This window comes from Oryx dammah, unplaced genomic scaffold (genome assembly GCF_014754425.2).
Source record: "Oryx dammah isolate SB20612 unplaced genomic scaffold, SCBI_Odam_1.1 HiC_scaffold_23, whole genome shotgun sequence".
In the NCBI taxonomy this organism is placed as follows: domain Eukaryota; kingdom Metazoa; phylum Chordata; class Mammalia; order Artiodactyla; family Bovidae; genus Oryx; species Oryx dammah.
The window spans coordinates 86,266,774-86,401,406 of NW_024070207.1; the positions used below are offsets into that span (position 1 = coordinate 86,266,774).

The following is a 134,633-nucleotide window of genomic DNA, read 5'->3' on the forward strand; positions in this document are numbered from 1 at the left end:
TTTTTAGCATTACTTTGATAGTGTGTGAAAGAAAGAGAAAGTGAAATCACTCAGTCGTGTCTGACTCTTTGAGACCCCGTGGACTGTAGCCCACCAGGCTCCTCCATCCATGGGATTCTCCAGGCAAGAATACTGGAGTGGCTTGCCATTTCCTTCTCCAAGGGATCTTCCCAACCCAGGGATCGAACCCAGGTCTCCTGCATTGCAGGCAGACGCTTTAACCTCTGAGCCACCAGGGAAGCACCACGTGTGAGATGAGTGTAATTATGTGGTATTTGTACATTCTTTGGCATTGTCTTTCTTTGGAATTGGAAAGAAAACTGACATTTTCCAGTCCTTTGTCCACTGCTGAGTTTTCCATGTTTGCTGGCATATTGAGTACAGCACTTGCACAGCATCATCTTTTAGGATTTGAAATAACTCAACTGGAATTTCATCATCTCCACTGTCTTTGTTCATAGTGATGCTTCCTAAGGGCCACTTGACTTCACATCCCAGGATGTCTGGCTCTAGGTAAGTGATCACACCATTGTGGTTATCTGGGTCATGAAGATCTTTTTTGTATAGTTCTTATGTATATTCTTGCCACTCCTTCTTAATATCTTCTGCTTCTGTCAGGTCCATACCATTTCGGTCCTTTATTGTGCCCATCTTTGCATGAAATGTTCCCTTGATATCTCTAATTGTCTTGAAGAGATCTCTATTCTTTCCCATTCTATTGTTTTATTCTGTTTCTTTGCATTGATCACTGAGGAAGGCTTTCTTATTTCTCCTTGCTATTCTTTGGAGCTCTACATTCAAAAGGATATATATTTCTTTTTCTGCTTTGCTTTTTGCTTCTCTTCTTTCTCAGCTATTTGTAAAGCCTCTTCAGACAGCCATTTTGCCTTTTAGCATTTTCTTTTTATTGGGGATGGTCGTGATCACTGCCTCCTGTACAATGTCACAAACTCTGTCCATAGTTCTTCAGGAACTCTATCAGATCTAATCCCTTGAATCTATTTTCCACTTCCACTGTATAATCATAATGGATTTGATTTAGGTCATATCTGAATGGCCTAGTGGTTTTCCCTTGCCAATTTAAGTCTGAATTTGGCAATAAGGAGTTCATGATCTGAGCCACAGTCAGGTCCTAGTCTTGATTTTGCTGACTGTATAGAGCTTCTCCACCTTTGGCTGCAAGGAATATAATCAATCTGATTCTGGTGTTGACCATCTGGTGATGTCCATGTGCAGAGTTTTCTATTTTGTTGTTGGAAGAAGGTGCTTGCTATGACCAGTGCGTTCTCTTGGCAAAACTCTGTTAGTCTTTGTCCTGTTTCATTTGGTACTCCAAGGTCAAATTTGCCTGTTACTCCAGTGTCAGGGGATGTTCAACTTTAAGGGATCCAGAGTTTTCTTCCTTGTGTGCCATTTCTCAAGGTCTCTCTGTTTCTTATCAGTTCCTGGAAAACAGGAACGAGCAGAGCTGCACGCAGTTCTCAGAACTGAGATCATAGGAAAGAGCACCTGCTTGGATTCCCTTCAGTGACTCCCTTCAGTGACTCTCTTCAGTGGCCTTTTACTTAAAGGACTATCCATTTTGTTGCAATTGATGGAATTCCATTCTTTTTAATGGCCGATTATATATATTATATATATATATATTCATCTTATTGAAGATATATAAGCCTGTGTTTCTGCAAATAAAGTACCCTTGTTTCACTCAAGAGTTGGATCCCCTGCATCCTTCTTGTCAACTCCAGTCCCCAGGTCCCAGTCTATGAAGATCGTGACAATTGGCCCCCAAACAGGGACCTGGTGAACTCCCCTGGCAAGTGGACAGAGTGACTGTTAGGACCTGCGGAGGTCAGTAAGTGCAGGGTTATGGGACAAATGGCTGGAAAGCCCCAGCACTTTTCTACTTTACTTCATCATTTATTTAACATTCAAGGACTTTCGGTTTTGCATCAGCGGATAGAGGCATGTCTCCAAACAGTGGTTGAATATAATCCCTGGTTCCCTGATGAAGGCAGATTCGATTTAGAAATTTGGAATTGGGTTAAAGAAAATGTTGAACGAGCCACAAGACAGGGAGAAAATATTCCAATAGATTTCTGGCCCTTGTGGGCCCTCACTAAAGCCGTGATCTTGCCATTTCAAGGCAATGTTAGCCCTCCTGATATTCGTCAACAAGCGGAACGCTCATTATATGAATATGAATTAGATGATGAGACTTTTAAAAAGGCCCAATTAGAGCAACATAAAATGTTTTAGAACTTTTCCACCATCCCTGCTCTGGCTGTCCCAAGCACTCCTCCTTCTCTTGTAACAGGAATGAAACCAAAGGTCCCCTCGATTTGAGGACAAGATGAATCTGATGACAATTCTTCTGATGCTCTCTGTGACACTAAAGCCAACAATACTTTTTTTGATGACAATGATAAGCCCCTAACATGCACTCATATTTATAAAAACAGACGATCCTTCACAACAAAGGCTTTCTGATTTACTGGCTTTGCAATCTCTAGTCTCTGAGGCCAATGATCTTTTTGCCTTTCTTGTGTTAAGAAATGTTAATGCTCAAGGGCAACTAATACCTCAATATGAAGGCATTGATTTTTCTCATATGAAACAAATGGAAAAGGCTGTAACTATGTACGGCCCTCATTCACCTTTTACTAAAGAACTTCTAAACACTATGGCATCTTCTATTGGAAATTTTATTCCTTATGATTGGCGAATTTTGATAAAAGCTCTTCTTAAACCAGGAGAATATCTTCAATGGATATTGTGGTTTCATGATGTGGCCTGAGATCATGCAAATTCTAATGCTCAATTTGGCACTCCCCAAAACCAAATTACTTTTGAAATGTTAACCGGTACAGGGCAATTTGATTCGGTGGAAGCTCAGATACAATGCCCTCCTTTGTTGCATGAGCAATTGAAAGAAGTTGCCCTTAAAGCTTGGGATCGAATTATTCCTCAAAGGGAACCTAAAGGTAGCTACACAAAGATATTACAAGGGCCAAATGAAGCCTATGCTGATTTTTTAGCTAGACTGGTAGTTGCTATCTCCCGTAGTGTTGTCAGAGAGGAGGCCAGAGTGCAATTAGAAAAACTGCTTGCATATGAAAATGTGAATCAGGAATGTCAGAGAGCCATAGCTCGGATTTGTGAGACTGGGAATATTATTGATTATTTGAAGGCTTGTTGCAACTTAGTACCACAAACTCAGAAAATGCAAATGTTAGCTGAAGCAATGGCTACTGACTTTAAGAAGGGGAATGGTCATGGTAATGTTTTGTGAAATAAATGTTGATTTGTAAAACTTCGGAAAAAAAAAAAAGAAGAAGGGGAATGAAGGATGTTTTGTTTGTGAGGATAGGAGACATTTAAAAAAGGATTGCCCTAAAAAGTCACAGAAAAAAGTAAAACTACTAAAAAACCTCCAAGAGTCTGCCCTCGATGTCATAAAGGGGTACATTGCGCTAAAGAATGTTGATCTAAATATGATGTTGAGGGAACCCTATTTTGGGAAACTCAAAGATGGGGATTCCCCAGGTCCCCATCAACAAAACCAGGGACAAACTCCATCTTTTCCCTCAAACATTCAACATCCGGCAGTGCTGCCATCGATATACTAGCCCTGAATGATTTTCTTCTTTTTCCTCAAGCAGTTCCTTCTAGAATACCTACCAGACTTTATGGACCCTTATCCCCACAAACCTTCAGCCTTATACTTGGCTGATCTAGTCTGACTTCTAAGGGAATTACTATTCATCCTGGAATAATTGATTCAGATTATAAGGGAGAAATTCAAATTATGATGTCATCTCAGATACTATGGCAATTCAAAAAGGGGGAAAAATTGCCCAGTTACTTATTTTACCTTACATTTCTATTAACTCCTCTAATGATATACAGACAAGTGGATTTGGTAATACAGATCAAAAGCAATCCTTATGGACATCAATAGTATCTGAATATGCATGAGCAAATATAAATATAAAAATTAATGGCAAAAGATTTTCTGGTTTTCTTAATACTAGAGCTGATGTTACCATTATTTCCAAATATTTATGGCCCAAATCTTGGCCTTTACAAAGAATTTCTTGCCAAATTGCAGGAGTATCTCAAACCAAAGTATAAGAGGTTTATCAAAGTGTCCAATATATCCATGTGAGGGACCAGAAGGCCAGCCTGCAACATTACAATCTTATGTGATAGATGGACCCCTTCATTTAATAGAAGAGATGTACTTATGCAATGGCAAACTCAAATATATATTCCACAGTTTTCCTAGGGGCCACTGCTCATTTAATAAACAATACAATTATTAAAATAACTTGGAAAAATGATGAGCCTATTTAGACAGAGCAGTGGCCACTTAAAAAGAGGAATTAGAGGCATGGAAAAAGCAAGAGAGTTCCAGAAACACATCTATTTCTGCTTTATTGACTATGCCAAAGTCTTTGACTGTGTGGATCACAATAAACTGGAAAATTCTGAAAGAGATGGGAATACCAGACCACCTGACCTGCCTCTTGAGAAATCTGTATGCAGGTCAGGAAGCAACAGTTAGAACTGGACGTAGAACAACAGACTGGTTCCAAATAGGAAAAGGAGTACGTCAAGGCTGTATATTGTCACCCTGCTTATTTAACATATATGCAGAGTACATCATGAGAAATGCTGGACTGGAAGAAACACAAGCTGGTGATGTCCATGTGTAGAGTCTTCTCTTGTGTTGTTGGAAGAGGGTGTTTGCTATGACCAGTGCATTTTCTTGGCAAAACTCTATTAGTCTTTGCCCTGCTTCATTCCACATTTCAAGGCCAAATTTGCCTCTTACTCCAGGTGTTTCTTGACTTCCTACTTTTGCATTCCAGTCCCCTATAATGAAAAGGACATCTTTTTTGGGCGTTCGTTCTAAAAGGTCTTGTAGGTCTTCATAGAACCCTTCAACTTCAGCTTCTTCAGCATTACTGGTTGGGGCATAGACTTGGATTACTGTGATATTGAATGATTTGCCTTGGAAATGAACAGAGATCATTCTGTCATTTTTAAGATTGCATCCAAGTACTGCATTTCAGACTCTTTTGTTTACCATGATGGCTACTCCATTTCTTCTGAAGTATTCCTGCCTGCAGTAATAGATATAATGGTCATCTGAGTTAAATTCACACATTCCAGTCCATTTTAGTTTGCTGATTCCTAGAATGTCGACGTTCACTCTTGCCATCTCCTGTTTGAACACTTCCAATTTACCTTGATTCATGGACCTGACATTCCAGTTTCCTATGAAATATTGCTCTTTACAGCATCAGACCTTACTTCTATCACCAGTCACATCCACAGCTGGGTATTGTTTTTGCTTTGGCTCCATCCCTTCATTCTTTCTAGAGTTATTTCTCCACTAATCTCCAGTAGCATATTGGGCACCTACTGACCTGGGGAGTTCCTCTTTCAGTATCCTATCATTTTTCCTTTTCATACTGTTCATGGGGTTCTCAAGGCAAGAATACTGAAGTGGTTTGCCATTCCCTTCTCCAGTGGACCACATTCTGTCAGACCTCTCCACCATGACCTGCCCATCTTGGGTTACCCCACAGGCATGGCTTAATTTCATTGAGTTAGACAAGGCTGTGGTCCTAGTGTGATTAGATTGGCTAGTTTTCTGTGATTATGGTTACAGTGTGTCTGCCCTCTGATGCCCTCTTGCAACACCTACCATCTTACTTGGGTTTCTCTTACCTTGGGCGTGGGGTATCTCTTCACAGCTGCTCCAGCAAAGCGCAGTCTCTACTCCTTGGATGAGGGGTGTCTCCTCACCGCCACCCTTCCTGACCTTCAACGTGGGATGGCTCCTCTAGGCCCTCCTGTGCCCAGGCAGCCACCACTTCTTGGATGTGGGGTTGATCCTCCTGGCCACCGCCCCTGGCCTCAGGCATGGGGTGGCTCCTCTTGGCCACCACTCCTGACCTCGGACATGGGGTAGCTCCTCTCAGGCGCCATCTCTGGCCTCGGACGAGGGGTAGCTCCTCTCGGCCATTCCTGTGCCGTCGCAGCCTGGCACTCGCGGCTTCTGCCCCTTACCTCGGATGTGGGGTAGCTCCTCTCGGTGACGCTTAGTGAGCCAGCCAGTCGCAGCTGCCTGCGCTTAGTGCCCCAACCGGTCGCAGCCACATAGGGATTATATAACAACAATGTATCCTGCTTGAGGACAGTTTCTCCTTCCTGAAAACCTTCTGACTAATCCTGATCTTTTAGAATGTATATTATGGGAGTGGGTTTGGTAGGATATTTCTATTGTTAAGTTCTAATCTTATTATCCTAAAATGTAAATTGTGGGAGTGGTTCTGATAAAAGTTTTACAACCTTGAGACATTCTTTTGATTTATTGTAATAGCTAATTTAAAAAGTACAGAATTCCCTTGCTAAAGACTAGTGAGTGGGGCACTCTCCATCCCCCTTCTGATGTCTATGTCAGAAGCTTTCTCTGTCCCTTTTCATACTTTAATAAAACTCTGCTATACAAAAGCTCTTGAGTGATCAAGCCTGGTCCCAGGGACCTTCTTCAGAGATCACAAATCTGACATCATTCACCATAAACTATCAAGATCCCACAAGCCATGTAGTGTAGCCAAAGAACAAAAACAAAAAGCAGCAGTGCTAATAAATCCTGACCTTTGATCAAAAGATATTCATGGAAATAATTGAGCAGCTTAGATTCTACTGTGAGTACTAGGGGCAAATGCAAGTCTGTTTTCAAGGTGCTAAGGCTAGAATGAGGATAGCTCTTTAGGACATCAAAATGCAGGCAAGGAGAGTAGAAGAGACAGACAACATACTTTCCGGCAATCAACAGAGAAAGCCCCAAACTTCCCAAAAGAAAATTCCCCATCCCAGAAAAGAAAGCGTTCTTCCAAAAGGCCTGGCAAGAGCTTATGATGTGAGACCATTAAGCAGACTTTTCCAAGGGAAGAACTTTATTTCAGTAGAATTTTGGGTAGAGTGTTGAGGATTCCTGGGAAATGATGGTGCCCTGCGGAAATGTAAATTGCAGAATGGCACAGTGGATTTGCTATCTCTTTTCTCCTGTTACCCCATTCACCTCTCCTACCCCACCTCCTCCTACTCAAGGATAATGTCTCAAGAGAAGCCAAGACAATCTTACAGATGCCTTTTCCTGCCTCCAGCCCCCAATTCCTTATTAGGATCTCTTTGCCTTTGAAGATGATTTTCCTGATGAAGAGTATGTTCTGAGGAGGTTCGTTCAAATCCACTTCATGCTGAAGGCTTTGGGCTTGATATGTTCAGAATCATATGTCCATGCTCTTATTATCAAGTTCCTGACTGCATCTTGGGCCAAGCACTCAGAGATAATAGACCCCAGAGTGAGGTAGAAGGGAGTCTGGATCATCCCACTGGGTTTTTGGAAGGCCTGAAACCATTTCACCTCATTTGCCCAAATGCGTGTATCTAGCCTATCCTACTGTACTGAGTCTTGGTTACCTATCCAAGGAAATAAATATATTACATTTTAAAAAACTATAATAAACAGAAACCTCAAGTAAATGGAGTCAGGAGAACAGAAGAGGGAATTCTCACACCCTATGACATAACAGAGCCCAACAGGAAGAAGAAAGACTCTCTCTCCTTGCCCAGAAAGAATTCAGCCAATGAGAGCCCGTCACAACCCAGCCAATGAAAAACGGTGGACTGTTTGTTTACTACAGCCCTCCCAATTTCTTTTCTACCTCTATAAAAGAGTTCTCACCATTTTTTTGCTGTAGACTTGCATGTGGCTTACTACGGCTGTAGATCCCAAGTTGCAATTCTTTGATGATCTGGAATAAACTCTTTTTTGCTGGAGAAATAACTGGCAGTCTATTTGTTTTGAATCAACATATTTGTCACAGGTCTGTTTGCCAGGATTGAGCAATATGTGTAAAGCACCCAACACAATGCCTGGTATAGTATATACTGGTGGTGACTTTTTAAACTAGAGTGACAATCTGATTTGCCCAAGACTTTTCTGGTTTTAGCACTGAAAGTCTCACACTGTGGGAAACTCCCTGAGTTCTGGTTGTCTGCAATAGTTGGTCACCCTATTTCCAATCCTCTCTTCTCAACACTCCAAAGGAAAGTACAGTCTAACCATCTAACATTTCCATTTGTTTGACTCACAAACCAATCTACTTCTGTATTTCTCTAATTAAAATTATAAAATTTTGTAAAAAAGAATACACAGATTGAACAAATTCTAATGTGCTTCTAATGTCCATTCCTCCTAATAACTCTGTGTTTTAGGACAGTGCTTCTTAACTAAGGTGATTTTATCCACAGGGGATATTTGGCATGTCTTTTGGCATTTCATGTTGTCATAACCTGAGAGGAGAAGAATGCAAACTGGCATCTAGTGGGTGAAGTCCAGGGATGCTGCTAAACACTCCACAATGCACAACTCCAACAATAAATTAAAAAGGATTCCCTGATAACTCCATTGGTAAAGAATTTGCCTGCAATGCAGGAGACCCCGGTTCTATTCCTGGGTCTGGAAAATCCACTGGAGAAGAGATAGGCTACCTACTTTAGCATTCTTGGACTTCCCTTGTGGCTCAGCTGGTAAAGAATATGCCTGCAATGTGGGCGACCTGGGTTCAATCCCTGGATTGGGAAGATCCCCTGGAGAAGAGAAAGACTACCCCCTCCAGTATTCTGGCCTAGAGAATTTCATGGACTGTATAGTCCATGGGGTCATAAAGAGTCAAACATGACAAACAATAAATTATTATTTCGGTCAAAATGTTAATGGTGCTGAGGTTGAGAAACCCTGATCTAGTGGATATTATTATCTCAATAGTGCTATAAATGAAGTCTCTGAGGCTGAGTAAGAGAAGTAGCTCAAGGTCAAAATATTGCAAATTGGTACATATAGTATCAAAACCCAGACTGGTTGACTCTGAACCCATTTGTTTTGTTACAATATTGCAACACTTCTAAGAAATGTTTTGTTTCTCACCTCATTTGGGTTTATTGCATCCTTGGCATGATAAGACACAACCCTTGTTAGAAATGAGAAGACAGAGTCTCCAAAACTCAGATTGTTAGCTTTTCAATCAAGTTTAGCTTGTACCCTGCAGTCTGCCCCTTTCCTCCCTCTCCTCACCCCCATCCCCCTACTCAGCATAGAATATGATGGCAGTGAGGATTTGGTCACTGACTGAGGCACCTGAGAGGCCTGCTGCTACTGCTGCTAAGTCTCTTCAGTCGTGTCTGACTCTGTGTGACTGCATAGACGGTAGCCCACCAGGCTTCCCTATCCCTGGGATTCTCCAGGCAAGAACACTGGAGTGGGTTGCCATTTCCTTCTCCAATGCACGAAAGTGAAAAGTGAAAGTGAAGTCGTTCAGTCGTGTCCGATTCTCAGCGAGCACATGGACTGCAGCCTACCAGGCTCCGCCGTCCATGGGATTTTCCAGGCAAGAACACTGGAGTGGGTCTCCAGTTCCTTCTCCACCTGAGAGGCTTAGATGTGAGTAAACGCTGGTGACCAGGGTCGTGGTGCAGAGGGAAGACTGAAAAGTCCATCCTTGCCACAATAGTAATCAGTTATGGGAAAGCAGCAAACCCACCCTTCCAGTCTCTTAGCATGCTCAAGAAAACCTCCAGTCACTGATTCCAAAACCAATTCTCAAGAAAGGCCACACTTTGCACTATTGAGCTTATAGATGTGGCTTATCGATCTAATCTAGCCCAAATCTCTCATTTTATGAAGAGAAAAAAATGAAGTCCTTAGAAAAGTCTGGCTCACTATTTTGAAGGGGAAGAGGATAGGAATATTAGGGTGCCCTGCCACCTAGTGCAGAGTTTATGTTACTACATTCTCTGGAATCAGGCTTGCAGGCCAAGCAGGCCCTTCTACTTTAGTGCTAAGTGTATGCCAATATAATACCTCTCACCTTTGTGTCCTTAATTCTCACCCAGTAGACTCTCTTAATAAACTGGAATTTGAGGATCCTGAGGTAGATGTTAGGGTGTAGAGATGGAGGAATACTAGAAATGAAGGGGTCTGTAGATCTTTCCTCTGCCCTTTTTGACATTTCTTTTACACTGTGGTCCTGGACTGCTGACTCTTTCATCTCAATCCTATCTCCTGGACTCAGTATCTAGTTCTCATTCTCATAGTGCCCTTAACATTGGTCAATTTGTCCTTTTTTAAAGCTTCTAAATATCAAAACAAAGAATTAACCTTAAATATAACATTTTCTATGCTGTAGCTAGCCAGTACACATATGTCTATTACCTGCCAGGCCCCAACAAGCATCTGAATTTGGGACTTCACTCCACTCTGCTCTGAGCCTTTATTCCCTAAGTTGCTCAGTCAAATTGAGTATTCCAGCCATATATTTCTTTCTCACAGAGAAAACACCTAGTTTTCTCTATACTAGTAGTTCTTGAAAGATGGTTTCTAAATCAACAATGTCACCACTATTTGGGACTTAGAAGTGAAAAAAAAGGGCCCCACCCCAGATCTACAGAATCAGTCTCTGAAGTTGAAGCCCAATAATTTTGGTTTTAATCAGCAGCCCAAATAATTTTGCTATGTGCTGAACTATGAGAACTTTTGCCCAGTACCCCTAGGTTAGTCTTACAAAGCAGCAGAATGGTATCATTTTAGGGGTACAAAGAAGTATGGCCACTGAGATCAGTTAAGCTTTACACAACTCCAGAGGCTACCTGTTATATAGATGTGAATGGTGCCATACAGAGTTGTACGGTGCAGACCTGATACTAAGGATGCTATTCCTCTTCCTGCCACTGAAAGAAGTTAACAAATGAAAAGCCAAGAACAGAACACTACATCTATTAGTCCTCAGAGTGATGTTCTAAGCTGGTTCATAGAGGGTACAGCCAATTGTGTACATCTCTTTCCAGTTCTACACTTAGTGACTTTACATTGGTAGGTTGAAATAGGCTATGATGAAAGTATTTAAGCCACAGAAATCAGCAAACAGCACAATTCAGGGTTAAACATTTTTTTAAAAGATCATCTTTACCTCTCCTAGCAGGGCCTCCAGGTATAGTCATGTGAGTCTTGTACCACAATGCCACCTCTCTAGCAAATCTATACAAGAATATTATTGTATCATAGTTTTTAGCTGCAAAATGTTGGTAACAAACTGAATGCCCAGATATAGGGAATGGTTGAGGAAATTACAGTCTATTCTCAACAGATAATATTATGTAACAATTAAAAAGACATATTTGTAGCTGTACCAGATGACTCGAGGAGGCTTTAATGAGTTATTGTTGAAGGCAATATGTAGAAAAGTCTTTATGACATAGTCCTATTTTGGAAAACAAATGATATATGGTTATGTGCAGGGAAAGACATACAATAGCATATCAACATGGATTATGGGAATGATAGGAAGGAGAATTCTCATGAAAAAGACTGTTACAAATATCCCCAATATTTATATGCTCAGATTTACATAGCTAATGACAGTTTATATATTCCATAAATATAAACATATTTAGAAGAACATAATTAAAATAATATAAAATTGGGAGGTGGTGAGGTGATAGTGGGGCTTTCCAGGTGGCTCTAGTGATAAAGAATCCATCTGCTAATGCAGGAGACAAAAGAGATCTTGTTCGATCCCTAGGTTGGAAAGATCCCTTGGAGAAGGGCATGACAACCCACTCCAGTATTCTTGCCTGGAAAATCCCATGGACAGAAGAGCTTGGGAGACTACAGTCCATAGCGTTGCAAAGAGGTGGACATGACTGAAGTGACATAGCACACATGCAGGAGGTGATACCAGGCAGGGAATAGTGTAAAGAATCCATCTTGTGTCACATTGCCCTAAATGGAGCAGTCACCTAACCCTGGTCAGTAGAGGATCAGGATTTGACAATTCTTGTGCTTGATGCCTAACCCCTAAGCTCTGGTTTTCCAACGTAATATATAGTTCAACTGCTGAGCAACATACAGAACAGATGGGTCGTTTAACAGATGTAAAATGAGACGAAGTGATCAACTAGAAACCAGCTATGATATTTTGACTCTAACAGCACAAGCCCAACCCAGACAGGTGCTTTCTTCACTTCACTCACTCCTCATACTTCTTCTATGCCCTTAGGATGTCAGAAATTCTTCCACCAGGGTAACTAAAGAAACTTGTGTCTGGAGCTTTAGAACAACTTTCATTCTACTCTCCCTATAATGACTGTACAGCTATGTTTCAGACCCTTAGAATAGGTTCTTTTATCATATATATGTGGTAAAATTCATTTTAAAACTATTTAGGAAATTTGCAAAGACAGACAAAAGTAACTTCTTCTTGCATTTATACCCTCAACTTTTATCCACCTCTTTTATAATTTTTCCACAGCTTTATTGGGGTATAATTTTCATAGAATAAATTGCAAATATTTAAATTACAAAATCTGATGAGTTTTGGTATATGTATACTCATGAAACCATGGCCACAATAAATATAATGAACATGTTAATGAGCCCCAAAGTGGGATTAGTGGTTTTTTAACTGCAGGTTGCAACCCAATAGTCATTAGTGGAATCACTTCTGGGATGATCCATGAGAGACAATTCTGGATAGCCCTGGGGCATCATTTCCTTTTCCTTTATCAGTAGCTTAGCTGAGAGCAGCTGTGCTGTACTGAGCCAGTTGCAGAAGAGAAGGCCTTTGTTAGTGTCAGCATTCCTGACCACTAGGCTTTTCTGAAGGGGTTCTCAGTATGCTGACCTTGATCCTGGGCATGCACACTCCCTAGGATTGTTCCCAATCTGGGAGATGGTTGATACATTTCTTGTTACTTAGAGAAACTAGGTATCACCTTAGCCCCCTTTCCCAGTGTGGAGGCAGAGCTTGTGTTCTTTGGAACTGCCCACAGTGACACGTTCAACATACAGTCCAAGCAGATCCTTCTTTTTTGGAACTTCAGTCTTGGGGTACACAGAACATCCGTGACTATCCTGTGCCATGAAAAAAGGAGAGTTCAGAAGACTGTGTGTGTGCTCTACTACTTCTTGGCTTGCTTGTAAGTTTTCCCCCAATAAACCCCTTGTTGGTCTGTATCCTACAGCTTATGGAAAGCTACTTCTCCAAATATTACCTACACAACCTATTGATAAAACCAAACTGAGTTTATTGTTTACTGGGGTGAAGGAGGACACTGATTCTGCAAAGTTTCAGTGGAGGTGTCTCAGAGGGAAGGAAGGCAAGGTTAGAACTAAAGAATTGAAAGTTTAGATTGAAGTAGGTCTTTCAATACAGAGATTTGATTAGAATTAGGTAGGGTTTATAATATAATAACCAAAGACTGGTAGAAATAGGAAGAAAAGGATTTTTGAGGTGAAGGATTTAAAGAATCTTAGGGCATTTCAAAATCTGCTGTTTTATTCCATTAGGGAATTCATTGTTGGGATTTTCAGGATGTTCCTGTAATGAACCATTTGCCGAGGCAGAGGGGAGTCCTGGAAAAATAAAGTTATGCTAATGAAGACAGTAGACTAGCAAGATCATGTATAGACAGTAAGGTGTGGTTTTAGTTCTCAGTGTTGACAGACTAAGTATGGGAATAAAAGGTTTTGGTTCTCAGGTATTTGTGGTATATGTTTATGACCCCTTCATATGACCATGATGACCAGCATTTTTCAAAACATGAGACTAAATAAACTACAGTTGAATTGTATCTAGTAAGGATGAGAATTGCTTTGCAGAAATTTTGTATCAGTTATACATGTGTATGTGTGAAATGAGTCATGAAGTGAAATGTGTCTCTTAAAATAGGTCTGAGTCCAGAGATATTAGAAAGCTACTATCTTAGAGAAATCCCTGAAAGGGATGATCCCCTCTGTCAGCCAGTTTGCATTGCTCCCATTTAACTTTTCATGCTAATCGTAGAAGAGCATCTATTTTTACTAGGGAGAAATACATCATCTAAAAATTGCATCAGAGGCCCTGTCCAGGCAGATTAAAATCTGAGTGGGAAATTTGAATCTATAAGGCTGTCCACCATTTTGGCAGAGAGCTGAAAGAAGCCAAGTTGCTACTGCAGTACAAAATGGAGGCTAGACACAAATAACAGCTTCCTATGAGAATTGTTGCTTCCCAGGTGGTGACAGTGATAAAGAACTCTCCTGCCAATGCAGGAGATATAAGAGATGCAGGTTCGATCCTTGGGTTAGGAAGATCCCCTGGAGGAGGGCATGGCAACCCATTCCAGTATTCTTGCCTAGAGAATCCCAATGGATAGAGGAGCCTGGTGGGCTACAGTCCATAGGGTTGCAAAGAGTCGGCCACGACTGAAGTGACTTAGCATTGTGAGAATTGTTAGGGTTTAAAACCAATCCTTAAACAGGTATAGGCTTCCATTTGACTGAGATACAATCTATATAATCAGGTGACTGGATAAGATTAACTATGAGGGTTCCCTTCAGTGGAAAGATATTATGATTCTAGAGAGAGTCTTGCAATAGAAGCAGGCAGTTAACCTGAGAGGTCTTCTCTGGTTACTTCCCAGCACCTGATTCTGAGTATTATTGGATACAACAATAAATGTAACACAGTTAGTAAATGAAGGGCTGCCATTCTCAAGTGAGTTATCTACTTCTCTGAGGAAATTCTACTACTTTATGGTTTTAGAAGACTGGAAATTTTGGAAGGAACATTAGCCCCCCCCTCATACCCTGCCCTGAAATTCATCAGAAGTTTCCAATCCATTGAATAAGGCACTATTATTTCCATTTAAAAGGCATATTTTCTTTGCATCAGAAGTTAAACCTTTCAATTTGTTTGTCCAACTTATCAAAAAAAGGCTTGGGTTAAAAACAACATTTGAGAAAAACTACAATACCTTAGTAGCAGTTGATGAGGTTTATTCAGGAATTCATTCAACAAACAAGGATTAGGCTGATTGGAGTACTGGATTTTCCCACTTCTGAAGATTTCATGGTCTGAAGCAAATCCATAAATAGGTAAATTATAGCCCATGTCCTATTTTATGGGAAGCCTGGGCTTCAGAGCCATATATACCTGGGAAGGAATTTCATTCTCTACTTTCTTTTTTATTTTTTTTTTAAATTAGAGAATAATTGCTTTACAGAATTTTGTTGTGTTCTTCCAAATATCAACACGAATCAGCCATAGGTATAGATATGCCCCCTCTCTCTTGAGCCTTCTTCCCATCTCCCTCCGCATCCCACTCCTCTACGTTGTTACAGAGTCCCTGTTTGGGTTCCCTGAGTAATATAGCAAATTCCCATTGGCTATCTATTTTACATATGGTGATGTAAACATATGAATGCAGAGTTCCAAAGAAGAGCAAGAAGAGAAAAGAAAGCCTTCCTCAGCGATCAATGAAAAGAAGAAGAGGAAAAAACAGAATGGGAAAGACTAGAGATCTCTTCAAGAAAATTAGAGATACCAAGGGAACATTTCATGCAAAGATGGGCTCAATAAAGGACAGAAATGATATGGACCTAACAGAAGCAGAAGATATTAAGAAGAGGTAGCAAGAATACACAGAAGAATTGTACAAAAAAGATCTTCACAACCCAGATAATCACGATGGTATGATCACTCACCTAGAGCCAGAGATCCTGGAATGTGAAGTCAAGTGAGCCTTAGAAAGCATCGTACAAACAAAGCTAGTGGAGGTGATGGCATTCCAGTTGAGCTATTTCAAATCCTGAAAGATGATGCTGTGAAATTGCTGCACTCAATATGCCAGCAAACATGGAAAACTCAGCAGTGGCCACAGGACTGGAAAAGGTCAGGTTTCATTCCAATCCCAAAGAAAGGCAATGCCAAAGAATGCTCAAACTACCACACAATTGCACTCATCTCACACACTAGTAAAGTAATGCTCAAAATTCTCCAAGCCAGGCTTCAGTAATATGTGAACCCCGAACTTCCAGAGGCTCAAGTTGGGTTTAGAAAAGGCAGAGGAACCAGAGATCAAATTGCCAACATCTGCTGTATCATGGAAAAAGCAAGAGAGTTCCAGAAACACATCTATTTCTGCTTTATTGACTCTGCCAAAGCCTTTGACTGTGTAGATCACAATAAACTGTGGAAAATTCTGAAAGGGATGGGAATACCAGAAAACCTGACCTGCCTCTTGAGAAACCTATATGCAGGTCAGGAAGCAACAGTTAGAACTGGACATGGAACAACAAACTGGTTCCAAATAGGAAGAGTACGTCAAGGCTGTATATTGTCACCCTGTTTATTTAAATTCTATGCAGAGTACATCATGAGAAACGCTGGGCTGGAGGAAGCAAAAGCTGGAATCAAGATTGCCAGGAGAAATATCAATAACCTCAGATATGCAGATGACACCACCCTTATGGCAGAAAGTGAAGAGGAACTAAAAAGCCTCTTGATGAGAGTGAAAGAGGAGAGTGAAAAAGTTGGCTTAAAGCTCAACATTCAGAAAACAAAGATCATGGCATCTGGTCCCATCACTTCATGGGAAATAGATGGGGAAACAGTGGAAACAGTGTCAGACTTTATTTTGGGGGGCTCCAAAATCACTGAAGATGGTGACTGCAGCCATGAAATTAAAAGACGCTTATTCCTTGGAAGAAATGTTATGACCAACCTAGATAGCATATTGAAAAGCAGAGACATTTCTTTGCAAACAAAGGTCTGTCTAGTCAAGGCTATGTTTTTTCCAGTGGTCATGTATGGATGTGAGAGTTGGACTGTGAAGAAAGCTGAGCGCCAAAGAATTGATGCTTTTGAACTGAGGTGTTGGAGAAGACTCTTGAGAGTCCCTTGGACTGCAAGGAGATCCAACCAGTCCATTCTAAAGATCAGCCCTGGGTGTTCTTTGGAAGGAATGATGCTAAAGCTGAAACTCCAGTACTTTGGCCATCTCTTGCAAAGAGTTGACTCATTGGAAAAGACTCTGATGCTGGGAGGGATTGGGGGCGACAGAGGATGAGATGGCTGGATGGCATCACCGATTCGATGGACGTGAGTCTGAGTGAACTCCGGGAGATGGTGATGAACAGGGAAGCCTGGCGTGCTGCGATTCATGGAGTCGCAAAGAGTCTGACATGACTGAGCGACTAATCTGAATTGAACTGAATTGATGTAAGTTTCTATGTTACTCTCTTTATACGTCTCACCTTCTCCTTCCTCCCCCTCTCCCACCCTGGGTCTATAGCCTACATTCTTCTTTAAAAATATTTATTTTTTAATTGAAGGATAATTGCTTTACAGAATTTTGTTGTTTTCTGTCAAGCCTCAACATGAATCATCCATAGGTATACATATTTGCTCCCTTTTGAACCTCTCTCCCATCTCCTTCCCCCTCTAGGTTGATACAGAGCCCCTCTTTGAGTTTCCTGAGACATCCAGCAAATTCCCATTGGCTATCTATTTTACATATGATAATGCAAGTTTCTATGTTACTCTCTCCATATATCTCACCATCTCCTTCCTCCCCTCCCCCATCCCATGTCCATAACCTACTTTCTTAATGGTACCACCTTAGGCCATGCAGCTGAGTTTTGGTTTTCTTATCTGCAAACTGATTAGAATAAAACCAACTTCATAGAATTGTGAGGACTATGTGTAAGATAAAAAGAAAAGGGCAATTAAGGGGATGATTTTATTCAGGCTATATAGACATAAGAAGAAGGCTTAAAGAAAAGAAAGTAAATTTAGAGTTTTATAGAGGCAAGTAAACAAAGGAGTCACCACAAGTCTATGAGGTCATGAGGAAGTATGAAGAATGTGCCAGGTCATTATGTTACTTTACAATTATCATCTTTTTTTTAGAATAAGAAAGAGCAAGAGTTTCTCACCTGTGGCTGCTTTCTTGGAGCTCAGGGATCAGATAAAGTTTAATGTTATCAAGCACTTGGCATAGGGCCTGGCCCATGGTAAGCATCCAGCAAGTGTTTCTTTGCTTTTCTTCCTCCACTAGAAGAATGTACAAAGTAGTGTGGTGGTTCGGAGATGGGCCTGATGGATTTAATCTGCTTCACAGAACTAGATTTGACAAAGGATTTTGAATCTTAAAGGATAAATAGTGGTTTGCTAAAAAGATGAAAGAAAGAACATTCTATATAGTATAGTGCTAATGTAATAGACAAAGACATAGAGGCTTACAGAATTTGCCTATTTAGAGACCAGCTATTTTTTCAATGTGGTATAGGGAGTAACTGGATATAAGGTAGGTTAGAATCAGATTGTAAAAATCCTTCAAAAGTCATTTAATGCCCACAGTTTCAGGAAAATAGTCCAGGAATTTATAATTATAACAAGATTAAGTTCCAGTTTATGAGAACCCCTTCCCTGCTGTATAAGGGATGGAGGCAGGGAAACCAGTTATGAAGGTAGTACTTGATCCAGAGAGGATCAAGGCCTGAACTAGAGCAATGACCATGAGGATGTCTAGGAGAGGACTGAATTTAAAATATAGTAGGGATGATTCCTTGAAGCAGGGCATGCAACCCTCTCCAGTATTCTTGCCTGGTGGGCTACAGTCCATGGGGTTGCAAAGAATCAGATGCAACTGAAGCAATTTAGCATGCATGCATGCAAGTAAAATTTACTAAACAGATTATGTAATTGTGGGGAAGGTCAGCATGGAGATTGAGGTTGTGAAATAGTGGAGGATGATACTGTTAAAAGCAGTATAAGCTAAAATGTCAAGTGCTTACAATGTGCTGAGCACAGTTCTAAGGGCTTTACACTTATCTCTTAATCCACATAAGCATCCTATGAAGTAAGTGTTCTTTTCCCCTCCATTTTTAAATGAAGAAAATGTGGCATATAGAAGTTATATAACTTTCTCAAGTTTTTACAGATAGTAGATGGTGAAGCAAGGCAGATTTAAGTTTGGATGGCTGTGTGAATACTGTCACCATTTAGGATTGAAGAATATTGGACGGGGAAAGACATATGGGGATAATATTTTAGTTTTGGAGTGGTTGATATTGAGTGAAATAATTAAATGGGTCTGGAGCTCCAGACAAAGATAAGGACCAGAGCTGGAAACTTAAAGGGCATCAGCCTATAGGTAGGTGCTCAGTAGGGGACTTAGGACTTCCTTCTGTGAGTGGGATACACAAAAGTGAAGGTAGGTAGAGGAAAGGAAATGGTGGAACACATAAGGGGAAGCAGTAGCTTGAAGACAAATTGGATCCACTTTAAGATTTTTACAATGACTTAGACTTGGACAGTGCTCATTTAATTAAAGTCCACTGGTACAGTTAGCAGAAGCATGGCCAAGAGGAGCTACTGCACGTCCGAGGTCAGGGCAGTGGCCGAGAGGAGCTATCCCACGTCCAAGGTCAGGGTGGTGGCTGAGAGGAGCTACCCCATGCCCGAGGTCAAGGCAGGGGGCCGAGAGGAGCAACCCCACGTCCAAGGAGTGACAGCTGGGCGGGCGAGGAGGGCCGAGAAGAGCTACTTCTGTTCAAGGTCAGGAGGGGTGGCTGTGAGGAGACACCCCTCGTCCAAGGTAAGAAGCAGTGGCTGCACTTTGCTGGAGCAGCAATGAAGAGATACTCCACATCCAAGGTAAGAGAAACCCAAGTAAGATGATAAGTGTTAAAAGAGGGCATCAGAGGGCAGACACACTGAAACCATAATCACAGAAAACTAGCCAATCTGATCAAATGGACCACAGCCTTGTCTAACTCAATGAAACCAAGCCATACTATATGGGGCCATCAAAGACGGATGGGTCATGGTGGAGATGTCTGACAGAATGTGGTCCACTGGAGAAGGGAATGGCAAACCACTTCAGTATTCTTGCCTTGAGAACCCCATGAACAGTATGAAAAGGCAAAATGATAAGAAACGGAAAGGTGAACTCCCCGGGTCAGTAGGTGCCCAATATGCTACTGGAGATTAGTGGAGAAATAACTCCAGAAAGAATGAAGGGATGGAGCCAAAGAAAAAACAATACCCAGTTGTGGATATGACTGGTGATAGAAGCAAAGTCCGATGCTATAAAAAGCAATATTGCATAGGAAACTGGAATGTCAGGTCCATGAATGAAGGCAAATTGGAAGTGGTCAAACAAGAGATGGCAAGAGTGAACGTCGACATTCTAGGAATCAGCAAACTAAAATGGACTGGAATGGGTGAATTTAACTCAGATGACCATTATATCTACTACTGTGGGCAGGAATCCCTCAGAAGAAATGGAGTAGCCATCATGGTCAACAAGAGTCTGAAATGCAGTACTTGGATGCAATCTCAAAAATGACAGAATGATCTCTGTTCATCTCCAAGGCAAACCATTCATTATCACAGTAATCCAAGTCTATGCCCAACGAGTAACACTGAAGAAGCTGAAGCTGAAGGGTTCTATGAAGACCTACAAGACCTTTTCGAACTAACACCTAAAAAAGATGTCCTTTTCATTATAGGGGACTGGAATGCAAAAGTAGGAAGTCAAGAAACACCTGGAGTAACAGGCAAATTTGGCCTTGAAATGTGGAATGAAGCAGGGCAAAGACTAATAGAGTTTTGCCAAGAAAATGCACTGGTCATAGCAAACACCCTCTTTCAACAACACAAGAGAAGACTCTACACATGGACATCACCAGATGGTCAACACCGAAATCAGAATGATTATATTCTTTGCAGCCAAAGATGGAGAAGCTCTATACAGTCAACAAAAACAAGACCAGGAGCTGACTGTGGCTCAGATCATGAACTCCTTATTACCAAATTCAGACTTAAATTGAAGAAAGTAGGGAAAACCGCTAGACCATTCAGGTATGACCTAAATCAAATGCCTTATGATTATACAGTGGAAGTGAGAAATAGATTTAAGGGTCTAGATCTGATAGATAGAGTGCCTGATGAACTATGAAATGAGGTTCGTGACACTGTACAGGGGACAGGGATGAAGACCATCCCCAAGAAAAAGAAATGCAAAAAAGCAAAATGGCTGTCTGGGGAGGCCTTACAAATAGCTGTGAAAAGAAGAGAAGTGAAAAGCAAAGGAGAAAAGGAAAGATATAAGCATCTGAATGCAGAATTCCAAAGGATAGCAAGAAGAGATAAGAAAGCCTTCTTCAGCGATCAGTGCAAAGAAATAAAGGAAAAGAACAGAATGGGAAAGACTAGAGATCTCTTCAAGAAAATTAGAGATACCAAGGGAATATTTCATGCAAAGATGGGCTCGATAAAGGACAGAAATGGTATGGACCTAACAGAAGCAGAAGATATTAAGAAGAGGTGGCAAGAATACACAGAAGAACTGTACAAAAAAGATCTTCATGACCCAGATAATCACGATGGTGTGATTACTCATCTAGAGCCAGACATCCTGGAATGTGAAGTCAAGTGGGCCTTAGAAAGCATCACTATGAACAAAGCTAGTGGAGGTGATGGCATTCCAGTTGAGCTATTTCAAATCCTGAAAGATGATGCTGTGAAATTGCTGCACTCAATATGCCAGCAAACATGGAAAACTCGGCAGTGGCCACAGGACTGGAAAAGGTCAGGTTTCATTCCAATCCCAAAGAAAGGCAATGCCAAAGAATGCTCAAACTACCACACAATTGCACTCATCTCACACACTAGTAAAGAAATGCTCAAAATTCTCCAAGCCAGGCTTCAGCAATATATGAACTGTGAACTCCCTGGTGTTCAAGCTGATTTTAGAAAAGCCAGAGGAACCAGAGATCAAACTGCCAAAATCCGCTGGATCATGGAAAAAGCAAGAGAGTTCCAGAAACACATCTGTTTCTGCTTTATTGACTATGCCAAAGCCTTTGACTGTGTGGATTACAATAAATTGTGGAAAATTGTGAGAAAGATGGGAATACCAGACCACCTGACCTGCCTCTTGAGAAATCTGTATGCAGGTCAGGAAGCAACAGTTAGAACTGGACATGGAACAACAGACTGTTTCCGAATAGGAAAAGGAGTATGTCAAGGCTGCATATTGTCACCCTGTTTATTTAACTTCTATGCAGAGTACATCATGAAAATGCTGGACTGGAAGAAACACACGCTGGAATTGAGATTGCTGGGACAAATATCAATAACCTCAGATATGCAGATGACACCACCCTTATGGCAGAAAATGAAGAGGAACTAAAAAGCCTCTTGATGAAAATGAAAGAGGAGAGTGAAAAAGTTGGCTTAAAGCTCAACATTCAGAAAACGAAGATCATGGCATCTGGTCCCATCACGTCATAGGAAATAGATGGGGAAACAGTGGAAACAGTGTCAGACTTTATTTTGGGGGGTTCCAAAATCACTGCAGATGGTGACTGCAGCCATGAAATTAAAAGACGCTTACTCCTTGGAAGAAAAGTTATGATCAACCTAGACAGCATATTCAAAAGCAGAGACATTACTTTGCCGACTAAGGTCCGTCTAGTCAAGGCTATGGTTTTTCCAGTGGTCCTGTATGGATGTGAGAGTTGGACTGCGAAGAAGGCTGAGCACTGAAGAATTGATGCTTTTGAACTGTGGTGTTGGAGAAGACCCTTGAGAGTCCCTTGGACTGCAAGGAGATCCAACCAGTCCATTCTGAAGGAGATCAGCCCTGGGATTTCTTTGGAAGGAATGATGCTGAAGCTGAAACTCCAGTACTTTGGCCACCTCATGCGAAGAGTTGACTCATTGGAAAAGACTCTGATGCTGGGAGGGATTGGGGGCAGGAGGAGAAGGGGACGACAGAGGATGAGATGGCTGGATGGCATCACTGACTCGATGGACGTGAGTCTGAGTGAACTCCGGGAGTTGGTGATGGACAGGGAGGCCTGGCGTGCTGCGATGCATGGGGTCACAATGAGTTGGACACAACTGAGCAACTGAACTGAACTTAACTGAACCGATAGCCATTAAAAGTCTCTTAATCTCTCTGCAATGCTTAATAGGTTCTACTGTTGCTGTTTTAAACTGTCTTTCTTTTCGTATTGCAGCATGAGCATGTAAAGTCAAATAAGCGTACTTAGAATCGGTGTAGATATTTACTCGCTGCCCTTTGCTTAACTCTAGAGCTCAAGTCAGAGCCACAAGCTCTGCTAACTGAGCACTGGTTCCCTGGGGGGAGAGATTTTGCTTCTAAAACCTGTTCAGCATTCACCATGGCATAACCCGCTTTCTGTTTTCCATCCTGAACAAAAGAACTGCCGTCTGTAAACATTTCCATGTCAGGATTATCTAATGGGGTATCCATTAGATCTTCCTGAACTGCATAGTTTAAAGTTAGAAATTGGGAACAATCATGATCATGTGTTTCATTTTCCTTCTCAGGAAGGAAAAGTGGCAGGATTTACATTTCCACAAACTTTAAGCTTAGTTACTGGTCCTTCTAAAAACAATGACTGATATTTAAGAAGCCTACTGTCTGTCATCCAAGTATTAACCGTAGACTTTAAGATTTCACTCACATCATAAAAAGTCAATACAGTAAGGGTTCATCTGTTAATTATTTTTAAATCTTCAGGTGTTAATAAAGCCATTGCCCCAATTACTCTTAGACAGTGGGGCCACCCACGTGAAATTACATCTAATTCTCTGTTTAGATAAGCAATAGGTTGCTGGTAAGTCTCTCGGGGTTGTGTCAAAACTCCCAAGGCCATACCTTTTCTTTCAGTGACAAACAAATTAAATTCTGACCCTGTGGGCAAGATCAAAGTGGAAGCTTACAGGAGAGCAGTCTGAAGAACCTTAAAAGCCTTTTGAGTATCTGGAGACCAGACTAGTTTGTTGGTTTGGGCCTGCTGAGCCTCAGCTACAAGTTTATATAAAGGCCGGGCAAATTCCCCATAACCCGGAATCCAAATGTGACAGTAGCCTGTGATTCCCCCAAATCCTCTCAATTGTCTTAAAGTCATAGTTAGGGGATAATTTAGTATAGGTTTAATTTTCTTGGGGCCTATAGCCCTAGTTCCTTCTGCTATGGTTAGGCCCAGATATCTAACAGATTGTTGACAAAGCTGAGCCTTTTCTCTGATGCCTTGTACCTGCAGCCTGCCAGAAAGTTGACGAAATCTACTGAGGTTTGTGAACAAGCTTCCTCTGTCTCAGCACAGAGCAGAATATCATCTACATATTGTAGTACCACTGCTTCGGAGCTATTAAAGTTTTGTAGATCCTGTGACAAACTTTGTCCAAATAAGTGAGAGCTGTCATAAAATCTCTGGGGCAAAACTGTCCAGGTTAACTGAGAAGCTAGCTACATAGGGTCTTCAAAGGCAAATAGAAATTCACTTTCCTCCACCAAAGGCATTTAATAAAAGGCATCTTTTAAATCAATTACTGAGAAATATTTGGCTCATTCAGGAATTTCAGACAATAGAGTATAAGAATTAGGCACTGGGGTGTAAAGAAACTACAGCCTCATTTATTATTTATAAATCTTGAACTAGTCTCCATTTACCATTTGATTTCTTTATACAAAAGATAGGAGTGTTGCATGGACTGTTACAGGGAATTAATAGCTCCTGATCCTCTAAATTCTAGATGATGGGTTTTAACCCTTCCTTAACCTCAGGTTTCAGTGGATACTGCTTCTTATGTGGAAATAAGTGTGGGCCTTTGAGCTTGACAACTACAGGAATAGCATTTTGTGTTTGACCCACAGATTTTCCATTAGCCCATACTCTAGGATTTACATTTTGTTCAGTTAAAAGGACAGAAAGGGAAGGCTCCATATTCATGAAAACAGAGGCATGGACCTTGCTCAGTATATCCCTCCCTAAAAGGGGTGAGGGAGACTCTGGCATGATCAGAAAGTCGTGTGAAAATAGCACAGAATCTCCGTTACAACTTAAAGAACAACTGAAATAACACCTTTTGGCTCATTCAGACAGTCCCATTACAGAAGCGGATTGGGAAGAAAGTGGGTCAGGGGCTTCAGTAAGCACAGAGAAAGTCACCCCAGTGTCTAAAAGGAAATCAATGTATTGGCCCCCCACAGTTATTAATACCCAGGGTTCTTCAGGTGTAATTAGGATGGGAGCTTGTGTAGGGACCCCTGGGCACCTTCAGTCCTGATTGTCTTCTGAGTCTGACCCCTGAAACCTATGCCTCTGGGGGCAGTCTCTCCTCCAGTGTGGTCTCTTGCATACCAGACATGGATCTGGGGGTGGCCTAGAGGCCTGAGGGCAATCCCACTTGAGGTGCCCCTCCTTTCCATAGTAACAGCAAGCCCATCCCTTTTCATCTGGGTCCCTCTGGGCAATTTTCTCAGGCTGTTTCAAAATGGTTCTTACAGCCATTACCACGGCTTCTGCCTGTTCCTTTGTGTTTTTTTGCCTTTCTTTTTTTCATATTCCCTACCATAATACACTGTCTGAGCCTATTGTAACAAATTATCTAAAGACTGATTTGGTCCATACGCCCATTTTAATAGCCTGCGGCAGATATCTGGAGCCAACTGAGTGAGAAATCTATCTTTTAAGATCACTCTTTCCTCTTCACTTTCAAGATCCATCTCAGTGAATCTACAAAGGGCTTCTCTCAGTCTATCTAGGAATTTACCAGGAGCTTCCTTCTCCTCCTGTTCTATGTTTGCCAATTTGGCATAGTTTAAAGGCTTAGCACACGTTTGCCTGAGTACTTCAAGAATACATCCGACAAAATGACTCATCCCATCTTCCTTTAGCCGTGTTATAGTCCCAGTCTGGTTTCCTGTCCTCTATCTCATCCTGTATTTCACCCTTAGTTTGTGCTGTCTGAGCTTCTCTTACTTCAATGGTCTGAGTTTCTATTGAAACCAGAGTAGTCTGAGGTCGTACTGAGACAGGAGTTGTTTGGACCTCTACTCGGGCAGTTTGAATCCCAGTTTGGGTTTTTACTGAGACCAAGGCAACCCTTCTTGGGGGGGGGGTTCTCTGACTTTCAGTTTGCTCAGTTTGGAGCCCTGGGTATGGGGGCAAAGTAGGAGAACTGGGGGGAGCTGAAGATTTCACACCCAAATCTATACCCTTAGGACATAAGTCTGGCATATTTCTCAGAAAGAAAAAGGGTAACACATATGCTACTTCTACCCATTTCCCTTGTTTTCTACAGAACTGGTCTAATTGTAACACAGTATTATAATTAAGAGACCCTCCAACCAGCCACCATTTGCCATCTTCCAATGGGTACCATGGTCATGTAGTATCACATAGCAAGACCAGGTGTGTCTTCTTTAAGCCCTTGGGGTCAAATATATCCCAGTTTTTCAGGATACAGTTCAAAGGAGTGAGGCTGGAATTGTTAGCTCCCATCTGTAAGAGGGAAAAAAAGCAATCAGTGCCATCTTTCTACTGGAGGTGTCCCTCCCTGCTCTAGATGGGGGTGTAGACAGAATTTACACCAAAGTTTTCCTTTCCTGGTTGGACTTAGCCTGTCCCTTACTGACGCAGGTGCCGTACTCATCCCTCCTGGTTCTACCACTGAGATGGGGTGGAGATGCACTAGGGGTATACCTGATGGCATCCCAGACTGATGTCCAGCTCCTCATCACTAAAACCTTGCTTGCCTCTGATGCCACCTGGGGTGCAATCAGAGTAACCTTCTGGAATGCTTCCCAAGCTAATACCGCTTGGGGAAACATTCATTACCTGAGTGCCTGGGCATGACCCTGAGTATATTCCTGACCACAATAAGACCACTACAAACATAAAACTGAGATGTTCCTTCCAAGTGTCACCACACCAGTATAAGCAATAGCAAAAGAGATGGTGAAGGGCTCACCAGTAAGGAAAAATTGATAGGGCCAGTCCTTCCAGTCCATTCCCACAGATTCCAAAGAAAGACTAACTAAGGAGTTTGAGACTAAAGCCATTGGAAAGCCTTCTGTGGTCCACTAAGAGCTAGTGTTAGCAAAGACAAAAAAAAAAAATTGCAATTCCAATCTGAGTAACCTTTAACCTCAGAGATGCTCTTGGAGCTAGAGCTCCATCTAACTTCTGAACTTTAGATTCCTAGTGAGGCTAGATGCTTCGTGACTACCAATCCAAGTTTGGGACCTAAGTAACAGTACACAGTAACAGCATAGATCACAAGTCCCTTGAAAGTCTATGATCTGACAGATTAGGTAAGTAGTAATTCCCAAGAAGTTATGAAATGGTCAAAGAGACTGGAAAGTTTGACCAAGAAAGGAGAGTTTGGTCCGCATGCTTTGCCCATTTTCTGGTAGGTCCCTGAAGGAGATATTGGGTGTCTCTTGGCATTGGCAGGTCAGTATAAACCCCTGACAGGTTTCTGCCATAAGCTGTATGAGGTCACTGTGGAACCCCAGAGCAGGGCTCCTCACTTGCTTCATGCAGGGTGTGTCATTCATTCACACAAGTGCACCGTAGAATTAGTAAAGTACAGCAGAAAACATGTTCACTAGGAGAACAAAGAACTAGAGCTCCAAGCATCTTTACCTTGTCCTGAAGAATCCAGGACAGGCCCCCAAGATGAAAGGTTGTTGCTGACCCATGAAAAGACACCGGGATTCTTGGCCTCTGGAAGAGAAGAATTCAATCTGGGGCCAGAGATGAGGCTTGATAGCTTAGAGCTTTTGTGCAATAGAGTTTTATTAAAGTATAAAAGGGATAGAGAAAGCTTCTGACACAGACATCAGAAGGGGGCAGAAAGAGTACCTCCTTGCTAGTATTGGCAATAGAGTTATATAGCTTTTAATTAGCTATTACAATGAATCAAAAGAATGTCTCAAGTTTGTGAAAATTTTACCAGACCTACTCCCACAATTTACATTTTAGGATAACAAGATTAGAATTTAACAAGAGAAAGATCCTCCAGACCCCCTCCCATAATATACATTCTAAAATATCAGGAGTAGTCAGAAGGTTTTCAGGAAGGAGAAACTGTCCTCCATCTGGATACATTGTTGTAGTATAATCCCTAGTATAGAGTTTAAACTGAGTTGTGTAATTGACTAAGACTAAGGAATGCAGAGGAAAAAAAAATTTGTCCTTTTCTCCTCCTTGAGAATTTCAGACCTCCAATCTCCACTTCAAGAGCCCCAGAGCCCTTTCTCCTCCTTGAGGGCCCTGAACTTCTTATCAATCTGCCTAGGTATTGACTCTCTCACTAGGACATGGAAGCAACCTAGATGTCCATCAGCAGATGAATGGATAAGAAAGTTGTGGGACATATACACAATGGAATATTACTCAGCTATAAAAGGAACACATTCAAGTCAGCTCTAATGAGGTGAATGAACCTAGATTCTTATATTTATTGAGCCAGGATAGATTCCGTAGGGCTTGTGATAGGCTGAATCCTCTCCCCCACTCAAAGACATCCACATCCTAATCCCGGATACCTGTGAATATTAATTTACATGGTCAAATAAATGAAAGAATGCTATTTTACATAGTAAAATAAAACTTAAAATTAAATTTAATTGTAGATATAATTAAAGATCTTAAAATGGGGAGATTACCCTGGATTATCCAGATGGGCCCTAAATTTAATCAGATGCAATAGAGGGAGGTAGAGAGAGATCTTACACACATTGAGAAAAGGTGAAGTGAAGACGAAGCAGAGAGACATTTGAAGATGTTTCTCTTGAAGACTGAAGTGATGTGGCTATGAGCCCAGGAATGCTAATAGTCTCCAGAAGCTGGAAAACACAAGGAATGGATTTTCCCATAGAGCAGCCAGAGGGACTATAGTCCTCCCAGCATCTTGATTTCAGCGAAATAATATAAACTTCTGACTTCCAGAACTGTGAGATAATTTCTGTTGTTTTAAGTCACCAAGTTTGTGGAAAATTGTTATAGCAGTCACAGGGAACTAATATGGTGCCTCTTCAAAGCTATCACTACTTAACAGACTTGATCCAGTAATTTCTAATTCTCAATAGGTTTCAGGCCTCATTTTCCATATACTAGAAATGGTACTCTTCTTAAGTGCTTTGGTCATGTTTTCTTGGACCACATCATTCTTCGGGTTCATGGAGAGGGAATGGGGAAGGATAGGGCCCTTTACCTGAAAAGTACTATAGAGTACCCCCATGAACTATACAGTAAATAGAATTCTCCAGGCCAGAATACTAGAGTGGGTAGCCTTTCCCTTCTCCAGGGGGTCTTCCCAACGCAGGGATTGAACCCAGGTCTCCCACATTGTAGACGGACTCTTTACCAGCTGAGCCACCAGGGAAGCCCTACCTGAAAAGTACTATCCAAAAATAACCTCTAAACCACCAAAATGTTCATGAATGAGTTCTGCAGACCTGGCAGCTCTTCTGACTGGATTGGATCTTAAGGAGTCACATAAGCCATCTACCCATCTTTGCCTGCACACAGCTAAGATCCTGAACATGGCAAGGGTATCTGGTTTCTGGAAGATGCTTGGGCTGCTCAGAACAGAGTAACTATCATTCAAGAACTATGGGCAGACTAGATCTTAGGAGAAGCTGGCTGGAGAAAAAGGCACATAGAAAATGGATTGGAATTTATTGCTATAAAGTGAAAAAGAATTACTCCCAGCAATGCTGCTGGTGTGTTAGCAACAGTTCTCTCTCACGTGTTAGATTAGGAAATAAGTTCTGTGAAAAAAGATTAAAACAGAGTCTTGAACACATTTTAACTAGCCTGAAAAATTCAACCCTGAATATTCATTGGAAGGACTGTTGCTGAAGCTCTAATACTTTGGCCACCTAATGGGAAGAGCCAATTCATTGGAAAACACCCTGATGCTGGAAAGATAGAAGGCCAAAGGAAAAGAGGGCAGCATAGGATGAGATAGTTCATTGGACTGCATAATCGGACTCAATGAACATGAATTTGAGCAAACTCTGGGAGATGGTGGAGATCAGAGAAGACTGGTATGCCACAGTCCATGGGGTTACAGAGTTGGACACGACTCAGTGACTGAACAACAACAACAAAATTAGAAGGGCTTCATAATATTGCTTTCCCCTCTAGAAAGCCAGAATCCCAAGGAACTGTGCAGAAAAACTAAGTATACCTTTGTGGATGTGGTAACCAACATAGCAGTGGAATGCTGGCAGAGTAAAATTACAATTTTCAGCTGTAGAAAAGAACCTAGAAATTACCCAATCTAAACTTCTCAGTGTACAGATGTGAAAACCCAGCAGCTTTTTTAAACTTAATTTTAGATATTTAGATACTAGATGATATTTGCTGTGCAGTCTTGCTTTACTGTCCACAATGTTTTACTGGGTCAGGTGCTGATTCACGGCAATAAAAACAGAAGCGCATTTCCAGTACACTGAATGGCCATAATCCCGCCGCCGCCCGCCAAGGAGCTCAAACTAAAATTCCTCCTGCTGTACAGACACGTCCCGCCGCCGCCCGCCAAGGAGCTCAAACTAAAATTCCTCTTGCAGTCCAAACACGTCCCTCCAGGTATGGGACAGAAGACCGTTAGCAACCAGGAAATTAGCGGAACGTTGAGGATGAACGTTTGCAGCTAGTACGATTGCTTTGACGAAAGAACACTTCCGGTTGGCGAGGCCTTTCCGTTAGCTTGTGGTTGGGCAGCCTTTAGCTCTCGCGTTTTGATTTGCTACGCTAACGCTGGGGGGCGGGCTTGCGTCGGGGTCACGCTCTCCCATTGGCTGCTGGTGCGAGCGGAAGTTTGGATTGAGGATAGCACGTTGAGATGGAGGCTGATCATGAGATGGAGGCTGATCTTCAGTGCGGCGGCACAAGGCCTGAGCTCGATGTTGAGCCCGTTGAGCCCGATGTTGAGCCCGATGTCCGGTCGGAATCCGAGATTGAGCCAGGTCTGGGTCCCCGGGGAATGGATCTTGTGTGGAGTGCGTGGTGCGGGAAGTGCGTCAAAGAGAAAGGGTCGTCGCCACTCTGGGCCCAGCGCATCGTGGTCGCCTGGCTCAGCAGGGCCGAGTGGGATCAGGTGATGGTGTATCTGTTCAGTGACGACTATAAATTGCAGCGGTACGCGCTGAACCGCATCACGGTGTGGAGGAGCAGGTAAGGCGGTTGGCTTAGCCCTCCTGCCTGCGTGCTGGTGGCACTTCACTTCTTTTCTTAAGGCCTTACTATCTAGTCTTCTCCTAAATGCTTAATGGTTCTCCCACGCGTGGTTTGGGCGTTGCTTGTCTCAGTGTGCCTGGGGGAAAGTCGCAGCAAAGCTCTTGCACTAATCCCACTTGCGGAAAGAAACGGGTGTGCCTCAACAGCCTTTTTGTCAAATCTGTGAGCTTTAACCCTTACCTTCTCTCATCTTGGGGTGGGTACTGAAGGAACTGCTGTGGTTGAGCCAGGCAGGGCTTAAGGAGTAGCACTCTAGGGTGGATTTCTATTTGAATTAGAGAGGGTGGTGGGAGCTTGCCTGAAAAATCCATGTTTGAATGGGGCGCTTCAGTCTAGTTGGTAAGATTGAGTTGGGAGCAGACAAGAGAGTAGTGTCTCCAAGAATAAGCTTTTTTTTTAGCTGAATGAGTTGAGGGTGAAAGGGATGTGTCCACACTTAACTGTTGGTTGGTTGTGTAGCAGTTAGGCATCCTGTATACTGTTCGATCCCAGGGACATTACCTACCCACCCCCCACCCCCATCTTCCCAGCTTCTTGATTTGTGTCTGTTAACACACTCTTTAGTTAGTATAAAATTGGAATAACCTACAGAAAGCTAGATTATGAGGTGGAGGGTGGGCCAGTGTAAAGGACCTTTATGATGGTGCTGGACTGTGGCCCTTTAGGTTAGGCAACGAACTCCCCCTGGCAGTGGCTTCTACTGCTGACCTGGTACGCTGTAAGCTCATGGATGTAACTGGTGGCTTGGGCACTGATGAACTTAGACTGCTCTATGGCATGGCATTGGTCAGGTAAGACCTACATGGGTAGGGGTGTGTGGGGGGTGGTTTGCGGGTGGGGGGCATGGGGCTTGCACGATAAGCCGAGTTTGGCTTTGGGTGCTCCCTGAAGCAAAATGCCTTGTGTCCTTGTGTATGGGTCACCCTTTGATTGCTTAACTTGACAGCTGTTGGTAACCCCCTGTTAACACACATTCCTCTTTTTTCCTGAGAACCTTCTCTCCGCCAGTTTTCTTCCCCTCTCTTTGGAATATAGAGTGAGGGTGATTTAGACCAAATGGTCTCTTTGGGTCTCTCCCAGCCTTTACAGTTCGATTTATTTTCTCCCTTTAATTCTTTTACCTAGAGGAACCTTTCTGAATGCTTCGATGTTCTTGACCATGATTTATTGTGGTTTTTCTAATCCTACCCTTGTCTACACCTTTATCCCATTCTCTTCACGAACACTGAAAGGTTGCTGAATTGTGGAAACCGAGATGTGGGCCAGGAGTTCCTGACTTACAGAGTGGCTCAGAGTGGGTCTTGCTGTCTCATGTACATCAAGAAAAAGGTTGCCTCTGAGTTTTCCATCTGTCAAAGTTTTTGCTTAGCTCATACTGTTTCCCTTGTTTGCCTTAAGGTCCTCCTTAGCTCTTCTTACCTTATCCATTGTTTAACTGTGCTCCCCATATCATTTGATGTAGTCATTTGTTCTAGCATTTATAACATATTATGTCATAATATGTTATATTATGTCATGGTTATTTATCCTAGACTGAACTCTTGAAGGCCAGAGCATCTGTATGGCTGCAGTATAGGGCAGACTCTCAGTAATGTTGGACTGGATGGAACCATTCCTGCTCTGGCTGACACCAACCATAAGAACAGGACAGAACAGTCATTGGAAAGGTTGTGGAAATGCAAGGTGTCAGTAACTCAGCAAGGTGTTTTGAAGCCCCACTGGTTTGAATAAAGCAGTTACTTGGGCTCTGCCACTTATTTCTCCCCCAAACTCAGGTTTGTGAACCTTATCTCGGAGAGGAAGACAAAGTTTGCCAAGCTCCCTCTCAAATTCCTGGCTCAGGAGGTGTGTATGATAAAGTGGCCTTGCTCAATTCTCTCTCCTCAGAAGGGCTCACTAAATGGGGCATTTAGTGGGTACAGTCAGACTAGCTTATCCCACCGTCAGCCAAGTCCAGCAAGAACCCCAGAGCCTCAGCTTTTAGCTTGAAAGAAGCAGACTTGCTTCCTTGCTCATGGCTGCTGTTCTTCAGTGGGCCTGGCCTGCCCACCTTGCTGGGAATGGCCCAGGTGAAGCTGAGGCACCCCAGTGCACCACTGGGTGGGGATAGGAAAGAGGTGGCGGTTAAAGTGTCTGCCCTCTGGGTGTTGACAGTCTGAGGGAGGAGACAAATCCAGCCAAGCAGCATGAAAATGTAAGACTTTTCTGCTTTGAGTGAGTATATGAGGTGTGTAGAGACACAGATGGCAGACAGGTTCTCAGCCATCAAGAGAAGCTTCCTGGAGGAAGTCTGGGAGGGAAGGAGGAAGAAAGGGAGAAAGAGAAGGGTAGAGGGTACCCTGGGAGAGGAACTGGTGCAGGCAGGGTAAAAGGAGGCTGAAGAAGGTGATTATTAATGCTCATTCACAGGAGTCTTCTTCATTGGAGGAGGGTAGTTGGTGGTTGGGGGAGGCAAGTATCTTCTTATTTTCAGGATCACCTCCACAGAGCCTAAAGAGAATCAGGAGACCTGGTTTCTAATTTTGGCTTTGCCACTAAGACCAGAACCTCCTCTTAGGACCTCCATTTCTCTATCTGTAAAATGGGGAGAAGCCAGGCTAATTCATCTCTGTGGCCCTTTCTGCTTTAATATTTTCTAATTTCTGCGCGCACACCCTCCTCCACAATCAGGTGAACATTCCGGATTGGATTGTTGAACTTCGCCATGAGTTAACCCACAAGAAAATGCCCCATATAAATGACTGCCGTAGGGGTGAGTCCCCAGGGAGTATACATATCACAGTTAAGCCCAGAAGCTTGGGCTGGGTGGCACTGTGGGGAGAGAGAGAGGGAGGAGGGTCTTCACCTGGGGTCAGAGCTGAGACTAGGGTGAGGCAAGTGAAGCATTCACCTTGGACACAAACTTTAAGGGGATATCAAAAGCTCAATAATCAAGATAAATGAGATTTTAATACAGAAAAACTTACGATGATCAAAATATCAAACATTTTGAATAAAGATAGGATTACTAATACTGATTTCTCCTTTTGCTTTAGGCTCCAATATAGTGTGGCAGGGCACTCTTCTGATCCTGTTTTGTGGTCTCAATTACTGAGTTTTTTGGCATCCCCTTAAATTTTGTGCCTGAGGAGGGGAATGGGGAGTGGGTTGAGAAGTGTGAGCCATCAAATATCATGAGTCCAGGAGTTCTTTGGACACCCTGTTCCAACTAAGAACCCCTGATTCAGCCTAACCCCTTCATGTTGGGGAAACAGATCTAGAAAAGGGAAGAGACCTGATTGGCTAAGGCTATGTAACTAGCTAGTGGGGCTGAGTCTCTATTCTTCCACTTGCTAGCCCCATTCCGTTTTTGGCGTCCCATCTTCAAGTCTGGTTTAGTTTTTTTCTAGGAAATGTGCTGGTGAGTGGGAGGAAGCAAACAACAGGGGATAACCCAGAGCAAGAGGGGCTGTTTCTGGATATGTGAGATTTGTGTCTTCTTGGAGCCAAGCCTCTTTCCCTGGGGCTTTCCCATAATGTTTGCAAGATGAGACGGGGGCCTGCTGAGGAGCTGCTTGCCTGTGACTGTTACTATGGCACTGCTTTCCTTCCTCCCCTCTTTTAGGCTGTTATTTTGTCCTGGATTGGCTCCAGAACACCTATTGGTGCCGCCAAATGGAGAACAGCCTGAGAGAGACCTGGGAGTTGGAGGAGGAGAGGGAAGAGACAGATGAAGCAGACCAAGAGGAAGATAAGAAGATTGTTGTTGATGACATCACAGAACAGAATCCAGAGCCTAAGGATGAGGAGAAAGGTGTAGAGCTGAATGTCAAGGCTGATGGAGACCACGAAAGCAACAAAGACAGCAAAGAGGTTGATCCGCTTTTACAAAAGGCTCTGAGACATAAACAGTTGTATGGTAGGTGTCTGTTGCAGAAAGGGGCTCGTGAGAAGACTCAGGCTTATGATTGGCTCTGGTTATTTCACTGGCTTGGTATTTATTTCCTTTGGGGTTGTGGTGAGGCTTAGCTTAAAAAAATTACTGTCAAAAAGCATCTTCATTGAGCCCTGTGAAGCAAGAGAGCCAAGAATTCTAGTTCCCATTTTACAACTCAGGAAATGAGGTGAGGGGGCTCAAAATTCCATCAGGAGTAGGCTGCTCTATCTGTTCCCCTATTCTATTTTCAGAAAGAGCCCGAGAACTGCTGGTATCCTATGAAGAGGAGCAGTTTAAGGTAAGAATGTGCCCTTGACTTGGCCTGTTTTCACCTGCCTAGCCATTTCTTCCCACTTGCCAGCTAACTGAGAGAAATCCTGAGAAGGAAATTGAAAGAAAAGTGGCAAAGTTGAGGGAATTTCTTAGAAATGGGGAGGAGGGGAATAGAAGCCAGACAAGAGGAGCAGAGTCTGGTTGGCTGATCTTCCACATCAATGGAAGGGAGCAGATGATGGAAGTTTGTGGATAATTGGCCCCACTGGGTGTTAGGGAACAACTGGATGTAAGTGGTTGCACAGACCTACTGTATTGCAGCTGATCAGCAAATGGCATCCAGGAGCCTTCCTAGATCAGGTGAGCTTATGGGGTGCTATTTTAGCAGAAAGGGAGGTAGCTTACAAACCATTCAGCTCAACCCTTCCTTTTCACAGATGAAGAAATTGAAGCCATGAATGAGTGAAGGGACTGGCCCAAGGTCACATATGCAGTTAGTGATAAAACCAGGACAAGAACCTGGGTCTCCTGATTCACCTTCTTCCATAACTCATTGGCTTCCTCTCACCCCTTAGTCCAAGGGTCTCTGCCCAACTCCAACCAAATGCCCCCATTGGATATCTATGTATTGGATTATCTGGTTATTGGGAGCTGCAGGGAATTTGGGGGGTGGGGAGGGAGGAAGAGGAAAAAGACAAAATCTGGAGCTTGAGGGTCAGGATATTTTTAGTTGCCGAGCCAATAGGGACATTGTGAGCTCACCTCTGCATACCCTGCCATATCCCATGAAGGGAAGTGCTGAGAGGTCCTATGAGAAGGAATCCTGGAGGGATGGGGGAGGGTTACCTGGCTGAACTAGCCTTCTGATGGGACCCTCTTTGCTGGCAGGTGCTGGAGAAATATAGGCATTTACCTCAGGCCATTAAAGCGTGGAATAACCTGTCCCCACCTGTAGAGTGCATCCTGGCAGAGCTCAAGGGCATTACATTCGAGAACAGGTGTGTAACTAGGTAATCAGGGGCTGCTATTCTTCTATGGTAGAGTGTAACAGCCTCCCTGAAATTGGTTTTCATATCCCAGCTTGCCAGCCTCTGCTGTAGGAAATTCCAGGGATAATCCTGATCCCCCATGGGTGACCTTGTGTTTCTCATGATCCACTTTTGCAAGCCCTGCAAGCTACCAGGTGTGGTCTGCCTACTCTGAGTCACTGAAATGGCTACAGGAAGTAATGTTTACTGTCATGCATCCCCTGGCCAGCTTTGTTTCTCTGTGTACAGTGGAATATGAAACTCTTGGCAACTAGGAAGAGCCCTGAATCTTTTGCTTTTTCACTGCCTGTCTCTTATCTGAGTTTGAGATAAAAGATACATGGTAGGCACTGCTGGTCTCTTAAACTGCTGTGAGAGGGTATCAGCATCCCCTGGATAGTTGTGGTTGAGGGGACAGAGGAGGGGCCTTCCCAAGGCCTGGATCCTTGAAAGACTAAGTTCCCACTGACCCACCCATTATCACCATGAGCCTTATTTCCCCGTCCCCAAAGTAGTACTCAGTTCAACCAGAGCAGACAGTGTCTATCCATTCCTCTCCTCCCTGGCTCTTTGGGGCTTGCTATCTGAATTCAGCTGGAAAGGGCTTTGGGAAGAGGTTGGAAAGAATCTGTGATGAAACTGACAGTATAGGAAGGTGGTGTAGGTGACAGAGTGGGCCTGGGTAGCAGGTAGTACCTGCAGCGCAGATTAGGATGATCTAATGTCAGATTAGATGTAATGTTAGATTAGGGTGTTCCTGATGTCTTTATTCCTAGGACATTAATAGTTCAGATGGTGTTTTTGTCAGTGTCTGCCCAGCCTAGGCTTCTTAGCTGTACCCATCAGGAAAGAGGTGAGTGGTGACTACCTCAGTATCTGGGAAAACTATCATCATGCTATACAGTAGTATCTGCCTGATCATGCTGAGCAGGCAACTGGTTGACTGTTTTAAGTGCTATTCCTGGATATTGACCTGAGGAGGCGGGAGACGGATAGGACAACTCTTTCCTCCTTGAGCCTGAGCATGACAACCCTCCTGATGTTGAGACACCATGAGAGCTCTTGTTCTGCCTCAGCCCAGTCAGCTAGAAGAGACTCCCTTAAGGAACTTATAGCTTCAGAAGAGACAGCTGACACTGATTTTGGTTTGAGCTAGATGGGAATGAGAGATTACCCCTATTGCTTAGGCTTCAATGTCTGTATTTTAGTTCTGGGTTCTTGCAGTCCATAGGAATGAGAATAAGATTTGAATGAAGGCAACCAGGGAGAAAGGGAAGGGTAGGAGACTGGACAACTGTCAAGAGAAAAGACTGAGCAGGACCTTGACCCTATGACCACAGGCATTTAACTCCTTTGTGGGCCTGGGACTTTCCTTCATCTGTGCTTTTGGGCTTGTTCAGCTACTGCTGCCTTTGTTATGGGCCTTAGATTAGTATGTGCTTGGTAGATGCTTGTTGAAAACCCACTGATCCCAGTTTTTGGCTGAGTCCTTGACCCAGGAGGCAGGGGCCTGAAAGCCAACTGTCAGCTGCCCTCCTTTTTTCCCATGCTGGCTTGGCCTTTGAGTCAGAGGCATTGGCAGCCTTGGGAGTGGGTAGGGGAGTAGAAGGGGGTCTTCTGCCTGCTTCAGTTTACTTAATTCAGTGTCCTCTTGCTCCAGGGAGGCTGTGCTAGATGCTTTTCTGGATGATGGCTTTCTCATCCCCACGTTTGAACAGTTGGCAGCTTTGCAGATAGAGTATGAAGGTAGGGTCCTGGAGACTCACTACAGCCTTAGGGTACGGGTATCCTGAACAAGAACACCAGGGGTGGGCTGGGTGGCCCTGGACAGGGGATAAAGGCTGTTTCCTGCCATTCTGTAGCTACTGGAAGCCCCTCCTGGTGGAGCAGAATGTAGCCCCACTGAAAAGTAGTTGTTGGTTTGGGCTATTCTTAGGTGGCCTGGATTTGGGTGGGGTGAGATGGGGTGGATTGGGATTGGGGTGGGGGTCTTAATGCCATTATTTTGCCATATTACTTGTGATTTAGCCACTTGCTAGAGAGCTAGAACAACAGAACTGGAAGGGCCTTGTAAGGTCATGTAGTGCAACATCCTCATGTTACAGATGGGCAGACTGAGGTCCAGAGAGGGGAAGGTACTGACCCAAAGTCACACAGTGAGTTATTGACAAAGCTGAAGCTAGAACCAGAGCTCTCTTTCTTTTGTACTCTGTTTTGAGTCAGTTGTTTGCCAGATACTAACTGGTTTCTCTCCCTGCTGTTCTGCTCTCATGTTTCTTTTTGTTCTGCGGTGGCAACTCTGTTATTATTGGTGGGGCCCCCCTCTTCTTCTCCCTCTCTCTGCTCGATTTCTTCTCTTCCTTCTCTCTCTCCCTTTTCTTTCCTCCTCCTTCTTCCCTCTCCCTCACTGCCTCCCCTTTTCCTGTCAATGGATGTTTCTCACAAACCAGAAAACGTGGACTTGGATGACATCCTGGTGCCAAAGCCGTTCTCTCAATTCTGGCAGCCCCTGCTTAGGGGCCTGCACTCCCAGACCTTCACGCAGGCCCTGTTGGAAAGGATGCTCTCTGAGCTGCCAGCCTTGGGGAACACTGGGATCCGGCCCACCTACATCCTCAGATGGACAACTGAACTGATTGTGGCTAACACCAAGACTGGTGAGGAAGACTAGTCCTAGCCCCAAGTCTTAATGCAGCCCAGGCAAGAGCATCTGCTACTGTCCTCATACTGAATAGCACCAGGCAGATATATCCCGTGTTAAAGGTTAAACCTTTAAGGTCGGCCCAGGAGGGCCCTGCAGCAGCAGTGGACAAATCTCCCTTCACCTTTTTCTGCTCAGAACCAAGTAAACTGGCTGGGGCCAAGGGTTCTGAATGCTTTGAGCAATGGGAGGTTTAGAATGAGGAGATGAAGTCTGCGGGGACAGGGAGGGACAGCTAAACTTTTTAGATGCAAGATTGGGTGGGTGGCTTTCTCTTTCCTTCTTCTCAGGCCCTGTCTTCTTTCTCAGGACGGAACGCCCGCCGGTTTTCTGCCAGCCAGTGGGAAGCGAGAAAGAACTGGAGGCTCTTCAACTGCTCTGCCTCCCTTGACTGGCCCCAGGTGGTTGAGTCCTGTTTGGGCTCACCTTGCTGGGCCAGCCCCCAACTCCTTCAGCTGTAAGTCTTTTGAATACCATCCAATAAGAGGGTGAGATGCTGTAGGCCTCAGGGTCACAGGCCTAGAATGGCAGAGTTGATTGAGCCCTTGCAAAGACTCCCCTCCTTGCAAAGATCTCCCCTCTAGATGAGAGAATTATTCTGAGTCCCAGAGAGGGAAGGGTTAGGACATATTCTTGCCTAAGATCACAGAGATTAAGAAATGGCTGAACTGAGTCCAGTGTGAAAATGGATAAGACACCCCCATACAGTGCTTAGCACAGTGGCCTGTACAGAGTAAATGCACAATAAATGGTAGCTGCTGTTGATTATTGAACCCATTTTGCTGACTCTATGCCCAGTGATGTCTCTATTATCTTCCCAAAATGTACCTCTCATAGGTGCTTAACAACCTTCAGTGGCTCCTTATTGCTTTCCTAATGAAGACTAGGCTTCTTAGCTTGACATTCAAAGGTCTCTCTGCTTCTGCCCCAACCTATTGTGAAAATCATACCTCCTTGACTCCCCTTTGCCCAGTCCACTCTGAGCGCTATGGTCAAAATGAATATTGCACTGGTTCTGTAGATACCTGTGGTTGTCTGTCTTTCCTTTTTTCTGTCATTTCCTGACCCCCACACCACTCCCCTCATACTCATGGAAGCCTTTAGGACCCAGTTCTCTTCCTGCTTTTTGGAGCAGTGTTTGTTTCATTTGAGTGATCCATCTGACACTGCAGTTCCTCAACTTCAGTGACCTTCATCCTCCACTACACTGAGCAACTCATTTCCATTACTCAAAGCTGTTCCACCTCTGAAAGCTTATATCCCAGCATCCCACTTTGTGACTACCACCTCTTGTCCTACCATTTCTTACCCTTGCATCCCATAGCATCTATTGTTTGCCTGCATCTAGACCTCCATTTCTTACCTGCCTCAATCTTGCTTCTCCTCAGTCCTGTCTTTGGTTGATCACTTCAGTTACCCATCATCAGCACCCTCCACTCTGCCCATCCTTTGGCATATCTGATTTACAAACCGCCAAGCTGGAATTGATCCTTCCCAGTCTGCTCCCACTCCTCAGCCCAGGTAGCTGAGCCCTGCTGGAGAAAACCACATAGCCCTGCGAATTGCTGCCACTGCAGATGTATGATTTTTCAATCTCAGGCCAGGTCTCAATTTGGCTTGTCTGAGCTTCTACTTGTTTTCTGCCCACTTTCTCTCCTGTTTCTTGACTGTTCTAAACCCTTACTAGTCACCTCAAACCCTTCCCCCATTTTACCCTAGCTTCCTTGAGCACATGGAGGCCTCTGGCAGGGCCCATATGACCTGAGATCCAGACCTCATGAGCTGATCTCTGGCTATGCTCAGCACTGTCGCCAGTCTCAAGATGAGATGGCCTTACCCAACCTCAAAGCCTGCTCCTCCACCTGTTCTTTGGAGCTACCTCTACCAGCATCCCTGGTGCCTCATCCCAGCCTCTCCCTTGCTTTACAGGCTCTTGCTCTTCAACCTGTGAACAGTGTCTGAATTTTTCTTATCTTAACAATCACAACAACACAAGCCAAATCTCCTTTGACCCTGCATCCCTCTATTGGGTTATCAGCAACTTAATCACTCCTTTCTCTCCCATCAAAACATCCCAGAAAAGTGGTCTACATTCAGCAGTCTCAATTTCCTCACTACTTTCTTACTCCTCAACCTGCTGCAATCTGACATTCACCCCTAGAGCTGCTTTGACCTAATTACAAAATCCAGTGGGCCCTTGTCCATTGCCTGTCTGCTGCATTGATACTGTTTGTTACTCCTTCCTTGAAGTACCTGTGCTTTTAAAAAAAAAAAAAATTCCTGGAAAGTACCAAGGCACAAATCTCTTTATCTAACTCAGGCCTTTCCCCAGAAATTTAACCTCCTGTATTTGACTGCATGCCAGATATTTCCCCTTGGATGGCCTCTAGGCACCTTACTGTGATTGAAAGAGCATTAGTTGTCTTACTCCCCACTCCAGCCCCAAAGTGATCTTCCTCTTCTGCTTCCTGTCTCACTTGGTGGCAGCACTATCTACACTGTCATTTTGATTCTCTCAAGCACTTCTCAAATCTGAGATTTTCTTGTCATATCTATTTCTCCTAGTGTCTCCTTCCCTCTATCAGACTAAGCTTTTCAAGGGCAAGGGCTCTGCATTAGCCATCTGTGCCCCAGCACACTTGCAAGTCCAGGCTCCAAACAAACCTCAGCAAATATTGTTGAACTAAATTATACTCTGCTGCCATTGCCAGCGGTGTTCTCTTTGGTGGGAGTTGAGAAATAAACGAAGTGGGAGTCTGGATGCTTAGACTGTTTTAGCCCCCGTTATTCTCTCCTCATGGAGTCAAAAAGTCTTTCTTGAATCCTAATGACATTTGGGTCACAGTTGTATCTTATAAGTAACTTAAAAGAGAAAAAAGTAGCCTTGTTGACAAAGTCATCGAGTGCAAGACCTCCAGGAGATGGGACTGAACCAAACAGCTAAATCTCCAGATTTTTCTGCTATAGACTGAAAATGATACAAATGGGTGGGAGACTGGGAGGAGAACAAGAAAGTCCTAGAGGCATTTGAGCAATTCCAGCAAGAGAAAAAATAAAGGAAATTTCAAAGTTCTGAAGGAATATGGCATATGTTTGTAATGGGGGAGGAATGAAAAGAGCAGCATGGAGAGGTTTAGATAGTTGGCCTTTAAAGTACTTTCCAGTCCTAAGTGCCTGCAGAATGGAAGCTGCTGGTCTTGGAGAAGTCTGGACCGCAGAGATCTTCTCCAAACCCAAGCATACCAGAGGGATGCGACACATGCCAGCAGTAATAGCAGCTCACTTGGGTATGATTTCTTGTACACAGATCCTGCCTTTCTTAGATAATCAGTGAGTCGAGTCCTAATCACACCATTACACAGGTTGTGAAATGGGATTTCCTCAAGTATTATGCTGCAAGTCAGTAGTTAAGTCTTCAGGTCAGAGTTGGGACCAGAATCCAGATATACTGTCCTTCCTCCTGTGTTCTTTATACAGTGTTTCATTAGATTGCACATATAGAACATGACTTTTGTTTTCCCCAGAAGAAAAATAAAATATACCATTGGCAGTTAAGTGTCAGACAAGTATGCTGTGTTTGTAGGAGCTTTTTCATTTGACACAGCAATCTTTTGGAGTCAGAGATATTACAGAAACTGAATTTAATAGATAAGAAAGACACTGAGGCTCTGAATAGAGTGAAGTGACTTATCTAAAAGTCATACAATTTGTTAATGGTGGGTCAGGGATTTGGGCCCAGGGCTTATGAGTCCAGAGTTCATCTTATTTCCACCAGTGTGATCTGTGACCTTCTCAGTCCCTAGACCAGGCAAACCTGAGGAAGGAGATGGATTTTAAGATTCTTATCACCCCTATACTTCAGTAGTCAGATTAGACAGCTTAAGAGGGTAATACTAAGCAGTAGTTATATGGTGTCTTGCCAAGATCAAGTGCCTAAGAATATTTATTATTAATTGTATAATGGACTGCAATGAAAGGGAAGAAACTTTCTCTCTGGCTTGCTTCTTAGTAAGGCTGGAAGGTTTTTTGAGAGCTTTTTTCCCCCAAGCAGCCAATATCAATTCAGTTTGAGCCAGTGCCATCTTAGAATATGAAATCAGCCCTGCAGAGAGGGTCTCCCAGTCTCCCAGTGGAGTCACTAGCTTCCAGCCCTGTCCTAAGCAGCCAGTGACCAGCAACCACACCTATGTGGCTGGTCTGCCTATGGGCCCCAGAGAGAAAACAGTCCACTGAGCACATGGCCCTTCCTTCCATGCTGCTGCTGCTAAGTCACTTCAGTCGTGTTCAACTCTGTGTGACCCCATGGATGGCAGCCCACCAGGCTCCCCGTCCCTGGGATTCTCCAGGCAAGAACACTGGAGTGAGTTGCCATTTCCTTCTCCAATGCATGAAAGTGAAAAGTGAAAGGGAAGTTGCTCAGTCGAGTCAGACACGACTGAGCGACTTCCTTCCATGAACAACCAACATTTCAAACTCAATACACTTAGAAGGAAACTATCCATCTGTGCATCCTTCCCATGCCTCCAGCAGTGATCAGGTGTCTGCTAGGTGCCTCGTTCTCTGTGAGGCTCTGCAAGGGATACTCACCCTCTTACTCCCCAGTGGAGGAAGCTCTCCTTCCCAGTGGCTTTGTATCTGATGGTAGTTTAGGTGTTGGCACTATCCTTTGTGTGTACGATGTCATCATCTTTAACTTTCCTCTGCCTGCCCCCTACCATCTGGTCACCAAGCCCTGCTGTCTGTCTGTTCTTCACAGCTTCTCTCTCCCCATCTCCACTGCCAGTGTCCTTTGTGAGTCCTCACTGACTCCCTGGTCTCCCTGACTTCAGGCTGCAGTACCAGGCTATCCTCCACGTGGCGATCTTCAGAAAGGCAGTGATCACCTGTGCTCAGAACATCCGATGACCCCCTCCACCCAACATACACACATCCTAACCTTTGCAGGCTTCTCTTGCTCCCACAGCTCCTTAGCAAAGCTCTACTCCTCAAGCTAGGCTAGTCTCACTGCATACACACAGCCCTGTGTGCTTGCTCTTGTCTCTGCACAAAGCCCTCCCTTGAACTTTCCTGCCTACCTTCTCTCTGCCTCCCCCCAGCTCTTGTAGTGCCCAAGTCTACAGTGCTCATTTGGCCTCCCTCCCACACCCTGCTTTGTCTTTTCAGCTGCTGCTTTTCCTCCATTCCAGGCTTGGCTGTAGTTGTTCCCAGATAGGGATCACACTTTGTGTTCCATGAGGAAGGAGTACCGCATACTTCCAGTATATCTTTGGAGCTCAGCATAGATTGCCTAGCTAAAGAAAGGGATCTGCCATTTTCATGTCCAGCTCTGCAGGCATGTTGGCTAGTTTCTATATTTATATAGCATTTCAGTACAATTAATAGCTATCATTTATTGCTTGCTCACTATGTGCCAGGCACTCTATGTGAACTGTTTAGTTCATTCAACAACCCTTTAAGTTAGGTACCATTATTGTCCTCATTTTACTGAGAATGGAAGTGAACCACAGAGATGAATTATAGAGCTTGTTCAGGGTCCATGGTCCTGTGTTCTGTCTGCTCTGAACTGCCTTTCAGGACAGGTCTGGAAGCTCATAGACCAAATTCAAACTGAAATTTGGGTATGAAGTGACATGAGATTTTGAATCTTTCTTACTCCATTCCTCCCTTTGCTTAGCATCTTCAAAGCCATGGGGCAGTTTCTGCCAGAAGAGGAGCAGGAGAAGCTGCTACGCATCTGTTCCATTTATACCCAGAGTGGAGAAAACCTGGTGCAGGAGGGTTCAGAGGCTTCCCCCATTGGGAAGTCTCCATACACAGTGGACAACCTGTATTTGATCCTCAAACCAGCAGGCTCAAGCTCTGGGCCTGAAGGAGAAACCCAGCAACAGGAGGAGCAGGGCAACCTGAATGATGTCAAGGAAGATGAGAAGGAGAACAAAGAAGCCATGGAAGACCAGGTAGAAGAGGGTGAAGAAGAGGAAGAGGAAAATGATCACCAGAAGTGGGAAGAAGAGGAGGAAGATGATGGTGACGATGACAACGATGACGATGATGAAGATGAGGAAGACAGGATGGAGGTGGGACCTTTCTCTACAGAGGAAGAGTCCCCCACTGCTGAGAATGCCAGGCTCCTAGCCCAGAAAAGAGGAGCTTTGCAGGACTCTGCATGGCAAGTTAGCTCAGGTAAGAAGCCTGTTAACTATTTCTCCCCACATCTGTCTTCCCTCTCTGGCTGGCTCTTGAAGCTTCCTTTCAACCCTCAAGAAAGGATGGCAAGTAGCAGGAAGTAGCCAGCATGAGGCAGTATGTGGATGACAGCTGGTTTCTCTCCCCCTTAGGATGGAACATGTGAGCATCAGAGACCTTAGCACTGTCATGCTGCCAGCTACCCCATGCAGATATTGCATTCAGAGGAGTTGGTGTGGATGTAGACACTGGGAAGCAAAACAGAAAGTGACAAGTTGGGGGTGGATATATGTGTGATTCTGCATGTGTGTTTTGCATGCAGTGTTTAGGTGCAGGGAGCCGAAGTATAGTGCTATCTGTGTATAAATGAATGTATATGGGCATGTGGAGGCTGAGTGGTGATAGCACAGGATTTTGCTGTATGTATAAGAAGGAACCCAGAGGTATTCAGTTAGAGGAAGTGGAAATGAGAGCAGAAGGGGGAGAATAAGGAACAGGACAGATTTTTTGGTGAGCGTACAAGTTAGTGAGACAAAGCCAGTAGGAAGCAGGGGACTCGGATGATAGGTGAGGGGAACATGAATCTGTTCCTGAGGGTGGTGAATGTCCTCGTTTGGGTTGGGAAGCAGGGACCTTAAGGTAGGGGGATGCCAAAGGAATGAAAAGTCTGAGGTGTTGCACGTAGGCATGTGTACACACTTGAGGCAGGGGTAGATGTTGGGCATAGGCTGTGTGATGGAGCCTGGGGGAGGGACGGAAGGAAAACAGCTGGGACTGGGTGTGGTATGGGGTAGACATGGTAGATTATAGAGGGAGAGGCAGAGGCAGTGAGGAGCTTAGGGTAAAAATGAAGTCTTTGCTTTTACATGGATGGAAGGGCTGGGACCCTGAGTGCTAGGGACCAAGGAACATGTTTATGTTTGCGTGTATGCACATGGGTATGTGCCTGCATGTGCTGGACACACCAAGGCACAGTGACAGAGAACTGTCTTAGAATAGGGAGGACTACTATGCTTGAAAATATCTAAAGGGAGGGGCAGTGACTGAGGAGTAGTGTGTGTGTGTGTGTGTGTGTGTGTGAGAGAGAGAGAGAGAGAGAGTGAGAGAGTGAAGTGGAGAGAGGGAGAGAGAGTAAGGATTGAAAAAAGAGAAGATGTGAAGTGGGCTGTAAGTACGTCTGCATACATGGTCATATATGTTTTTGGAAAAGGAGACAGGGTTGCTAAGACCCATGGGGACCAGGAGGCATATGTATGTGGGAGAGAAATGGAAGCAATAAGGCGGGGAGTGATATGGAAAGGCCTGAGAACAGGCAGTGAGACAGCCATCCATAGATGGCCTGTGTGGTCTGTGCTATCACTGAGGGGACATGTACAAGGGTATAAGGCTAGAGGGGCAGGGACAATGATGTAGACATAATTGGGAACATTAGTGATGGGGAGGGAGGGAGAATGGTCAGGTCAGTGGCAGACATGGAGGGAGTGGTTCCTGTGTACAGAGGTATGTTTGTATGCATAGGGCAATGCAGTCACAAATTCTTTCTTGTAAGAGAACCAGGGGTTAGGGGATGGGCAGGCAGAGGTACATCCCTTCCTGAGGGAGCTCTTTGAGTAACATAAAAGTTTGTAGTCCTGGGTTGATACTTTCCAGAATGCCAGGGGAGAGTTCTTTGGGTACCAGGGAGATGTAAGAGGCCAGAAACTGGATCTGTTTGGAAGAACTCACCAGTGAAGGCTTTGCTTGCAAACAATGAATGTACTAGTGTAAGGATGGGGAAGGGATTTTTTTGGGGGGATTTAGTATAATACTGTGTGGAAGGTGCTTAAATGATAGGACATAATAGATGGGGAGTGCCTGACATCATCCATTCCTAAGTAGAGTACGGGGGGCTGGGCCAAGGGGTGGTGGTGGTATTGTGAATGGGGAAAGGCTAGGGCATTGAAATCTTTCCCTCTCCCCCTCACTGTTGCTTCCTCTGTATGTGTATATACATATGTGGGGATGCAGGGACATTAAGATTTCTATATGAGAAAGATTTGTGTATGAGAGGCAGAGAGTAAAACTGGAAACATTGAGTGGAGGATTAGGTCTGTGTGCTTATGTATGTATATTTAGATGTCTGTAGGGTGTGGGATATGCAGTGAAACAGCCCCTCCTTAGAGAAGGGATGTTCTTTGTGTATGCATCTGGGGGCAGTAGGACCTTGCAGTGGGGAGGGAGAGCATACCTCTGAGAGAATATTCACCTTGAGGTAGTATGTGGGCCTGTATATGTATCTCATATGTATCTCTCAAGGCAAGGGCACTAAGAAATGGTGTGGCTCTCAGACATATTGGGGGGACATATGTATGTAGGATATCTAGGTTATTCAGATATACAGAGGTATCTGGTTTTGAGGAGGAGATGCAATGGGAATTCTGTTTGTGTAGGGACATGTTTGGGGAAATGGAAGAAGAGCAGAGAGGAACAAAAATGTCTATAGTTGTGTACATGGTATGCAGGGGGTGGGCTGTGTTGGGGGTGCTGCTTGTGAACACACAGAACAGACATGAAGAGTGTATGGGGTACTATGGAAGAGATAGGGAGCACCAAGGTGGAGAAAAGTTCATGAGAAATGATGCAGAGGAGTGGGGTTGGAGTTACACACAGAACCTGTGCTAAGTGGGGAAGTAAAGTGGGTAGATGGACAGGATTGGTGGGCTTGTGCACCCATCAGAGAACTAGCTCATCAGCCCTCTCTTGCCTCCTCCTTTTGTTCCACAGAAGATGTGCGATGGGACACTTTCCCCTTAGGTCGAATGCCAGGTCAGACTGAAGACCCAGCAGAGCTTATGCTGGAGAATTACGACACCATGTATCTTTTGGACCAGCCTGTGTTAGAGCAGCGGCTGGAACCCCCAGCATGCAAGATTGGGTGAGTGCCCATGGCAGCAGGATTTCTCACCCCTTTCTTTGCCTCCTGCAGGAGGGAGGAAGAGAGGGAGGGAAGAACATAGAATGGGATGGATGGGGGAGGTAACTGTCCCCAGTCAGGGTCTAAATGAATGAAATATAAGCTCTAGTCCCTGGCTGGGCCCTTGCCAACACTCCCAGCCCCTAGTGTGGAGGGCCAGTGAGGCAGCCCCACACAAAACTGGCTTGGCATCCCTCTCAGAAGTATCTGGTTTGTGTGTGGATACGTGTGTGTGTGCGTGTGTGTGTGTTTGTATGTATGTGTGTGTCTGTATTTTGGGAAGGGTCCATAGCTTTTAACAGATTCTCTAAAGGGATCCACTACTCCTAAAAAGTCAAGAACACCCGAGTGCTCTAATTCAGCTCTTCATGTTCCTGAGGTGAAAACCGAGGCTCAGAAAAGGGTAGGGATTTGAGCAAAGGTGCACAGAGTAATCAATAGGCCTCCCTGCACTGTCCAGGCATCTTGGTAGCAAGGCCTATGCAGGGCTCCATGCTGTCCCTCGAAACTCACCTCTGGATCACAAGTGTAGGAGCCCTTGGGTCATCAGGAAGCCAGGAACCAAGAAACCCTTGCTGAGGGGTTCTGCTGGTAACACAAAGGAGCCCATCCAGAGGGCCTGTACATTCTGGAATGTGGGCCTTTTGTGACCAGGACAATCCTGTGAGTACAAGACAGACCTCTGTGGGACCCTGAAATAATCTGTCCCTGTGCCACCTGCCCACTTCATAGGAGATAAGCCCCTCTTCCTCTATACATTCAGAGAATGGGCTATGGAACACAGGGACCCCAGCAGCATGCCAGGCTCAAGGCAGTGTTGTGGACTCTGTTGTAGCTCGGGGCAGCAGGCCTCTTGGAGAGGACAGGAAGCAGCTGGGGAAGCCAGGTGCTCTGTAGTTGGAAGTGGGTCCCATATGTCTTGCGAGAGAGCCCTCCTCTCCTTTGGGTAAGGCTGTCTTGATGAACATCAAGTTATTAAGGGTGAAGTGTGGGCAGGTAGAGCTATTAAATTCAGAAGGAGGCCCAGTCCTACATCCTTATAGTAGGGAGAATTCTTTAGCTGGGGCTGGCATGCCCATTCCTGCTCCTTGTCTCAGCTCTACTCTGACTTGTCTGTGTGACCTTGAGCAAGTCCCTTCTCATCTCTGAGCCTCAGTTCCCTTGTCTGTGAGATGGTGAATGATGGGAGGGGATGAGGCTAGATCATCTCTCAGGGTTTTTCAGCTACATTAGTGTAACCATGGATCTGCCTGAGAGGAAGGATGATGGCTTTGCTCTTAACTTTCACCGTTATCTACCTGGAATGACTTGACCTGCAGGAAGAAGGGGAAGCAAAGAGCATTCTAAGCAGGGCCAGGGAAGGGGAAGGCAGACTTCTCCCTAGGGTAATTTTGCAATCCTAGGGTGGGAGCTGGGCCAAGCCCTGCAGCCTACACCTGACCATGGGCCCCTTAATCAGCTATTGGAGTGGGAGGGATCCAGCCCACTGTCCTCTGTGCCCCCAAGATCTAGCACCTTAGAAGAAAGCCTTTTAAGGCAGCCACTTTCAATACCTCCCCAGGAGTGGGGTGGTGTGGTCTCCCTTTCCTACTTCAACCCAATAGCTCTGCTTTAATCTGATTTATGTACTGGGATTCTAGATAAAGTTTCATTTGAAAAGTTCTATTCCTTTGCCTCTTCCTTCAACTGAGGGGAAGGCAGAGCCACCCCTGGGGCCCATCTTGAAGTGGTTTCTCAGATATATTCCAGTCTCTTTGTAAAGCCAGGCAAGAGGGGAGGTCCTTCCCATAGACACACACATCAAGCACCCTTAACCCCTCCAGAGCCTAAAACTGCCTCCTTCCCTGACTGACCACTCTTCTCCGCTCTCTCTGTAGCACCCTAGGCCTGAGCTGCAGCAGTGGCAGCAATGACAGTGGCAACTTGGACCAACTTCTCTGGAGCCAGGAAGAGCTTCATATGCTCAAAACTGGCGTACAGCTCTTCTGATGACTGCCCTGGTATAGGTGTTCATTAAGTGTTAGTGGGCCAATAGCCTGCCCTCCTTTGCTCCCCCAGTGTACCTACCTAATGCTCCAGAAAACAACCTGGGAGATAGCCTGCGTCAGCCATATCAGCTCAGCTTTCCATCATAGTAGAATTTTGAATATATGTTGTTTTCTTTTATTTTGAAAAACAATAAACAGGCCACAGTTGTTTTGTGAGATCTGGGGTTGTGTGCTTCTCCCTTTATTCTGGGGGCTCCTGAGAAGGTGGGATCATAACAGCAGAAGTAGGTCTACTGCCCCTTTTAAGCCTTTTTCCTGACTCAAACCATTTTTACTCCCTCATTCAAATGTAATGTGGGGCCGGTTCACTTAGAAGCATCAGACCTCGGAAGAGACATTGGTCATAAAGCCCAGCCAGCATCAGGGGAATCAGCTCAGAACCTCCCTGACAGCTGGAAGATCCAGGTCTTCCTGTTGCTACCCAGCATGCTTCTGACCCATTTCCCTGCCTTCCCTCACTGGGCACCAAACAACAGTTGAAAGCCAAAGAGAAATCTTCCTTTGTCATTTGTCTGTTCCTTTTGCCTTGAAAAGATAAAATGGACCTCCCTGTGGTGGGCACTGGAGCAGAGAAATGTCCTAGGGACTGACCCAGAGCTTTTCTGTGGTCACACAATTCCTTAAGACCCTCAATGCCTACCCTGTCAGCCCTGAGCTGTCAAGAGACAGGGATGAATAAATTATGTTCTCACCCCTCAGAGCCCTCTGCCCAGTGAAAAAGCAAAATTTACCAATTATGATAACCTTATGCCTTTGTTAAGTGTCTTAAGAAAGCCCTGGTGTACACGAGTTCTTTGTTTTTCTCAGGTGATATTTCCAGGGTGGTGGTTGGCTGAAGGTAAGATTGACTGTAATATCCCCCACTCCAACTTAGGAGAGTGATAGCTGGCTGAAAGAGTGGGCACCTGCTAGGCCAGTTTGGGCCTGCACAAGGTGAAACAAGGGACAGAACCAGGCCATATTTCAGCCAAGACGCTTGCTCTGTAAATGACTACGACAAGCAATGATGAAGAGGAGAAGGCATATGCTATAAAATGCTAAGTAGGAATTGAATGGAAGTGTCCTGCCAGAGACTAGTCAAGGTTTTAAACTTGAGTTAGGACACTAGGGAGTTTACTAGAGGATATCCTGAATATCTTCGTGGGTATGTGTATGTAATCATTTTTCTAGAGCTAGTTCACAGATTTAATCAGATTATTGAAGGGACCCATGAGCCCAACAGCCCCAAAGGTTAAGATTTCCTATGCTGTGTGGACCCAACCATCAGGCATGGGCAGAGCAGTCTGCACAGGTTAATGCATGGGTAAGTTTCCTTCCGATGCTTCCCGCTCCTGTGAAATGCTGTCTTAGCGGCCAAAAATGTCAGAAGAGAGCCCTCAAGGAGCATCTAGGCCACATCTTGTCAAGGGATTTGCAAATATATATTCTGGGACACAGCCTCAGCATCTGCTCTGTGGGGAGATGGCTGCTGCAAACCCTTGGTTCTTCTCCAGCGCTTCTCTAAAGCACCCTGGATTTTTATTGTGTATGTATTGGTATCATATATAAAATTCCTATTTTTTCAAAATGGGCTTTGATGCTAAAAAAATGTTTGGAAATCTAGTCCCCTAATTTAATACATTGAGACATTAATTCAGAGAAAAAGGGTAGGGGTTTGCCCAAGGACATAGGTTAACAGTTTGGTGTAGATCTGAGTTTCTGGTAATATGAGTACCACCTGGGTAATTGTTGTTTAGTTACTAAGTTGTGTCTGACTCTGCAACCCCATGGACTGCTGCACACCAGGCTTCCGTATCTCCCAGACTTTGCTCCAGCTCATGTCCATTGGGTTGGTAATGCTATCCAACCATCTCATCCTCTGTTGGCCCCTTCTGTCTTCAATCTTTCCCAATATCAAGGTCTTTTCCAATGAGTTGCCTCTTTGCATCAGGTGGCCAAAGTATTGGAGCTTCAGCTTCAGCATCAGTCCTTCCAATGAATATTCAGGTTTGATTTCCTTAATGATTGACTGGTTTGATCTCCTTGCTGTCCAGGGACTCTCAAGAGTCTCTAGTACCATAGTTCAAAATCACCAGTTCTTTGGTGCTCAGCCTTCTTTATGGTCCAACTCGTATCCAAATATGGCCAGAAAAGTCATAGCTTTGACTATATAGACCTTTATCAGCAGGTTGATGTCTCTGCTTTTTTAAAATTCTGTTTATGTTTGTCATAGCTTTTCTTCCAAGGAGCAAGTGTCTTTTAACTTATGGCTGCATTCATTGTCCCCAGTAATTTTTGGAGCCCAAGAAAATAAAGTCTGTCTTGTTTCCATAGTTTGCCCATCTATTTACCATGAAGTAATGGGACCAGATGCCATGATCTTCATTTTTTGAATGTTGAGTTTTAAGCCAGTTTTATTACTCTCCTCTTTCACATTCATCAAGAGGCTCTTTACTTCCTCCTCACTTTCTGCCATTAAGGTGGTATCTGCATATCTGAGGTTGTTGATATTCCTCCTGGCAGTCGTGAATCCAGCTTGTGATTGATTCATCCAGCCTGGCATTTGGCATGATGTACTCTGCATAGAAGTTAAATAAGCAGGGTGACAATAGATAGCCATGATGTACTTCTTTCCCAATTTGGAACAATTCTGTTGTTCCATGTCTAGTTCTAACTGTTGCTTCTTGATCTGCATATAGGTTTCTCAGGAGACAGGTTAGGTGGTCTGGTATTCCCATCTCTTTAAGAATTGTCCACAGTTTGTTGTCATCCACACAGTCAAAGGCTTTAGTATAGTCAATGAAGCAGATGTTTTTCTGAAATTCTCTTGCTTTTTCTATGATCCAACAGATATTGGCAATTTGATCTCTGGTTGCTCTACATTTTCTAAATGCAGCTTGTATATCTGGAAGTTCTCAGTTCATGTAATGTTGAAGCCTAGCTTGAAGGATTTTGAGCATTACCTTGCTAGCATTTGAAATGAGCTCAGTTGTACAGTAGTTTGGGCATTCTTTGGCATTGCCCTTCTTTGAGATTGGAATGAAAGCTGACCTTTTACAGTCCTGTGGCCACTGCTGAGTTTTCTACATTTGCTGACATACTGAGTGCAGCACTTTAACAGCATCATCTTTTACAGTTTGAAATAGCTCATCTGGAATTCCATCACCTCCACTAGCTTTGTTTGTAGTAATGCTTCCTAAGGCCCACTTGACTTCACACTCCAGGATGTCTAGCTCTTGGTGAGTGACCACATCATCAGGGTTATCCAGGTCATTAAGATCTTTTTTGTACAGTTCTTATGTGTATTCTTGCCACCTCTTAATGTCTTCTGCTTCTGTTAGGTCCTTGCCATTTCTGTCCTTTATTGTGCCATCTTTGCATGAAATGTTTCTTTGGTATCTCCAGGTTTTTTAAAGAAGTCTCTAATCTTTCCCATTTTATTGTTTTCCTCTATTTCTTTGCATTGTTCATTTAAGAAGGCCTTCTTATCTCTCCTTGCTATTCTTTGGAACTCTACATTCAGTTGGATTATCTTTCCCTTTCTCCTTTGCCTTTCGAGTCTCTGCTTTTCTCAGTTATTTGTAAGGCCTCCTCAGACAACCATTTTGCCTTCTTGCATTTCTCTTTCTTTGAGATGGTTTTGGTCACTACCTCCTGTACAATGTTACAAACCTCCATCCATAGTTCTTCAAGCACTCTATCAGATCTAATCCCTTGAATCTGTCACTTCCACTGTATAATCATAAGGGTTTTGATTTAGGTCATACCTGAATGGTCTATTGGTTTTCTGTACTTTTCTTCAATTTATGTCTGAATTTTGCAATAAGAAGTTCATAATCTGAGCCATAGTTGACTCCACATCTCATTTTTTTCTGACTGTATAGAGCTTCTTCATCTTCGGCTGCAAAGAAATAATCTGATTTCAGTATTGACCATCTGGTGATGTCCATGTGTATAGTCATCTCTTGTGTTGTTGGAAGAAGTTGTTTGCTATGACCAGTGTGTTCTTTTGACAAAACTCTGTTAGCCTTTGCCCTGTTTCGTTTTGTGCTGCACAGCCAAACTTTCCTGTTACTTCAGGTATCTCTTGTCTTCCTACTTTGTATTCAAATCCCCTGTGATGAAAAGTACATATTTTTTTGGTGTTAGTACTTGTTAGACATACAAATTACTGAACCTCACTCCAGATGTACTTCAGAATGGCTGACAGTGGCCAGCAGTCTGGTTTAACAGGCCCTTCAGATAATTCTGAAGCACACTAAAGTCTGAGTTGCTCTGGTGTAGAGGAAGAAGCTACCCAAAAATATAGGTTCCAGGCCTTGGAAGAAAAGAGCTGTGATGAACCTAGACAGCAAATTAAAAAGCAGAGACATCACTTTGCTGACAAAGGTCCATATAGTCAAAGTTATGGTTTTTCAAGTAATCATGTATGAATGTGAGAGTTGGACCATAAAGAAGGTGGAGCACTGAAGAATTGCTGCCAACCCTTAATATTCTTTGGAAGGACTGATGCTGAAACTCCAATACTTTGGCCATCTGTTGCAAAGAGCCAACTCATTGGAAAAAACCCTGATGCTAGGAATGATTGAGGGCTGGATGAGAAGGTGGTGACAGAGGATGAGATGGTTGGATGGCATCACTAACTTGATGGACGTGAATTTGAGCAAACTCTGGGAGATACTGAAGTACAGGGAAACCACTTGTGCTGCAGTCCATGGGGTTGCAGAGTTGGACACGACTGAGCGACTGAACAACACCACACTCTACCACTTAATGAGAACAACCTTGGGCAAATCGTGCCACAGTTTCTTCATTTGTCGAAGGAGGATATTTACCTCATGGGCTTGTAAAGATCAAAAAGATCATAGATATGAAGTTTCTCTTAAAGCTTTCTATGTGTGATTTCTGTGGATTCATGCCAGGGTTGGTAGCCTTGAACTCAGGACTCAAGTCTTCATTTAACCCAGGAAAAAGTGCTCTTCTGTAGCCCTCAAAGACTGATCTAAAGATAAGAAGTAGGCTGTTGAAGCCCATTTCTAAGTCCATGGAGAGTAAGCCCGTTTCTAAGTCCATGGAGAATAAGAACCAAGGGTCGTCACTGGTTGGAGTCCTCCTGAAACCTGAGATTTCTGAAGCCAGGTTCATGGGAGAGCAGACACCACTGTGATAAAGGGCTCACTGGCTTGAGAGCAATGAGGCTTGGGGTTCTACTCTTGGCCCTGTTCAGCCTCAATCAAATCTCTTCAGTTCTTAGTGCCTCAGTTCTCATACCTATACCTTGATGGAGTCCATGCAACTGAGTGCTTCCCACAGTCCCCACATGACTTCTCTATAAACTGTAGGGTTCTCTAGGCTGCTTTTAGCTCTGATGTTCTGGCTAAGGCTCAGCAGATGATGTCTCTGTGGACCTGAGGCTATTCAGTGGGGAAAGAGAAATAAGCCTGACCCCTTATCCCTCCACCAAGTTCTAACCCACCAGTTGGAGGCCTGGTCCAGCCCAGCCCTGTTGGAAAAGCCAACTGATTTGCACTTTTAGCTGTGTTAGTATAAAAAAATTAGAGTGCATATATTTACTGTGAGGGCTTCCCCAGTGGATCAGTGGTAAAGAATCTGCTTGCAAATACAGGAGATGCAGGTTCACTCCCTGAGTCAGGAAGATACCCTGGAGAAGGAAATTGCACTGCACTCCAGTATTGTTGCCTGGAGAATCCCATGGACAGAGGAGCCTGGCAGGCTACAGTCCATGGGGTCGCAAAAGAATCGGCTATGACTTAGCGACTAAATAAAAATGTTTACTGTGACAAAATTCAGATGAACTCACTTGAGGAGATCCCTCCTCTTATTGTTTATCTCAAGATGCAAATCCAAGGACAGAAATCTAAATCTTTAGGAGGTGAGTGTGTATTTGTACGTGTGGTATGGCTTTTGTTAGTGATATTTGTAAAGAGACAGAGCCATTAGTGGTTAGTAAACAAAAACTTTATGCAGTAATTAAATGTAGTTACAGTTCATTGTTGTCAAGGATACAGCATTTTCCATCATGATTATAAGTGAAACAAAACCTCATGAAGTAGTCAGCACATTCATGCTAGTGAGAACATATTGCAAAACATTGCACATGCATTTCAGGTGCAGACAAAAGTGGGAACAGGATATGTTTTCTCTCACCTCTGGTTAGCTTTGTGCACTTTGTCATTAAGACTTACATTTATGTTTGGGTCAAACAAAAAACCCAAAGATATTTTATAAAAGCTTACAGCCATTATACAGTATCATTTAATCCCACAAATGTATAAAGCAAACTTCTATAGCTCAAAGATATGCAAACCAGGACTAAAATTAGTCAATCTGCCTATGTATATAGCTAGCTACAGTATGATAGATATGGAATATGCTGAGTCTTTTGGCATTGACTATTTAGACAAACAAGTTCCCAAAATATACTGGTTTGATTTTCAATGAGAACTAAGTGTAGTGCTATTTTAGTTGCAGATATGCACACCTCAGTGTCAAGCCTGAGGAAAAACCAACTAGGGGAAGGTAGAGAAGGGTTGGAAGGACACCTGAGCAGGGCTCTTTGGACAACTTGACATTACTTTCCCTGTGCAGCTCCAGACCTGGTTCCCAGAGTTAAACAGTGTATTGAAATTGTTGGCCCTCAAAAAGGGTGTTTATACAAAGTCCCATACTTAAAGCATACATAAAACAGTAACTGAGTGCCTCTCAAAATGAGCTCTTCTATATAAGAAGAAAACCCAGTGCCAAGAGTTAATGGATGTAAGTGTTTGAATTACTGTATAAAGATAATTTATTCTAAAATAGAAAAAATGGATTTAGAAGTATTCTCCTGGAAACTAGGAGAGAGAGAGTGTGTATATATGTATATATATATATACACACATTTCATTACTTAGAAGAAAAGTTTTGTATACCATTTCCATAAGGCATGTGTCATCCCCCCTTCCATTTCTTGCACCTTAAGAGAGCATGCAATGGCTGTATGTTACCTTTGAAAAGGCTCCTTTTCCTTTGAGCCATCTTATAGAAATGGTGCTCTGGATTGACTATGCCACTCCAGAGTCACACTTCTTCAGGTTGAAATAAAAATAACAATAAAACAACAAAATCACAAAAAGAAAAAATCACAAAATCTATAAAATCTAAGGCCTGAACAGGCACAGATTTGCTATGAGTTCAGAAAGTCAGTGAAAGAATTAAAATTACAAAGCACCTCTTGCAAAATATACTTCTTGAAAACCACACAAAACACTGTGCAGTAACCCCTACTTAGTACTTGGAGGTAAGTATCCTGAAGAACACACACTTAGCCCCAGGGTGGAAGCTTGATTTCATTATCAAGGATACTAAAGGGGTTTCAATGTTTCTTTGTATTTGCTGTTTTATAATTGCAGACAAAATGGAACAGTCAAGTGTGCAGACCTCAATATAAACAAGCTCAATTTATGCATACAGCTCCATTTATAGATTCTTACAGATGAACAACTAACACTGACAGTTTTGTACACAAAATCTCTTTTGCAAGGACATATTAAATTTAATAGGCTAAAGAGAAACTTATGCCATATAGTGCTTGAAACTATGCACAATATCTGTTGCACATAGTAATCAAGAGTCCTTGAAAAATTCTTTGTCTATAAACTACTGCCCTTTGTAAATAAAAGCTCCCTCATGATCCTGGGCTACTCCCTTGTGACACACAGTGCCACAAACATCATAATGAAAAGTCAGTACCAAACCTAATTTAAGATGAGTTTTGTACATTTGTTTCTATACAGTCAGGAGAAAAAGAGATACAATTTGTATCAACAGAAGGTCATTTCTGGTTATTTGAGGCATTGCTCCTAGCTGCTTTGATTCATACACATTTTATGAGAAGAATGACAGTTGTTTTTAGGAAATAAATACATATGCTGCCTTAAAAAATATTTCCTGTATTGAGAGGAGCTTACATGTTTTTTTTTTTTTCGATTGCTGAACATAAACATGTTCCAGATGAACTGTATCTGAGAAGATTAATCTTGTGCTTCTCTGTACAGTGTGCAGCTAGTGGATACTGTGGTACCATTGATGGTTTTTGTAGGAAGGTGAACTATCTGGCACGAAGGCAGTAGAGTCATCTAAGATTGTCACATACCCTGACTTAGACATGGGACAGATTTAGAAGGTCCAAGAAGTTGAAGGTATGAAATGGTGTTTGTGTGAAACAGCAAGCACTTCGCTCTCTATGGACCTGCTGCTAAGTCTCTTCAGTCGTGTTCGACTCTGTGTGACCCCATAGACGGCAGCCCACCAGGCTCCCCTGTCCCTGGGATTCTCCAGGCAAGAACACTGGAGTGGGTTGCCATTTCCTTCTCCAGTTCATGAAAGTGAAAGTGGAGTCACTCAGTCCTGTCCGACTCTTCACAACCCCATGGACTGCAGCCTACCAGGCTCCTCCGTCCATGGGATTTTCCAGGCCGGAGTACTGGATTGAGTTGCCGTTGCCTTCTCCACTCTATGGACCTCCCTGGCAGAAAATACTTTTACTCCTCAGTACACTGGGAGATAGAAAGATCAAAGGGTAGGAGATGAATGTGAACTGTGGTAAACTGAAAAGAAACACCGAGAGGAAGTTTTGATCAACCAGGACAGAGACAGAAACCCAGAAAGCAGCATGCAAGCCGTTATCAAACCACCAGAAATAACCCTGACTACAGTCTCACATTCGGAGTGTTTCACAGTAAGAAACATTTATAGGCAGTGTCACACCTTCTCATGAAGAAACAAAAGGCCAAGACCAGGCCTTCTCAACTTTCATGAAAAAAACTACCATAGAAATTAGCAAGTTCCAGCTCAAGAAATAGTGAGCTGGTCATGGTTCAAAATGTTGCAATATACAATGGATTCAAAAAGGGGTTTATTTAGTGCAGCTGTTTAAAAAAACAAAAACAATAAACGCCTCTTCTAGAGGCATTTAGCTACAAAGGTTCCCACCCTGAGCAAGATACAAGTTGCCCATATAGTGCTGTCAACTCAAAGTCCTGCCTTCCTTAGTAATCCATTTAAGAATTACCAAAGGTCAAGTGCACCCTCTGCCTGCATTTGAAGTATGTAACTGAGCCAGCTATTAGCAAAGATGTAGTATCCCCTTTTGGAAGCTTTTTCCACTTAGAAAATCCCCTGATTTTGTTTCCTAAAGAAGTTCTGCTCCACCAATGATAGACCTTATTGCCCAAAGGTTAGATGGCAGGAGAAAGTGGATTACATGATGGTGCACTGTCCTTCAATGCATTTCATCCTGTGATGTTGAATACTGCATAGGTCAGAAGTCCAAAGAGCATCCATTGGACCCCCCTTGAATGCAGCTTTTTGTGTTTGTCATTTAATCTCTCCTGGGATTAAGGGAAGCAAATTCTGGTAGTAAATCCCTTGGTCCTGGTCCAACTCTTCTGTACTTGTCTAGCACACGCAACTACTATGCTTGGAACTTGAGAGTATCAGCTTGGAACTATCCGTCACCTCTTCTGCAGAAAAAGGCATCAATCTGATCCCTAATTTACTAAGGTGAAGAGACTTAAAAGTGAAGAACTCTCAATAAATGTTGACAAGTAAAAAGTGCAAAGGAAATAGAGCCAGTTTGCTCTGGTGCCTAAGAAAGCAATATTCAAATATTGAGATGTAGTTTCACTTTCAAAACTAGTTGAAACTATGAAATATGATGTAAAATCATCAAGTCAGATTTGTGATGTATACAGCTGTAGACTAAGGGCTGTGCAAAGTCTGTCTTTTCACCACTATTCAAAAGGTTATATAGAGATACACATACACACACACCTCAAACTAAATACATACAGTCATACATGCAATATAATTGCTAACAATAGGTTTGAAATACAGCTCTAAAAACTTCAATGTCACCCTATATCTGAGTTAATAAAGGTATTGAATGGTCAGATATCCATGCAATAAAGTATGTCTTTACTTTTAAATAGATTTAAATATTCTTATTAAAAATCCTAAATGGATTGATCCTGATACTCTTGCTCTCTAAATTAGATATGCCATTGATACTTCATAATATAGAATGTGTGACTAAGAAAACAGTTGGTAATGGAATCCCTTGGAGCCTCTTGCATTTAGGCCTTTCCCCTGGGTTTTGTCCTCCATTACCTGCATGGTGCAGTGCAAAAGGGTATAGGACTTGGAGTCAGAGGACTTGGGTGTGAGTCTTGACTTGGTCACTTGCTAGCAGTGTGACTTCAGCAAGTTACTTTTAAACTCACTGAGCTTCAGTTTCCTTGTCTAGAAAACAAGACATTAGTAAGACTTTCCTCACAGGGTTGTTATGCACTTCAATGACAAACAGTTTGTAACTTGTAAAGTGTAACACAAAACTATTAGTTACTATTATCATAGTATTAGTGCATTATTGGTATTCATATTTATATAAAGAAATAAGTCCTATGTCATGTCAACGTGCAGCCCTAAGCTTAGAAACAATCAAGGCTGCTAGTTGCTGGGCATCTGCTGTGTGGGGATTCTTCTCCATCACTGAAAGAACAATGTTTGAAGGGAAAATATTGCAGAGGTTCTTGTAGGTCTGATACTGGTGCTCTGGGATCATTTGCTCCCTGGAATCATTGCACATTCCAATCCAAGGATTCATCCAAAGCTGCTCCATCTTTTCAGGCACACTCCGTACCATGACTGGCTCATAGCATGGTTGCATGAGGCTGTTACTCAAGGGATAGGAGTGGTAGCCATAGGAGTCAGTTGCACAGGGCAGTGGGTCCCAGCTGGCATGCTGTTCCCGGCACAGAGGAGGACGTCTTTGCCTCATGGGATTGTTCTCATATAGGCGAGAATCAGAAATGCTATCCATCCGAGTCATCACCAGGGCACGTCCTGGCTGGGGGGTTGCCCCAGGATGGATATTGGGAGGCATGGGATAGTCTCCAGGACAGCTGGAGCGTGCTCCAGTTGTTGGGTGCTGGGCATGCAGAACTAAGTGGGAGACTGATTGCTTGTGGGGGGCTTGCTTAGAGTCTTCTGGGCCATAGCTCTGCACTCGTGTTAAGGCTTCATGGTAACCATGAGGAAAAGGCTGAAGATGGTTCTGAGATGCTGAGCGATGCAGCTTCAAACTGCCTTCAGGATGAGTATCAGCTACAGCCAAGTACAGGTTGTTGTAAGAGGAATAGTTGTCGTTCCTGGTATGGCTCATACGATTGTCAGGACAGAGGTTGGGATTCCGGGCATACAACCCGCGGTCTGCTTCAGCCATGTAGTACTCTCGATTATGCATGCTGTTGATGTTCAGTTTGGAGAAGTCGCCTAACACTGAATAGTAGCTGTGGTCCCCTAAGGGCTCAAACTTTGGGTATTGCTCAGCATAGCTAATAGGGGTCCCGTGGCTATTGGTAACCAGGATGGGTGGGTACTGCATGCTGGTCATGTGCTCCAAAGAGGACTTCTGGTGGGAGAAATGAGAGGATCCTGGTACTGGGCTGCTGGCTGAACGAGTGTTGAGGGCACCCACTGCATGGCTTTTGGGGGGTGGGATTGTGGGGACACTTAAAGCAGTCACAAGTGAGGGGACAGAGCTGGCCTCAGGCTTACGGGCAATGGACAGCCATTCCTCAGGCTCCACAGCCACAGACCGGATGCTGGGATCCGATTGACGCTTGGGGGTCACGCGTTTGACTTCTGAGGTTATATCACCTTTGGCACTAGACAGCCCTGTGCCACACTTGGCCAGGGTGCCTTCACTCATGGTTTTTATTGTGGACAGTTTGGCACTGATGCGGAGCTCATCAGCCACCGAACGCTGCGGTTGGTTGGCCCGCTCCGGATGGTAGTATTTGCACTTGTGGCCGTAGGTGCATTTTTTGCCTGAAAAATAATGCCCTGGGGTAAGACTCTCTCACAGTGGTGCAACTCTCTGTGCCAGAGGCTGTTTTAACAATCTGGTCACTCAGGTTAGAGTTTTACTTTATTAACTGTTCTTAAAGACGGGAGACAGACAACACCATGGTGGCATCACACACTGTGAGTGGAGAGGAAAGAAGTGGAAACCTAGGGAGGACACTGCAGTGTGAAAGGTAAGAGTGGTCATTGAACAGTCTTCATTTTCCTGAAATTCACAACTTTGTCTAGGCATAACCTGCATGCTGAGGCATAGAGCAGTAGCAGGCAGGGTGGTTCAGTGCAAAGAGCATTGGCCTGGAGGCTGGTCAGATCTGAGCTTTAATTCCAGCTATGTCACATACTAGCCATGTGAACTTGGTAAGTGATTTTTAATTTCTGTGCCTCATTTTCCTGTTCTGTAAATAAGGTTCATAATAATATCTTTATTATAAGGTCATTGTGAGCATTAAATGAAGATAATGAACATGAAATATTCTATGATATGAATAAATGATAGTTGAGAACAAACACCTAGATGTCTTATAAATAAATGATTATTCAAAAACAGTGAACATTCAAATTTGCCTCAGACCAGGCAGCACATATCTTACTGTTAGGTTCACAAACTTGGTGTCACAGGGACTTGCATAAGATCATGAAAGCACTCTAGAAAGCTATATTTATTTATTTACTTTATTTTATTTTGAATTAATTAATTTATTTTAATTGGAGGCTAATTACTTTACAATATTGTAGTGGTTTTTGCCATACATTGACAAGAATCAGCCATGGGTGTAGAAAACTATATTTAAAATAGGAAATGAAGATAAAGGTTGGAAGCAAACTGGAAAATGCAGATTGGAAGAAAAGGGTAATATTAAAAGAGGGCGCAGTTACCTGCCTGAAAGACACATCATTCTTGGGGCCAAATGCAGTTTGTCATTGCCCTTTCTTCTTCCACAGATCAAGTAAGTTTCTGCACTTCCCTGCCCCCAACAACACTACTCAGGACAGAGACAGTTAGAAGACAAAAATCATTTTAACTAGTGACAATTATTATTTCCTTCAATTCTAGTTACCTGTTTCTCAGGAAATTTCTAGGATGGTTCTTTAAATGCCTAATTGAAAATATATGAAGACACAGACTTTAACTCACAGAGTGGACAAGCCAGGATTTTCCCTTTGAAAGGGAAACCTTGAAGAGAAAAGTATTCACAGACTTCTTCAGTTTTGCATATAGGTACTCACCATAAGGACATGGTTGCTTCTTGTGTTCAGGAACAACGGGTCTCTTTCTTAAGAAGTTTTCAAGGCTTGGGCCATGACGTCCTAAAGGATCATCTGGAGGCATAAACCTGAAAGCAAGCAAGCAAGAGGTAAACTATCCCTTATCAGGAGTTCAGGCCTTCATTACATGTTGCTTATACTATTGTCATAGCCTTCTAATAGCCCTTTGTGCCTCAAGTTTATCTTCTGCCAAGTCAGCAGTTCTTCCCTCTCTTTCCACTTGAACACAAGAAAGGAATTATTTTTCCCGTACATCATTCTTCTGTGGATTATAAGTTTCAACCACACTGACATGTCTGCCGGTTCCCCCAACGTGCAACCCATTTTCACATCTTTATAGCTTTACTCATGATGTTCTCTTTACCTATAATGCCCAGAAGCCCTCTTTCCTCTGTCTGTAAACTTCATCTCAAATGTTATTTCCTCTGTGAGACTTTTTCATATCATTTCACATAGACAAAGCAATTAAAAAAATTCTAACTATAGAGTTTATCCCAATACTTTGTGGGCATCTCTTCTCTAAGTACACTGTGAGCTTCTTAAGGGTGAGTCTTGTTATTTATTCAGCGTTTTATTCCCATGGCAATCAGCATAATGCAAAATATACAGTAAGTGTTCAGTAAATGTTTCTTGAAATGAAATTAAATCTGTCCTTAGTGGTAATTTGGATTTAGGCTATTCAGAACCCATAGGAAAGAAACATACTTGTCATTCACAAAAGAATACATCAGCAAGCGCTCCTCTATAAACTTCTTCCATTCTGGCTTTTCGACTTGAAGGTCTCGGTAGTTATCATTGGATACAATGATGCCATCAGAATCAAAAGCCAGTTTGACTATGAACCGGTCATCATAGCAAACAACTCTTCTGCCCTGGACCCTTCGGGATGGTGTGAAGACAAGAATCTTTTCCTTTTCCAGTTTACGTAGGATATCTTGATCTGTTGAAATATGGATTATATGCCACAGAATATAAATCATCTTTGGAAATCAACAGCATTATTCCCATATTAAAAAATATAAAAGTTGATACTAGCTTAATATATTATTTGCTCTTAGAATGCAGCCACTATTCCTGGCTATGGCACCATTTTGGACTGTGATTTTAGCCAAGTTGCTTTCCCCTTTCCACTCCAGTTTTCTTTCAGATAAAACAAAGGAAATAGATTAAATTGCATCTAAGTTTTTTAAAACTAGCATGAACAGTAAGAAATAACATTGATATCCTAACATTTTTGAGGCTTATTTTGCCCTTTGGCTGCAGCACCAGGTTTTGGTTGCTGAAGAAACCAGGGAAGTATGATGAGAATGTGTCTGGCAGGAGGAAAACAATGTATCTTTCTTAGGGACAAACATTTTTGCCTTCTGCCTGAAGAAAGCCACGACTAAGGAAAAATATTAAGTGGTAGCATATGAGTACTGACCCCCTTTACTTTTAGCCTCTTTATTAATGAAGAAAGAAGTTTGAGTAGGGCCAGGATCCACTCTTGGAGAAGGCAATGGCAACTCACTGCAGTACTCTTGCCTGGAAAGTCCCATGGACAGAGGAGCCTGGTGGGCGGCAGTCCATGGGGTCATTGAGAGTCGGACATGACTGAGCGACTTCACTTTCACTTTTCACTTTCATGCATTGGAGAAGGAAATGGCAACCCACTCCAGTGTTCTTGCCTGGAGAATCCCAGGGACGGCAGAGCCTGGTGGGCTGCCGTCTATGGGGTTGCACAGAGTTGGACACGACTGAATTGACTTAGCTGCAGCTTAGCAGCAGGATCCACTCTCATACTGAGGCTGGGAGCCTGTTCAGCAGTTGGCAGACAACCCCATGACACTGAACCTTCTCATTTTGTAAATAAGGCAAGACCTTATACTCAGAGAATTGGGGTATTGATGCTCTCAAATGCTGTTAAGAGCTAGCTTTATATACTATTATAAGTGAATGTAGTGATCCTCCTGCCAATAGGGCCACATCATAACTTTTGTGGACTTTAGGCACTTTTGCCTTCATGGTCTTTTCTTCCATAAAGAAATGTTAGGTTTATACTTTACAACTATGTTGATATAAACACAAATAATCCAGTTAGGTACATTATTATATATTTATTGCTATATTCAATTTTCCCCTCTGATATTAAAAAGCTAAAAAAATTAAACCATTTACACGGTATCCTAAAAGTATATATTATGAACCCTAGGCACTTGGCCTACTGTGCTTCATGGATAAATTAGCTTTGAATGCCGTGGTACTTTTCTCTTTTTCTATTCTAACCCCTAATTTGCAAATCCCACAATAACTTATCTGCTACAGGATGAGATCCATTGTCTATGGTGGTTTCTTTAGTATTTTGGAAAACTCAAGTCATGTTCGTAATCAAATTCATCCCCCTTTTTGTCTGAAGCTTATGGTCAAATAAAAACAAACACTCTTTTTTACAACTATGTGCTTTATTTTTTGCTTGAAATTCAAGTCTCTATTTAACTGCTCTGTGCCACAGCACAACAGACTATTTGGATCAGGAGAAATCTGCTTTAAAATACACTTAATAAAAAAACATTTTAAGTGTACTCAATAGATTTAGAAAACTAATCTAATTTAGGAGCATTGGGCTCTCACCAAACTATTTTGCCAGCTTTGCTTCTGGATAAGAAGAAATGTCTTAATTGAATTAGTACCTGTAATTGGTGCATCAGGGCGGGATTGCTCCTTTCTCCATGCAGGCACAAATACAGTAATATCTTTATGGCCTTTATCTAGGAACCAATCCACAGCAAGTTGTATTCCTCTGCAGGAGAACTCTTCTTTATTCCCATGGCTTCAGGAAGATAGGGAATGAGAGTAGAGAGGATTGATAACAAGTAACAAAGAAATACTCCAAATAGGCTTTTTCTTAGTGTGAAGGCATTAACAACAGATATATTACTTTTTGAGGATGCCAAAAATGTATTTTTTAAGAGAATAAATAAAATTATTTTAAAAATTCCATTATTACAAATATTGCCATTTTCATTACACATTCATTCAAGGCCACAGATAGTTAATAACAACTCTCAAATTATAGCAGCCCTAGTGGCTATTTCCTATCATTATTTCCATTTTCTCTCATCTCTTTCTGTTTCTATTACCATTTCCTTTTCAAAGATTCCAATATTTATCAGATGAAAAAAGAAGTGTCACCAGAGGTTTGGATAAAGTTTATAGAGAATTAGTTGGAAATGAATTTTAAGTACATAAGCTTAAAAAAAAACACTGATAGCAAAAATGATACACTGAAATGCTGACTGAAAATAGTTATCACAATTAATTAAATATGATTTGCAACAAAAATTACAGTCTTGAAAATTTTAAGATGTGGAAGATGCTCACAATATAATGCTAAAAGAGAAAAGAAAGGCTTTGGACTACATATAATGTAATCCAAATTTTATAGAAGAAAGTCTATGTACAGTATCTCCTTTATTTGGTTTCATGATGCACATTTTCATTTAATGATTGTTCAAAGACTTAAATGGAAAACTCCAGAAATAAGCAATTCATAAGTTTTAAACTATGCACCATTCTGAGTAGAGTTATGAAATCTGGTGCCATCCCATTCCATCCTGCCTGAGGTGAATCATCTCTTTGTCCAGCATACCCCACCCATAAGTCACTTAGTAGGATCTCTTGTTATCAGGTTGACAGTTTCAGTATCACAGGGCTTGAGTTCAAGTAACTCATTTTACTTAATAATGGTTCCAAAGCACAAAAATAGTGGTGCTGGCAATTTGGATATGCTGAAAAGACGGTAAAGTGAAAAGGTGAAAGTTCTTAACTTAATTAAAGAAAGAAAAAAAGCTGTATGCTGAGGTTGCTAAGATTCATTCAAGGCAGGAGAAGGAGGCAATAGATTAGATAGTTAGATGGCATCATCAATTCAATGAACATGAGTTTGATCAAACTCCAGGAGAGAGTGAAGGGTAGGGAAGCCTGAAGTGCTGCAGTCCATTGGATCATAAAGAGTTGGACATGACTGAGGGACTGAGCAACAACAATGACAACAACAAAAACAACAAATAATTGCTTGAAGCTATAATCAGAACTAAAAAAAAGGCTGCTAGCACTGACTCTGCCTCTCCTTCTGCTCTTCCCATATATCCTCTTCTATTTGAACTGCCTGGATCAGACAGTTTTTCTCTTCCAACTCTTCTCCCTCCTGCTGCTTTCCTTTTCCCAGGAAAGGAAGATAAAAAAAATCAGAAATGATTATAGCTCCCTTAAGGAGAAATCTATTACAGGGAGAAATGAATTGTTCTTGTTGCTTTCCAATACATCCAGGATGCAAACAGAACTTAGAGCCTTGGCTAAGAAATTTCCCAGTCCAACTCAGAATGCATTGGGATTTGCTAAAAACTTTGAATTAACCATCTGGACTTAAGAGCCCAGGTTTCAGATACATATCAACTAATACAGCTGTTAGTTTCTGAAAGCAAAGCAAGGGAATGAATAGAGAAAGCAGGATGGAAATGACCCTTAGTGGAATTTTGGTCACATAGTCCAGAGGCTTGTACTGAAGGAATTAACTTAGAAATTACTCAGACCTATCCCAGAGCTTTCTCCAAAAATCATAAAGTGGACAAATGTTCAACAATGCTAGTGAAGATAGAATGAATCAATCCAGACTATTATGGGAGATTGGGAAAGAAACTTTTAAGCAATATTTGGGCTTGACACCTGAATCATTCTCTAACTACCAAAATGATCCTTTGCTTAACTCTGCCTTTCAAGAAGGCTTAGATGAGAATTTGTCTACTCTAATCAAAAAGACAGTCCAGGTTGGTCTGAGTTACACACAAAACACCCTTGTTATATTGACTAACCAACTTTTCAAAACCATTAAAAGGAAAGAAAAGGAAGTATCTATGAAAATTATGAACCTTCATTTGCACCAAGTTAAGTACATAATGCCAGTTTAAGGTTAACCAGCCCCCAACCAGTTTAATTCCCAAACAGTAGAGAAAGTTTCAAGAAAAAGAAATCTCTTTAGAATTCTTACCCAGAGGGAATAACTCCTACTAAGAGAAATAGATTTTCCCTCCCTATACCTCTAGACCAGAGCTCTCTGGACAACTTATCTAGACCATCTGTACTTCCTAAAACTGAGTGGGGGAAAAAGGGAATGAAGCCTTTTAAAATTTTCTTATTCCAATTTGTATTTACAATTAGTGAGTTTTATATTATGATATCTGATTCATGAATACGTTTAAAAAATGAAGCTAGATCTCACATTGTGTCTGGATATGTGTATGTCTCAGCATGTGTTTTGTCTTTGGCTAATATTGCTGAGGTTAATTTGCGAATGAACTCTAATCTAATTGGCCTAAAGAAAAGTAAGTGCTTACAAATCAAACAATTCTAAATACAGTAAAAATTAACCTAAATATATCTGAGGTTCACATGAACTGGGAAATATTCAGTATTAAATACTTGGTATTAATATTTGTTTGTTCATCTAATTAATGTAGACATGTCTGAGTCATTAATATCAAACATAGCATTTTCATTGTGTCTAGGTTTAATATAAGTTATTTCTGTTACAAGTTTGTCAGCAAGGAAATTACTTCAGTGAGGAAACTTTCAAGAAAAGAAAATGTAAATGAGATAGGAGTTTTTCGATAAATTCTATTAAGAATAAAATATACTTTAGGAATGTCTGTCTAAAATAGTCTTTCCAGATTTGGGTAATTCTAATTTCTAGGTTTGTGCTAAACTAAGTGATGGAAGTTTATTGAATAGCTAAGTCATTCCCAAATAAAATAAGATTCCAAAACATTAGTTACTGAACACTAACCTTCTCTTACAGAGAAACTAAAGAGATCTTGGAATATTAATGAATAATGTTTGGTGCCATCTTGAGATATTCTCTATAAGAAAGTAAATGTTTTTAGAAATTATCATTGGTATTTACATTCACCAATCTACCGAATGCTAATACAAAGGAGAGTTCATGGTTGCTTAAGGAAAGTAGGATGTGTGTTTTCAGTAAAGAAGGCGTGAGGAATGAAATTGCATTTTGTTAAGGAAAAAGGCATCAGAGGGGAGACATACAAACCATAATCACAGAAAACTAGTCAATCTAATCACACGGACCACAGCCTTGTCTAACTCAATGAAACTAAGCCATGCTGTGTGGGGCCACCAAAGACGGGCGGGTCATGGTGGAGAGGTCTGACAGAATGTGGTCCACTGGAGAAGGGAATGGCAAACCACTTCAGTATTCTTGCCTTGAGAACCCCATGAACAGTATGAAAAGGCAAAATGATAGGATACTGAAAGGGGAACTCCCCAGGTCAGTAGGTGCCCAATATGCTACTGGAGATCAGTGGAGAAGTAACTCCAGAGAGAATGAAGGGATTGAGCCAAAGCATAAACAATACCCAGCTGTGGATGTGGCTAGTGATAGTAGCAGGGTCTGATGCTGTAAAGAGCAATATTGCATAGGAACCTGGAACGTCAGGTCCATGAATCAAGGCAAATTGGAAGTGGTCAAACAAGAGATGGCAACAGTGAATGTTGATATTCTAGGAATCAGTGAACTAAAATGGACTGGAATGGGTGAATTTAACTCAGATGACCATTATATCTACTACTGTGGGCAGGAATCCCTTAGAAGAAATGAAGTAACCATTATGGTCAACAAGAGTCCAAAATGCAATACTTGGATGCAATTTCAAAAATGACAGAATGATCTCTGTTCGTTTCCAAGGCAAACCATCCACATTACAGTAATCCAAGTCTATGCCCCAACCAGTAACACTGAAGAAGCTGAAGTTGAATGGTTCTGTGAAGACCTTTTAAAACTAACACCCAAAAAAGATGTCCTTTTCATTATAGGGGACTGGAATGCAAAAGTAGGACATCAAGAAACACCTGGAGTAACAGGCAAATTTGGCCTGGGAATACGGAATGAAGCAGGGCAAAGGCTAATAGAGTTTTGCCAAGAGAACACACTGGTCATAGCAAACACCCTCTTCTAACAACACAAAAGAAGACTACACATGGACATCACCAGATGGTGAACACTGAAATCAGAGTGATTATTTTCTTTGCAGCCAAAGATGGAGAAGCTCTATACAGTCAGCAAAAACAAGACTGGGAGCTGACTGTGGCTCAGATCATGAACTCTTTATTGCCAAATTCAGACTTAAATTGAAGAAAGTAGGGAAAACCACTAGACCATTCAGGTATGACCTAAATCAAATTCCTTATAATTATACAGTGGAAATTAGAAATAGATTTAAGGGACTAGATCTGATAGATAGAGTACATGATGAACTATGGAACGAGGTTCATGACATTGTACAGGAGACAGGGATAAAGACCATCCCCAAGAAAACAACATGCAAAAAAGCAAAATGGCTGCCTGAGGAGGCCTTACAAATAGCTGTGAAAAGAAGAGAAGCGAAAAGCAAAATAGGAAAGGAAAGATATAAGCATCTGAATGCAGAGTTCCAAAGAATAGCAAGGAGAGAGAAGAAAGCCTTCTTCAGTGATCAATGCAAAGAAATAGAGGAAAACATCAGAACGGGAAAGACTGGAGATCGCTTCAAGAGAATTAGAGATACCAAAGGAACATTTCATGCAAAGATGGGCACAATAAAGGACAGAAATGGCATGGACCTAACAGAAGCAGAAGATATTAAGAAGAGGTGGCAAGAATACATAGAAGAACTGTACAAAAAAGATCTTCATGACCAAGATAATCACAATGCTGTGGTCACTCACCTAGACCTAGACCTCCTGGAATGTGAAGTCAAGTGGGCCTTAGAAAGCATCACTATGAACAAAGCTGTTGGAGGTGCTGGAAGTCCAGTTGAGCTGTTTCACATCCTGGAAGATGATGCTGTCAAAGTGCTGCACTCAAGATGCCAGCGAATTTGGAAAACTCAGCAGTGGCCACAGGACTGGAAAAGGTCAGTTTTCATTCCAATCCTAAAGAAAAGCAATGCCAAAGACTGCTCAAACTACTGCACAATTGCACTCATCTCACATGCTAGTAAAGTAATGCTCAAAATTCTCCAAGCCATGCTTCAGCAATATGTGAACCATGAACTTCCAGATGTTCAAGCTGGTTTTAGAAAAGGCAGAGGAACCAGAGATCAAATTGCCGACATCCGATGGATCATGGAAAAAGCAAGAGAGTTCCAGAAACACATCTATTTCTGCTTTATTGACTCTGCCAAAGCCTTTGACTGTGTGGATCACAATAAACTGTGGAAAATTCTGAAAGAGATGGGAATACCAGACCACCTGACCTACCTTTTGAGAAATCTGTATGCAGGTCAGGAAGCAACAGTTAGAACGGGACATGGAACAACAGACTGTTTCCAAATAGGAAAAGGAGTACATCAAGGCTGTATATTGTCACCCTGCTTATTGAACTTATATGTGGAGTACATCATGAGAAAAACTGGACTGGAAGAAACACAAGCTGGAATCACGATTGCCAGGAGAAATATCAATAACCTCAGATATGCAGATGACACCACCCTTATGGCAGAGAGTGAAGAGGAACTAAAAAGCCTCTTGATGAAAATGAAACAGGAGAGTGAAAAAGTTGGCTTAAAGCTCAACATTCAGAAAACGAAGATCATGGCATCTGGTCCCGTCACTTCATGGGAAATAGATGGGGAAACTGTGGAAACAGTGTCAGACTTTATTTTTGGGGCTCGAAAATTACTGTAGATGGTGATTGCAGCCATGAAATTAAAAGACGCTTACTCCTTGGAAGGAAAGTTATGACCAACCTAGATAGTATATTCAAAAGCAGAGACATTTCTTTGCCAACAAAGGTCCATCTAGTCAAGGCTATGGTTTTTCCAGTGGTCACATATGGATGTGGGAGTTGGACTGTGAAGAAAGCTGAGCGCCAAAGAATTGATGCTTTTGTACTGTGGTGTTGGAGAAGACTCTTGAGAGTCCCTTGGACTGCAAGGAGATCCAATCAGTCCATTCTAAAGGAGATCAGTCCTGGGTGTTCTTTGGAAGGACTGATGCTAAAGGTGAAACTCCAATACTCTGGCCACCTCATGTGAAGAGTTGACTCATTGGTAAACACCCTGATGCTGGGAGGGATGGGGGCAGGATGAGAAGGGGACGACAGAGGATGAGATGGCTGGATGGCATCACCGACTCGATGGACGTGAGTCTGAGTGAACTCCAGGAGTTGATGATGGACAGGGAGGCCTGGCATGCTGCAATTCATGGGGTTGCAAAGAGTCAGACACGGCTTAGTGACTGAACTGAACTGAAGGGAAAAGGATTAGGTCTGACTTACAGGTATTATTCTGAATGAGAAAATAAAATTATGAATACAGAAAGTGTAACAAGGTTTGTGGAAAGTGGACCATGAGAAAAGAGTTTTGTGCATGGTCAAGACTGACTCAGTTTAAAATCAACTTAATCAAGTAAACGCATTTAAAAGTAAGTTTCTGTAAAACTTGAATTTGGCTTTTCTGTTGATTAAGAAGATCAGCTTTCTTCAGATATTGAAGTGCATTTGATAAAAGATTGTTAACTTTCTTTACCTCATAAATGATCTGTTCTGTATTTGCCTTTAAAATCTTTTTACTTTGGCTAAGTGAATAACTATTGTTTCATAGTGACCTATAATCTTATTTGAGTATTTTAAACCCTTTTGATATTTATGGAGAAATCTTCCTAAATAAAATTCTAATGAAGCAATTTTGACCTCTAGCTAACTTTGGAATGCTTCAACGACCCCTGAAACATCCCAAGGAGAGATATTCAGCTAATTAGGTCCATTGGATATGTTGGAGTACATGGGACAGATTGTCAGATGAGTAATAAATCTCCTCAGGTTATATTGTGTGGTAAATATTACTAATATAGATATCCTAGAAATTATATGGAGTTCCTAAAATTCTGATATGTCCTGGGAAAATGTTATCAGCCATAATTCTAGATACCATCTTAAAGTGTTGTCATAGCAGTAACCAAATTTCTTTGTTAATGTGTTGTAATAAGATTTTAAACATTGCTCCTTAAGTCTTTTGTCATTATAGACAGTTATGGTTTTATTTTGCTGCTTTTGCAACAATGTTTCCTCTTCAAGAAGATTTATAGAAAAGACTTTTGGGTTTCTGACTTTCAGACCGTAATTCTGTACTGGAAAAGAAGTTAAAAGGTTATATTGGGAAGCCTGATTGCTTCTTAGAAGATTAACAAAAGGACTCAGTTAATGAGTGAATATGCTTATAACTTTTATGGTTTCTAGCTGAAAAATTACTGATTTGAATCTGTCTTTTCCAAGTATAAGGAATCCCTTCCCCTCTAGTTATGATTTAGAGTAATTTAGTGAAATTATACTTTTGTAAGCAAAATTAAAACACTTGCCTTTTCTATTAGACCCCTCCAGAAATTGGAAACTCTTGGTTTCCAGTAGCTTTATCAGATAAGCCAGGAAGGCTGTCTCAATAACAGGTACAGAAATCTCAAGGAATTTTGGAGAACTTGAGAAGGGAGAAATTCACCTAGATCTGCTATGCTAAGCAAAATCTGTGATGTGCTTTTGGTGTGAGTTTCCTAACCCTGGTATGTTTTTTAAAAGTTCAGTTTGAGACTCTTTATAAAAGTTTCAGCAAAACAAACAAAGTCTAGGATCAATTTTGTTTATATAAGTGATCAAGCCAAATTTATTGAAACCAGAATTATTTTTCAAACAAACTAGTTTAGTTTGGTTATATTTTGGTAAAACTGAGGGTAACTTTAGGGAGAAAAAGATGTTTAAATGAATGTTAAATGCATTTGGTAATGGAGGGCTGTATCTACTAACACTCACTTCCTGGATAGTTCTTTGCTGTTATGCTACATAAATGTAAAATTTAATTGAATTGTTAAAGGACACTCTAAGTTTTTTTCCTGAAGCTTAGCTCAGTTATCTTTGGATGAAGATCAGATAAGCCATGATCTGAAACAAGGAAATTGTGTATTATATACTAGAAAAGACATAATTTAAAGGTCTGTCTCCAACCTGGATGGAAGGACATTTTTATCAAGTACTCTTAACTAGCTCAAGCTCAGGGAAATTGAAGGGAAATTGACTCTTGGATTAATTTCCAATTTCAAAGGCTCCTACACTGAGAGGACTGCTGATTTCAAACTCATTTTACAATGACACTCAAATAGAGGAGGAGCTACACTCACACCAGGACAAGAAGAAGATGACATCAGAAGTAGACAGCGTGCCAAGGATGCTGGATCTGAGTCATATGATTATTTATAACATTTTTTTCACTTCTTGGACTTTTGCATATAAATCAAATGTTTTCTATCATGGACACAATCTTATGCTAATTTTAAAAGATCAGTCCAGTTGTTGGGTTTGTTGGCAATTATCTATGTCTAATACTTCTAAATTATCTTAATGTATTTCTCCACTCCAAGGCTCTAATTGTATGACCCTTAGGAAGTTTATTTTAGAAGAAGGATAATTCAGTCCTGTTCTGCCTACTCATGATACTGCTAGATGGATCGGGCCAATTAATAATACCTTCTCTGACCCTGGCCATAGATTTAAATTTTCTTTTAAGGTCACTCAAGCTCAATCAGAATGATAAGCTAAGTCTCAATCAAAAACTGTAACCTCTCATCTATTAAAAGGAAAGCTCCCACCATTATGGGATGAATCTATATGGTTAACACCAGGCTATAGTCATTTAAGTTTAAAAGTTCCTTTATGTTGAGAACAATTAAATCATACTAAGGATGATCAAACTAGTAACATTAGAAGCTAGGCTGGATACCTTATGAACAATGCCTGCATAGTATTACCCTTAGAGATAATGATTAGCATGGAACTGACTGGATCAGACCAGAGATTCACTGGGTTGTACCTAATGGAACTCAGTGGGTTTGTAGTACTAATTTGTGGCCTTGGCTTCCACCTAGATGGATAAGAAGGTGTATCCTGGGATTCCCATGGACTCAAGGTCATATATGTAACAAGTTAGAGGTGACTCCAGCCAATCTACAATTGGTGTGAGCCCAATGGGTCAAGAGATCTCTATTCCACTTGTATGACTATTGGCAGCTATTTTTGTGTTTTCAATAAGATTGGAGGATATAATTGGCCATACCGAAGTCTTGACAACTTTCACTCAACAAACTAAATGATAGTAACAAGGCTATTAACCTATTGAATTCTGAGGTCTCTATGATGGAAAAAAGCAGTGCTATAAAACTGCATGACATCCTTATAGCATCTCAAGGAGGTGCTTGTGCCATAATTCAAGCTGAATGCTGTGTTTTCATACCTAATGATTCCTTTAATATAACATATTTGAGAAACTATATAAAAAATCAGATTTCTGCTTTAAGTGACCCATTTCCTAGTCTTGACAATGTTTTCAAAAACTGGTTTTTAGTAGAAAGCTCTTGCCTGAAATATATACTTATAACTCCACTAATGTTACAATTTGTATTTTGTCTGTTTTACAGGATTGTTTTTCCTTGCAATTGCCAACTATGGAACTGACCCTCCAACAAAAATAATGACTAGGTGGCTTGCAGTAGTTGATCAAATATATAGTTCTGTATGTTATCAATGATTGTAAGAGTGTAACTCTAGATATCAGAAGATGCAATAAGAGGGAACATTTTCCTGGACCATAAATAGAAGACAGATGTCCAGAGATCTTCGACAATTAAGACCTAGTCCAGTAATACCACAGTGAGTGGCCTATTAGCAAAATCTTCTCTGGAACTAGGAATGAGCCTTCTTAGCACTGAGGGATGAACTGGTCATGAAATGCCTCCCAAAGTATGGTTGAATTTATAACCATGAGCAGAGCCTGTCAAGTACAAATTGGCACTTGCCAAGAGCATTTGCAATCTGCCTCTACAGAAATTGAATTCTGTGCTGCTGTAGCTATTGACCTTTGACACCCCAAAAGGAGTTTGGTATTGGGGGCCAGCGTGAGGAACTCTGCCCATGGCAAAGGTCATGAGGAAGGAGGCTTGGCATACGCAAAGGCATGATCAAGCCTCAGGAAACCCCCTGCTCCCGAGCATCTACCCCAAAACCAGAGTCTGTTTTATGTTCTCTCCCATAACCATTTCTCTCGGAGAAGGAGTAAACGTGCAGCTCCAAGGCAATAAAAATTATTGGGCGTGACAAGAGTGTTTCAGCTTACGACTCCTCTGAAGGTTATCTAGCCCGCCTGTATAGGTTCCTCCAGCCACATGTGATTGTTTACAGCCTCCCAATCTGAGAGGCATGAGATGTTTTAGACTTACTAAAGGCAAATTCTTTTGGGGAGTTAGAAATTATTAGTATAGTGGGTTGGTTAGGAATTATATTGGTGAAGGGTTTTTCATTTGTTGTGTCAATAATTGCTGCTAATTCCCTGCTCTGTGTGGGACAAGGATGTCTCAGGTCAAACCTCTCTGCTGACAGACTAGCTTGTGTGACAGGATTATCCATACTCCTGCCACATGATTGTTTACTACCTCTCAACCATAAACAGCACAGAGAGTTTTGGAGTATTTTGAGAGTCTTAATTAGCATAGGGCTTTTTCTTCTTGAGTCAATGATTGCTGCCAGGCCTCCATATCCTTAGGCACCTGGGAATATATTAATCAATGTTTTGGAATATAGAAAAGGAAATATGGTAGTTTTTGATGTTAGCAATACTAGACTTTCTGAGTTAATGAATTTTCTCTTTTGTAATAGATCACTGTACTTTGTTATAAATCACTGTGTCCTTGTTATGTAAAAATGTAACTTTATCACTATCTTAAGACTAAATAGATCTTAAGGGGAGCATTGATGAAAGGATTTTCATTTGTTGGGCTGATGTTTGCTGCTAAATCTCCATATTCCCTGCCCGTATAATGAATATAACTAACATATAGGAGAAATAAGTATTAACCTTTAAACATATAGGAGAAATAAGTATTAACCTTTAAGATTAATCCTGTTAACCTTGGGTTAAATAAATTCCTTTCTTGATTGTAACTCACTACACCCTCACCCTATAGGAATACAACTTTATCTGGAGAATGGTGCCTGGTTTAAGAAAAAACACCCTTGGAAGAAATAAGGTTTTTGGTTATCAGAAAGAAAGGATCATAGAATATCAGCAGGTCTCACTCATGGCCAGAAGATGATGTAATATCCCTAAGACCCCCGCGTGACTCTGTATTCATCCCTATGTGTAACAAAAGGTGTATAAGCAAACCCCGAAATAAAGAAATCAGATCAGTTTCCAGAAAGACTGATTCCACCATGTCGCTTCTTTCTTGCTCCCATTTCTCTGGCTGAATTCAGCCTCTTTTCTCCAATAATTCTCCTACTACACTATCCGTTTCTAATCTCTCTCTGTATCTGTAATTAAATATGTATTTTCCCAAAGACGCCAACGCCATCCCCCCACCTTCGAATCACCCTGGATCCATCGGGGCTGGACCCTGGCAGTTTAGGGTGGAGAATGAGGCACTTTGTGGTCCAGGGAGACTTGTGGAACAAGTCTTTAGATAGTTAGATATTTTTAGGAATTGATTTTATGATCCCAATCCTTCCATCTCTTCATATCTAGAAAAGCACTAAATCCCTTCATGGTTACATCAGCTCCTCATAATTAGAAGAAAAATTTTTGTAAAATCAGTGCTTGATTGCACTGAACTTCACCAAAATCATATATATTGACCACCAAAATCATATATATTGAACTTCCCCCACTACTTCTTTAGAGCAACTTCTTAGAGCTATCTGAGGTGCCGTCTCCCCACCTGAAGTCCTCATTTTGCCCCAAATAAAACTTAACTTGCAACTCTCACATTGTGCATCTTTTTTTAGTTGACAGGAAAATATATTTACCAAACAACTATGAGGAAGCCTTAGAAACAGCTACCACTGATTTCTTCTAAAAAATTGAGCGAGTAAATTGGGGAAGCCCAAGGCTCCTAAAGGATTATTATTGGATGAATCCCATATAAAACAGACATGTAGGGAAGATACTCAGCTGTGATTTTTCCCACTGCTATAGTGCTGATAAGTATAACATGAACTCAAGAAAATCATCAGAATTGCCATTACAGGGGAGATTTGGAGGAAGGGAATAGGATTTCATTTCACTTGACTCTGCAATGTTATAAGTAGTCTAAGACCAGAAATAAATGCAAGAATAACAATAGTTGTTGGATACCCAATAGCTATTATATTCTATCCTATCAAATCCTTTGTTTCAAAGATCCTTTCATTACTATGAAAGTAATACATACTTATAAAATGTAAAAAATACATAAAATATAAAGGAAAGGAAAGAAAGAACCCTTGCAAAATCCAACCATTTTTCTACCACCAAGAGACAAACACTGTTAATATTTTAATGCATCTATAATACTAATTTTTTTTAAAAAATGCATATTTTAATTAAAAGATCATTGATTTACAGAATTTTGTTGTTTTCTGTCAAAGCTCAAATGAATCAGCCATAGGTATACATATATCCCCTCCCTTTTGAACCTCCCTCACATCTCCCTCCCCATCCCAATCCCCTAGGTTGGTACAGAGCCCCTGTTTGAGTTTCCTGAGACATACAGCAAATTCCCACTGGCTATCTATTTTACATATGGTAATATAAGTTTCCATGTTACTCTCTATATACATTTCACCCTCTCCTCCCCTCTCCCTGTGTCCATGTCTGTTCTCTGTCTGTTTCTCCACTGCTGCCCTGCAAATAAATTCTTCAGTACCCTCTTTTTAGATTCCATATATATGTGTTTGTATACAACTCTATATAATAGGATCTAGGTTAATTCACCTCATTAGAACTTACTCAAATGTGTTCCTTTATATGGCTGAGTAATATTCCATTGTGTATATGTACCACAACTTCTTTATCCATTCATCTGTTGATGGACATCTAGGTTGTTTCCATGTTCTAGCTATTGTAAATAGTGCTGCAGTGAACATTGGGGTACATGTGTCTTTTTCAGTTTTGATTTCCTCAGGTTATTTGCCTAGATGTGGGATAGCTGGGTAATATAGTGATTTGATTCCTAGTTTTTCAAGGAATCTCCATACCATCTTCCATAATGGCTCTATCAATTTACATTCCCACCAATAGTGCAAGAGGGTTCCCTTTCTACACATCCTCTCCAGCATTTATTGCTTGTAGATTTTTTGATGATGGCCATTCTGACCAGTGTGAGATGATATCTCATTGTAGTTTTGATTTACACTTCTCTGATAATGAGTGATGTTGAGCATCTTTTCATGTGTTTGTTAGCCATCTGAGAAACGTCTGCTTAGGTCTTTCCCCCACGTTTTGACTGGGTTGTTTATTTTTCTGGTATTGAGCTGTATGAGCTGCTTGTATATTTTGGAAATTAATCCTTTGTCAGTTGTTTCACTTGCTATTATTTTCTCCCATTCTGAGGGTTGTCTTTTCACCTTGATTATAGTTTCCTTTGCTGTGCAAAAGCTTTTAAGTTTAATTAGATCCTACTTGTTTACTTTTTTTTAAGTTTCATTATTCTAGAAGGTGGGTCATAGAGGATCTTGCTTTGATTTATGCCATTGAGTGCTCTGCCAATGTTTTCCTCCAATAGTTTTATAGTTTCTGGACTTACATTTAGGTCTTTAATGCATTTTGAGTTTATCTTTGTGTATGGTGTCAGGAAGTGTTCTAATTTCATTCTTTTACATGTAGCTGTCCAGTTTTCCCAGCACCATTTATTGAAGAGGCTGTCTTTGCCCCATTGTATATTCTTTCCTCCTTTGTCAAAAATAAGCTGCCCATACGTGCATGAGCTTATTTCTGGGCTTTCTATCTTGTTCCATTTGTCTATATTTATGTTTTTGTGCTGGTATCATACTGTCTTGATAACTGTAGCTCTGTAGTATAATCTGAAGTCAGGAAGGTTGATTCCTCCAGCTCCATTCTTCTTTCTCAAGACTGCTTTGGCTATTCGGGGTCTTTTGTGTTTCCATATGAATTGTGAATTGTTTTTCTTCTAGTTCTATGAAAAATGACATTGGTAATTTGATGGGGATTGCATTGAATCTCTAGATTGTATTTGGTACTATAGTCATTTTCACAACATTGATTCTTCCTACCCAGGAACGTGGAATATCTTTCCATCTGTTTATGTTACTTTGGTTTCTTTCATTAGTGTCATAATTTTCTGTATACAGTTCTTTTGTCTACTTAGGTAAGTTTATTCCTAGATATTTGTTTCTTTCTTTCTTTCTTTTTTTCAATGATGAATGCGTTTGATTCCTTAATTCCTTTTCTGATTTTGCATTGTTAGTATATAGGAATGGAAGTGATTTCTGTGTATTGATTTTGTATCCTGCGATTTTGCTAAATTCACTGATTAGCTCTAGTTCTTCTGATATTATCTTTAGAGTTTTCTATGTATAGTATCATGTGATCTGCAAACAGTGAGAGCTTTACTTCTTTTCTGATCTGGATTCCTTTTATTTCTTTTTCTTCTCTGAATGCTGTATCTCGGACTTACAAAACTATTTTGAATAATAGCAGTGAGAGTTGACACCTATGTCTTATTCCTGATCTTAGGGGGAATGCTTTCAGTTTTTCACCATTGAGAATAATGTTTGCTGTGGTCTTACCATATATGTCCTTAACTATGCTGAAGTAGTTTCCTTCTATGACCATTTTTGGAAGAGTTTTAATCATAAATGGGTGCTGAATTTTGTCAAAGGCATTTTCTGCATCTATTAATTATCATATGGTTTTTATGTTTCAATTTGTTAACATGGTTTATCACATTGATTGACTTGCATATATTGAAGAATCCTTGCATCCCTGGAATAAACCCAACTTGATCATGGGGTATGAGCTTTTGATTGTGTCATTGAATTCTACTTGGTAGAATTTTGTTGACGATTTTTGCATCTATATTCATCAGTGATATTGGCCTGTAGTTTTGTTTTTATTTATTTATTTATTTTGTGTTTGTCTGGTTTTGATAAACAGGTGATGGTGGCCTCATAGAATGAGTTTGGAAGTGTTCCTTCCTCTGAAATTCCTTGAAAGAGTTTTAGAAGGATAGGCATTCGCTCTTCTCTAAATGTTGGATAGAATTCTCCTTTGAAGCCATCCGGTCCTGGGCTTTTGCTTTTGGGATATTTTTGATCACATTTTCAATAGCAGTGCTTGTAACTGGGTTGTTCATAATTTCTATTTCTTTCTGGCCCACTCTTGGAAGATTGAACTTTTCTAAGAATCTGTCCATTTTTTCCAGGTTATCCATTTTATTGCCATATAGTCATTCATAATTGTCTCATAATCCTTTGTATTTATACACTGTCAGTTGTAACCTCTCCTTTTTCATTTCTAATTTTGCTGATTTGATTCTTCTCTCTTTTTTTTTTTTCTCTTCATGAGACTGGCTAAGGGTTTGTCAAATTTGTTTACTTTCACAAAGAACCAGGTTTTAGTTTTATTAATCTGTACTATTCTTTCATTTCTTTTTTATTTATTTCTGCTTGGATCTTTATGATTTCTTTCCTTCTGCTAAGTTTTTTTTTGTTGTTGTTGTTGTTCATTTTTCTAGTTGTTTTTAGGTATAAAGTTAGGTGTTCTATTCAATGTTTTTCTTGTTTCTTGAGGTAGGATTGTATTACTATAAACTTCTCTCTTAGAACTGCCTTTGATGCATCCTATAGATTTTGAGTTGTCATGTTTTCATTGTCATTTGCTTCTAGAAATTTTTTAATTTCCTTTTTGATTTATTCAGTAACCTGTTTGTTATTTAGAAACGTGTTGTTTAACCTCTATGTGCTTGTGTTTTTTTACAGTTTTTTTTTTTCTTGTAATTGATATCTAGTCTCATAGTGTTGTGGTCAGAAAAGATACTGATAACAATTTCAATTTTCTTAAATTTACTGAGAAATTTCTTAAATTTACTGAGAAATTTCTTAAATTAAATTTACAATCTTCTTAAATTTTCAATTTTCTTATATTTACTTAAATTTACTTTTCTTAAATTTGCTGTAGTTTGATTTATGACCCAAGATACGGTCTATCCTGGAGAATGTTCCATGTGCACTTGAGAAAGAATGTGTATTCTTCTGTATTTGGATGGAATGTCCTGAAGATATCAATGAGATCCATTTCATCTGATGCATCATTTACAACTTGTGTTTCATTACTGATTTTGTGTTTTGATGATCTGTCCATTGGTGTAAGTGGGGTATTAAAGTCTCCTACTATTATTGTCTTACTGTCATTTTCTTCTTTTATGTCTGTTAGTGTTTGTCTGATTATGTATTGAGGTGGTCCTATTTTGAGTGCATAGATATTTACATTTGTTACATCTTCTTCTTGGATTTATCCCTTGATCATTATGTAGTGTCCTTCCTTATCTCTTGTAACATTCTTAATTTTAAGGTCTACTTTGTTTGATATGAGGGTTGCTACTCCAACTTTCTTTTGCTTTCCATTTGCATGGAATATACTTTTCCATCCTCTCACTTCCAATCTATATGTGTCTTTAGGTCTGAAGTGGGTTTCTTGTAGAAAGTATATATATGGATCTTATTTTTGTATCTATTCAGCTAGTCTGTGTCTTTTGGCTGGGACATTTAATGCATTTACATTTAATTATTGATATATATGTTCCTATTGCCATTTTCTTAATTGTTTGGGGTTGATTTCATAGATCTTTTCCTTTGCTTGTATTTCTTGACTATATAAGTTCCCTTAACATTTGTTGTAAAGCTGGTTTTGTGGTACTGAATTCTCTTAACTTGCTTGTCTGAAAAGCTTTTTATTTCTCCATTAATTTTGAATGAGATCCTTGCCAGGTAGAGTACTCTTGGTTGTTGATTTTTTCCTTTCAGTGCTTTAAATATATCCTGCCATTCCCTTCTGGCCTGCAATGTTTCTGCTGAAAGATCCACTGTTAAGTGTATGTGGCTTCCCTTGTATGTTACTTGTTGCTTTTCTTTTGCTGCTTTTAGTATTCTTTCTTTGTGTTTAATCTTTATTAGTTTAATTAGTATGTGTCTTAGGGTGTTTATCTTTGGTTTTATCCTGTATGGGACTCTTTGCACCTCTTGGACTTGATTGACTATTTCCTTTTCCATGTTGGGAGAATTTTCAACTATAGTCTCTTCAAAAATTTCCTCATACCCTTTCTTTTTCTCTTCTTCTTCCGAGACCCCTATAATTCATATGTTAGTATGTGTAATATTATTGCAGAGGTCTCTGAGACTATTCTCAGTTCCTTCCACTCTTTTTACTTTATTCTTCTCTTCAGCAGTTGTTTCCATCATTTTATCTTCCAGCTCACAGATATTCTGCTATTGATTCATTCTATAGTATTTTCAATTTCAGTAACTGTGTTGTTTGTCTCTGTGTATGTTTATTCTTTAATTCTTCTAGGTCTTTGTTAATTGATTCTTGCATTTTCTCTATTCTATTTTCCAGGTTTTTGTTCAACTTTACTATCATTATTCTGAATTCTTTTCCAGGTAGTTTGTCTATTTCCTCTTCATTTATTTGAACTTGTGCATATAGTTTGTTCCTTCATTTGTGCAGTATTTCTCTGCCTTTTCATTACTTTTTTTTTTTAAACTTAGTGTGTTTGAAGTCTCCTTTTCCCAGGCTTCAAGGTTAAATTCTTTCTTCCTTTTGATTTCTGCCCCCATAAAGGTTGGTCCAGTGGTTTCTGTAAGCTTCATGTAGGGTGAGATTTGTGCTGAGTTGTTGTTGTTGTTTTTTTTCCCTCTGATAGGCTGAGTGAAGAAGTAATCCTGTCTGCTGATGATCTGGTTTGTATTTTTGTCTTGTTTGTTGTTTGGATGAGGTGTCCTTCAGAGGGTACTCCTGCCAATTGCATAATGACAGGTCTTGTATACAAGTGGTTGCCTTTGTGGGAGTTCTCACTGTTTGATATTTCCTAGGGTTAGGTATCCTCTGGTAGTCTAGGGTCTTGGAGTTAGCGCTCCCATTGCAAGGTCTAAGGGCTTCATCTCTGGCCAGGAACGGGGATCCCACAGGTGGTTTGTTATGGCATTAGATGGGATTAATACAAATACCCAGAAATGAGAAACCAAAGATGAACTCCAGGTAAATTGAAGTTACAAAATTAAGTAAATAATCATTAAAATAATGGAATATACGCACATATTTATGTATATATATAAACCCACAAGCAAATTCAAATAGTCCAACAAAAGTAAAGATTGACATGGTGAACGAAGGAAACCAAAAATTATATCCACAAGTTAAGAGCAAAACTAACTAAAATACAAACTAGAAAACAAAATTAAAGCAAGGTGCCAACTGGGGAATAAAGCAATGAAAACAAAAGTAATAAATATAGTGAGAAAAAGAAAGGTAAGAAAGAAAGAATAAAAATGCAAAATTAAATAGTGGTAGACAAAGAAGACATATATGATAAAGATTAGCTTCAATGCAAAAAGAATAGGAAAATCAAACAAAAGAATAAATGTAGAAAAATAATAATAAGTTTAAAAATTTAACATTTAAATTTAAGAAAAAAGAGAAGAAGAAGAAGAAAATAACAATTGGAGAAAAAAAGAAGGAAAAAGAAAAAAAAAAAAAAGGAAAATTCTGCAGAACTGCAAAAAGTCACCCTAGAGGCAGAGGTTTATAACAGGAAGAAAAAGTGTGATTGAAAAAATATATATACTTAAAAGCACAATTAGATTTCATAGTGCTATTAAAATCAACAACTACAACAGAGGATAAAAAAGTAAAAAAATAAAATAAAAATAAAAAGTCCAAAAGAAACTACAGAGCAAGTCAAAATATACGAACAATACATGTTTCTCTTGAGTCTCTGCTGTCAGTGTCCTTTCCCTCACTGGGAGTCACAGTCAACCTCACCTCCCTAGGATGCCCTTCAACACTGCCCTGGTCTCTGGACCTGCTGTGGGGTCCAGACTCAAATCTTGTCCTAATCCTGTGTGTTCTTACCTCCAATGTCCACAGGTATCAGAGTTAGTGCTTTTTCTTTCGTGGGCACTCGCAAGGTCCTTTTGTATATTCCTTAGACACAGAGTCTGCCTAGTTGATTGTGTGAATTTAATCTGCAGCTTGTACAGCCAGTGGGAAGATTTTGGGTCTTCATCCTTAGCCACACTGCCCTTGTGTTTCAATTGTGGTTTTATTTCCACCTCTGCATGTGGCTCATCCACTGAGGTTTGCTCCTGAGGCTGGCTGGAGGACTTGGGTCTGCCCTAGTAAGGGCCAGGAGTGGAGATGGAGCAGCTCCTTTGGTTGCAAGGGCTCTGGTGGCACCAGGTACTTAGGGGAGTTGGTGACTAGGGCAGCAGAAAATACAGTGCTCTAGAAGGGTATGGCAACCCACTCCAGTATTCTTCCCTGGAGAACACCACTGACAGAGAAGCTTGGTAGTCTACAGGGTTTTAAAGAGTTGGACATGACCGAAGTGACCTTGTGGGCACAAATACAAGACTTTTTCGCTTGTGGCAACTCTGCCCCAGTGAGTGTTGAGCATGAAGATAGTGCAATTGCTTGGGTTACAGGGACCCTGAAGCCTTCAAGTGTGCAGGGTCACGGACTGCCTCAGCTACAGGAGTTATGGCTCTATCAGAGTCTTTTTTCAAGCTTCTGGTATCTGGTAATCTTTTGGCTAGTCTTTTTGGCTAGTCTTTCTCCATAGCTCTGCTCATTCAGGCACTTTGAGGGCTCCCTTGCCTGAGGTTCTTCTCTGTTGTTTGGCACGTCAGGCACATAGAGCACTTGCCGCCCCTCCCCCCACCCCCACCCCTGGCTGAGGTCCTACTCTGTAGATCAGTGCATCAGGCACTTAAAGGGGCACCCTAGGTGGGGTCCTACTCTGTTGTTCCATGTACCAGGCACTTGATGGGCCAGATTTTATATTGTTAAGCTGAGAATGCTAGCATGTAGGGAGAGAGGCTATGGTGATGGCTCCAACCCTGTGCATGACTCAGCAGGATTGCCTTGCTTCCATGGCTGCCTGACTTTCCTCCACAGGCTTTTCCCACCACAGTCTCCTCCCTCACATCCCCTTGATCCATCTCTCCACAGTCAACAGCAGCCCTTCTTCTGGGATTGCTCCACAATCCCTGTGCTTCAGCTCCCAGCCACTAAACCTTCTAGGGGACGTGCATCCCTGTCCGGGGTACCTATGGCTGTGGCAAGGACTGTCTGATTCTCATTCCATTTAGGCTGCCACAGATCAGCTGCTTCACTCTCAGCCTTAACTGTTTCTCCTCTTATCCAGACAATTGCCCTGATATGGAAATCAGACCCCTAGTTCAGTTGCCCCACTCGCCAAAGGCAGGTCCAGTCCTACTAACCCTCCTGTTTTTCCCCCTACTTCCTTCATCCTACAGAGTTTTGCATGGTTCTTTTCTGCTGGTCAGGTACTCCTGTTTGCTCTCAGCTGGTGTTCTGCCTATAATACTAATTTTTTAACAGTGAGAATAGTTGTGTTAAGAAAAAGTGGAAAACACCTGTAATATTCCATTGAGAATATATTAAAATCACACCACTGGAGTATCCCATGTTTTTGTTTAATGGCTAAGTCATGTCTGACACTTTTGTGACCCCATGGACTGTAGCCCACCAGACTCGTCTGTTTATGGGATTTCCCAGGCAAGAATCCTGGAGTGGGTTACCATTTCTTTCTCCAGGAGCATCCCACAAATCACACCAAATGCCCAATAGGCATTTCAAGGTGGCAATGATGTCCTACAAAAGGGCCTAGTATGCAGAGTTTAAGGCTCAGTAAATCTTTAAGGAATAAATAAATGAAAAATGGTAACTTTCTTAGTCAGACAAGGGAAGAGATGCTAACAAGGACACAGTTGGCAATTAGAAAAAAAGAATCATGTGACCCATTATGCACTATTTTAACATGTTCCTAAAAATAAGGTTGAGTGCTGATTTTTTTTTTTGTTTTATTTAAATTGTATGAGGTAGCTTTAATGTAGCAAATCAGCTACTACAAATTGCAAAATTTCATCTTCTGGGACTTCCCTGATAGTCCAGTGGTTAAGACTTCACTTTCCAATACAGGAGGTGCAGGTTCAATCCCTGGTGGGTGAGTTAAGATCTTACATGCCTCATGGCCAAATAACCAGAACATAAACAATAGAAGCAATATTGTAATAAATTCAATAAAGACTTTAAAAAATAGTCCACATTAAAAAATCTTTAAATAAAGTTCATCTTTCTATCAGCATGACAGTTTACTACCAGCACTGACTAGATGTGTTGAAACTAATTACCTTGGCAATTAATCTCTTCATTATTCCATACAAAGCAAAATAATCATAAAGTAGCCTTTATAATCAATAATTCTTTAGCTTAACTCCAAAGACAAGGCAGATCTTATATCACCATGAAATCAAAGTTCTCAGAGAAGTTCTGGGATCTTCTCATCCTTACCTCCAAAGCACAAAACACTTAAAGAAGGGCAGATCTTGGAAAACAGGTCCAATCTAAAGTATTTTGGGTGGTCTGATCTGGTAAAAAATTGATCTTAGCAGATTCATACCTCTTCCCCCCCAAGAATTACTCCAGTTTATGCCTATTGGGGGGGGGGCAAAGATACCTTTGGTCCTTTGAACACAGAAATCACCCTCTGCTTTTCACTGCCCACTGCATTATTCTGAATACTGTGCACAGGTTATTCAACTTTCTTGTTACTATGCTTCTAGTTTTCCCTCATTAAACAGGGGGCAACATCTAGCCCTCTTTATACAATGTATTATTGTGTTATGATTTTTAAATATATTTGAAAGTGGGAGAAGCAAGATGGGAAAGAGGACATTGAACTCACCCCCCGCCCCCAAACACAGTAAAAATGGTGGTGTTACTCTCACTGAAAACTAACTAGAGGTTGGAGAAGTTCTGGGATCTTCTCATCCTTACCTCCAAAGCACAAAGCAGAAAGTCTCTTCTACAACCAAGGCTGTCAAGAAAGATCCACAAGGAGTCAAGTAAGGAGGAGAAATGATCATGTTGGGACCTATACCACTAGCAGGGGACACAGAAGAGGAGGGGCATGTCATAAGCTGGAGATACTTCCTATAGAGTGAGAGATTCTAGACACATGTTTGGCACTGCAGCCCTGGGATCTGACACTGGGAAGATGAGTCCCCTCATCTGGTTTGAAAATCAGTGGGATTTATTATAGGGGCTATGAGAAACTGAGACTTTATCATAAAGAGTATGCACACACACTTCCTTACTCCCAGGAACATAGCAAAGAAAGCATATTAAAAACAGCCTGGGGCTCTGGTATATTTCTCACAACTGCCCCAGGGTGCACTCCAGCTCTCACAGGGCTACTGTTCCAGCTCCACTTTCTCTGGTTCTGCTCTCCACTAGGGTGGAGGTGCTGTTGCTAGGGGAGAATACACACTTAGAGGGAATGGGACCAGCTTGAGCCCAATCTTTAGGGCTTCTATTCCAGCGCCTTGGACCTCAGCCCCATGTCCAATAAGGTGGTGACCACCATTAAGCATAGGAGAAGCCCCAGCTCACATATGCCTCTGTCCCTAGCCTCTCCATATTCAACCCTACCTCCAACTAAGGTGGTAGCTGTCAGAACACCAAGGGGAAGATGTGACCTGTGTTCATTTCACATCCAGCTCTTCCACCAAAGCCACTGGGTATACACAGACTGCACAGGGACACTACCACACAAGGACACCCCTTCAAGATCAGAGTACTAACAGTTTCACTTAATTCTGTAGAAATAAATTTAAACAAAATGAAAAGATAAAGGAATATGTTTCAAATGAAAGACAAGAACCCTACCCTCCCCCCAAACCCTAAGAAAACAAAGATAAATAATTTACCAGATAAAAAGTACAAAGCACTAGTAATAAGAATGCTAGATGAACTTGGAAAAAGAATAGATAAGCTCAGTGAAAATTTTAACAAACAATTAGAAAATATAAAAAAGAACTGGTCAGGGCTGAAGAATACAATAACTGAAATTAAAAAAAAAAACACTAGAAGGAATTATCAGCAGAATAAGTGATACAAACAAATGCATAAGTGAACTAGAAGATAGAATAATAGAAACCACCCAATCAGAACAGTTAAAAAAAAAAAAGAATTAAAAAAAATGAGAATAGCTAAAGGGGTCTATGAGACAACATCAACCATAGTAACATTCACATAAGTGTCCCAGAAGGCGAAGAGAGAAAGAAGTAGAGAATGTAGTTGATGAAGTTATGGTTGAAAAATTCCAGAAGAAATTTCCTGGTACAAGAAGAATAGTAATCGCAAACATGAAGTCAAAGAGACACATTATGATTAAAATGGCAAAAGTTAAAAACAAAGAAAAAATTTAAAGGCAGCAAGAGAAAAACAAGAATCACATATAAGAGAACTCCTGCAAAACTATCAATTGATGTTTCTACAGAAACTTTGCTGGTCATAAGGGACTGGCATGATATATTTAAAGTACTGAAAGGAGAAAATCTACAACTTATGATACTATATCCAGAAAATTTATTCAGAATTGAAGCAGAGGAAAAGCACTTCTGAGACAAAAGCTGAAAAAGTTCATCAATACTCAACTGACCCTACAGGAAGTATTAGAAGGTATCCTCTAAGTAGAAAAGAAAATGTTACCAGAAGTAAGAATTTATAGGAAAGAAAAAATCCCACTAGCAAAAGCTAATATATAGTAGATGTGATGAATCAACCACTTACATGAGCAAATATGAGATTAAAAGACAACAATTGTAAAATCACTAAAATAAACAGTTAAGGGGTGGACATGAACATATAAAGTAAGACCTAAAAACACAAAATGTGGGGGAAGAGAGTATAAAATGTAGTTTCTTAAGCATGTATTTGAGCTTTAGTGACTGTCAGTTTAGAATAATTACAGGAAGAAGAGGGTGGGATGAAATGAGAGAGTAGCAATGACATATCCAGTGGATCAGAGAGTAAAGAATTTGCCTGCAATGCAGGAGACCTACGTTCGATTCCTGGGTTGGGAAGATCCCCTGGGGAAGGAAATGGCAACTCAGGCCAGTATTCTTGCCTGGAAAATCCTGTGGACAGAGGAGTCTGGTGGGCTACAGTACATGGGGTTGCAAAGAGTGGGACATGACTGAGTGACTAACACACACACATATACTACCATGCAGTATATATAAAATAGTGGATTGGCAGCTGCTGTATAGCACAGGGAGCTCAGCTGAGTGTTCTGTGATGACCTAGAGGAGTGGAGTGGGGAGAGGCAGGAGGGAGGCTCAAGACCCAGGCGATGTATGTATACATAGAGTTGTTTCACATTGTTGTACATCAGAAACTAACACAACATTGTAAAGCACTTATACTCCAATTAAAAAATGATAATGGGGACGAGGGGAGGGTGGTCCTAAGATGGTCGAGGAATAGGATGGGGAGATCACCTTCTCCCCCACAAATTCATCAAAAGATCATTTGAATGCTGAGCAACTTCCATAAAACAGCTTCTGAACACTGGTGGAGGACACCACGGACCCAAAAAGGCAGCCCATTCTGTTTGAAAGGAGGTAAGACAAAATATCAGAGAAGGCAGTGGTAATGCACTCCAGTACTCTTGCCTGGCAAATCCAATGGACAGAGGAGCCTGGTAGGCTGCAGTCCATGGGGTCGCTAGGAGTTGGACACGACTGAATGACTTCACTTTCACTTTTCACTTTCATGCATTGGAGAAGGAAATGGCAACCCACTCCAGTGTTCTTGCCTGGAGAATCCCAGGGATGGGGGAGCCTGGTGGGCTGCCATCTATTGGATTGCATAGAGTCAGACATGACTGAAGTGATTTGGCAGCAGCAGCAGAAGCAGGACAAAATATAAAAGATAAAAAGAGAAGCAAAAGTTAGGGATGGAGATCCATCCCTGGGAGGGAGTTGTGAAGGAGGAGAAATTTCCAAACACCAGGAAACCCTCTCACTGGCAGGTCTGTGGGGAGTTTTGAAATCTCAGGGGGCAACATAACTGGGAGGGAAAACACACACACACACACACACACACACACACACACACACACACAAATTACAATGCACCTAACTGCAACTCCCAGTGGATAAGTAGCCCAGACGCTCATGTCCCTCAACAGTGAGCAGGGGCTGGACAGAGAGGCGCCAGCTGCATGCTTAGGGTAAGGACCAAGCCTGAATGTCCTGAGGACAGTCTGAGGGAGCTAACATGAGATAGGAACACAAACTGTGGGATAGCCAGAGAGAGAGAGAGAGAAAGAAAAAAGAGAGAGAGAGAGAACTTTCCCATGAAAAGCTCTAACCTAAGGCACTGCCAGGCCTGCTCACAGAACAAAGGATTGAGAGAATACCAGAGGAGAGCTAGCCATCTGCAGATTGGCCCATCCCCCCACCAGAGGCAGAGAGGCAGGTGGGTGGCAGCCAGAGCTGAAAGGCGAAGGGCAATCTCATTCCCAGAGATGGCATCCTCCACCAAACCAAGGGCAGGCTCCCAGTTGCTAACCAAGTCTTCCTGGGATCCTGGGCGGTTGACATCCACCAGGACAGTTGCAGTCAGAGATCAGCTCCTGAGAGGAGACATATGACACATCTGAGATGACACTCTTGCTGCGCACCCAGGAAACCGAAGGGCTGGGATCGGGGAGGTGATAAGATGCACTGCCTTCCTCGGAGAGTGTGCTCACCAATAACCTGGTTGCCTGAGCTGCTCGGACCTGGGAAGGGTGAAAAACGCAGACCCAACTGAGTCTGTGCCTTTGTGGAGTACATGAGAATTTGAAACTGAGCAGCTTAGACCTAGGAAATGCATGCAACCCAGGGTCTGCTTTAGACAGTTCTGCTGCAGAGCAACCTGAGCAGTGTAGACGAGGAAAGCACACATACCATGAGCAAAGGCAAACCCAGTGTGGTGCAGACACTGAAAGCACGCCCCACATACGCCAGGGTTATTTGTTTGCATTGTTCCTCCCTCACCACAGCACAACTGAACAAGTGAGCCTAAATAAGTGACCACCTTTGCCCCTTATGTTAGAGCAGAAATTAGACACTGAAGAGACTTGCAAGCAGAGGAAGCCAAAATAAAAAAAAGAAGAGGGAACAACTTTGGAAGTGACAGGTGCAACAGATTAAAACCTATATTGGAAAGGGCCTATAGGCCTTTGAAAAGAAGCATGAGCTGGAACAAGGAGCTATCTGAAACTGAACATACACAGCATTGACCTCAACAGCTCCAGAGAAATTCCAGAATATATTTTATTATCATTTTTAATTTTTAAAAATTTTAAGTTCTTTATTATTCCTTAATTTTCATTTTTATAACCTACTATTAACTTGCAAAAAAGACTCTATTTTTAAAGCAAATTTCATATATATATGCTTTACAACTTTTATGATTTTTAAAAAAATATTGTATTTTTGAGAGTCTAACCTCTACTCTAGATTTTTAATCCTTGCTTTTTGGTATTTGTGATCAGTTTTGTACCTGTAAGAACCCAATCTTCAGTACCCATTTCATTACCTCTCTGAGTGTTCCAGATGGTGGAGAGTACATAGGGAATTGATTACTGGCTAGATTGCTCTCTCTCTTTTTGATCCCCCCGCTTCTCCTCCTGGTCATCTCTATCTCCCTCCTCCCTCTTCTCTTCTCCATGTAACTCTGTGACCCTCTCTGGGTGTGCCTCACTGTGGAGAATCTTTTTTTCTATTAACCTAGGTGTTTTATCATTGGTGCTGTATGGATGGGGACGTATTGAGGCTACTGTAAGAAAAAGACTGAAAGCCAGAGGCAGGAGGTTTAAATCCAAAAACGTGAGAACACCAGAAAACTCCTGATTCCAGGGAACATTAATTGAAAAGAGCTCATCCAAAAGCCTCCATACCTACACTGAAACTAAGCTCCACCCAAGAGCCAACAAGTTTAAGAGGAAGATATACCATGCTAATTCTCAAACAATGCAGGAACATAACCCTGGTGGCCAAAAGTCACACCAAACTCATAGACACTTCAAAACTTACTACTGGGCACTTCATTGCACTCCAGAGAGAAGATATGCAGCTCCAGAACACCAACGTAAGCTTCCCTAGCCAGGAAACCTAGACAAGTCACTCATCCAACCCCACCTACAGGGAGGAATCTCTACAATAAAGAGGAACCACAAACTTCCAGCATACAGAAAGGCCACCCCAAACACAGCTATCTAAACAAGATGAAAAGGCAGAGAAATATCAGCAGGTAAAGGAACAAAATAAATGCCCTCCAAACCAAACAAAAGAGGAGGAGAAAGGGAGATTACCTGAAAAAGAATTCAGAATAATGATAATAAAAATAATCCAAAATATTTAATACAAATTGTAGTTACAGATAAATAGTCTGGAGACAAGGATTGAGAAGATGCAAGAAATGTTTAACCAGGATCTAGAAGAAACAAAAAAGAGTCAATAATGAATAATGCAATTACTGAGATCAAAAGCACTCTGGAGGGAACCAAGAGTAGAATAATTGAGGCAGAAGATAGGATAAGTGAGGTTGAAGATAGAATGGTGGAAATAAATGAAGCAGAGAGGAAAAAAGAAAAAAAGAATTAAAAGAAATGAGGACAACCTCAGAGACATCTGGGACAATGTTAAATGCCCCAACATTCGAGTCATAGGAGTCCCAGAAGAAGAAGGCAAAATTTAAGACCATGAGAAAATACTTGATGAGATAGTAGTGAAAAACTTCCCTAAAATGGGGAAGGAAATAGCCACCCAAGTCCAAGAAACCCAGAGTCCCAAACAGGATAAACCCAAGGTGAAACACCCCAAGACACATATTAATCAAATTAAAAACAAAGAACAAATATTAAAAGCAACAAGGGAAAAAGAGCAAATAACCCACTAGGGGATTCCCACAAGGATAACAGCTGATCTTTCAATAGAAACTCGTCAGGCCAGAAGGGAATGGCAAGACATACTTAAAGTGATGAAAGAGAAAAACCTACAACCCAGATTACTGTACCCAGGAAGGATCTCACTCAAATATGAAGGAGAAATCAAAAGCTTTACAGAAAAGCAAAAGCTGAGAGAATTCAGCACTACCTAACCAACTCTTCAGCAAATGCTAAAAGATCTTCTCTAGACAGGAAACACAGGAAAGGTGTATAAACTCTAACCCAAAACAACAAAGTAAATGGCAATGGGTTCATACTTATCAATAATTACCTTAAATATAAATAGGTTGATTGCCCCAACCAAAAGACAAAGACTGGCTGAATGGATCCAAAAACAAGACACCTATATATGGTGTCTATAAGAGACCCACCTCAAAAGAAGGGACACATACAGACTGAAAGTGATGGGCTGGAAAAATATATTTCATTCAAATGGAGATCAAAAGTAAGCAGGAGTAGTAACACTCATATCAGATAAAATAGACTTTGAAATAAAGGACATGAAAACAGACAAAAAAGGACACTACATAATGATCAAAGGATCAATCCAAGAAGAATATATAACAATTATAAATATATATACACCCAATATAGGAGCACTGCAATATGTAAGTCAAATCCTAACAAATATGAAAAGGGAAATTAACAGTAACACAACAGTAGTGTGACACTTTAATACACCACTCACACCTATGGACAAAGTAAATAAACAGAAAATCAGCAAGGAAACACAACCGTTAAATGATATAATGGACCAGTTTGACCTAATTCATATCTATAGGGCATTTCACCCCCAAACAATGAATTTCACCTTTATCTCAAGTGCACAAGGAACCTTCTCCAGGATAGATCACATCTTGGGCCATAAATTGAACCTTGGTAATTTCAAAAAAATCGAAATCATTTCAATCCTCTTTTCTGATTATAATGCAGTAAGATTAGATGTCAACTACAGGAAAAAAAAACTATTTAAAATACAAAGATATGGAGGCTAAACAACATGCTTTTCAATAACCAACAAATCACAGAAGAAATCAAAAAAGATCAAAATATGCATAGAAATGAGTGAAAATGAAAACACAAAAATCCCAAAACTATGGGATTCAGTAAAAGCAGTGAAAAGAAACCTGCCTCTTGAGAAACCTATATGCAGGTCAGGAAGCATCCGTTAGAACTGGACATGGAACAACAGACTGGTTCCAAATAGGAAAAGGAGTACGTCAAGGCTATATACTGTCACCCTGCTTATTGAACTTATATGCAGAGTACATCCTGAGAAACGCTGGGCTGGAAGAAGCACAAGCTGGAATCAAGATAGCTGAGAGAAACGTCAATAACCTCAGATATGCAGATGACACCACCCTTAGAGCAGAAAGTGAAAAAGAACTAAAGAGCCTCTTGAGGAAAGTGAAAGAGGAGAGTGAAAAAGTTGGCTTAAAGCTTAACATTCAGAAAACTAAGATCATGGCATCTGATCCCATCACTTCATGGGAAATAGATTGGGAAACAGTGTTATTATTTGGGTTCCAAAATCAGTGCAGATGATTACTGCAGCCATGAAATTAAAAGATGCCTACTCTTTGGAAGGAAAGTTATGACCAACCTAGATAGCATATTCAAAAGCAGAGACATTACTTTGCCGACAAAGGTCTGTCTAGTCAAGGCTATGTTTTTTCCAGTGGTCATGTATGGATGTGAGACTTGGACTGTGAAGAAAGCTGACCAGTGGAGGATTGATGCTTTTGAACTGTGGTGTTGGAGAAGACTCTTGAGAGTCCCTTGGACTGCAAGGAGATCCAACCAGTCCATTCTAAAGGAGATCAGTCCTGGTTGTTCTTTGGAAGGAATGATGTTAAGCTGAAACTCCAGTACTTTGGCCACCTCATGCGAAGAGCTGACTCATTGGAAAATACTCTGATGCTGGGAGGGATTGGGGGCAGGAGGAGAAGGGGACAACAGGGGATGAGATGGCTGGATGGAATCACCAATTTGATGGACGTGAGTTTGAGTGAACTCTGGGAGTTGTTGATGGACAGGGAGGCCTGGTATGCTGCAATTTATGGGGTGGGAAAGATTCGGACACGACTGAGTGAATGAAATGAACTGAACTGAACTGAACTGAAGGGGAAGGTCCATAGAAATACAAGCTTACCTCAAGAAACAGGAGAAAATCATATAAATAACCTAATTCTACACTAAAAACAACTAGAAAAGGAAGAAATGAAGAACTCCAGGGTTAGTAGAAGGAAAGAAAAAAATTAAGGCAGAAAAAATAAAAAAGAAACAACAGCAACCATAGCAAAATTCAACAAAAAAAAGCTGGTTCTTTGAGAAGATAAATAGACAACTCATCAAGAGTTAGCCAGACTCATCAGGAATAAAGGGAGAACAATCAAATCAACAAAATTAGAAATGATAATGGATAAATCACAACAGACAACACAGAAATACAAAAGATCATAAGAGACTACTATAAGCAACTATATGCCAATAAAATGGACAGCTTGGAAAGAATGGACAAATTCTTAGAAAAGTATAACTTTCCGAAACTGAAGCAGGAAGAAATAGAAAGTCTTAACAGATCCGTCACAAGCATGGAAATCAAAACTGTAGTCAGAAATCTTCCAGCAAACAAAAGTTCGGGACCAGACAGCTTCACAGCTGAATTCTACCAAAAATTTAGAGAAGAGCTAACATCTATCATACTCAAACTCTTCCAGAAAATTGTGGATGAAGGTAAACTTCCAAACTCATTCTATGAGGCCACCATCACCCTAATACCAAAACCAAATAAAGATGCCACAGAAAAAGAAAACTAAAGGTCAATATCACTGATGAATATAGATGCAAAAATCCTTAATAAAATTCTAGCAAAGAGAATCCAAGAACATATTAAAAAGATCATACATCATGACCAAGTGGGCTTTATCCCAGGGATGCAAGGATTCTTCACCATTCGCAAATCAATCAATATGATACACTGCATTAACAAATTGAAAGATAAAACCATATGATTATCTCTATAGGTGCAGAGAAAGATTTTGACAAATTTCAAAATCCATTTATGATAAAAAAGAAACCTTTCAGAAAGCAGGTACAGAGGGAACTTACCTCAACATAATAAAAGACATATATGATAAACCCTCAGCAAACACCTCAGTGGTGAAAAATTGAAAGCATTTACCCTAAAGTCAGGAACAAGGGTGCCCACTCTCACCACTACTATGCAACATAGTTTTGGAAGTTTTAGCCACAGAAATTAGAGAATAAAAATGAAATAAAGGAATCGAGATTGATAAAGAACAAGTAAAACTCTCACTGTTTGCAGATGACATGATCCTTTACATGGAAAACCCTAAGACATCACCAGAAAACTACTACAGCTAATCAACGAATATAGTAAAGTTGCAGGATATAAAATTAATGCACAGGAATCCCTTGCATTCCTATACACTAACAATGAGTAAACAGAAAGAAATTAAAGAAACAATCCAATTCACTATTGCAATGCAAAGAATAAAACACTTAGGATTAAACCTACTTAAAGAAAAAAAGATCATCACATCTGGTCACATAACTTCATGGGAAATGGATAGGGAAGCAGTGGAAACAGTGGCAGATTTTATTTTTGGGGGCTCCAAAATCACTGCAGATGGTGATTGCAGCCAGGAAATTAAAAGACGCTTACTCCTTGGAAGGAAAGTTATGACCAATCTAGATAGCATATTCAAAAGCAGAGATATTACTTTGCCAACAAAGGTCTGTCTAGTCAAGGCTATGGTTTTTCTAGTGGTCATGTATGGATGTGAAATTTGGACTGTGAAGAAAGCTGAGTGTCAAAGAATTGATGCTTTTGAACTGTGGTGTTGGAGAAGACTCTTGAGAGTCCCTTGGACTGCAAGGAGATCCAACCAGTCCATTCTAAAGGAGACCATCCTAGGTGTTCACTGGAAGGACTGATGCTGAAGCTGAAACTCCAATACTTTGGCCACCTCATGCGAAGAGTTGACTCATTGGAAAAGACCCTGATGCTGGGAGGGATAGGGGGCAGGCGGAGAAGGGGACAACAGGGGATGAGATGGCTGGATGGCATCACCGACTTGATGGACATGAATTTGGATGAATTCTGGGAGTTGGTGATGGACAGGGAGGCCTGGAGTGCTGCGATTCATGGGGTCACAAAGAGTCGGACATGACTGAGGGACTGAACTGAAAGGAAAAAAAGACCTATATATAAAAAACTATAAAACTCTGATGAAAGATATCAAAGATGACACAAATAGGTAAATGTACTTTGTTCATGGATCAGAAGGATCAATGTAGCGAAAATGACTATACTACCCAAAGCAATCTATAGCTTCAATATAATCCCTATCAAACTACCAATGGTATTTTTCAGAGAACTAGAACAAATAATTTCACAGTTTGCATGGAAATACAAAAAACCTCGAATAATGAAAGCAATCTTGAGAAAGGAGAATGGAACTGGAGGAATCAACCTGCTTGACTTCAGACTACACTACAAAGCTACAATTATCAAGGCAGTATGGTACTGTCACAAAGACAGAAATATAGATCAATCGAACAAAATAGAAAGTCCAGAGATAAATCCACACACCTATGGACACCTTATCTTTGACAAAGGAGACAAGAATATACAATGGAGAAAAGACAATCTCTTTTAACAAGTCGTGCTGAGAAAACTGGCCAATCACTTGTAAAACAGTGAAACTAGAAAACTTTCTAACACCATACACAAAAATAAACTCAAAATGGATTATAGATCTAAATGTAAGACCAAAAACTATAAAACTCCTAGAGAAAAACATAGGCAAAACACTCTCTGACATAAATCACGGGAAGATCCTCTGTGATCCACCTCCCAGATTAATGGAAATAAAAGCAAAAATAAACAAATGGGACCTAAACTAAACATAAAAGCTTTTGCACAACAAAGGAAACTATAAGCCAGGTGAAAAGACAGCCTTCAGAATGGGGAGAAAATAATAGCAAACAAAGCAAGTGACAAATAATTCATCTAAAAAATATACAAGCAGTACATGCAGCTCAATTCTAGAAAAATAAACAAGCCGCTCAAAAAATGGGCCAAAAAACTAAACAGACATTTCTCCAAAGAAGATACACAGATGGCTAACAAATATGTGAAAAGATGCTCAACATTACTCATTATCAGAGAAATGCAAATCAAACCCACAATGAGGTACCATCTCATGCTGGTCAGAATGTCTGGAGGGTGCAGAGAAAAAGAAACCCACTTATACTGTTGGCAGGAATGCAAACTAGTACAGCCACTATGAAGAACAGTGTGGAGATTCCTTAAAAACCTGGAAATAGAACTGCCATATGACCCAGAAATCCCACTGGTGAGCACACGCACCAAGGAAACCAGAATTGAAAGAGACACATATACCCCAACGTTCATCACAGCACTGTTTATAATAGCCAGGACATGGAAGCAACCTAGATGTCCATTGGCAGATGAATGGAAAAGAAGGCTGTGGTACATATGCACAATGGAATATTACTCAGCCATTAAAAATAATGCATTTAAATCAGTTCTATTGAGGTAGATGAAACTGAAGCCTATTATACCGAGTGAAGTAAGTCAGAAAGAAAAACACCAATACAGTATACTAACACATATATATGGAATTTAGAAAGATGGTAATGATGACTCTATATGCAAGACAGCAAAAGAGATACATATGTAAAAACAGACTTTTGGACTCTGTGGGAGAAGGCAAGGGTGGGATGACTTGAGGGAATAGCACTGAAACATGTATATTATCACATGAGAAATAGAGTGCCAGTCCAAGTTTGATGCATGAGACAGGGTACTAAGGGCTGGTGCACTAGAATAACCCTGAGGGATGGGATGGGGAGGGAGGTGGGAAGGGGGTTCAGGATGGAGAACAGATGTGCACCCATGGCAGATTCATGTCAATGCATTGCAAAAGTCACTGCAATATTATAAAGTAATGAGCCTCAAATTAAAATAAATAAATTAATTTAAAATTAAAAAATGATTATAAAAATAAAAGTATATATTAAAGCAGGTACATATAGTTACAGGTCAATATATATGAACCACATGGTAACCTCACAGCAAAAATTTACAATAGATACACAAAAATCTAGAAAGGAACACAAGGATACCACTAAAAAGTATCAAACTATGAGAAGAAGACAGGAATAGAGAAGAACTATAGAAATAACCAGAAATCAAGTAACAATATGGCAATAAGAACATACCTACATATAATTATCTTAAATGTCAATGGATTAATACTCTAAATCAAAAGATACTATATAAACAAAACATTAAATTCTCCAGAAAAAAACACTAGAACTAATAAACATATTCAGTAATGTTACAGGATACAAATTTAATATAAAAATAATCTGTGGAATTTCTATACACTAAAAATGACCTTTCAAAAAGTGAAATTAGGAAAACAATCTCATTCACCATCTAGTCTAAAAGAATAAAATAGGGATAAAGCTACCTAGATCTACCAAATAAAGCTACCGAGTATGACCTAGATCAAATCCCTTATGAATATGCAGTGGAAGTGAGAAATAGATTTAAGGGGACCAGATCTTATAGACAGAATGCTTCATGAACTATGGATAGAGGTTTGTGACATTGTACAGGAGACAGGAATCAAGACCATCCCCAAGAAAAAGAAATGCAAGAAAGCAAAATGGCTGCCTGAGGAAGCCTTACAAATAGCTGTGAAAAGAGAAGCAAAAAGCAAAGGAGAAAAGGAAAAATATACTCATTTGAATGCAGAGTTCCAAAGAATAGCAAGAAGAAATAAGAAAGCCTTCCTCAGTGATCAATGCAAAGAAATAGAGGAAAACAATAGAATAGGAAACACTAGAGATCTCTTCAAGAAAACTATAGATACCAAGGAAACATTTTATGCAAAGGTGGGCTCAAAAATGGACAGAAATGATAGGGACCTAATAGAAGTAGAAGATATTAAGAAGAAGTGGCAAGAATACAAAGAAGAACTGTACAAGAAAGATCATCATGACCCAGATAATCATGATGATGTGATCACTCACACTCACCTAGAGCCAGACATCCTGGAATGTGAAGTCAAGTGGGCCTTAGGAAGCATCACTACGAACAAAGCTAGTGGAGGTGATGGAATTCCAGTGGAGCTATTTCAAATCCTGAAAGATGATGCTGTGAAAGTGCTGCACTCAATATGCCAGCAAATTTGGAAAACTCAGCAGTGGCTACAGGACTGGAAAAGGTCAGTTTTCACTCTAATCACAAAGAAAGGCAAAGCCAAAAACTACCACACAATTCCACTCATCTCACACACTAGCAAAGTAATGCTCAAAATTCTCCAAGCCAGGCCTCAACAGTATGTGAATAGTGAGCTTACAGATGTTCAAGCTGGATTTTGAAAAGGCAGAGGAAACAGAGATCAAATTGCCAACATCCACTGGATCGTAGAAAAACCAAAAGTTCCAGGTAAACATGGGAACTAGATGGGGAAACAATGGAAACAGTGGCAGATTTTATTTTGGGGGGCTCCAAAATCACTGCAGATGGTGACTGCAGCCATGGAATTAAAAGACGCTTGCTCCTTGGAAGGAAAGTTATGACCAACCTAGACAACATAGTAAAAAGCAGAGACATTACTTTGTCAATAAAGGACCGGCTAGTCAAGGCTATGGTTTTTCCAATGGTCATGTATGGATATGAGAGTTGGATTATGAAGAAAACTGAGCACCGAAGAATTGATGCTTTTGAACTGTGGTGTTGGAGAAGACTCTTGAGAGTCCCTTGGACTGCAAAGAGATCCAACCAGTCCATCCTAAAGGAGATCAGTCCTGGGTGTTCATTGGAAGGATTGATGTTGAAGTTGAAACTCCAATACTTTGGCCACCTGATGTGAAGAGTTTACTCATTTGAAAAGACCCTGATGCTGGGAAAGATTGAGGGCAGGAGGAGAAGGGGACAACAGTGGATGAGATGGCTGGATAGCATCACCGACTCAATGCACATGGGTTTGGGTGGACTCTCGTACTTGGTGATGGACAGGGAGGCCTGGTGTGCTGCGGTTCATGGAGTCACAAAGAGTTGGACATGACTGAACGACTGAACTGAAAGCTACCTAAGAAGGTAAATGCCATGTGCTCAGAAAACTATAAGATGATGAAAGAAGTTGAGGAAAACACAAATAGATTGAAAGATACACCCTGTTTTTGAATTCAGTTCAATTCAGTTCAGATCAGTAACTCAGTCCTGTCTGTCTCTTCTCAACACCAAGGGCTACAGCACACCAGGCCTCCCTGTCCATCACCAACTTCCAGAGTTTACTCAAACTCAAGTCCGTTGGGTCAGTGATGCCATCCAACTTCTGTCATCCCCTTCTCCTCCTGCCCTCAATCTTTTCTAGTATCAGAGTCTTTTCCAATGAGTCAGCTCTTTGCATCAGGTCGCCAAAGTATTCAAGCTTCAGCTTCAACATCAGTCTTTCCAGGTAACACCCAAGATTGATCTCCTTTAGGATGGATTGATTGTATCTCCTTGCAGTCCAAGGGACTCTCAGGAGTATTCTCCAACACAACACTTCAAAAGCATCAATTCTTCGGCACTTAGCTTTCTTCAGAGTCCAACTCTCAAATCCATACATGACCACTGGGAAAACCATTGTCTTGACTAGACAGACTTTTGTTGGCAAGGCATTGTATCTGCTTTTTAATATGCTGCCTAGGTTGGTCACAACTTTCCTTCCAAGGAGTAAGCATCTTTTAATTTCATGGCTGCAATCACCATGTACAGTGATTTTGGAGCCCAGAAAAATAAAGTCAGCCACTCTGTCTACTGTTTCCCCATCAGTTTCCCGTGAAGTGATGGGACTGGATACCAAATCTTAGTTTTCTGAATGTTGAGCTTTAAGCCAACTTTTTCACTCTCTTCTTTCACTTTCATCAAGAGGCTCTAGTTCTTCTTCACTTTCTGCCATAAGGGTGGTGTCATCTGCATATCTGAGATTATTGATATTTCTTCTGGCAATCTTGGTTCCAGCTTTTGCTTCCTCCAGCCCAGCGTTTCTCATGATGTACTCTGCATATAAGTTAAATAAGCAGGGTGACAATATGCAGCCTTGACGTACTCCTTTTCCCATTTGGAACCAGTCTGTTGTTCCAAGTCCAGTTCTAACGGATGCTTCCTGACCTGCATATAAGTTTCTCACGAGGCAGGTCAGGTGGTCTGGTATTCCCATCTCTTTCAGATTTTTCCACAGTTTCTTGTGATCCATATAGTCAAAGGCTTTGGCATAGTCAATAAAGCAGAAATAGATGCTTTTCTGGAACTCTTTTTGCTTTTTTGATGATCCAGAAGATGTTGGCAATTTGATCTCTGGTTCCTCTGCCTTTTCTAAAACCAGCTTGAACATCTGGAAGTTCACAGTTCATGTATTGCTGAAGCCTGGCTTGGAGAATTTTGAGCATTACTTCACTAGCGTGTGAGATGAGTGCAATTGTGCAGTAGTTTGAGCATTCTTTGCCATTGCTTTTCTTTGGGATTGAAATGAAAAATGACCTTTTCCAGTCCTGTGGCCAGTGCTGAGTTTTCAAAATTTGCTGACATATTGAGTGTAGCACTTTCACAGCATGATCTTTTAAATTTGAAATAGCTCAACTGGAATTCCATCACGTCCACTAGCTTTGTTCGTAGTGATGCTTCCTAAGGCCCACTTGACTTCACATTCCAGGATGTCTGGCTCTAGGTGAGTGTGAGTGATCACATCATCATGATTATCTGGGTCGTGAAGATCTTTCTTGTACAGTTCTTCTTTGTATTCTTGTCACCTCTTCTTACTTAATATCTTCTACTTCTGTTAGGTCCCTACCATTTCTGTCCTTTTTTGAGCCCATCTTTGCATAAAATGTTCCCTTGGTACCTCTAGTTTTCTTGAAGAGATCTCTAGTCTTTCCCATTCTATTTGTTTTCTTCTGTTTCTTTGCATTGATCACTGAGGAAGTCTTTCTTATCTCTCCTTGCTATTCTTTGGAACTCTGCATTCAAATGAGTATATCTTTCCTTTTCTCCTTTGCTTTTTGCTTCTCTTTTCACAACTATTTGTTAGGCCTCCTCAGGCAGCCCTTTTGCTTTTTTGCATTTGTTTTTCTTGGGAATGGTCTTGATTCTTGTCTCCTGTACAATGTCACGAACTTCTGTCCATAGTTCATCAGGCACTCTATCAGATCTAGTCCCTTATATCTATTTCTCACTAAGAATTAATATTATTAAAGTGACTATAGTACCCAATGTAATCTACAGTTTCAATGCAGTTCCTATCAATACACCAAAATAATTTCATAGAAAAAAATAAAACAAATAATTTTAAAAATTTTATGAAAAAAATACCTCAAATAGCCAAAGAACTTGAGCATGAACAAAGCTGAGTAGTCATGTTGTCTGGCTTCAGAATATGCTACAAAACTACAGTAATCAAAAGAGTATGTTACTGGTTCCAAAACAGACATGTAGCTTAATGAAACATAATAAAGACCCCAGAAATAAATCCCCATACACTTATGGTCAATTAATCTGCAATAAAAGAGGCAGGAATATGCAATGGAGAAAAGACAGTCTCTTCAATAAGTGATGCTGGGAAAACTGGACAGTTATATGGAAGAAAATGAAATTAAAGCATCCTCTAACACCGTAAACAATCAGAGCATCTTATACTAGCAGGTTTTTCATTTGATTATCCCATTGTCTTTGAGGGCAGGACCTTGTTTTATATGTCCCTATTTTTTCCCAGAGCACATAGCACAGTACTGGATGCTTCCACATCTCTGGGGATGGGGGCAAGTGTTTTGAGCCATACATGGAATATTTAGCAGGAATTGCTTAGCAGACTATCTGAAGGTACATTTTAATATATAGTACTGTATAATCTTCATAAAAACTGTGTTTTACAGATGAGAAATCTAGAGTTCAGCAAGGTTAAATGACTTGGGAACACTTGTTATAGATAATATGTACAAAGTGAGAACTTACGTTTTCTGACTTCAGATGAATAAAATGAAACTAATATTTATAACTTATTCTGTGCCAAGTAATTTGCATATTCTGATTTAGCCTGCAGATGAGCAGAGATTGAGTTCAGATATTGAATAACTGCCCAAGGCCACACAAGTTATAAATGACAGTTTGTATTAAAATCTTACTCCAATGCTCCTGCAATATAGTATGTGGCCATTAGTGTTATTAAGAACACTTGACACAATTTCTAATAGCAGGGAATACATTTACAGAATCCTTTCTTCAAATGTTATATTTTTTATTTTTATTAAAGTACAGTTGATTTACAATACTGTAATAGTTTCAGATGTACAACATAGCCATTCAATAGATAGCATCAGTGACTCAATGGACATAAATTTGAGCCAGTTCCAGGAGACACTGAAGGACAGGGAAGCTTGCTGTGCTGCATTCCATGGGGTTGCAAAGAGTTGGACATGACTTAGTGACCGAACATCAGCAAAGTTTTTTTTTTTTATATATAAAATATGGACTGTATTTTTTTGTGATGTAAAATATATCCTTGTATGTTATTTATTTTATACATAGTACTAGGTACCTCTCAATATCCTAACCCTATTTGGCCTTTCCTCCATCTTTCTTCCCAGTAGTAATCACTAGTGTGTTCTTTATATACTTGAGTCTGTTTCCATTTTGTTATATTCCATCTTTTTAGATTCCACATATAAGTGATAGCATACAATATTTGCCTTTCTCTGAGTTTTTCACTAATCATTATACACTGTAGATTCACCCATACTGTTGCAAATAGTCAATTTTCATTCTTTTTTATGGCTGAGTAATATTTCATTGCATATATACCACAGCTCCTCTATCCAGTCATCAGCTTATGGGCACTAAGTTTGCTTCCATATCTTGGCTATTGTTAATAATGCTACTGTGAACATTGGGCTGTGTGTGTGTGTGTGTATATATATATATATATATATTTTTTTTTTTTTTTCCCCAAATCAGTGTTTTTGTTCCCTTCAGATATATACACAGGAGTGGAATAGTTGGATCATATAATAGTTCTATTTTTACTCTCTTGAAAAATATCCTTGCTCTTTTTATAATGGCCATACCACTTTACATTCCCACCAACAGTACAGTAGGGCTCTCTTTTCTCCACATCTTCACCAACACACTTGTTATTTTTTGTGGTCTATTTGACAATAGCCATTCTGACATGTGTGAGGTGATGTCTCACCATAGTTTTGATTTGCATTTCCCTGATTATTAGCAGTGTTGAGCATCCTTTCATGTGCCTATTGGCCACTGTATGTCTTCTTTGGAAACATATCTATTCAAGTTTTATGCTCATTTTTAAAGTGAATTGTTTGGCTTTTTAAAAATATTGAATTGTATGCACTGTTTATGCATTTTGGACATTAATCCTAACAGTCAGATCACTAGCAAATATTTTCTTCTATTCAGTAGGCTTTCTTTTCATTTTGTCAAAGGTTTCCTTTGTTATGCAATAGCTTTTAAGTCTAATTTCATGCCATTTGTTTACTTTTACTTTAATTTTCTTTGCTTTAGAAGACAGGTTTAAAAGCATATTGCTATGATTTATGTCAGAAAGTGTTCTGCCTATGTTTTCCTTTAGAAATTTTATGGCTTATGGTCTTACATTTAGGTATTTAATTCATTTTTGCTTAATGTTTGTATGTGGTATCAGGGAAGCCATAGCTCAATTGGTAAAGAATCCGTCTGCAATGCAGGAGACCCCAGTTTGATTCCTGAGTCAGGAAGATCCCCTGGAGAAGGGATAGCCTACCCGCTTCAGTATTCTTGGACTTCCCCTCTGGTTCAGCTGGTAAAGAATCCGCCTGTAATGTGGGGGACCTGAGTTCAACCCTGAGTTGAGAAGATCCCCTGTAGAAGGGAAAGGCTACCCATTCCTGTATTCTGGCCTGGAGAATTTCATGGACTGCATAGTCCATGGGGTCACCAAGAGTCAGACACGACTGAATGACTTTCACTCACTGGCTCAGGAGATAAAGAATCTGCCTGCAATGCAAGGGACATAGGAGATGCAGGTTCATTTCCTGGGTCAAGAAGATCCCTGGGTTGAGAATACTCTCCAATATTGAGAACACTTCGGTATCTTTGCCTGAAAAATCAAGATATTGGCAAGGCTGTGTCATTTCTGCCGGCTACAGAGAAGAACACTTCCCTTAACTTCTTCAGTTTCTGAAGGCTGCTCACATTCCTTGGCTCACGGTCTCTTTCTTACATCTCTCCAACTTCTTGTTTATGTGATCAAATCACCTACTATTCATTCTGAGCCTGTTGCCTCCCTCCCTCTTAAAAGGACCCTTGAGGTTACATTGAGTCCACCATAAAATACGGGATAATTTTCCCCATCTCAAGGTCATTAGCTTAATCACATTTTCAAAGTTCCTTTTTATCATGTAAGAAAATATATTCTCAGATTCTAAGGATTAAGATGTGGACATCATTAGGGGAGTATTATTCAGTCTACCATGTTACTTCAGCTCAGAAACAATCATTGGGATGAGAAAAGTCATAATGGTACTTGTGGTTGTAATACAACTTGAAGGGTATAAAGACAAGGAGGTGATCACTCCTAGACTGGAAAATGACATAAACCCATGTAGTGGGGATAGGAATCATCACAATTTACATGGAGTTTGTTAAAGAGATTAATAGAAATGCAGTATGCATGAGAGATGCAATCAAGTAGGAAGAGAGAAAGATCAAATCACAAAGTCAAGCAAAGGGGTCCAAATTTGAGGTAAACTTGGAAATTTTGAATTACTGAAAGCTCCCAAGTAAGCCTCCAAATGACATTATAAAAGCACTATTTTCAGGATGATTTGTTTAGCCAAGTAGAGGTGGGAGAGGGGACCTCAAGAGGAACAAATGCTGGTTGGTTACATCTCCTCTGAAGTTGATGTCTAAGGTGCTTTCAGAACACCTGAAAACAAGATGGCAACTATTTCAAAGGCAATATAAAAGGCCAGTCAGGAACATTTTAGCATTTGTCCATCAAGAGGAGCACAAATCACAGACAACTAAGGGCCTCCCATATTGTAAAGGAAGCCAATTTCTATGAGGTCAAGGCAGTTTTAAAGAAAGAGAAAGAAAATATACCAGTCTTACCTCATTGCCACATTACTTCCATCTATGACAATTGGTCTCAAATTGTCACTGTTGTCTATTTCATCTTCAAGAGACAGCTCAGGGCTTGTGATCTCTCTGGAGCTGGGCCCTCGAGGCCCTAACAGATTCAGGTTGACTTGCCCTTCTAAATCACCTTTGTTCCCAAGTCTGACAAGCTCTGCCAATACATCATTAATAAGCGATTCTGGACCCAGCTTGTTCAGCACTGATTGAATCTGTTCCTCTGCATAACCCAACTTTAAAGCAAAATCCATCTTGGTTTGGTATTCTTTTTCCAAGTCAAGCTTCCCATCATGTAGAATGCTGCTCTGGGAGAAGCTTGGATGATCTAGGCAGGGTGATCTACATAGCTGGCGGTGTGGCTTAGAAAGGATTTCCTTTTTATTCAATTGAACATCTCCCAGTTGGCAGCTATTGTCATTGGTGCTGTTTTTAAGGCTCATTTGTTCAGGATCACTCTCACAGCCCAGCCACTCTTCAGAATCAGGATTGCCTTGCTCTGTATTCTCTTGCTTAGACTGCTGCTTCTCTTCCTTGGAGGCACTCTTCTTCATTTTTAGTGTTTCCACTGCAGCCGTGGCTGTCATTCCGTTCAGTGGTCAGTCTAAGGTCTAATCAGCTTTTTTCTTTTTAGCCTGCTTGGAAGTCATGTACATTGGCATTCCTTTGCATAAAATGTGGTGGCAGTGGTGGCACAAGAGTTTGCCTGTTTGGTTTGTTATGTTTAGATGTTACCAGTTCCTACAAATAAACACACATATCATAATCATGTTTAGTAAACTTATGGAAAATTATTTTAAATATGGTGTTTCTTCCTAAGAAACTACAGGCTGTCTCATATATTTTTCTGCTTAAAATGATTGGACTCAAAATAATATCAAATATCTTTTCAGATCACAGCAGTATGAGACTATAAAATCAACTACAAGAAAAAGAACTAAAAGAAAAAAACAAACACGTGGAGTCTAAACAGCATGCTACTAAACAATCAATGGGTCATTGAAGAAATCAAAGAGAAAATTGAAAAAAATAGCTTGGGATAAAAATGTTAACACAATGACACAGAAATCTATAGGGCTGCAGGAAAGTAGTTCTAAGAGGGAAGTTTATCATGATTCAATCCTAACTCAGGAAACAAGAAAAATCTCAAACAAACCAACCTAAGTTAAAGGAACTAGAAAAAGAAAAAACCCACAGTTAGTAGAAGGAAATAAATTATAAAAATTACAGCAGAAATAAGTGAACTATAGACTAAAAAGCAATAGAAAAGATTAATGAAAGTTAAGAACTGGTTCTTTGAAAAGATATACAAAATTGAAAAACCGTTAGCCAGAACTAATCAAACAGAGGGTTTCCCAGTGGCTCAGATGGTAAAGAATCTGCCTACAATGTGGAAGACCCAGGTTCAATCCCTGGGTCAGGAAAGTCCCCTGGAAAAGGGACTTGCTACCCACTCCAGTATTCTCACCTAAAGAATCACATGGACAGAGGAGCCTGGTGGGCTAGAGTACATGGGGTCTCAAAGAGTTGGACACGACTGAGCAAGTAACAGACACATCAAAAAGAGAGAGGGCCTAGATAAATGAAATCATAAATGAAAAGAAAAAAAATTTACAACTGAGAGCACAGAAATACAAAGAATAACAAGAAAATTACTATAAACAAATATATGCTCCAAAAATGGACAACCTAAAAGAAATGGATAAATTCTTAGAAATATAGTCTCCCAAGACTAATCAGGAAGAAATAGATAAAAATAAAAACAAACCAATTTCCAGGAATGAAATTAAATCTATAATTTAAAACTTCTCAACAAACAAAAGTCTAACACTGGTATAGCTTCACAGATAAATTCTACCAAACACTTTAAAAAGAGCTACTGCCTCTCCTCAGACTATTTCAAAAATTGAAGAGGAGAAAATGCTTTCAATGATGGTTTCAAGCCAGTATTACCCTGATTTAAAAAATATATATAGACAAGGATAATCTAAATAAGAAAATTGCAGGCAAACATCACTGATAAACATAAATGCAAAAACACTCAACAAAGTATTACCAAACTAAATTCAACAGTAAGTTAGAAGGTTCACACACCATGATTCAGTAGTATTTATCAAAGGGATGCAAAGATCTTTCAATATCCACAAATCATTGTGATTCACCACATTAACAAATTGAATAAAATCATATGGTCACTTCAATTGATGCAGAAAAAGCTTTTGACAAAATTTAGCGTCTGTTTTGGAGAAGGCAATGGCACCCCACTCCAGTACTCTTGCCTGGAAAATCCCATGGATGGCAAAGCCTGATAGGCTGCCGTCCATGGAGTCGCTAAGAGTCGGACACAGGTGAGCGACTTCACTTTCACTTTTCACTTTCATGCATTGGAGAAGGAAATGGCAACCCACTCCAGTGTTCTTGCCTAGAGAATCCCAGGGACGGAGGAGCCTGGTGGGCTGCCGTCTATGGGTTCACACAGAGTCGGACATGACTGAAGTGACTTAGCAGCAGCAGCAGCGTCTGTTTACAATAAAACCTCTCCAGAAAGTGGGAATAGAAGTACCATATCTAAACATAATAAAGGCCTTCTATGCCCCTACAACCAACAATATAGTCAATTGTGAAATTCAGAAAACACTTCCTCTAAGATCAGGAACAAGATAAATTTGTCCACTCTCACTGCCTTTATTCAACAGAGTATTGAAAGTTCTAATCACAATTATACAAGAAAAAGAAATGAAAGTAATCCAAATTAGAAAGAAGTCAAAGTTCTTGCAGATGACATGATACTATATACAGAAACCCTAAAGACTCCACCAAGAAAAACTATTATATCTGATAAATGAATTCACTAAAGTTACAGGATACAAAATTAATACACAGAAATCTGTAGTTTTTCTATACAATAAAAGCCATCTATCAGAAAGAAAAATTAACAATCCCACTTATAATTGCATCAAACAGAATCAAATACCGAGGAATAAATTTAACTGGGGTGGTGAAAAGCCTGTACTCTGAACAGGATAAGACATTGACAAAATAAATTGAAGAATACACAAACAAATAGAAGATATACCTTGCTCATGGATTAGAAGAATTAATATTGTTAAGACATCCATATTACACAAAGTGATCTACAGATTCAATGCAATCTCAATCAAAGCATCAATAGCACTTTTCACAGGACTAGAACAAATAATTGTAAAGTTTATATAGAACCATGAAAGGCTCTGGATAGTCAAAGCAATTTTGAGAAAAAAAAAAAAAGCTGGAGGTATCACACTCCTTTACTTAAATTTTTACTACAAAGCTATAGTAATTAAGCCAGCATGTAACTTGGTGAGAGTTACAATGGGAGAGAGCCCCCAAATAAGCCAATGCCTATAGGATCAATTAATTTGTGACAAAGGAGACAAGAATATACAATGGGGAAAAGAGAGCTTCTTCAATAAATGGTGTTGGGGAGGACAGAGTGGGGAATTGAGAAGGCAGCACTGACATATATACAATATCAAGTGCAAAATAGTTAGCAAGTGGGAAGCAGTTGTATAGCACAGGGAACTCAGCTCAGTGCTCTGTGATGACCTAGAGGGCTGGGATTGGGGCGAGGCAGAGGGAGGCTCAAGAGGGAGGAGATATAGATATACTTATAGCTAATTCACATTGCTGTGTAGCAGAAACCAACACAACATGGTAAAGCAACTATACTCCAATTAAAAATAAATTAAAAATGGTGTTGGGAAAAATTGAATACCTGTATGTAAAAGAATCAAACTGGACTAAATTCTTATACTACATACAAAAATAAATTCAAAATTGATTAAATATTAAAGACCTGAAACAATAGAACACTTAAAAGAAAACATAGGCAGTATGTTCTTGCCATCAGTCTTAGCAACACTTTTTTGGTGTGTCCTTACAATCCTGCAACAAAAGGAAAAAAAAAATGAGACTACATCAGACTAAAAAGTGCTTACATAGTGAAGGAAATTATCAATGAAAGTAAAGCAACCTACTAAATAGGATAAGATACTGGAAAATAATATGTTTGATAAAGGCTTAATATCAAAAATATATAAATAACTCATACAACTCAATAACAACCCCCCCAAACTTTCTGATTAAATATCAGAGGACCTGAGTCGACATTTCTCCAAAGAAGACATACAGATGGCCAATCTCTGACACATGAAAAAATGCTTAACTTCATTAATCATCAGTGAAATGCATCAGAACAGTATCACTTCCCACCTGTCAGAATGGCTGTCATTGAACAGACAACACATAACAAGTGTTGATGAGGATGTGGAGAAAAGGGAACCCTCCTGCACTATTGGTGTGGATGTAAATTGTCACAGGCAATATGGAAAATAGCATGCAGGTTCTTCAAAAAAATAAAAATAAGACTACCAGTATTCCCACGTATGGATATAAAGTAAGCAAAAACACCAACTCAGAAAGATATATGCACCCTTATGTTCATTGCAGCATTATTTACAGTAGCCAAGATATGAAATAATTTTAAGTGTCCATCAATAGATGAATGGATGAAAATATCTGGGAGATATATATGTACATACACACAAACAATGGAATATTATTCAGCTATAAAAAAGAAAGAAATCTTCCCTTTTGAAACAACATGAATGGACTTAGTAGGCATTATGTTTTGTTTGTTTTTGCCTTGTAGTGCAGCTTGTGGGATCTTAGTTCCCCAACCAGGAATCAAACCTGGGCCCTTGGCAGTGAAAATGCAGAATTCTAACCATTGTACCTCCAGGGAATTCCCTAGAGGATATTAAGTGAAATAAGTCAGACAGAGAAAGACAAATACTGTAAATTTCACATACATGTGGAAACTAAAAAACAAAACAAATGAATAAACATAACAAAACAGAAACAGAATGATAGATCAGAAAACAAACTGATGGTTGCTGCTTGGAGTGAGGTTGTGGGAGTGAGGGGTTGGGTGAAATAGGTGAAGCAGATTAAGATTTATTATTTGTTATTATTTATTATTTATTGGATTTATTATTCCAACAATAAAATAAATGTCTAATGTACAGCATAAGGAATATAACTAATAATACTGCAATAATTTTGTGTGGTGTCAAATGGTTACTAGACTTTTTAGGGTGATCATTGTGTAATGTATTTAGATATTAGATCACTATGTTGTAAACCTGGAACTAATAATATTGCACATTACCTATATTTCAATAAAAAATGTTTGCACTCACCTTCTGTAAAAAAATATAGTCTCTAGAAATCCAAAGTGCTATCCATTGTGCTACAGAGACTCCTAAGAATCTCTATTTCTCTACTAATTCTAGACACAAAATTTTCAGTGATGGTCACAGTGCTTTAATTCTTCCCCTCTCGAAAAAAATCATAGCCAAATTTAACTGCTTATCACAAAAACTTGAAGCAAAACATGGCATTTCAACAGGGTAAGAAACATATACATCCTCAAAGAACTCTTTATTCCTTTATCTTAGGTAGTGTTAGTTGCTCAGTCATATCTGACTCTTTGCGACCCCACGGACTGTAGCTTGCCAGGCTCCACTGTCCATGGGATTCTCCAAGCAAGAATACTGGAGTGGACTGCCATTCCCTTCTCTGGAGGATCTTCCTGACCCAGGGATTGAGCTTGGGTCTCCTGCATTGCCTCTTTGCTGTTTGAGCTACAGGGAAGTCTGTGTCAGGTAAAATTTCCAAATATCATACCATATTCTTCTCGTTGGGCTTCCCTGGTGGCTCAGACAGTAAAAAATCTGCCTGCAATGCAAGAGATCTGGGCTCCATCCCCGGATCGGGAAGATCCCCTGGAGAAGGGAATGGAAACCCACTCCAGTATTCTAGCCTGGAGAATTCTGTGACAGAAGAGCCTGGCGGGCTACAGTCCATGAGGTCACAAAGAATTGGACATGACTGACTAAAACACACACACACACACATTCTTACTAAAGCTGAGCTTCACTCCTGAAGAGGACAACTTCTCTAGCATCACATTTTTTTTTTTTTGCAAAATATCAGGGTCCCTATCTACTGGAGACAATGGAAAAATCACTAAAATTGTTTTCAAGCAATTGCAGCTGGTTATAAGGGTCGCAAATAGAGATGTGTGCTTCAGTTAAGGAAAAAGTTGTGTGCATACTCATGAATTGTATCTGTACCCTCTTTTATCTATTGTAATTGTATTTATTATACTGTAAAAAAGATAAAATCAACTCAATTTGCATGAGAAACTAGAATATTTTAAAATAACATTAATTATAGATTAGGGTCAAGGGGCAATTTTATTTCTAAACTTCTTTCAGCTACATCATCTGTCCCTTCAGGTTTGAGTTGTAATCAGGTCAAGGTGTTGCACTTGCCTCGAGCCTCAGTTTCTTCATATATGAACTGAGGATATGGATAGTTACTTCACAGAACAAGGATTGCATCAAATGAGTAAGGAAAGTGTTTAGAAAAGTGAACAGAACATAGTAGGTTCTCAGTATATGTAAAGAGCACAACAGACACCACCAGGAGTTTGGTTTTAAAAAAGCAAAGAAGACATTGACAGTAAGGCAAGACTATATAGACCTGTGAGCACTGAAAAGCTCTTCAGATAGTAGCTGTGCTCACTAATTTAAACCAGACTATCTGTTACTGGTGTAATAGGATTTTCCAGTAACATCTCAATACTGCTCATATAAACAAGAAGAAAAAGTCACCAGCAGTTTTATCTAAGAATAATATGGATAACTGCATATCTTAGTCGGAGAAGGCAATGGCACCCCACTCTAGTACTCTTGCCTGGAAAGTCCCATGGATGGAGGACCCTGGTAGGCTGCCGTCCATGAGGTCGCTAAGAGTCGGACACGACTGAGTGACTTCCCTTTCACTTTTGTCTTTCATCCATTGGAGAAGGAAATGGCAACCCACTCCAGTGTTCTTGCCTGAAGAATCCCAGGGACGGGGGAGCCTGGTGGCCTGCCGTCTGTGGGGTGGCACAGAGTTGGACATGACTGAAGCGACTTAGCAGCAGCAGCAGCATATATTAGTAGAGTCACATTTGGAAAAAACATATGCACAAAGAACTGGCATCTCAGAACTGACATTTAGGCAGCATATAGTGACTTCACTAAAGATTATATTACCACTCATTTCTTTTAATTTTTTGCTTAGTTTAAATGCATAGACATCCACTTCACTGTTGCATCACCATTCATCTACTGTTATGAATTTTAAAGCTTACTTGCTTTATAAGTTCCATGTTTACTACTGACTTACTCTCTTGAAAATAATTTCTAGTGCACATGGGGAATTGAAAAAATTTCCCCTGAATTTATTCAAAGATCCAAAGAAATTTAAAAGCAACAGTTTATATGACTAAATGTATATTTTTCCTGGCCAATGAAAGGTACCTGTAAAAGATAAATTTGACTGCTGTTAGCTAGCAGATCAAATGTCTAGTTATTATTGTGAGTTTCCTACTCAATAATCTAAGGTAGAAGAGAAATAAATGACTTGGTAGACATAAACTTTGATTACCTTTTAAAACCTGAAGCAACTTTTAAAGAGAAACGCTGGTATCTGTCCTAAAACCCATGTAGGTATGTAAACGTCATGTGATTTCTGTTTATTTTTTCTTACAATGCAAACGTCTTAAGGCAAAGATAGCAGGAAAGTGTTTTCATTTAAAAGAGTAGTCACTGGTTGACAGGCACTGTGATAAGCCCCAGGTCTAGAAGGAGAGATCAGAACTGATCCTGCCTTCAAAGAACTGTTAAACTAATTTAAAAAATAGTTGTAAGTGGCTCTAGGAAATGCTGAAACACAATTCTATAGAGGGAGATCATCTCAAATATAGTCCAGGTTGGGACACTTTTGAAAATGAAGAAGCATCACTGATAATTATCTCAGGACAATAGGCATGAACTGAAGATGTCCTGGGAAAACAGAGATGTATTTTGGTCCTTCAAGTTACTTGAAAATTTTCATTGATATACAGAAGAAGGAATGTTCAATTTTATCAGTAGGGTGGGAGATAGGGGTGGTGGTTAAAGGGATAATGAATAATTCAAGAAAGATACAATACTTGGAGTAATTTTCAGACTAATTAATTAATTAGCATCTATTTAATGCTGACTATGGGCCAGGAGGCATGTTAGCTGCTGGGGTGTAAAAACGGACAAGAATTCGGATCTTATGGTGCTTATAGTAGTGCTGGTGGGGGTGGAGATAGACAATAATCAAATAATTACATGGTTCATAGTTACAAACTGAAACACGTGATTAACTGTTAAAAAGTATAGGGGACATCCCAGTGCACCAGCCCCAAACATCCTGTATCCTGTGTCGAACCTACAATGTATGGCAAAACCAATACAGTATTGTAAAGTAAAATAAATAAATAAATAAATAAATAAAGTGTTGGAAAAAAATAAAATAAAATATTAGAATCAGAAAAAAAAAGTATAAGGGAACATGAGTTTTAAAGGAAAGTGTGACAATTTACTGAATAAAGAAAAACTTTTAAAGTTATAAATGTATGAAGATTAATGTGATAATATGCCTTAATTAATGGTTCATTCTTAACATTACTGGTGAAGATGGCTAAAGGAATATAGTTACTTTTGTTGAAAAAGAGGTGAGCGGGGAGGAAGAGGATGTTCCAGCTGTTGTTTACAACAGGTTTTTAAATGAGTTTTTGTCTTTCATTATTATTTATGGAAAAATATCACAAATACTGACATTGGAAAAAATCACATTAATCAGAAGAAATTATAGGACTGGATGTAATGTGTTTTAAAAAGTTATGATTGCAAAGTTGCATTTGAATCTAAAAAAAGAGAGAAACAAATGCAGGCAAAAGCTTTCAAGACTGACAAGGGATTTCTGCCAAGGGAAAAAATCTCAAGCTTACCATTCAGTTGGCTCACTACATTTCTTCATGCACTCCTCCCTCAGCCTTTTATTATGAAATACAATTCATTCATTTTGCATTTGCAGCAGAGTAAATTTCTAATATCAATCAGGTTCTGATACAAACCCCACTTCATCTTTTACAAAATCTGCCAAATAACACCCTGTATGGAGACAGAAATATCTAGCCATGTCTACTGAGCCAAAATCATTGGAAATGTTCAAAGTCTAATAGTCATGTAGAACAGAGTCATCAAGCACTACCCGTTAAGAAGAGAAGAGTAAATGATCGATTATCTATATGTGCCTAAGCACCTTTATTATTCATGGAGCTGTTAAATCTCAAGTTGTGATCTGAGAAGACATGGGTTGAGAAGGACTTAGGGATACCTAATGAGAGTGTTAATTGCCTTTGTAGGGAGCTCCAGACGTACCAAAGCAGCAAGAAGAAATAAAACTGCAAGGGACAAACTTTTTTTTCCTTTTATTTTAAAATTCTTTGTTATCATGATGATGACTGGTTCCACCTGAACTTAACTTTATCTCAAACCTTGGGCTAACCAATGCTTTTTTTCTCATGGAAATGTCTTCCTTAAGCTATGTTAATGGACTATATATTTGCTTGGAAATCTGCCTTCCTTCAAGATTCATGTGAATTGTTTTATGGCCTGAGACGACTCATCTTATGCCAATGCTATTTCAAAATGCATGTTGTGGGTGAGGGACCTGGTGCAACTCTTTGTTTTGAGGCATTTCCTTTCTCTTATTAGCAGCTTGCTAATAGGTATATAACTCCCTGGTAAAAACTAGCAAGGGGGCACTCTTTCTGTCTCCTTCTGATGTCTATGTCATAAGCTTTCTCTGTTTCTTTTATACTTTAATAAAACTTTATTACATAAAAAGCTTTGAGTGATCAAGCTTCATCACTAGCCCCAGATCGAATTACTCTCTCCTGGAGACCAAGAATCCCAGCATTGTTTATGGCTCGTGTCAGCAACCTTTCATCTTGGGGTCTCATACAGGCTTCTTCAGGACAAGGTAAAGATGCTCAGAGCTCTAGTTCTTTTTTCTCCTAGTAAACAAGTTTTTTTTTTTTTTTTTTTTTTTTGCTTTGCTAACTCTACAGTGTGCCTATGTATGTGATTGATTGAAAGAGATGCACAAACAAGTGTGAAGCAAGAGTTGTGTCCTAATCTGTGGTTCTGCATTGACGTCATATGGCTTATGGCAAAAACCCTGTTGGGGGATGATACCAACATGGTAATGTCAAGAGGCACCCAACATCTCCTCTGGGGGAGTGGCCAGAGATGGATGAAGGGTGTGGACTAAATTCTCCTTTCTCATTCACACTTTCTGTTCTCTTTGACCATTTTACAGCTGCCTGGGAATTAGAACTACTAACCTAATCTGTCAGTCAGATCATAGGCTTTCAAGGGACTTGCAATCCATGCTGTTACTATGTAGTTTTACTTAGACTCCAAGTATGGAAGCGTCTAGCCTTGTTATGAGCCAAAAATTATAAGAACATGATCAGAAGTGAGGAGGAGCTTTAGCTCCAGGAACATCTTTAAGGCTAGAGGTCTTTCTCTTGGCTGCCTGCCTCAGGGGCCAACGATGTAAAAGTGAGTCTTTATCATGGCTGTGCCTCTGATTTGTGTGGATAGAAGCACTGCTGGTGACCATGAGGTTTTTGAGGACACAGATTATGAATTCCAAAATCTAGTCAGATTGTAAGTGCAAAGGGCTTCTTCTTTTGGTAGCACTAGCTCTTACTGTACCAGAGGAAACTCTCTAGTGGGTTTTGTCTCAACTCCTTAGATATTGTTTCTGTGAAATCTGAGGCAATGAATTGGATGGATTTGCCTTAATAGTTTGAGGACAAAAATCACATTTTCCTAACTGGCTAGCCCTTCACCCTTTTGCTACACTCAGAAGGGACATCTTGGTTGTTGTTCATCCCTTTATGACTCACCACTTCTACTGTGGTCAGGACTGTACTCAGGAATGTGCACAAGCACACAGAAAATGGATGCTTCCTCTAATAGTGAAAGTTTGTTGCTGAACCACAAAAGACTACAGGATTCTTGGCCTCTGGAGCAGAAGAATTAAATCTGGGGCCCATGATAAGGCTTGATGGCTCAGAGCTTTTGTGTAATAAAGTTTTAGGCTCAGAGGTTAAAGCATCTGCCTCCAAGGCAAGAGACCCGGGTTTGATCCCTGGGTCGGGAAGATCCCCTGGAGAAGGAAATGGCAACCCACTCCAGTGTTCTTGCCTGGAGAATCCCAGGGATGGTGGAGCCTGGTGGGCTGCCATCCATGGGGTCGCACAGAGTTGGACATGACTGAAGTGACTTAGCAGAAACTTGGCAGAAAGTATAAAAGAGATAGAGAAAGCTTATGACATAAACATCAGAAGGGGGCAAAAAGAGTACCCTCTTGCTAGTCTTTAGACAGATGTTATATAGCTACTAGCAGTCTGCTAATTAAAGAAAGGAAATATCTTAAAACTCAGAGAATGGCACCAGGCCCCTCACCCACAACATACATTTTGAGATAACATTGGCACAAGGTGAGTCATCCTGGGCCATAAAATGATTGACATGAATCTTGGAGAAGGCAGTGGCACCCCACTCCAGTCCTCTTGCCTGGAAAATCCCATGGGCTGAGGAGCCTGGTAGGTTGCAGTCCATGGGGTCGCTAAGAGTCAGACACGACTGAGCGACTTCACTTTCACGCATTGGAGAAGGCAATGACAACCCACTCCAGTGTTCTTGCCTGGAGAATCCCAGGGATGGCGGAGCCTGGTGGGCTGCCGTCTTTGTGGTCGCACAGAGTCGGACACGACTGAAGTGACTTAGCATATAGTTTCATTAACATAGATTAGGAGAAGAATGCATGAGTATAACATACCGGTTTGTCAAGTCAGATCGGAGCCTTTAGGTGGAACTGACTCAAGAAGGAGTCTAGGGTAAATGCATAATACATTAACGTAACTTATGACAAACATTTCCATAAGAAAAATGCATTGGTTAGCTCAAGGTTTGAGAAAAGTTAGGTTCAGGTGGAGCCAGGTGTCATTATGGCAACACAGAATTTTAAGAGAAACCTCTTTTTAAATTTGTGTAGAGAAAGGGAAAAAATATAACACTAGTTTGTTTACTCCTGCTGCTTAAGAGAGATAAAAAAATGTCTGACACTTGCAGCCTATTTCCTCTGTTTGGAGACCCCTGGCCTTCCTGCCTGTTACCCTCTCAGTAGTCCTAGCTTGGGAAGCATTCAGAAAGGCTACTCTGTTGCACTCTGGGTGGCATCAGAGGAAGAGCAGAAATCAGACAAAGGTCTTAATGGTGAGGAACTGGACATCAGTCTGGGATGCCATCAGGTCTACCCATGCTTCATCTCCACCCTGCCTTGGTGGTAGAACCAGGAGGGATGAGTAAGGCACCTGTGTCAGTAAGAGACAGACTAAGTCCAACCAGGGAAGGAAAGCTTTGGTGGAAAGTCTGTCTCCATCCCCATCTAGAGTAGGGAGGGACGCCTCTGGCAGAAAAAAGCCACAGCTGTAGATGCTGGTTTTTTCTCCCTTAAAAATGGGAGCTAGCAGTTCCAGAACCACCCACTTTAAAGTGTATTTTTTAAAAAGATATGGGACAAGTTTGATCCCCAGAGTTTAAAAAAGACATGCCTGATCTTCTGTGATACTGAATGGCCACAGTGTTCTTTGGAAGATGGAGAATGCTGGCTGGTTGAAGAGTCTCTTAATTATAGTATTGTTTCACAGTTATACCGGTTCTATAGAAAACAGGAAAAATGGGTAGAAGTACCATATGTGTTGCTCTTTGTCTCTCTGCAAGACATACCAGACTTACGTCCTAAGGTACAGATTTAGGTGTGAAACCTTCAGCTTCCTCTTGTCCTTTTACTTTGCCCCGGTATCCAGGGCTCCCAACTGAACAGGCTGAGAGTCACTACACCCTTCCAGGAGGGATTGCCTCAGTCTCAGTAGAAATTCAAACAGTCCCAATTGTGGTCGAGACTATATATATAGAAGTCTTTATGGGACAAACTTTACTTTATGACTTTACTTGGTGAGATGTAATGTATGTTTTGGGACAGATGCTAACTCCTGACTCAAAAACTTGAGTTTTGGGGAAAAGCTGTTGCCTGTGGAGATGAATGGCTTGGTAATGAATCAGCAGAAAAGGGAGAGGGTGAGATAGTTGTCTTCCCTACTGGGAATCAGACAGTCCCCGCAACAGAGTCAGACAGGGGCTATAACAACGCTAAAGGAAGACGGGGACCAGAATCACTGTCAGATGTGTTCTTGAAGGACTCAAGCAAGTGTACACTGAGACTTTAAACTATGCCAAGTTGGCAAACAGAACAAGAGAGAAGGATACTCCTGGTAAATTATGGGAGGCTCTCTACAAATTACTGATGTTGATCCCTAAAAGGCAGAGGGAGGAACAATCTTAAAAGGTAGATTTCTCATTTATTCAGCTCCATATATCTGCTGTAAGCTAGCAAAACAGGTGTACAGACCAAATCAGTCTTAGATAACCTGTGCAACTGGCTCATTTTATAATGGCAGGGAGGAGGAGGAGAAGAGGCAGAAAAAGACAAGGAAAGACTGAAACCCTAACAATGCCTTTCAGATCCACTCTGGAACAGCCAGATAAAAATGTCCAGAGGACCCAGGTGAAAACGGATATACTTGCTGTTACTGTGGAAATAAGGGGCACCTCAAGCAGGATTACTCCCAGGTGTCGAAGATGCCACTAGTTCCATGTCCACTCTGCTAAGGAACATAAGAGAGGTGACTATCCTCCAAGACATAGGCTGCAGTGTTCTTACTCTCAAGACAATCAGAACTGAAGGTGCCTGGGGGTCTCCACTCAAGCTCCCATCCTAATTATAGTTGAGGAACTCTGGGTATTGATAATTGTGGGGGCCAATCAGTCTATTTCTTTTTAGACATCAGGACAACTTACTCTATGCTTACTGAAGACCCTGGCCCACTTTCTCCTCAATCTATTTCTGTAATGGGACTGTCTGGATGAGCCAAACGTTATTATTACAGTTGTCCTCTAAGCTGCAACTGGGACTCTTCTATTTTCACATGAGTTTCTGATCGTACCAGAGTCTCCCTCACCCCTATGGGGAGGGATATACTGAACAAGGTCCATGCCACTGTTTTCATGAATAAGGATCCCTCTCTGTCTCTACCATTAAGTGAACAAAATGTAAATCTTAGAGTGTGGGCTGATGGAAAAACTGTGGGTTGAGCACAAAATGCTATTCCTGTCACTATCAAACTCAAAGACCTTCACTTACTTCCACATCAAAAACAGTATCCACTGAAACCGAGATTAAGAAAGGGTTAAAATCCACCATTGAGAATTTAAAGAATCAGAGGCTATTAATTCCATGTAACACTCCATGCAACACTCCTATTTTGGGTATAAAATAAAAATCAAATGATAAATGGAGACTACTTCAAGTTTTACAAATAATAAATAAGGCTGTGGTTCTTTTACACTCCATGGAGCCTAATCTTTATACTCTGTTTTCTGAAATTCTTGAACTAGTCAAATATTTTTCAGTCACTGATTTGAAAAATGCTTTCTTTTCTAGAAGGGATGAGGGCCATAGGTGTCAAGAGAATTAAACCTATAATGAATCATCCCTTACCTATGACTTTAAGACAACTGAGATTTTGAGGCATCACAGGCTATTGTCACATTTGGATTCTGGGTTATGAGGAACTTTCCTGGAACCTTTATATAAACTTATAACTGAAACTCAACAAGCCCAAACTGACAAGCTGGTTTGGTCTCCAGAGACTCAAAAGGCTTTTAAGGCTCTTCAAACTGCTCTCTTGCAGGCTCCAGCTTTGAGCTTGCCCACAGGATCAGAGTTTAGTTTCTTTGTTACTGGAAAAAATGTCTATGGCCACATTGCTTGAGGGTAATTGCTACTATTGTTTTGGTAATGCCTAAAGCTCTTAAGTTTACCAATGGGCGATATCTTATTGTACTGACTTCTCATGATGTGAGTGAAATCTTAAATTGTAATGTTTGGATGACAGATACTTGGCTTCTTAAATATTAGTCATTGCTGTCAGAAGGACTGATAACTAAGCTTAAATTTTGTGGAAACTTGAATCTTGCCACTTTCCTTCCTGAGAAAGAAAATTAAATACCCTATTACAACTGTTTCCAGTTTCTCACTTTATGCAGCTCAGGAGGATTTAATGGATACCCCATTAGACAATTCTGACATGGAAATATTTACAGATGGCAGTTCTTTTGTTCAGGATGGGAAATGGAGAAAAGGTTATGCCATAGTGACAGTTAGACAGGTTTCAGAAATAGGCTCTCCCCATGGGAATGAGTGGAGAAGGCAATGGCACCCCACTCCAGTACGCTTGCCGGGAAAATCCCATGGAAGGAGGAGCCTGGTGGGGTGCAGTCCATGGGGTCGCTAAGAGTCGGACACAACTGAGCGACTTCCCTTTCACTTTTCACTTGCATGCATTGGAGAAGGAAATGGCAACCCACTCCAGTGCTCTTGCCTGGAGAATCCCAGGGACCAGGGAGCCTCATGGGCTGCCGTCTATGGGGTCGCACAGAGTCGGACACGACTGAAGCGACTTAGCATGGGAATGAGTGTTCAACTAATGGAGCTTGTGGTTCTGACCCAAATTCTAGAGATAAGCAAAAGGCAGTGAGTAAATACTCTGATTCTAAATATGCTTATTTGACTTTACATGCTCATGCTACACTATGGAAATAAAGATGGTTTAAAACAGCAACAGGAGAACCTATTAAGCACTTCAAAATTTCAAAAAGATTGAAAGACTTTTGGTGGCTGTATATTTCCCTTAAAAAAATAGCTGTTATACATTGCAAATAGCACAGAAGGGCCAAGTGTAAAGCAGCCGAGGGTAATCAGCTGAATGACTGCCAAGTCAGAAAAAAGGCCCTTTACTAAAAACCTCCTTCACTACAGATGTCCTTGGTCTGGACAGGTCCTGTTGAACAGGGAAAACCACAGTATACTGAGGAAAACTAAAGCAATATTTGAAAAAGGAGCAAAGATTAGTGATAAAGGGTGATTACAGTCTGAGGACAGTTAATTAATAATTCCTGAAAATGCTAAATGAAAAGTTCTTAAAGGCTTACATGAGTTTTCCTAAAGCCTTAGAATTAACAATGTAACTCAACTTTTAGCTTTTCAGCAGGGACCTTACAGGAACTCAGGGAGGTAACTCCTGACCCAGCCTCTGAGTCAAACAAGCTGCTGTTTGACCCAGGAACCGAGATCCTGATAAAGACATTGGGATCTGTGGGACAATATCTCAAGACCCTCTGGGAAAGTCCTTACCAGGATATTCTTTCTTCTCCCACAGCTGTTACCATGCCAGAAATTGATTTGTGGGTACATCTTGACCCAAACTAAGTGATGTCATTTTATGTATTCTCTATGCTTTTACTTTTTCAATTTTCAGATGGGCCTGCTAATCTATGAGGGCCTTCTGCTGACTCCAAAAATTCTGAGTCTGCCGTTTGACTCTCAAGACAATGCTTTCCTGTCCTGGGCCCATTCCTAAGCCACATTCCACAATTCTAATTACTAGGTCTCCAGAGTGCTCCCCCTCTTCATCAATGGAAGGCTTCCCATGGTGGGCATCTCCACTTCAGGGAAAGGACATTCTCCAAGTCTGCGACTACCTTCACCAACAACAGTCATATGTGATGCCTCTTATGGATCTGATGACATCTAACAATCCTAAGATGGACTGGTGTAACACTTTCTACCTTAACTATCAACATAATGTGACTTTTAACTTTGCTGATTGTTCTGTTCTTGCTGTTTGCTCCCTACATCTGTAACTGTGTAGCTGGATTTGTTTCTAGCTATATGAAGACTTTTAAGTTACAAACGTTCTTCAGGCTCCTACAAGTGCCACAGCCTCTTCCAACTATTACTTGGGGCCCCTGGATCAGAGACCCTAAATATGAGGGTTAGGAGAATATGTTGCCTCAACAATTTAAGGACGACACCCCTTACCATCTCAGAAGCAGTCATGGAATGAGAACATCACCCCTTTCCCTTAGAAACATAATTCTAAAATAAAATGGAGGAATGAGAGTGTTAATAGCCTTGGAAAGGAGGCCAGAGGTCCCCAAGCTGCAGGAGGAAATAAAGCTGCAAGGGACAGACTTTTTAAATTTTCTTTTCTTTTAAAATAGTGTGTTGTCATGACGACACCTGGTTCTGCCTGAACTTAACTTTATCTCAAACCTTGGGCTAAACAATGTTTTTTTCTCATGAACATATCTTCCTTAAGCTATGTCAATAAAGTATGTATTTACTTGGAAATATGCATTTCTTCAAGATTCATGTGAATTGTTTTATAGCCTGAGATGACTCACCTTATGCCAATGCTATTTCAAAATGCATGTTGTGGGTGAGGGGCCTGGTACAACTCTCTCAGTTTTGGGGCATTTTCTTTTGAGAGGGTAACAGGCAGAAAGGCCAGGGGTCTCCAAATGGAGGAAATAGGCGGCAAGTGTCAGACATTTTTTATCTCTCTTAAGTGGGAGGAGGAAACAAACTAGTGTTATAATTTTTCCCCTTCTCTATACAAATTTAAAAAGAGGTTTCTCTTAAAATACTGTGTTGCAGTGATGACACCTGGTTCCACCTGAACTTAATTTTTCTCAAATTTTGAGTTAACCAATGCATTTTTCTTATGGAAATGTTTGTCTTAAGCTATGTTAGTGTACTATGCATTTATCCCAAACTGTGTCTTCAAGTCGGTTCTTCCTAAAGGCTCAGAACTGACTTGACAAATCACTATGTTATACTCAGACATTGTTCCCTTAATCTATATAACAAAACTATTTGTATGGTAATCTGCCTTTCTACAAGATTCAAGTCGATCATTTTATGGCTCAGGATGGCTCGCCTGGTGCCAAGATTATCCCAAAATACATCTTGTGGGTGAGGGGCTTGGTGCCATTCTCTAAGTTTTGAGACATTCCTTTCTTTCATTAACAGACTACTAGTAACTATATAACATCCAGCTAAAAACTAGCAAGCAGGTATTCTTTCTGCCCCCTTCTGATGTCTATGTCAGAAGTTTTCACTATGTCCTTTATACTTTAGTAAAATATTACACAAAATCTCTGAGTGACCAAGCCTCATCTCTGGCCCCAGATTGAATTCTTCTCCTGTGGAGGCCAAGAATCCCAGTGTGTTTCATGGTTCAACAACAACATTTCACTTTCTCTTATTAGCATCTTGCTAATAGATATATAACTCCTTGGTAAAAACTAGCAAGGGGGGCACTCTTTCTGTCTCCTTCTGATGTCTATGTCATAAGCTCTTTTTGTTTCTTTTATACTTTAATAAAACTTTATTACACAAAAAGCTCAGAGTGATCAAGCTTCATCACTTGATGAATTCCTCTCTCCCAGAGACCAAGAATCCTGGCATTGTTCATGGCTCATAGCAGCAACCTTTCATTTTGGTGTCACATCCAGGATTCTTCAGGACAAGGTAAAGATGCTCAAAGAACAGTGTAGCAATTCCTTAAAAAAAGCTATGAATAAAACTAATGTGTGTGAGTGTTTGATCACTCAAATGTGTCTGTCTCTTTGTGACCCCATAGACTGTAGCCCTCCAGGCTCCTCTGTCCATGGGATTTCCTAGGCAAGAATACTGAAGTGGGCTGCCATTTCCTTCTCAAGGATATTTTTCCAACCCAGGGATCAAACCCACATCTCCTGCATTGGCAGGCTGATTCTTTACCACTGAAGCATCAGGGAAGCCCCAAATGGAATATTTTGCTAAGTTGCTTCAGTTGTGTCTGACTCTTTGTGACCCTATGAACCATAGCCCGCCAGGCTCCTCTGTCCATAGGATTCTCCAGACAAGAATACTACAGTGCATTGCCATGCCCTTCTCCAGGGGATTTTCCTGACCAAGGGATAGAAACTGAATCCCTTACATCTGCATTTCAGGCAGATTCTTTACCACTGGGCTACCAAGGAAGCCCCCAAATAGAATATTACTCAGTGACAAAAAGAACTAATGTGAATCAGTTGAACTGAGGTGGATGAACTCAAGCCTGTTTACAGATGAAGTAAGTCAGAATGAGAAAAACAAATCATATTAACTCATGTATCTGGAATATAGAAAAATGGTACTGATGAACTTATTGGCAAGAATCAAGATGCAGGCGTAGAGAATGTACTTACGGACACATTGGGGAAGGAGAGTGTGGGATGAGTTCAGAGAGTAGCACTGACATATATACACTACCATGTGTAAAATAGATAGCTAAGGGGAAGCTTCTATACAACATAGGGAGCCCAGCTCCCTGCTCTGTGGAATATGGAGGTGGGAGGGAGGCTCAAGAGGGAGGGTTGTTATGTATATCTATATGTGTGTGTATAGATAGACATAGTTATGACTATATATATATATATAAAACTATATATATAGTTGTGACTGATTTGCATTGTTGTACTGCAGAAACCAGCACATTGTAAAGCTATTATCCTCCAATTTAAACAATAAATAATTTTTTAAAAGTGTCTAGGAATAAATCCTTCTGACACTAAGGGGCGGTGCCAAGATGGCAGAGGAATAGGATGGGGAAACCACTTTCTCCCCGCAAAATTCATCAAAAGATCATTTCAATGTTGAGCAACTTCCACAAACAACTTCTGAATGCTGACAGGGGACACCAGGCACCCAGAAAGCCAGCCCAATCTCTTCAAGAGGTGGTAAGACAAACTATAAAGACAAAAACTGAGACAAAAGTTTAGGAATGGAGACCTGTCCTGGGGAGGGAGTCAGGAAGGAAGAGAAGTCTCCACACAGTAAGAAACTCTCTCACAGGCATGTCTATGGGGAGTTTTGGAGTCTCAGAGGGCAGCATAACCAGGAGGAATAAAAATAAAAAAGAACACAGAATAAATGCCTAACTGAAACTGCCAGTGGAGAAGTGGCTCAGATGCTCACGTCTACCACCAGAGAGTGGGGCTTGGGCAGAAAGACATGTGTTGCATCATTGATCCTTAGGGTATGGACTGGGCCTGAATGCTCTGAGGACAATCTGAGGGAGCTAATATGAGATAACCACCCAAACTGTGGAATCGCCAGAGAGGCATAAAAATACCTCTCCCAAGAAAGGCTCTATCGCCAAATGGTGACAGAACAAGGGATTGAGCAAATACCAAAGGAGAGCCCTCTCTTCCAGGAGGCAGAGAAGCAGGCATGTGACAGCCAGAGCCAAAAGACAAGGGGCTGCTGAAATCTTCACCCCAGAGACTGCATTTTACACCAAACTGTGAGCAGGGTCCCAGTTACTAACCTCTTTCTGAGCACCTTGAGAGTTGACATCTGCAAGGATTGTCACAACCTGAGATCAGCTCCAAGAGGAGACACATGGCACACCTGGGATTCTGCTCTCACAGCACATCTGGAAAACCAAGTGCTGGGGACTGGGCAGGTGAATAAGACAAATGGCCCACCTGGGACGGTGTGCTCACAAAGCATGTGGTTGCCTGGAGTGCTCGGACCTGGGAAGAGTACGAAATGCACAGCCCATCTGCATCTGTGCCCCTGTGGAGCACCCAAGAACCTGGGCAGTGTAGACCTGGGAAGTGCATGAAATGCAGGGCCCACTTGGAACAGTGCCCTTGCAGGGCATCCTGGAGACTAAGCAGTGTAGATCTGGAAAGCACACACTGCCTTGGGCTGTGGCAAACCCAGTGTGGTCCATCCACTGTGAGCAATCCCCACACATGCCAGCAGTATTTGTTTGCAGTGTACCTCTGTCCCCACCACACAACTGAACAAGTGAGCCTAAACAAGTGCTCACCTTTGCTGCATTGCATCAGGGCAGAAATTAGACACTGAAGAGACTTGCAAACAGAGGAAGCCAAAATAAGGGGAAAGCACTCTGGAAGTAACAGGTGCAACAGATTAAAACCCTGCACTTAATACTGGAGATAATTGAGGGCACCTATAGACCTCTTGATGAAAGTGAAAGTGGAGAGTGAAAAAGTTGGCTAAAAGCTCAACATTCAGAAAACGAAGATCATGGCATCCAGTCCCATCACTTCATGGCAAATAGATGGGGAAACAGTGGAAACAGTGGAAACAGTGGCAGACTTTAATTTTGGGGGCTCCAAAATCACTGCAGATGGTGATTACAGCCATGAAATTAAAAGATGCTTACTCCTTGGAAGAAAAGTTATGACCAACCTAGATAGCATATTCAAAAGCAAAGATATTACTTTGCCAACAAAAGTCTGTCTAGTCAAGGCTATGGTCTTTCCAGTAGTCATGTATGGATGCGAGAGTTGGACTGTGAAGAGGGCTGAGCACCGAATAATTGATGCTTTTGAACTGTGGTGTTGGAGAAGACTCTTGAGAGTCCCTTGGATTGCAAGAGATCCAACCAGTCCATTCTGAAGGAGATCAACCCTGGGATTTCTTTGTAAGGAATGATGCTAAAGCTGAAACTCCAGTACTTTGGCCACCTCATGTGAAGAGTTGACTCATTGGAAAAGACTCTGAGGCTCAGAGGGATTGGGAGCAGGAGGAGAAGGGGACGACAGAGGATGAGATGGCGGGATGGCATCACTGATTCGATGGACATGAATCTGTGTGAACTCCGGGAGTTGGTGATGGACAGGAGGCCTGGCGTGCTGCGATTCATGGGGTCGCAAAGAGTCGGACATGACTGAGCGACTGAACTGAACTGAACTGATTACTTTGCAAAAAAAAAAAAAAAGAGAGAGAGAGAGAGAGATCCTATTTTTAAAGCAAATTCCACACATATATATGTATAATTTTTGTGACTTTGTTTTATTTATTTATTTTATTTAATATTGTATTTTTGAAAATCCAACCTCTACTCTAGATTTTTAATCTTTGCTTTTTGGTATTTGTTATCAATTTTGTACCTTTAAGAATCCAATCTCAGTACCCATTTTTACTTGGGAGTGAGATTACTGGCTTGACTGCTCTCTCCCCCTTTAGACTCTCCTTTTTCTCCACCGGGTCACCTCTATGTCCTCTCTCCCCCTTCTGTTCTCTACCCAACTATGAATCTCTTTGTGTGTTCCAGACGGTGGAGAACACTTAGGGAACAGATTACTGGCTGGATCTGTCTCTCTCCTTTTGATTCCCTACCCGACCGACCCCCTCCTTTAGCCTCCTGGCCACCTCTGTCTCCTTCCTCCCTCTTCTCTTCTTTGTATAACTCCGTGAAGATATTTGAGCTGTCCAGCCTATGGAACACACATAAGGAAGTTATTACTGGCTAGCTTGCTCTCTCCTCGTTTGATTTCACCTCATCTCATTCAGGGCACCTCTAGCTCCTTCCTCCCTCTTCTCTTCTCCATGTAACTCTGTAAACCTCTATGGGTGTCCCAACTTTTCATCTTTAACCTAAATGTTTTATCAATGGTTCTGTATAGATGGAGAAGTCTTGAGGCTACTGTAAAAATAAGACTAAAATCAGAAGCAGGATGCTTAATCCAAATCCTGAGAACACCAGAGAACTTCTGACTCCAGGGAACATTAATCGATAGGAGCTCATCAAAGGCCTCCATATACTGAAACCAAGCACAACCCAAGGGCCAACAAGTGCCAGAGCAAGACATACCACACAAATTCTCCAGCAACACAGGAACACAGCCCTGAGCTTCAATATACAGGCTGCTCAAAGTCACTCCAAACCCATTGACATCTCATAACTCATTACTGGACATGTCATTGCACTCCAGAGAGAAGAAATCCAGCTCCACACACCAGAACACCAACGTGAGCTTCCCTAACCAGGAAACCTTGACAAGCCATTTGGAGAACCCCACCCACAGTGAGGAAACTCTACAATAAACAGAACTCCACAAACTGCCAGAATACAGAAAGGCCACCCCAAACACAGCAATATAAGCAAGATGAAGAGACAGAGGAATACAAGGCAGGTAAAGGAACAGGATAAATGCGCACCAAACCAAACAAAAGAGGAAGAGATAGGGACTCTACCTGATAAAGAATTCTGAATAATGATAGTGAAAATGATGCAAAATCTTGAAATAAAAATGGAATCACAGATAAATAGCCTGGAGACAAGGATTGAGAAGATGCAAGAAAGGTTTAACAAGGACCTAGGGGAAATAAAAAAGAGTCAATATATAATGAATAATGCAATAAGTGAGATCAAAAACACTCTGGAGGGAACATATAGTGGAATAATGGAGGCAGTATATAGGATTAGTGAAGTAGAAGATAGAATAGTAGAAATAAATGAACCAGAGAGGAAAAAAGAAAAATGAAATAAAAGAAATGAGGACAATCTCAGAGATCTCCAGGACAATGTTAAACGCCCCAATATTCAAATCATAGGAGTTCCAGAAGAAGAAGACAAAAAGAAAGACCATGAGAAAATACTTGAGGAGATAATAGTTGGAAATTTCCCTAAAATGGGGAAGGAAATAATCACCCAAGTCCAAGAAATCCAGAGAGTCCCAAACAGGATAAACCCAAGGCGAAACACCCCAAGACACATATTAATCAAATTAACAAAGATCAAACACAAAGAACAAATATTAAAAGCGGCAAGGGGAAAACAACAAATAACACACAAGGGGATTCCCATAAGGATAACAGCAGATCTTTCAATAGAAACTCTTCAGACCAGGAGGGAATGGCAGGATATACTTAAAGGGATGAAAGAAAATAACCTACAGCCCAGATTACTGTACTCAGCAAGGATCTCATTCAAATATGAAGGAGAAATCAAAAGCTTTACAGACAAGCAAAAGCTGAGAGAATTCAGCACCACCAAAACAGCTCTCCAACAAATGCTAAACGATCTTCTGCAGACAGGAAATACAAAAAGGGTGTATAAACTCAAACCCAAAACAATAAAATAAATGGTAATGGGATCATACTTATCAATAATTACCTTAAATGTAAATGGGTTGAATGGCCCCAACCAAAAGACAAAGACTGCCTGAATGGATACAAAAGAAGACTCTTATATATGTTGTCTACAAGACAACCACCTCAAAACAGGGGACACATACAGACTGAAAATGAAGGGCTGAAAAAAGATATTCCATGCAAATAGAGACCAAAAGAAAGCAGGAGTAGCAGTACTCATATCGGATAAAATAGACTTTGAAACAAAGGCTGTGAAAAGCGACAAAGAAGGACACTACATAATGATCAAAGGATCAATCCAATAAGAATATGTAATAATTATAAATATATATGCACCCAACACAGGAGCACCACAATATGTAAGACAAATGCTAACAAGTATGAAAGGGGAAATTAACAATAACAGAATAATAGTGGGAGACTTTAATATCCCACTCACACCTATGGATAGATCAACTAAACAGAAAATTAACAAGGAAACACAAGCTTTAAAGGATACAATAGACCACTTAGACCTAATTAATATCTATAGGACGTTTCACCCCAAAACAATGAATTTCACTTTTTTCTCAAGTGCACACGGAACCTTCTCCAGGATAGATCACATCCTGGGCCATCAATCTAGCCTTGGTAAATTCAAAAAAATTGAAATCATTCCAAACATCTTTTCTGACCACAATGCAGTAAAATTAGACCTCAATTACAGGAGAAAAACTATTAAAAATTCCAACATATGGAAGCTGAACAACATGCTGCTGAATAACCAACAAGTCACAGAAGAAATTAAAAAAAAAAAAAAGAAAGAAATCAAAATATGCATAGAAACAAATGATAATGAAAACACAACAACCCAAAACCTGTAAAATTAGTGTTAAGGGGAAGGTTCACAGCAATACAGGCATACCTCAAGAAACAAGAAAAAAGTCAACTAAATAACCTAACTTTACACCTAAAGCAACTAGAAAAGGAAGAAATGAAGAACCCCAGGGTTAGTAGAAGGAAAGAAATCTTAAAAATTAGGGCAGAAATAAATGCAAAATAAACAAAAGAGACCATAGCAAAAAAAAAGACAAAGTCAAAAGCTGGTTCTTTGAAAGGATAAATAAAATTAAGAAACCATTAGCCAGACTCACCAAGAAACAAAAGGAGAAAAATCAAATCAATAAAATTAGAAATGAAAATGGAGAGATCACAACAGACAACACAGAAATACAAAGGATCATAAGAGACTACTATCAGCAATGATATACCAATAAAATGGACAATGTGGAAGAAATGGAAAAATTCTTAGAAAAGTACAACTTTCCAAAACTGAACCAGGAAGAAATAGAAAATCTTAACAGACCCATCACAAGCATGGAGATTGAAACTGTAATCAGAAATCTTCCAGCAAACAAAAGCCCAGGTCCAGACAGCTTCACAGCTGAATTCCACCAAAAATTTTGAGAAGAGCTAACACCTATCCTACTCAAACTCTTCCAGAAAATTGCAGAGGAAGGTAACCTTCCAAACTCATTCTATGAGACCACCATTGCCCTAATACCAAAACTTGACAAAGATGCCACAGAAAAAGAAAAAGATGCCACAGGCCAATAACACTGATGAACATAGATGCAAAAAAAAAAAATCCTTAACAAAATTCTAGCAATCAGAATCCAGGAACACATTAAAAAGATCATACACCATGACCAAGTGGGCTTTATCCCAGGGATGCAAGGATTCTTCAATATCCACAAATCAATCAATGTAATACACCACATTAACAAATTGAAAAATAAAAGCCATATGATTATCTCAATAGATTCAGAGAAAGCCTTTGACAAGATTCAACATCCATTTATGATAAAAACTTTTCAGAAAGCAGGAATAGAAGGAACATACCTGAACATAATAAAAGCTATATATGATACACCCACAGCAAACCTTATCCTCAATGGTGAAAAATTGAAAGCATTTCCCCTAAAGTCAGGAACAAGACAAGGGTGCCCACTTTCACCACTACTATTCAACATAGTTCTGGAAGTTTTGGCCACAGCAATCAGAGCAGAAAAAGAAATAAAAGGAATCCAAATTGGAAAAGAAGAAGTAGAACTTTCACTGTTTGCAGATGGCATGATCCTGTACACAGAATACCCTAAAGACTCCACCGGAAAATTATTAGAGCTAGTCAATGAATATAGTAAAGTTGCAGGATATAAAATCAACACATATTAAATCCCTTGCATTCCTATACACTAATAATGAGAAAATAGAAAGAGAAATTAAGGAAACAAATCCATTCAGCATTGCATCGAAAAGAATTAAATACTTAGGAATATATCTACCTAAAG

At 40.9% G+C, this 134,633-nt stretch overlaps 2 protein-coding genes across 19 annotated transcripts; one reads left to right on the plus strand and one right to left on the minus strand.

The window, feature by feature from the left end:
- Positions 1–30,532: 30,532 nt before the first annotated feature.
- LAS1L (LAS1 like ribosome biogenesis factor) lies at positions 30,533–50,242 on the plus strand. 18 transcript variants are annotated; one of them, XM_040266092.1, is made up of 15 exons: positions 30,533–30,916; positions 31,645–31,770; positions 32,755–32,824; positions 33,650–33,731; positions 34,584–34,877; positions 35,147–35,193; positions 36,057–36,166; positions 37,857–37,942; positions 38,302–38,352; positions 38,647–38,853; positions 39,207–39,354; positions 44,572–45,080; positions 47,847–47,997; positions 48,872–48,982; positions 49,914–50,242. In XM_040266092.1, exons 1-15 carry the CDS (start codon positions 30,585–30,587, stop codon positions 50,023–50,025), a joined length of 2,436 nt encoding a protein of 811 aa, XP_040122026.1. In that variant the 5' UTR covers positions 30,533–30,584; the 3' UTR covers positions 50,026–50,242. The 18 variants fall into 18 exon arrangements, with proteins under 18 accessions (XP_040122026.1, XP_040122027.1, XP_040122028.1 ...); XM_040266093.1 differs by having other exon boundaries at positions 47,850–47,997; XM_040266094.1 differs by lacking the exon at positions 38,302–38,352.
- Positions 50,243–60,499: 10,257 nt separating this feature from the next.
- ZC3H12B (zinc finger CCCH-type containing 12B) lies at positions 60,500–109,556 on the minus strand. Its single transcript, XM_040266110.1, has 5 exons — positions 108,394–109,556; positions 65,927–66,066; positions 63,963–64,197; positions 63,219–63,325; positions 60,500–61,955 (listed from the first exon to the last, which is right to left on the minus strand). Exons 1-5 carry the CDS (start codon positions 108,999–109,001, stop codon positions 60,535–60,537), a joined length of 2,511 nt encoding a protein of 836 aa, XP_040122044.1. The 5' UTR covers positions 109,002–109,556; the 3' UTR covers positions 60,500–60,534.
- Between the last annotated feature and the right edge of the window lie 25,077 nt (positions 109,557–134,633).

Coding starts and splice junctions, on each gene's coding strand:
- LAS1L (XM_040266092.1), top strand. CDS start 30,585: ATGGAGGCTGATCATGAGATGGAGGCTGATCTTCAGTGCGGCGGCACA. Junction 30,917..31,644: donor ATCACGGTGTGGAGGAGCAG/GTAAGGCGGTTG, acceptor GTGGCCCTTTAG/GTTAGGCAACGAACTCCCCC. Junction 35,194..36,056: donor ATGAAGAGGAGCAGTTTAAG/GTAAGAATGTGC, acceptor CTTTGCTGGCAG/GTGCTGGAGAAATATAGGCA.
- ZC3H12B (XM_040266110.1), bottom strand. CDS start 109,001: ATGACAGCCACGGCTGCAGTGGAAACACTAAAAATGAAGAAGAGTGCC. Junction 64,198..65,926: donor CCCTGATGCACCAATTACAG/GTACTAATTCAA, acceptor ATATTTCAACAG/ATCAAGATATCCTACGTAAA. Junction 61,956..63,218: donor GAAGCAACCATGTCCTTATG/GTGAGTACCTAT, acceptor ATTATTTTTCAG/GCAAAAAATGCACCTACGGC.